The 144,179-nt window shown below is 38.7% G+C and overlaps 3 protein-coding genes across 4 annotated transcripts; 1 reads left to right on the top strand and 2 right to left on the bottom strand.

Moving 5' to 3' along the window:
- Nucleotides 1-41,929: 41,929 nt before the first annotated feature.
- SPHKAP (SPHK1 interactor, AKAP domain containing) lies at nucleotides 41,930-95,267 on the top strand. 2 transcript variants are annotated; one of them, XM_086468297.1, is made up of 11 exons: nucleotides 41,930-42,028; nucleotides 49,324-49,434; nucleotides 73,898-73,957; nucleotides 77,208-77,342; nucleotides 80,368-80,623; nucleotides 80,926-84,664; nucleotides 88,159-88,338; nucleotides 90,224-90,310; nucleotides 92,270-92,322; nucleotides 92,407-92,591; nucleotides 95,124-95,267. In XM_086468297.1, the coding sequence occupies exons 1-11, from the start codon at nucleotides 41,945-41,947 to the stop codon at nucleotides 95,265-95,267; spliced, it is 5,034 nt and encodes a 1,677-aa protein (XP_086324423.1). In that variant the 5' UTR covers nucleotides 41,930-41,944. The 2 variants fall into 2 exon arrangements, with proteins under 2 accessions (XP_086324423.1, XP_086324424.1); XM_086468298.1 differs by lacking the exon at nucleotides 90,224-90,310 and having other exon boundaries at nucleotides 41,939-42,028.
- A 6,915-nt stretch (nucleotides 95,268-102,182) lies between these two features.
- Nucleotides 102,183-123,770, bottom strand: DAW1 (dynein assembly factor with WD repeats 1). The gene is made up of 13 exons (XM_009951036.2): nucleotides 123,731-123,770; nucleotides 122,375-122,447; nucleotides 119,519-119,663; nucleotides 116,248-116,306; nucleotides 115,466-115,588; nucleotides 113,717-113,816; nucleotides 111,072-111,179; nucleotides 109,931-110,037; nucleotides 106,623-106,725; nucleotides 106,131-106,245; nucleotides 104,997-105,073; nucleotides 102,876-103,038; nucleotides 102,183-102,217 (listed from the first exon to the last, which is right to left on the bottom strand). Exons 1-13 carry the CDS (start codon nucleotides 123,768-123,770, stop codon nucleotides 102,183-102,185), a joined length of 1,248 nt encoding a protein of 415 aa, XP_009949338.2.
- Nucleotides 123,771-135,456: 11,686 nt separating this feature from the next.
- CCL20 (C-C motif chemokine ligand 20) lies at nucleotides 135,457-137,051 on the bottom strand. Its single transcript, XM_009951034.2, has 4 exons — nucleotides 136,970-137,051; nucleotides 136,615-136,729; nucleotides 135,777-135,854; nucleotides 135,457-135,484 (listed from the first exon to the last, which is right to left on the bottom strand). Exons 1-4 carry the CDS (start codon nucleotides 137,049-137,051, stop codon nucleotides 135,457-135,459), a joined length of 303 nt encoding a protein of 100 aa, XP_009949336.1.
- Between the last annotated feature and the right edge of the window lie 7,128 nt (nucleotides 137,052-144,179).

Raw genomic sequence — 144,179 nt, 5'->3', positions numbered from 1 at the left:
AAGATTGTAACCTTACTATCCTCCTAAGTAGCTTTTGTCTTATGAGGTCAAATGTTTCACTAGATTTCTTGGTGTATATTTATCTGTGCATTGTCTGACTTAAAGGACAAGATGACCATTTAAATAAACGTGTCTTCATCTGCCACTATGAACATGCACAAAACTTCATATATGTAGGAATCTGCAGCATTCTCAGTAAAAAAAAAAAAAAAAAAATCAGTCATGTTTGTGTCAATGCTCAATACAACTTTTCAATATAAAGTAACAACATATAAACAATGTTAATTCAGGAGGAGAACTAGGTATCCCTAACAGTACTCCTTTTTAGATGTAAACACCTTACATAGGATAGCTGTGGCATTAACAGATGTGTAATGGCTTCCTATTATTTGGAACAACAGGTCATATGGGCATATGAGGAATGAAGAATGAAGTAGTACTTTTCACTGAAATCCTTTTTAGACCTTGGCATCACTAACTCGTTGGAAATGCACACATCCCCCAAATATCTATTTGACTAACATGGCTGACATTCATGATGTTGAAGCAGCAGATTGTTAACCTCAGCTGTAACTAAAACATAAACCCATTTCCCCCTCTGCTTACAGGACTAGCTTTAAAGAAATCTGTGCCAACACAGGTAACTATGATGTAAATATCACATAAAATTAGTTTTGGCACAGCTTCTCATTTCTCCCAAGACCAGTGAACCCTGAAAAGCCACTCCACTACACCTCACTCACTGTAACTTCTTTTTGGGTGCCACATCATATACCTTGATGCATTTGGAAGGAAAACTCAGTGTATCAAAAACAATGAGTCAATGCAATTATATAAATGAGTAACAGCACTATATATACACACGTGATGCATCATCCTGTCCCCTCACCCCCCCAAAAAAATGAAAAACCCAGAAGCCCACACACACATACTTTGTTCTTGACCAGGATTTGCTCTTTCATCTCATTCATTCTTCCCTTTGGATTTGATATTGACCTAAACAAAAGGGTAACAATTCTGGATATGAAAATCCAGTACCTTCTTGCTGTCACACAAATAATAATCCAACAAAACCTCTGTATACTCAGATTTTCTTACTGACATCTCCATTTACACTAGCAGCAGTAGCTCCTGCTTTCTCTGAGCCACATCATCATCGAAGGCACCAGGCCATCTTTAAGCACCTGAGAACTGCTGCTAAGGCCTTGCCTGGTATTGTTGCACATCACCTACTGCTTCTAGGAAGCAGCCCTTTCCCATTAACCCTTAACGTTCCCATTTTCAAAAAGTCACAGGTTCGTTGTTCTTTTACAAGTTCATACTTGCATTTCTGCAGCTTGTATAGACACCGTGATCTAATAAATGACTGTTCAAATTCATAGGCAGTAGCCTGGGAAGTCAGTGGAGTAAAATTAGGAGAGAAGCCTGTAGTTATGTAATCACTTGGGTCCCAGCTCTGCACAAACATGTGCATTCCAAACAGCAGTTGTTCTGACTTCAATGAAGTTGGCTTTGGCACAGCTAATTAGCACCAAATTGTGCCCAATCGGGGCCTCTGCTACATCACCAGTGAAGGTCTGATTGACAGAGCAATTAAGATGCTTGTAGCCATCTTATGCTAAAACTACTCACGTGAACACAGTAGCTGCTGCATGCTTTGTGCCACAATTACGTTACAATTAGGACAGAATCTACACATCTGTCAAGTATTAAGTATTTTTCATGTAGACCCTCTGCAGGAAGATCACTGGCTAAAATCCTTTGGGAGATGCCTGCTCAGTCTAATAACAAAATAAAGCAAGATATGTAAGTGTATCTGAACTGTGAAGTCACTGTGCTCATCTCTCAGTTTTGCATGCCTGAAGCAATGCCACACTCCTGGAAGAACTGTCTCCGCAGCTTTGGTCCTTTCAGTCCTACGGACACTGCAGGCAGCTGAACATTCTAGGTCACCTCTCCTGAATGAGATTTTAATACATTTTAAAAGCTGATTAGTTGAACTGACCCATCTTTTTGTCAGTCTGACTTCAGAAATCCCATAATAGGATTTACTCTTCTGCAGCAGTTTGCACAGGAGCCCTGTCAATTCAGTCCAGAGGGCTTTTACTACAGGAAAATAAGCTGGTATATCATTTGATTGCAGTACATTTCAAATACAGCAAAAGTACGAAAAGTATCCAGGTTCAGCACTGATTTGCATGTGAGGTCATACGAACATGACTATTATTTCTATAAAAAGCACATGTGTTGTAGCAAATTCAAACTGCACTGGAGGAACATGATGAAAGACAGAGAGCATAGGAACTGTCTCACTAGCTTCCTCACCCACTGAACAAAAAAGACAGCAGCCAAGAAGTTAGACAAAGCAAGCAAGAGGTCTATATTTGGCATCTCATCTCTACATGCAGCTCCATTTCAGAGTAGCAAACGAAGTGCTTCTGGTAGCGCATTTCAATCCACAACCTCCATTCAGCTACACAGAAATTTGCTAGACACTGCACATGGCTGAAATTTTCCGTTTTCTATTTGAATAATTCTTGAGGTTTTTCCTAAGATGAAACGTGTGTAATAGGTATTAAAAAACAAAACAAGAACAACGAAATGTACACACACAAGACAATCCTGGTGACCTTTCTTTTGTCAATCTTCAGGCTTTAGAACAGGAACCTGAAATTTGGAAGAATAGCATGTTTGTGCATATGCTTGATGCTGTTCCAAATCTGCACAAATACTAAACCTTTAAAAACTGTCATATAAATGAACCCTGAAACATGTTGGACATGGTAAAGGGGCAAGGGTAGCAGTGGAAATTATTGTAGGCAGTTCTGGTCTTCTCTCAAAAAGCAGGCCTAGATAAAATTCACAGAGAGGATACAAGGTTGTTTAAAATATAGGGAAATGCCTGTCATAAACATCCAAGGCTTTGAAATCTGAAAAAGCAAACAACAGACATACGAGATAGAACTTCAAAATTATGAATGACAAAGAGATAGTACAGTGAGATGACCCATTCACCATCTCTTTCAGTGCATGAACCAAGCAACCTCAAATGAAGCTAGCTAGAATCAAACTCAGAACAAACAAAAAGAGTTGTTTTTTCATACAGAATTAGTAGAGCTGCAGTTCTTCTTGCCATATAACAATGAATGTTTGTATGGATTAAAGAGAAACAAATTCATGGAAGAGAGATCTGTCAGCAGTTACTGAATACACAGACACCATATTTCCTCAGGATGTTTCTCTATTAAAAATACTTGGAGCTGGAGAAAGGACTAAAGGATGCTGCTCAAATATGTGTGTCCTGTTCTCACGCTCTATCCTAGACATTTGCATTTGGATTCTGTTGGAGGCAGGACCTTGGGCTTTAGTTTTTATTATAAAAAAAAAAAAAAAGAAAGAAAAAATAATCTATAGTTATTTCAATGCTGTTATCTCTCAAGTGATTTTAAGCCATAAAGAACAAACAATATGTCTACTTGTGAAGTCCCAGAGATTTAAAGAAGGCACAAAGTTAGATAGGTCCCATAGGACATATAATGGAGTCCTGGTTTGTATCATCATATATTTTTTGTTCTTCCTAAAGGCTGGTCTGTCCTGACTTTGCTCCTTGCATATGTACCCTAGTTCCAAGAACAATAAGGAGAAAAGGAGAATTGTGGCATGGAGTTTGTCAGCTTACATCCAGAGGGGCCACATTATATCAAAGGGGAAAGCCACTCTGCCTGATTTTCAGCTGTTACATAAAGGAGGCAACTTGCCTAACAAAACAGGGAAAAAGAGGCTTCAGTAGGCTCTCCCAGACAGTGATTCAGAGTTCAGCACCTACTCAAAAATACTCTGAAGGTGTTTCCATCTCTCCTAGGCAGAGTAGGAGACAAGCTGGCAAACACAGAAATCCGAGTAAAATGGCTAAATTGAGGCAGATAAATACCCCTTCTTGTGCAGACTAGAAATAAAGTCAGAGCCTAAAGAGAGAACTATAAAAATAAATCACTAGTGATCGCTTTTAGACTGCCCAGGAATGATGGTATTTTATCATGTCATCACATCTAATAAACAGAAAATGCAATTGACTCACTCAGTGGGCAATTTGATTTGATTTTGCATTTCTCTTTGATGTTTGTAATTCCATTTTATGTTAGCAGAAGAGGGAGTTGGGCTGTGACAGTGATAACAGATAGTCTAGTAGCGCGTATTTTTGCCTACAGTATCATGGAAGTGGCAAGTCGTGATAACCCCTGGCAGCAACAAGGACTAAAGACGAGAGACTTCCACACAGAGACTTTTGCAGCATTACTGACATCATTATGGTTCCACTCTGTAGAAATCAGATGGCATTTTTCAGCATAGTAGAGCAACCTTCCTTCAGCAAAATGCTGGTGTTAGCTGAACTACTGTGCAGCTCTGGAAAGCCCAGAGGGGCTCATTTACACAGGGGTCAATGGACTGAATTGTCCACTTGTATTCCCAAAATCCAAGCCTCCATGCAGATAGCTTCCCAGTTTTACTATCATTCAGCAATCTTTCTGTCCTTCTGACCAAATATAAATTGCATGGATTAGCTGTTTTCACAGCTGCATGGACTACTTCAGCTAATGGTTACCTAACTTTCACAAGCATAACAGCAATCATATCACAATCCAGGCAAATACTTCACACAATTCCACTCAATTCCTCTTCTAGAAGTCCTTGAATTAATGTAGGTTCGTAGTTATCCAAATATAAACTTAATCGGTTTTGGATCGGTCTTTTTTTAAAGATTTTTTTTTCAGTCTCTCTCAGTTAAGCTCAATTTAAATGTTTCCGGCTGAAACATCCTAAGATAAATGCTCTTGTGCCTACTACAACAGTAGACAGTTCAAAGCACAGCATAAATGTTTAAATTCACCTGTTTGGGAAGACAAAAGTAAGATGGTATCTTGAACTTGGTAGTTACATAAATGAAGTCATGCCTATTTGTCTCCTGCTGTTTTAATTCAGCAAGCACTCTGGGCTTCTGAATTGTGGTACAAAGTCATCTTGAACTGCTATAATTCTGAAGTGCATTACCTATCCAATGCTTTAAAGCACAAAAATAGATTACCTGCAGTGGTTATGGAAACGTCTAGCAGTAAGAATTTTTAAGAATACTTTGGACAATCTGCTTCTGACAGTTGCTTAAGTATAGTTAAGATTACCCTTCATGGTTTTTCCCATACTTATTTTATAGAATTTCATGGCATAGTAACATTTAAACCACAGTACAAGTGTAGAAAACAGCAGCAGTTCGGATATGTTGGGATTTGGTGTAACTATATGGCCTTCTGAAGTTCCTTGCAGCCTGAATTATCCTCTGATTTTAAAGGTCAAAGCATCAAATATGAAGAACTAGAGAGGAAACTGGTAACATACATGCCTACATATAAACATGGCTCTTCTACTGTACATTTCATACCCTTAATCTTGGTGTGTATATATATCCTCCATCTGTTTCTTTCTATATTGTGGTCTGTTTATACTCCCCCTCTTATTTCTTTCATCTGTTCTCTTTTCCTCTGGAAAGAAACACATTCTAAGAATTTCAATAGATTCCTCTATGTGTTTAGAATTTGTCCAAAATGTTTTACTATTCTGAAAGATCTTCATAGCTAACTGAGCTGAACATTCAGAACAATGAAAAAAAAAAAAAAAGTGTGAATTTCAATTTGCAGTAAAATAACAACTCGGCTGCTACAGCAATAAACTTTTGTGTAACTAACTTTGTGAGGCAGTAAATACTTTTCCCTATATATAATGGATTATGAGTATGTAATATATTGAGTTGGCTGTAAGATTTCAACACAGAAATAAAGAAAAACACAAAGAAATTACCACCTTAGAAAAAATGCAACACACTTGAGTTCATTCTTCAGTGTAACTAGCTTCATAATCTGACTAGTATAAATGAGCTTTTGATAAATGGTGTAATTTACATGTACTTATAACATGTTATAAACCCACACAACAATTTTATCTCTTTCTCTAGAATCTACTTCTTTGCAAGTGTTTTCTGACAAGAAAAATATCTTCATGACTCCACAAGAACAAGAACATTTGGAGATTTCTTGTGGTGACAGACAAAATTTAGCTATGCCCAAAGCACCATTAAAACTGTAAAGCTACCCCATTTTTTTCCTAAAACTTAAGGACTACATAGCTAGTATCTCAAAGACAAACTAAAGTAATTTTATTCTTCCCTCATTATTATTAGTTCTGGGTTTTTTACTCCTTAGGTTAAGAAGGATTTGGAGGTGCTGAGAACTGAAGTGAGATGCGAAAACCACGCAAAACACCTCACTTCATACAAAACAGAACTCAGTCAAGTTTAAGAGGTTCGTGCAACCTGCCCTTGTTTATACAAACCAGGGAGGAGAGCAGAAGTACCCTCTAAATCACATGGTGTTGGTAGCCTTTGTATTCCAATGACAAATCAACCAAGTCCTAACAGTACAAACCAAAACCAAAACCAGCCCCTCAAAAACAACATACCACAAACAACCAAACTTCCAAGCCAAAATTCCAGTATTGCATACATAACCGAGCCCTCAGCTGAGCCCTCTCCTGATCTGACTGCCTTGTATGACATGTATATCAACACTACTTTTTTATGCAGTGAAAGCTGGATCTATGCATCTATGCAGTTGTGTGGTGTTATATGCATTCAAATTATTCAAAACTGAAATCAAAGTTACTGAATGAAATAATTTTTAATGCAACAGCTCTGCTATTGCCATTTTTCTGTATATTATAATTTTAAAGAAATATGCCAAAACAATTATTTTGTGAGTCCACCCACAAGAATGAATAAAAGCCAATTGATAAAGGCTTTAAAGACTTTTAATGTGAGCGCCTTGACAAGTTTTAAATAACTTTAAGGCAGAACAGCACGGTTTTTCAGAGTTATTTCAAAAAAAAGGAAATGAATTCACAGTTTAAACTCATGACCACATTTGAAAGGAAAAATAACTGAATTTTTAGGTGAAAACAGCAAAAAGAATTTTTAAGAACCAACTGAATTAGAAACACAAACTCTGAAACAGCTGGCTCCACTGCTTTAATAAGCAACTTAAAGGTTTGTATCCATTTCTGGATAATTCCACATGTAGGGATATACTAATCCTTCAGGAAATCTTTCTTGACACCAGGATAGCTATACTGACCAGGCTTGCAGACATCCTTCCCAAATGCTAGTCATTGGGAAAGTCAATCAAATTGTCAATTACGACAATATCACTTGAGCCTTTTACAGCATTTGTACAACATGTTGAAAGAATAAAAATTTGGTTTCTCTAGGAACAGACCTTAATTAAGTGTAAATGTTCTTATTCTACTGTAAGGAAAAAAAAAATGAACATATTCTGGCCAATATCTCATCCTTTAACCACATATCAAAGATCAAGCACTTTTGTGCATAAATACATAGTGAGAGACCCTCATCAGAAGGATTTCCAGACTTTTGATACCTAACATCTGACACAGAAGACACTGAGAAACAAGAGCAATAAACTACAACCAAACGAAAAATATTTTCTCCAACAAGCATAATAAAGTAATTGCATAAATGTTAAATTTGAAAATAATTATAAATTATATCATATAGTATATATGCAGGTATACTTTCAAATATTTATATTTTACCCAGGAACTTACATATATACTTATGTGTGACCTTCAGATAAGGCACCATATATTAATGTTCGTTTTTAATGGTGTTTGAAGGAACTGGAATGATGCCTATTTCACATCTTTGCACCCGCCATGCCCCCCCTCCAATGTGCCTCTAAAGTATAAATAGTATGGCTGTCCCAAGGATTTCATAAAGCACGTTCATACATCCAAGTAGGTAGTATTTACTTATAAGATGCAGGTTATGCTAGGGAAATTCAAGAGAGTTCTGCCATTGATGTTGGAGAGAGCAAGACTGGATGTTAAAGTGGATTCAACAACAGGAAAATAATCCACATAAGCACTGGGTCTGATAACATTACCTGGTGTTCAGCTTTATACAAAGAGCAGGGGAATGGTTACATGGATCTTGTCTTGGAAGACTCACGATAAAGAAATTTGAGCATGTATCATGGAACAGTGTGTAAATGCATACTCCTGAGGTCTACTCAAAATATTTTATAGTACATATATATAAAGCACAATTAAAAAGACTTCTATTCAGTGTGGCATAAAATAAGAAAGTAAATCATTCAGAGAAGCAAGACGCAATATAATTACCATTAGCTTAGCCTTCCTGAGGTTTAAAAACCTGTAATTGAGAGCCATGGGGAAAAAAAGGCATCAAAGTAGGTCTAATTTTATCAAGCTTTAATTAAATTACTAAACTACCAACACAGTTTAACAGTAAGATGGTTTTCTATGGCTCTAGTGTTATTCCATTTTTACTATTTTTTGTAATAAAAGTGAAATGTAAGGCCTACATTCAGGAAATTATTTAAATATATCTTAGTTGTAACAATTGACTACCCTTAATGAGATCTATACATGCTTTACAGCATCTTGCTGAAGGCTGTTTGAATAGATGTTTAAAATGAGAAAAAAAAAAAATTAAAAGAGAAAAAAAAATTAAAAAGCACTAAATCTGAAACTTGAAGCCCAAATACCAATCTCAGCTTACTCAGATTGCCCCACTTAGGCAATCACACAAAGAGCTCCACTGCTGCTGGGCTTGAGGTTTGAGCTGCTTGGTGGATATTCAGATTGTCTGAATCACATCCAGAAATACGCTGAGCTATTAACATGGCAGATGTCAGAGAGCTGCATGACTGGAATCTCTGATGTGTTTGGCAGGAAATTTTAAGTTTAAAATTGGCTATAAATTTTAGGAATCTGAAAGCAGGTGGTACACTCCAATTTGAACAGAAAACGAAGAAACTGCCACTGAATTCAGTGTGAGAAGAGAACCTTCAATCTGAGAAATTAGGGATCAGAATAGGCTCAGCCTTCCAGCTTGCATTCAGATCACTAGTCACGCTGCATTTATTACAATCCTGTCTAGGCTTCTTGCATGTCCCTCTCTAACCAGTAATCAATATTGAATTGAAATTTGTGTCCCTGGAAAGGTGCAGTGAAATAGTCCACTCATTTCTGAAGTATAAACGTTTTGGCAAGCCGAAACCCTGCAAGAGTCAAATAGAAGCTCTGTCCTATTGTATATTCCAGCTTTCTGGCAGGAGTTACAAATGGCACTAAAAACTAGAAGGAAGGAACAGACGTTGTATTAGTGCTCTGTCCCTATTCAACCACCCCCAGCAACAGATGCATTTGGAAAGACTGTACAGATGCCTCCGAGAGCTGGAAGTTGAGATGTTAGTGCAAAATTTTCAGATGACACCATCACAATTTAAAACTCAAAATTATACATAATTAATCTCAGGAGCTATACAAGGAACTTTGACCAAAATATCTCCAGCAGGTGGCATGGTCACTAAGCATAAAAAGTCCAAAATCACACACTTCTATATACACACGGCGAAATCCACAACATAGCTGCTATATGGATGGGTTTAAAGTACAGTGAGAAATCTATGTGAAAGGAGTCTGTTTGCTATCTGTTCTCTTTTCTGAGGACCTCTCAAGAGCACTCAGGGGGAAAGATGTACACTGGATTGATTACATTAGTAACATCTGCCTCCTCCAAGAAAAACTCCCTTTCCCAGGGCAAATGCAGAGTGCAAAAGGATTTGCTGGTATGCAAGTGTAGCAGTACATGTAAGGAATAAATTCAAAATTTGGAAAGAGTTATATTTCTCATGTGTGCACTGTACTCTTGTACAGATGCAGAGCACATACACACATGCAGAGCACTTTTATGGTGCAAGAGGTGCAACCAGAAGAGAGAAGAGGTGCAATTTATGAATGAGAAAACTGTTAATCCTGCAGAGGACTCAAATTAGTCTGCTGCCCCTATGAAATGGTTTACACAGAATGAAGCATTTTTCAGATTCCATATGAATTGGCAATTCCAATTGCCAAGGTTATAATTACAGTCCACCTTCACTCTGCAAAAAGCAGTAGAGCTGGCATAGTATTTTTCATGTTTTTAGCTGGTCAGGAGAGAAAATATGACAGAATGGCAAAGAAATCTACGGAGAAAAAGAAAAATGAGACAGTTTTTATGATTACTGAATTACCAATTACTGACAGATGAACTAAAAATCCCACTGGGGCAGTATGACAGTCACTATGGACAGTTTGGATAATGCCGACTGCTTTTGAAAAATCTTGCCTAGTGAAAATGTAATACAGGAAACAGCAAAAGTCATCAGGCACGACTGTAAAAGCCAAAGCTACATGTGATAAATACTCAATGCAACACGTGAGTGTGGTACAATTCTGTGGTTTTCTATAGGATCTTCATACAACTCTTCTGAGCCATTAAAATTTAAATAACCTGGACTTTTGCAGTGGTTTTTAAATTTTAAATTGTCGTCGTTTTCAAATGAATTATGCAGTAATTTGTCACAAGCTTCAGTAAGTAACAACACTGCAACATTTTAAGTTTAAACTAACTCTTAAAGAATAACAAAACCCTCTTCCTGATTTTAATAGACTTAAAATAAGATGTGCATGACATATTTTTACAAATTTATTCTATTATCATTTGTGGTCTTGATTTCTGTTAATTGTGCAAAATACTTTTCTCTAAATACAATATTTTAATATCAAAACCAAATACTTATTAATTACCGTCTTTTTTTTTTTTTTTAAGCAATCTAACTCTAGTCCTTCCTATTCCAAAATAAAACAAGTAACTAGCCATTGCTTATCTACTTGAAAAAAAAAAATGTCCCAGCTTTGGAAAATTGAACAGTTAGTGACAGGCACCATGAAATCTAACCCTTATAAGAAGTCTTTATTGGTATAATAAAACATTTCCACTTTTGTCAGACCCTGGGCCCTATTATGTGCTTTCAGCATCAGAACATCAACATGCGAGAAAAAAATTCTCAATAATAATCTTCATATTATCTGTAGCTCCTTAAAAAGAGCCAGTCTCCATTTTTCCAGGCTGAACCTTAACATACCTCTTTATTGTCACTGAATTTCTGTGGCCTGATTAAAGTTTAACGACATGGCTACGCTGGCGATGAGTCTCTAGAGACTATCACTTACTGACAGACCCATCTGAGTGACAGACCCATCTGAGTTTCAAAGACAGCAGAAGTGCTAAAATTGTATAAAAGCTGTAGCTGTACAGCAGCAAAATAGAAGCACTGCCTTCTCTAAAGACATGCACTGCAGCAAGTGCCATCTGGGCCTGTGATGTTATTCACACACTTCTCAGGAGGCTGCTGGCCCCAGAAAGCTAAAAAAAAACAAAACAAAACAAAAAACAAAACACAAAACAAAACCAAAACAAAAAAAAAAACAAAAACAAAAAAAAACCCTGAACACCACACACCCCGCCCCCCCCCAAAAAAACCCACTACAACAACAAAAAAACTCCACCTATTGAAGTTAGATTGAAAATCACATAGATGTTGATTATCAATATCTAGAATTTCTCAAGAGGACTTCTAAGAGCTTCATCTTTCAGAACTTAGTCTGGGCATGCACCGTAAATCTGACATTGTCACACATTAAGCATGCTCTGCATGTAGTGATCAACTGTGTAGTACATTTTTGATAAACTACACATTTCCGCACACGGTGTGGTTTCTTAGCAGGTGCCCTGCAAGAAACCCTGGGGTTTCCAGCAGGCATCAGCCCAGGGGAAGCTCAGTACAGCAGTTCTTGTTGGACTCCCCAACATACAGAAAGATGAGACAAATGGTGAATCTTCCCTAACAAAAGTCAGCAGCCTGGGAAGAATTCAAGGCATAATCAATGCAGGTACATCTAGAAGTGAGATCAAAAGCCCTGACAATTCTCTGAGGAAATCACCCATTAGATTAGTTTCATGTTCACCTCCTGCCCCATCTATTTATGCACTTTTCACACTTCCCTGACAATGAAGTCTGAAGGAGCTGTTCACTCGGCTGCATACCTAGTGGATGAAGCTCAAACGAGTGTGATCCTTAAATACATTATAGCCTGCTAATTAGGATGGTAATCCAAAAATGAAAGACCTGTGTCTAACACCCTGCAGAAGGTTCAATAGCCATATAAGCAATCTGCCAGGAGGATGATCTAGTCATTCCAGACAGCCAGAGGTGGCAAAAAACATCTTCCCTGCTGAAGTTATGCCATTGTGGAATCTCAAAATCTTTTCCATACGAGGTACAAAAATACCAGAAAAGGGGCAAAACTCACCAGGGAAGGCACAGACTTGATTCTCTTCCACACTCCCAAGCTAATTATGCATTTTATTCAGAGAATGTCTTTCTTTATATGTTGTCTCTTTGAGTCTACAGTCACGAGTCTATGAGGTCAAGCAATGAATTTTCAATTCAATTTCATTTCAAATTTCAAGACATAAATAGTTGATTGCTACAAAAATATAGACACCCTAAAGCCAAAACAACCTGTAAATGCTTTAGAGCTTTGCAGGGTAATTCTCTGTGTCAAATCATATATCTTTCAGATGACATTTTTCTACACCACAAAAAGGCGAAATATAGTTTACAGCACAAAATGCTACATTTACTCCCATCTTCTGATTTTCATGTCAGCATATCATAATCTTACATTTGAAAATAGTCTCAGTATTATATTTGTATAATTTAATAGTTTAGTAGCACAGATCCTTTTGCCAGAATGAAAATTTAATGACATTATATATATGGATCAATTTTTAATATAACCTCTACATGGTAACGGCCTGATCGTTCCTTCATGTTAGTATACCATGCAATAAATCAATATCAGATCCCCACTCACCACTTATAGCAGCACGAGACAAAAGTCTCAGGAGAGGTCATTAAAGTATGACTTCTTCTCTTATTATGCTAATATAGGTGGCGCTTTTTTTTTTTTCCCAGACAAACAAAATCCGTTACCAATTTTCTCACTTTTCATATAGAAATGGGACTGGAAAGAAACTAAAGAAGTCCTCCAGTCCATATTGTAACACCAGTGTAACGCCAACCTCATGGCTTCCTGGCCACTCCCAAGAACATCCTGTGACAGAGGAGTCACAGATCCCACAATAACTTATTCTAGTGACTGACTGTCGTTAGACCTTTGGTCCTTTACCTGAACTAAATTTCTTAAGTGTCTGAGAATCCCTAAGTGCTGTCATCTGACAGGACAGCAGAACTTGATAGGGCCTTAAAGTAATCGTGAATAAAGAAAACACAGGGGAAAACAAACAAACGAAACCAGCTCATTAAATATTTATTGCAGATTTACTCACTTCTAGGAATGTCTAGCGATGCCAGAAATGTGATTTTGTTCTGTTGACAATCTTATTCCTTTGTCCCCTACAAATTCACGTCATACAACATAATCGAGACTTACATCAAACAACTTGAACTAGCATTCTAAAAACACTTTGAATTTATTGCAGTCCAAAACTTTCTGCAGACAAAAATCGTGATTTACCATTTCCCTTTTGTATTCCTCTCTTCCTCTTTACCAAAAACCAAGGGGAGGGGGGGAGGAAATAAGGTGTTTCGAAATTTTTCGTGAAAAGACAAACTTTTTAATTTCATCCATTCATCTGCCAATCATAAGCAGCTCGTCCAATTCAAGTGAAGTTGCATTGAGCATCCACATGAATCACTCATTTCTCAAATACACCATTGCCTAGATGAGTCTCCAGCTATACTAAATTAAACATCTCTTTGGCTCCAGCTAATTCTGTGTTTAGCAATTAGAAGTCAGATACATAGCAGAAGTACATGTGCCTTAATTTTTATTACTTTTTCCTATATTAAAATGTAAGTAACAAACATCGAAGTGCAAATTCCCTGATAGAAGTAAAAAAGCATATATATTTAAAAGCAGAGATTTATGAAATTAAATGCTTGCCTTAGCATGCAGTTATGACATTCTAATTTCAATTTTTCCTCATTTCAGGACCTCATCAAGCTCTGAACACTCCCCCCTTCTCTCCAAACCTAGATAAATTCTTTCTTTACTCCTTCAGAGCTATAAATAAAATTGCCTTTGCCTTCTTGAAACCTTCCCAAAGTATGCCTTATTGTTAAAGTTATATATCCGTCATACTCCTAGGTTGCTCTACAAGCAAATTTTCATTCAAAAGTGTTTAAACTTTTGCAAGTTTAGGCTCTGATAAAATCCTGGTTCTTACAGATATCTCAAGAAGTTATCCTGTAACTGGCAATTTTACAAGCTTCCTGAGAAAATACAGAGGATTAAGGGTGCAGGGACTGTGTTATTTAAATTTCCTCAGAAAACAGAGTAGGTCTGAACTACATTAAAGGGGCTGCACAGAGAGAGGCTTTCATGCCTGTGGCTCAACTGTGCCTGTTACAGTGGAAATACGCATTTCAGTTTAACAACTGGTATTTATGATTCTGGAAATACCACTAGCTACTATGGTGATACAAACTGATTTAACAGTAATTTTGAAACAAACTTCTAACTCCATAGGATTTTGTACAGGACTGTAGGCATCTATTTACAATCTCCCCTCCTGCAGCTATTTAAACAACTGTACATGGTAATTTAGCAGCAGAAAGTATAAAAACCAAGAAAGGTCAGCATTTTCATGTTTATTTCAGTGCTTCTGGCTTGCAGAGAAGTTGCTACCTTTTTGTTACTCTCTTGAGAGTTCAGCCAGAGATGTCCAGAATGAGACTGAAGGACAGTGTACAGTCAACAATAATCTTTTACATTTTTTTTTTACTGGTAGTAGCTGCCATGCTCTTCCCATACACCTCCATTTCATTGTCAGTATATCCTGTCATTTATTCAAATATATTGCATGAACAATTTCTCACGTTGCATCTCATGAATACATAATCCACCCAGAAAATTAACACACAGCAGGTGATGTACGCTTACCTGAAAAATCTACCAAAAAAGTAAACCATTTTCCTTCACATTTTAATTGCATGTTCTCACCAACTATGCAGTTTTGATGTCTCAATAACCCTCTTAAAAAGCACAGAACACTATAGCTACAGACAACTCTATCAAATCAGACTTCCTGCATTATCATTTGCATTGGTCTTTGAATTTCCTTTTTCAGCCTTTCTTTCTGATCTCTTCTAATTTTTCTTGTTTTCTGCTTGCCTGTCCACATGAGGAAGTTCTTATAGCTACTATGAGGCCTTTTTAGTATGTCTTTTGACTTGACCTCTTCTTCTGGGGTATGCAAAATACAATTCCTATTTTAAAACTAACTTCTCCTAGCACTTGAAAATTTTGCCAAAGAGAATAGCCAAAAATATGAAGCCTGAGAGGAACACCATGTTGGAGGATCACAGCTAGAATTAAGACAAAACTTCCAAAAATAGTTTAGTAATGAAAAATTTCAGGAAGACTCAATTCCAAATCCCATTTTCAATAATTATTCAGAAAAATTTAAAAATTCTATATGCATTCTCAAAACAAGGCTGACTCATATAGTCACAGTCTTTTAAGTAAGTACCAACACTCTGAATGACCTCTAGAGTTGTAGGAAGGGACAACAGCGAGCACACAGTGGTTGTACAATATATTCTCATAGTTCATGTGACGTTAAATTTGGATTCTCAGAGAGCAGGGTGAAGCCAAAAGCATTTTTTCATATTTAACTGAAAACCCAACATAGTATAGAGAAAGAGTGTATTTGTGAATGCGTCTCCTTCTGTCTACTCTATATATGTCATCACCTTTGGATGCCTAAAATATTTCAGTTAACGCTACAGATGATGGCTCATTGCCTATGAGATGGTTATTATTACCAGCCTCTAGCCCAATTCTGAATAAAAGTGAGTGCATTAATTTTGACCCAAGAGGAACCAAATGGCTCAGTTTTTTGCAAACACCAGCTTCTTTCCCTGTGGAATAATACGTTGAGATCAGCTGAAACACTCGTTTATAGGAGCTCTCTAGTTTATTGGAATGAGACTGACAACAAACTATTCAGAATTTCAAAAATCTGGGAACATTATATTCATGACCTATCTTCCAGAATTTAAATGCAATCTCCTATCCCCTCCTCTTCCCCTTATCTTTTCTGGGAATGCAGGTAGGCTGAAAATAGAGTGTAGGTTTGGGAATTAAACAGGCAGACAGAATGAATAAGTTTAATATTTAAAATTTACATTCACTCAAAAATTTTAAAGTTGTGTTAGAAAAATTCTGTTTGTAGTTACAGATAGGTATATAGATGAAAAATAAATACACCTCCCACCCATGTTCCACGGTAATTATTTATTAAATGTTCCATGGAACATTTATTAAATGGGGAACCATGTCATGCAGTTTGGAGTTAAGTGGCAAACGACGCTGATCATTCTCCTTTGACTACATCCAACAGCTATCTTTGTCAGACCATCTTCCTCTCAAGCTTCTGGCCATCGCCAGTGAGAACCATGTGAGCTAGATCTATTCCAATATAAATTAAGTCATGCTGCTTATTTGTTGCAACACATTACGACACCTCTTCAACACTGATTTTTTGACTAAGGGTGCTTTAGTCACAGCACAAATACACATCTCAAAGGGAAAAGGACTTTGACTGACAGAACAAGATTTTGTAATTACATCACCAAAATTGTAAAAAAAAAAAAAGTATCAGAGCAGCTTTTTGTCCAAAAGGTATTAACATATTAAAGCTAACCATCTAATCTTTAATGTGAACAATTTAACAAATGTAAGTCTACAAGCAAAACGCACTTGATATTTTCAGTAAAAGATATGTGTTAGTCTACAATGTCAGAACTTAACCAATGTATTGAACAACTACACGAAGAGAATTATACAACCTTATCAATAAGCTGTTAGCACATGAGGTAATAAATTATGTATGATAATCAACTACACAGTAATCTGGTGAACCGTAATACCCATTTCAGTAAACAAACATCTAGTAGACAAGCATACACCTTGTTAGATGTTCTCTATTTTAAAAAACTTTTCAAAATAACTACACAAAACCATGTACTACCCCTTTTACATTCATTGGGAAAGAGAGATACTTTAGTTGTAAGGGAATAACTACACATCAATAAAGACAGTAATCTGTGTGTGCACACCAAATGCACAGCAAACATGGACAAGGAGGATAAATAGAGGCACATTGGTGCCCAAAGGTCTCTAGTAGGATTAGGACCTGGTTGTCCTAGCCAGATGAAATTTTTTATTATGAAGAGGGATGATCCCTGTATTAGGGATTTCACAATATCACATTTATTCTGGAAGTATTATGCCTCTGTCCAGAAAATGCTACCATGTTGAGGGCTTTTTTGATCCTGCTTTTGTAAACATACACCACACGCTAAGCTTTCCACCCTGTATTTCTAATCAGGAGAGTTTTGTAAAAACCAGCTCATAGGACAAGCAAAGGAAAGTGAAAAGCAAACCACTGTATTCCCCAGTCCCCTACAACATTGACCTGTTCTTGAAAATACAATCCAGTTACAGAACCAGTACAGACTTCCTGGGACAGTATAGATTTCCTGGGACAAAGTCATGCGTAAGCATGGTTTTCAAGGACAGATTTTTACTGTGAGTGAACAAAACTTCAAAGCCACATAAGCACAGAATCACACGCAGCACAGAATCACACGCAGCACAGAATCGCTTAGGTTGAAAGGGATCTCTTGAGATCACTTAGTCCAACCACTCTGCTCAGCCAGTTGTCCAGGAGTGTGTCCAGAGGGGTTTAGAATATCTCCAAGAATGGCTGGAGTCAAATCAAAGTCTTAGTGTAAGCTTGGCTCCCTCTGACTTTTCAAGAATGACTGACATATTTTCTCATGTGACAGTCAGCCCTGTTTGGTGCTACTGTTTCAGTTTCTGTCTGCTCAAACTAAAAACACTGCAGCAGTTTATTCTGCCTATCTTCCCAACAGAAGGGGCGATTAATTATTTTTAAGCAGCTCCTTGGATTTTTATAAAAGTCTAAACCAGCAAAATCTTAAGCAAACAACTAGAATAGTCTATATCCTTAAAATATAAGGATATCATATTGTCTGGCCATGACTTTCTGTTATCCAACATGGGAACAGTGTCCTAGGATGACACATAAAAGACAGACAGCTAACTAAAAATGCCACAGTATTCTCTTCCTGTTGCCAATTCATATCTAAAAGCTGAAGGAAAAATACACTCCCAGTGACAGCTCTGAAATAAGTCAATGTGTGACAGTAATCAGGTCTCTTCTGACAAGTCAGGTTCCAGGAAAAAGAATAGGTTTTTAGGCTATCTGCCAACATTGTCAAGCACTAAGAACAATGGCACAAAGTAGGACTTGGCTATTTCCCTCAGAAGTAAAGGCTATGGGCTTTCAGCAGAGTCGGCTATCTGAAATGAGGAAATTTCTGGTAGATTGTGAAGAAATTGAGTCATAAGAGCTGGCTCTAAGAGGGGCTCTAAAATGGTGAGAAGCAGCAATACAACAGCCCGTGTCTGTACAAGACAGGTTTGCGGAGATTTTGCAGGATGATGGAGCCAGACAGTAAAGAATTGTTGTTGTAAAAAAGAGAGAAGGAATCAAATTACAAGATGAGAATCAGAGGACTTCACATTAGCTATAAGGGTGTGAAAAAAAAATCAAAGCAAGAACCAGTATGTGCGTAATGTCAGTGCTATCTGATGGAGTAAGGGACAGATGAGTGGCAGTGATGGAAAAACAATGGTTCAGAGCCATACCACATCAGGGAACAAAGACCAAATGAAAAGGCAAGACTGAGCAACAAAAATCCCCACCTCTAATGAGGGAAAAACCTCTCCTCTCTTTTTCTGCCACAGAGCCTTTCCCCCTGACAACTCATAAGAGCAGACAATCAGAAATTAGAGTGTGGAAAACATATTATGACCTTCTGGAGTGCACTGTCCCTGTCTGAGGGTGTCTCTGTCCTTTTCCTTCACAACAGAAGCAATGCATCTCAACAGTACTGAAGAGGTGTTCTGAAACCCACACATGGAATGCAAAAACCGTGTCTATAAACTTTAAGGACTTAGAGCAGACTAATTGAGAAGGCAAAAGTAAAGGGAGTAAAAAAAAAAAAAAAAGTAAAGTAAAGCAAGTAAAAGTGAAAGAAGTAAGGGAAAAATGAGAAAGGAGAAAAGATACAGAGATAAAAGGATTGCATGCTGCTAGGGAAAAGGAGAGTAACAGAGGAACTAAGGATGGGAGAGGGTATGAGACAGTCAAACAGAACATCTGTAGGCAAGTAATGTCTGAGCCTTTTCTCCAGAATCTATGAAGTAAAATACAATATCACAGGGATGAGTTAACATTAACCACCTTAAACCTAGTGGTGACAAGGCTGAAGTAACTACAGCACATAAACCCATGAAACTAAACAACAGATACACAGAACAGAGAGAGGCTGCAATGTTCAGCATGTGTCCAAGGGAAGGCATCAGAGAGGTTAGATAAGATATTTGAGTGTATTAATGACTGAAATAGACAGTCACATTATGGGACCAGTAACGCCTCTGTGTGCTATGTCTATGAGTGTCAGTCAGGCACAGCCCCATGATCAGTTGTACTCTTAATTGCTAGTGCTTTCTGTTCAGGAAAAGAAAAGTCTGGGTGAAGTTACACTGCTTTAAAAACTAAGGGAGATTAGACATGAGCCATGCCCTACGCTGTGCCCATGGGGCCAGCAAACAGGCCTTGACCAGCTTCAACTAGTAGCCTAAATGTGACATAAGAGACACCTAAGTAGAGTCACACATGGACTCAATCCGAGGTAACAGTAACTATCTGGGGCAGAAAAAGTGCTTGAAACACTGACAGTGACAGAAAAAAGGGTAAGATAATGACAGCGAAGGAGGAGCAGACAAGCTACTGAATCAGGAAGAACGTGAAAGATTAGAAGCTTGGTGGCAACAGGATTGAATTTGTCAGAAAGGGAATGTCATGACAAGGAAGAGAAAGTAGGATACAAAATACAAAACTGGAGATCCGATGCAAAGTCATGTAAAAACAAGTTAAATATAGATGAAATTATAATAACTGACCAAGTGGAATCTGATAGAAAATACGAAGCACTACATGGGTAGGGCAGTGGTGTCTGTTAGAGAAGAGCTGATGAGAAAAAGAGTCAACAGGTTGAGGGACACAACAGACCTGGGAGCCTGAGCTAACCCAAAACGTGGAACATGCGTGGTGAGAACTAAGGGCATTACAGCCCGTTTCCAGGAATGAAAGGGTGCAAGAGCATTGGAATAGCGTGAGAAGTGTATGGCACAGTGCCGAGGGAGCCATGTCAGAGGACTGAGATTCAAGTATTAAACAGAGCGGGCAGCGTTTCATACAGACAGCCAGTTTCAACACTAACCTGGGCTTGCATTTAAGCAGGTAGTCTCTGGTTTGTCTGGCTCTGGCTTTCAGGACTTTCCACTCACTCAGAGCCTGGAAAGACTCCTCAGGTCTCTATGCTGTCAGATGGGCTGGCTTTAGGACAGCATATTTCAAGTGCTCCCTTAAGAGGCTGCTGTGTCTCTTCATTTTCTCAGCTTCTCCACTTTCCATTTAAAACACAACATTTCCCATTACTTTGATTCCCATTTACCCTTAACCACCACGATGTAGCTATCAGCCTTGCCATCTCTCATTTGTCACTTCACAAGTTGACAGATGACTGCTACAACAGCAGAGATAATCCATATCCTTAGTGGAAAGTCTTAAGTGGTATTTAAAAATTAGCGTGAAACTTTCTCCTCTTGGTTATGCAAAAGTCAGAAAGAACAAGCCCTTCAGGTAGCCTTCCTTAACCGTGAGAAATGTTGGTTCAGTAGTTAAATGATACCATGCTTCTGGCTGCAAAGTTTGTTTAGGAAATTTCTGCACTGGAAATTGGAACAGAGAACAAAAGCTGATTTAGTATATAAAATAATTCTCTCCACATGCCCCAGGCCCTTCCAAAACTCAGTAAACTTCAGAATTTCATAATTTTGTGCCAAACAAAGAGAACAGAAAAGTAAAGACAAGACACAGGAATGACAAATTTAAAGGAGCAGAACATTGAATCTTTATTGCAGAAGAAAAAGTTGGCTGTCAAGGCACGGATTTAGTTGCCCTTGCCACCTCCCCTTCCTCTTTGTTTTTGAATTCACTCAGCAAATCTCTGAACACAGCAATGACTAAACAACAGGGCTCACCATACATCAGTCTAGCTTCCAGCAGTATTTGTTGATATGTGTAAATTCTTGCTTACTGCTGAATTCTTCTGTTGAGCGGAGTGTTTGCTACATATCTAACAGAAGTAAAATACCCATCGCCTAACTGGACACAGCAGACCAGATCTGACCTAGATCATAAACATACTGAAAACAAATCTCAGCAAAAGGGGGACCTTGCCAGCAACTACAGAGTGATGACAGTTGTCTCCAGCCTGCAAATTTCACACCTGAGCCAAAAGACTCCTACTGAACCCAGAAGGCTCTGCATACACTCTAGCTCAGGGTTCACAACTTCTGTTTGCACCGTGCATCACCTGTGACTGAAACGCTTTTAATCTCATCTCTCCACGACTACAGACCAATTCTAATAATTTGTACTGCACAGATTCTCAGATGCGGGTGTGCAAACACTACAAAACCAAGCCACAAGACCTTTAGTATTTTCTTGAAAAGAAAAAAAAAAAAAAAAAAAGGTGGCTGCAAGTAACCAAATAAAATAGCCTAAAGGAGCTCAAAACAAGACATAAATGGTGATTAACTAAGCAGGCTCCTTTTCCAAATTCTCGAGTCTCGCATCTAAGACAGAAAGAAACCCACGTCATTTAAATCACACAGTTTGCGGGGCTGGGGCTCTGAGAACATCATGACATTCATAACGAGGAGTCAGCAACGATCGCCTGCTTCTTGCTGGAGTCACCCAACGCCTCGTTGTCACGTCCCCGTTCCCACACCACTAACAGAGCACCACACCAGCAACTTCCTCAGCCGTCCTGAACCCGCTGCAGTCCCCTGCATCGCTTCAGCGGCACAGCCATAAGGCCCGCCAGCTGCCTCCAGCCTGCCCGCCTGCCGCCCGCCATGCTCCGGCCGGGCTCCCGCTGCCAGGCGACGGTTCGCAGGTGCGTGAGGGGTCCCAGGGACGGCTCTGCCGCGGGTCACCGCCGCTCGCCCGGGCCCGAAGTGCCGCTTTCGGGCGCGCCGCAGCCCGCACCGCCCCGGGCGGGGAGCCGCGCTGACCGCTGCTCCGGGGAGCGCAGCCCGGAGCCCGGCCGCGAGGGAGGGACGGGAGAGGCGGCCGGGGCGGGCAGGGGAGGAGTGAGGCAGAGGGCAGGGCCGGGAGGCGGTGCGCCGCAGCCGCGCTCTTGCTGCCCCGACTCCGCCGGAGCGGAGGGTCCCGCCGCCGCCACCGCCTCGCCCGCCATGGCCGGCCGCCCCCCGCCCGCCACTTCCAGGTAGGGCCCGCGCCCCCGCCCCTCCGCGCGCGCCGCCGCTTGCGCGCGTGGGGCTGCCGCCGCCTGCGGTGAGTAACGGCAACGGGTGCCGCCTGCCCGGCCCTTCACGGCGCCCGCCGGTCCCCGCCCGGCGACGAACGGCGCTAGGTGCCCGCCGGTCCCCGCCGCCTGCCCGGTGAGTAACGGCTGCTGCCGGTCCCCGCCTGGTGACGAGCAGCGCTGGGCGCCCGGTGCTGAGGACACCCGCCTGGGCTTACCACGGCACGGGAGCCGGAAGCCCGCAGGGAGGGTGTCCCCCCGGCCCGAGGGCGGTCGTGGAGGAGCGGGGACGGAGGCGCCGCGATTCGCTTCTGCGGTACCGGCGGGGAAGGCGGGCGAAGCCGCTGCCAGCGGGAGCGGCCGGGCCGGGGCTAGGGAGCCGCCGGACCGGGCACTGCCAATCCGTGTTCCGCTGCAGAGGGGCTGGGGGTGCGCTGCTACCTGCCGGGAGGTGGTCAGCTGCCGCATCTTTACACCTACACGAAAAGCAGAAATAAAAGGGGTTTTCTTAAAATAGAGGAATTAAATAGATTTTTGTCGTCTATTTTTGCTATAGCAGCTATACCGGCTCTCTTAAGACACTGCGGTAAGTTAATCAGCACTTAATAAAATACCTTTAGAATATTGTACTTAAATCACTTTGACGCATGTATGCTACCTACTAAATCAGATTCTTTCATAATGCAAGAAGAACCTAAAAATCACTGTACTTTTATTATCCCAGCTCCACCAAACATGTATTTATAGCGCCTATGAACAACAGATTAGAGCAAAACTTCCTTCAAGATGGAAATTGATGCACAGATAGGAGTAGCCTGCCGGAGATGCAAGATGTGGTTAAGCATAATTTTCAACAATCACAAGTAAATTGCGTTTTGATGATAGCAGGCAGACAAAAGTATTATAGAAATTGTACCATTTAAGTATGATACAGACTGTCAGAGATAGAAAGCATATGTTGTAAATTATTACAATCCGTTTTGGTTTAGATGCTTCCACTGCAGTTTCCCAATAAGAGAGGAGTGGTAGAAATGATAGAAATAAAGTTTGGAGAAAATAGAGCCTTAAAAGGAAGGCAGTGAAACGATATATAGCTACCTGAATACACAAGAGGAACTGGCTGGGGGAGGGATGGAAGATACTTAAGTGGGTGATAATTATTTGCGGGAAAAATTGCTTTTATTTACTTGAAGGAAACAAAAAGCTTTAAAGCAACCCATCAAAGAGAGTTGACTGAACGATGTTTCATATCAATAAGCATTTACTGACCAAAGCTTAATAATGTTTTTGCACTTTGATTTGAATTGGCTGATCTAGAAACAGCCCTTCCCAATTTTTCACTTGGCATTTCAGGGTGATGCTTCTTTTTGTTGTTAATCATGGCTAACAATTTTACATGCAACTTTTACACACTGAATACTAAGGTGATTGTACAAGCTTTAGTATTTTTGGGAAGCCACAATCTGAAAGTGAGAGGGACCCAGAGTTTAAGGCCAGAGAGACTTTAGGTTGTCCAATCTGACACTGATTTCACACCTTGCAAGAAAAATTGGGTAGAATGCAATCTTGACCCCAGTAACCTGGGTCAGGATAAAACAGATATGCCAAAGAGACAAGCTGCTACTTTCCCTGCTTTGGTCTTGCTTTCATTGTTGCACATTTACCTCCTCATAGGCATACAACCACCTTCCAACCCCGCACAATTGTTGCTAGCCTTTTTATCACTGTATAAAACTGAGGAAACCAGTCCTACTCCACCCCAGAGCTCTGCCATCTGGTCATCTCTTCAGCCCAGCTAGGCCTGTTACCCAGAAAACACAGCCTATTTCTGTAGCAAGGCCAAGGCTTATCTTGCTCCTGTGAGCAGCATACCTCTTTCTTCTTTCTGAAAAGTGAGAGATTTTCTTCCTGTAGCTTAAGCAAATTGGACTTCCTTGGACAAAGAACTATAGTTCTCTTTTTCATCTCTTATATCTCCTGCAGCTGGTATGTTGGCAGCTGATTGATATTTGTTAATCAAGGTAACCCTTTGTGGCTGAAGTATGTAAGCTTCATACTTTCTGTCTGTGAATAAGGGTCAGAGGACTTCAGGAAAGAAGGTGACTAGAACAGTGAGTAATTTATTTGGGCCATTCCTGTCTTCACCAGGAAACCTTGGGGAAAAAAACACACCTAGGAAGCCATAGCACAGATAACATGTCCTCATGCTCTGTCAGCTCAAGATATCCACCGTACAATATTCGGGCAACTTTAATTGGGACTTAGTTACAGCAGCTGTCAAGAAATACAAACAATGAATGTTAGCATTTAGGAGTTAGCTTTACATGCCTTACCTAACAAAGTTTTCACTGTTGAACTGTTATAAATCAAATAGTATTTTTCATCTTCCGTACAGAATTACTTTGGGCTTTGGTCTGTTTCTGTGGCTATTCAAGCCTGATCTTACTACACTCAACTTCCTACTCCAATGCCACAGCTCTGCCCACCTTCCTGACTCTCCTGTCACACACACTATAATCACTACGTGACTTCAGGATGCACCTTAATTCGTGCTCAATACCTTTCTTTGCTTTGGCTTCCATATCTGAAGACAAAAGCATAAGCCGTGGGTCTGGATGCCTGGAGCCACTGTGGGACAGGGCAGAGCAGGACAATGGTCTTTGGGCATCCATTGATAAATTAACATTTCTGGCAGTAGATTCTTGCAGGGAATGCTTACCCTGAGGATCAGATGAGCAGCTGCAGAGAACTGCATAGAACTGGTAGCTGTCACTTTTTTTTCAAGTAGCTAAAAGACATTTTTGGTGCACATCACAGTTGGGAAGCTGGAACTGTAGTCTATAATGATTTTTTTTTTTTTTTTATTGGTGGAGAAACAAAACCGCATTAAGACCTTAAACATACCACCTTGCACTTTGCCTCTTCAGGTGAGAGACAGGAAGAAAAATACTTGAAGTTTTTACATATGAGCAAGGAACTTCTGTGCTTCTGTCCCTTGTATAAACCAGTGACTATTTAGGATGCTGTTGCACAGCTGCCTAGGAAGATAAAACCACAGCTTTCAGTAAAACTGCAGTTTCTCTGCTCAAGCTTATGAAACTAAACCTATACGCATATGCAATTTTTGGCAAACCCTGTATATCTGAAAGTAATCTTAGCTGACAAATAAGAGTCTTCAGACATGTCTTTTGGACTGGCACATGCTTTCAACACACCTTTTGTGTGAATACTAGAAAGAAAAGGAAGGATAATAAGTGTTTTTCAGTTCAGAATTAGAAGCAGCACTGGGGCTTAGAAGCGACATTAGACTGAAAAGTAATTCAAAAGAATTAAAATGCTTATCCACCCAACAGAGGTGAGAAGTAGCAGGTATTTTATTTTAAACAGTGAAAAGACAAGCCCAAAGAATGTCTGGCTGTTTCTGAGAAATTTGCTTTCCATATAGCACAAAAAGTTTTGTATCACCAACATGAAATCTAGTGTCTTTGCTACATCTCAGTAATACCTGGCATGGCAGAAAACTTAGGCACATGGAGCACAGAGAATGGGTATGAAAAGCCTTTCTGGTTTCATAGAGTTCTGTTGGAAACCAGGCATTTGTTACATTTGATGAATATGCTACGGCTGACCACAGATGCAAGGAGTTAAGTTAAGATACTCAACGCTAAGAAGAGATCCAAAAGCTGTGGCTGTATCAGATCTTTCTTACAGACAGCAGGCATGTAGCACGCGCTCACTGCCGTTGGTAACTTACACACTAATTTCACAGACTTCAGCTGACAGCTGCTCTTGTGATCCAGCAAAGCAGCCCAGATCTTGTATAACAAAGAAAACAGATTTGGTGGCTTTGTGCTAAGATGCTTTTAGGAATGAGAGAAATAGAAATAAAACTTTCATCTTTTAAGGAGGCAAAATTGCAGGCTAAGACTCAAATTATGAAGTTCAACAGTCATAGCACTAAGCTAGAGATAACACTTTATCTGAAAAAATAATTTAAAAAATTTAAAAAATAGAACACCCCACTCCCAAAAATAATAAAAAAAAAACCCCAACAAAACAAAAACCACACCACAAAAACCAGAACAGCAGCACATAAACCCGCAAGAATCAGTACTAGGAATTTATTTTGAACAATTGTCAGTGATGAGTGGAATGAAATAAGCAAAGACAACTACTCAGGGGGTGAGAGTGGTATTTGGTGAGACTGGCCACATAGCTTACTGATGTGTTCTCCATATTTTTCCACCTCTGTGAGTAAGAGAACAAATGCATTACTAATCTTATTTAAATAAGAGAAGGTAAATGAAGAAACCTCCTGAACAAGAGTATAATGTCGGAAATTTCATTATCAAGATGACTGCATGCATTAGAACAGTAGTAGCTAGTGTCACTTGTGAGGATGAAATTTATTTTTCTGCAGCCATGCAGAACCAGTACTGCAACCCAACCAGAGGAATTGATTTAACACTTGCTGAGTGTGCTTTTCATTTGCAAATTAGCAGGTGACTTCACCAGATGTTTTGCATAGAGTGGCCAGAAAATTTATCTAATGCTGTGTGATCATTTTGAATATTTGCTATCTTCTTACAATGTCAGTTTGATTGTCAGTGGTGGAAATTCTTGAAATGACATACTGTATCCTGTTTCGATGAATTACTTTAAACAGTTCATTAACCTGGCTAACCTACGTTGTCAAACATAGGCAACAATTCTCAGAGATGTTTTCCTTCAGTGAGGTCGGGGGAGAAAAAATTCAGCTAAAACCAGGAGGAACTTAAATTGTCAAAGGTCTTACATCTGTGGATGAAGAATCTGATCCCTTGAGGAGTAAGACTGTGGGTGACAGGAGGAGGGAGACTTGCAGAAGTAGTAAAGAAATGAACTATATAATTTCTGTGCTTTTTTTCACTAAACTAGTATGCACTATAGTGACAAAAACCTATTGCTTATTTCCAGACTTCCATCTCCGCTTCTTCCTTTATTTTACCAATCTCACCTGCTTTGAATTCTTTAATCCAGGCTACCCTAGCCTCCCACATGAGCTTCACACTTCTTTTCCTGAAAACTTCCATTAATCTCCTCCTTCAGTTCCTGCTCTACTGCCTTACATCACTTCTCCCCTTTCTGACTGCAGTGCCTGTAATAGTGTCAGTCACTCTGTTCACAGTTCTGTCTATATGTACCAACTTCATCATTCAGTCCTCTCCTCCTTTAAATATCCTTCTCCCAGGACTGACTCGAGAAACCCTAACAAGTGTCAGTTTGATATGGCCATAATTTGTTGCTATGCTGTTCATTTTCTGTATGATTTAGGCTATGATCTCCTTCCAGTAATCACTGTAAGCACACTTAGTATGTTAGCAGGGTTTTGCCATCTCCTTCCTCAGCCCTATGTTAATTACTTTACTCTTTCTTGTTACACGACTCTTTCTTGTTAAATGTAGTTCATTAGACTACACCCTGAGTAGGAGGGAGGCATGGCTAGGCTGGTGGAAGCCTTTATCTGCACTGTGGATAATGAAACCGAGCACTAAAACCTGCTTCAGGTCGCTCCCTCATGCAGCTGTCATTCCCTAATGACTTGGGTCTACGAACATCGGAAACTGGAGCACCCTCTAAAGAACAGTATTTTAAGCCACAATTGGCACCTTAGCCGGAAGTCAGAACGGTAAGTCCCATATTCAGAAAGCAGAGTATCATGTGTGCTAGAGGTGCTGAAGAGCAGGCTGATAGGAGAGGCTGGGAGAGCTCACTCCAGTGAGGATATCAGCCTGGGATCACGGGGATCCCAGCAGCAGTCCCTCCAGGTACACTGCTCTATATCACAGTCGTTCAAGCTCAGCTGGAATGCTGCAGCTGCGTCTCAGAGACACTATTTGGTCATTTAACAATGGGGATACAGCTTCAACATGAAGCACCAGGAACCCAAGCACTAATACCCAAGTAGTTTTAGTCGTTCACCCAGAAGTGGAAAAGAAAGTTCTAGTTTTCTCTCAGAAGAAGAAAGATGAATTAAACTTCTACATGAAAATAGCTTTCATTACCAACTCACTAGATAAAATGCAGCAGCAGCTTCCCCTCTCCCTGTGTGTTGTGCAGGCTCCGGTCCTGTGCTGCTGTGCTCCCTGGGCAGGAGCAGGAAGAGAAAGCCTCCTGGCATGGGTAGGGACACTGCACTCGGAAACACTTGACGTACATCAGGGGCTCAGTGTCAGAAACTTACGGGTGTTGTTTCCCAATTTTTTAACCACCTCTTTGCTTATCAATTAATTGGATAGTGCTTCTAACTACATGTACAGTGCACCTTCCCTTCCTCCTGCTTCACTGAAAACAGAGGGAAAAATAATACTGGATATTTCCGGTTTTCTTTTAGTAACAAGTACAAATTTAGTCTGTGCAGATTAATACTATGATTGCTAGGGTTTATTTGGTACCCAGTATGAATTTTAAAACTTCTTTTTTAGTCTTGTCAACCTTGGATTATTTCATTAATCTCTTTAGTTTACCTCATTAATTTTCCTCACGTCAAGACTTGCCTGACTATTATTAAATAACTGGCTGCTGCCAATGCTCATGACATATAATATGTAATCAGTATTTTTTTATCAAAATGTTTTTTTCTTGGTTGTGGCATCACAATTTATTATATATCTAATTATACTTGTCTGCTACATAAGAAAGTTTCCTTTCTAATTCTTGATTAAATTTAATTTATAGCTGAAAGAAAAAAGGATTTTTAAAAAAATTCTGACACTGAACCTGCTGCTGCAGTGCACATTTCCCAGCTAGTGAAATTAAAAACTGGTCAATGAGTCCTGTATAACCCTAAGCAGTCACTTTAAGACTGGGACCTACTCCCTGTGCTCTATTCTGAGCTGGCTCCATGCACTTGCAATAACCAGCTTCCAAGTATTACAGGAGCTTTTTGTTTTCTGGAAAAGTTCTGATTTATTATATGAATTGCTGGAAAAACTGGAATTCATTGAACTAAGACGTCTTTGTGTTACAGTTAAAACGTTTTAAACAGAAAGATCCATGGAGTTTAGGATGCCTAGACTTGGATAACACTTTAGCTTTGATGATTTGCTTCCCAAAGATACACCAGACACCCATGTAGTGGGATATTATATAGAATTAGTTACTTAGTGGCAACTATGTAACTGGTTAGATTTGTAGGTTTTTCGCTGGTGTGGAGGTTGACTTCCTTGGTGGAGTAGCAGTGCAGGGTGTATGGGCTAGGTAAGTCCAGAAAGCTTGAGTGTCACCGCTCAGCCCACAGGCAGGACTGTTGTAAAAGTGAGAGCGTTCAGCACACCAAGGGGGCTGCAGTGCTTATCTGTGCAGCAATCTTAAGTTACCTGGGTCCTGTAGTTTCACTTCAGCAAAGGCTCAGTTTACTTAGAACATCCCATAGGACTGGACTTGCGTTTTCTTTCAGCAGTGGAAAGCTTAGGTGGTCCTCATGTGGTCCTCGTGAGATTGCATAGTCATCAGAATTTCATATAGCAGGCACAGCACATCTCCACCAGCAGTGGAGCTGTTCATTACATGCAATGGCTCTTCAGAATATTAAAGGCAGAAAGAAAAGGTGTCTCATAGTTTTCAGAACTGTGTTTAAATTAGGCCTGAATCCTTTTCTCTCAAGATTTATTTATAACTGTCTATGCTATTTCAATTTGAAAAGGGAAGAGATCAAATCAGCAGGGTAACAGGTCAGCAATGTGTTTATAGATTGTTCCTCTTCTATGTTGTCAAGGCGATGTATTCCTTCTCAGGAAAAATGTTTATTATCATCGTAGATATCCAATGAAAATGAACAGCTCATTTATTTTTAAAAGGAAAAGATTTGCACGCTGTGATACTGAAATGAAAAACCCATCATCAGTTAAATTCTGGAATAAGGCCCTCCCCTCAACTAGAAAAAAATAATTGTTTCTTGAATATTTAAAAATACAGAGCTTAAGGAGCTTAATTAAATGGTCACACTGTGACTGCCAATAAATTCAATCCTAAACATAATATATGCCATAAATTTGGTGAAATCCAATGGTGACATTATTCACATTCTTAAAAGTAGCATATACGAACTGTTTCAGTGTTTTGTGTGATATAATTTAAATATTAGTATAGTTATCAAATACAAAGTTCTGATACTTTTAAAAGTACAGCCATATTTCTAAAATTATGGAAGCCAATACCTTACATTATGGAACAACACATCTGAGTATAAGAGAAAGGCGTCTCTGGGTACTACTATCAGTAACAGACTTTTATTTCATACAAGTAAAATGAATTCATAGGTAAGCACGTATTTGCTGAGTTCAATAGATGATTTTCTGATTCAGAAGGCATGGGTTTTAAGGTATCATGTATTAGAAAAATAATTGAGTAACTACTGAAAAAATAACATAAACAAATAATACAAATACTAATACTAATCCAGTAATTAAATAAAATAAAATAATAAATAAAAAAAAGAGGCTGTTGGACCAGGCTTGCTTTGGCATGCATTGTTTTTGGATACACAGAACTAGACCTCTCTGTTATACTTTATCTTTCTCCAGCTGAGGTTGATCCCCACTAATAAAACAATAGTAATTTTGCAAAACCGGGATGTAAGTGCATACTTCTTTTTTTTGTTCCTTTGAATCAAAAGAACTTTGCAGTGCTGATCAGTGTAAAACTGAAACACACCCAAAGACATGAAACAAGAGGCAACCTCTACTCTGAATGAAGTTAATAGGAAGAGCATGGCTGCTGCTGGGCTGGGCCCAGAGAAAATGACCCCCTTCGTCATGGTCATTTTGCACTTCTGGATGTATTACAAAATACCAAAATTTCATGCTGCCATACTATTTTTATTCTTAAAAAAAGAAGCCTGGACAAGCTAATGGTTGTGATACAGATGGTTGATTTAGATACCCTTTTTGTCCATCATGTACAATCCAACTACATGGATTCAGCTTCACTGAAGTTATTGTAGGATCATTCCTAGACTGTGGTGCAAATGAACTTGGCTGTATCTGAACTAACATCTAACAGAAACACTTCCGTCTGCAAGGACCAAGCATGAAAAAGAGCAAGCAGTGTCAAAGAGTAATTTAATCTCTCAGATTCTCTGCAACAAAATCTCTGGATTTCTGAATGGAGAGCTGAAAATCCATGTCTACATACAGTCTGGTCTGTATTTTTGCATTAGGTGTAAATGCAAGAATACTAATTTAGCAAGGACTCATGTAATCACACTACGGGTAATGATAAGATTATCTGAGAGCTTAACCTGAGTGCAGTAAGTGGTGCAGGTAGTTCTGCTGGACCTTCTGCACTCCAGTGAGAACAACTCAAGCATTTCAAGCCCAGTTATCACTAACAGTTTCATAGTTACTCTGAAGTTTGTTACAAAGCAGTGGCTGAAGAAGCTCTGTGGTTTATCTACATCATGCTACTAAGGAAAAAAAAGTTAGAATAATTGAATTAATAACTCATGGATGTGATTCACCTTTAGACTCTCAGAGATAATGTCCTATGTTCTTTATATATAGTTAGAAAGGCAGTAGATTTTAGGGATAGAAAGAAGAAGGATTCATCTTGCCAAAAACCCTCAATCATAATTTCTTGGACTGAAATCTCATGCTTTCCTTATGCTGATATAAGATAGGAAAAAAATTGAGAGTATTGCCTTTATACTTACCACTCAATTCTGTCAATCACATTACAGTCCATGGAAAAAAAGTTTCACAAATTCAAGCCAGCTAAATCAAAGACAACATTTGTAGTATCTTGATAGAATTATACGAAAGCATGCTTTATCATATTAGAAGCCAATATAATTAGAGGCAGCTTTATTTTGTTCACATCTCTAACAATGCTGTTATGATCTTTAAAAAACCCATACTTTTAAACAAGTGGGTTTTGAGGCCTTGTTTTCTATAATTTATCACAGATTGCTATTTATTGACATATTAACTTAGCATCAAAATTGATAAGATTTGTGTTCCTTTGGGATATTCATAACGAATCAGAATCATTCAGCAATGTTTCAGGCATGTAAATTATATTAAAATAAGATTTGTTGTGAATAAGCAATGACAGAATGTATTCCTTGGCATTAAAATAACGTCAGAATGTTCCCTGACATTTTAACTAGATAGTTTATGAATATAACTCCAGGTGGTCATAGGAACAATGCTGGATTAAAGAGAATAGGAAACTTCTGTGAATATTTTACATGAAGACACTTATTTTTAGACTATTGTTTTACTTATCTGGTATCATTAGTTAAGGTAGAAACATATTGGTTTCCAAACACTGTTATAATCCTAAACAATGTTTTGAAAGATTTAGCAGGAATCTAAACCAATTTGGCTTTCTTTCAAATTTCTGGGCTGGAAATCAGAATGAAGTTCAAGAAATAATACGTTTACTAGATAGGTACTTTTGAATGTACTTTAGATACTGTTAAAGTAAAATATTTACTGTAATCAAATTGAGGTTAGTAGGGACCAACATCACAACTACATAGAGTAGTTTTGACCAATTGTTTTTTGAATACATAGGTGTGTTGGTGAAGATGCCTGTCCAAGAAAATAAATTACAATAGACTATGAATTGCCTTAATTTTTACAGCTGTAGAAATTATTTTACAGTTGGGTAATGTTATTTCTGAGAACTAAGGAAGAAGTGTAGACTCTCCATGGAAGAATATATACCAACATTTCCAGCTTTGCTCACAGCAGCAAAGTCTTTTTTCACTTGGGGGTGGGTGGAAGGGAGGAATTCAAGCAGATGAGTTCAAAATACCTGCTTAGCAGAACTGTTGTGCCAAACAGAAGATCAAAACATCTTTGGTGGCTTGCCAAGGTATCTGTAAGCCACCAGTATATTAAGGATGAGGGTAACCTGATGATTCTGCTTAACACAGTACCTCCTCCATGAATTAGGACAACCACACAGGCTAGCATGGTTATTTGGTGGTAGGAGGGATCATTAGGCAGTAGCACTGTCCCCGTATTATAAAAGGCTTGGCGTAACACCAGTTCAGCTAGTTGTATGCCATTCAGATTCCTGATAATAGTATCACCTCACCCTATTCTTTCTCTCTCTTACTCTTACTGACTTGTATCTCAGAAATGCACCAAAAAAAAAGAGGGGGGAAAAAAGAAAAAAGGAAAAGAAAAAAGAGGTTTTCATGTTTTACTAATTAGTTCTGTGGCTTACTGGTGTCTGGAGAGTCATCAGACATTTGGAATAAATAATGTATTATAATTTCCTTTAGTATTCAGAAATATTAACCTCTGTAATATGGAAAACTGCATCTTCAACTACATGACACTGAAGTCAATTCTAGGATCTCATGGTTTGTAATAAAGAACACTGTACAGCATAATATTAGGGCCTCTCAGCTGGTCATATACATACTTTTTTTTCCAAGACCTCAAGCAGTTCCATAATTCAGATTTTGTGATTAAAAATTTGTTTTTCCAGTTTCACCAGTCCCTTTTCATTAACAGCTTTGCCCGTTACCTCTTTTAAAGTAGATGAAAGTGATTCTGCGACAGTAGGAAGTTCCCAAGCCTCTGCCTTAAATATCTGAGGATAAGTCAGCCCTTTGTTAATTTCAGATTTCCAAAGCCAGATTTATTATTTCTGAGGAGAGCTGGTACAAAGAATTTCAGGAAGTCTGACGAACATTTGAAACACACCATTCAAAACATGAAAGCAGTGTTCGCCTTCCTATCATGACATAATCCTGAGTACCTACAAAATTTCAATTACACTTTTGTAGTCTATTTGATTTGTAATCAATCTAAAACATTTGAACAGCTAGCAAGTTTTGATTAGGTACATGCATTTTCTGATCAAATAGAGTCATGACATGCACATTTACTTTTTAAGTTACAAACGTCTCTGTCACTTTTCTCGTCTTTCAGAAATACTTAGTATGTCTTGAATTTAATTAATGAAAAGCTTTTATAGGGTAGATTTGAGATCTTTAAAAGGTAACTCTTTAAGAAATGTCAGATAGTGAAATACATGATTGCACATGCTGCACTTTGAGGCCTTTTTTGTCAGTATTTGGCTCATGTTGCTCTAATTCTCAGAATGAGAAACGCATTGCATGGGTCGATGGCAAAAGGTGGTTGAGAAGCTTGACTGTGAAATTTGGCTATATAATATAAACAAGATGCCGAAAATACTTAATAAACCGGTTAAGCCAAGTTTAACGTCCTCCATGTGAAATCACTGGTTTCTTCCTATGTCATGTGCCACTAGTTCTCCTGAAATGCCAACCTGACAGTTTGTGCACAGCAAAAGGGGGAGAGGAGCAGTCAGAGAACACAAGATTTCTGTTAGATACAAGAAACACTTAGAACAGTTTTTTTAAAATTACCCAGTGGTTCATGGCATGAAGGCCTAATCTGCAACATCTTTGACTTCATCTTGAAAAATGCTGAGAATTTCCATTTCTAGTTGAAAACTGTGGGAGCTGCTTACACATTTGTTATGTATTTAATTTGGACCAAATTTCACCAGATTCCAGCTGTGTCACAATGTTTTTTCCATTATCTTTAGAAGAAGTAAGCTCAGATAACATCACACACTTGGAATATTACACTGTGCTGCACTAACAACATAATCTATATTAAGAATAGGCATTGCTATCAAAAGTGCAGTAATAATATAAGTTGCTTAATAAATACACAGTCATGAACATTCTTGTTCAAGAGGAAAAACAAGTGTCCTCCTTTTTACAGCACAAGGAGAAGTGCTATTGTACGGTACACCTACATATGCTAAGTGAATAAGGAATATTTTGTGGGACAACTTTTAAGAATATTTCTGATTTTACATTGCTTCTTGCTGACTTAGTAGGCTTAAATAGTAGCAAGGCTATTGCTTTGCTGTAGAGGAAATAAAACTGCCTTAATCTATTGTTTCTGTAATACCTGCACCTGGATATAGTTAATTCAGTCTGTATCTAAAGTCATCTTCCTGATCAGCACTGCCCATTTATGTTATGTACCTACAGACAATGAGTTTGAAGAATCCTTCCTCTAACAAGATTTCCTGTCTTTCCTGCAGTCAAACCTTCAACAGTGCCTTAGTTTCCCACCTAGCTGGCACTCTAGAGCTGAGTATAGACTCCTTGCTTTTAGGGCAGAAAAGTAGTCTTGGGTATCTTTCAGTCTATCTATGTATGTTTCAGTCCTTTAGCCCTCCCTGAATTTAAGGGTCTATTCCTTAATCTTTCCCAGGATCATTCTTCCTTATCAGACCTTGTCTGGCTCCTAGCTGTTGATCCAGGGCTTCTTTTTATACCTTCTAAAAATCCTCCAAATCATAAACTCTTCAAAAATGATTGTTACCAATACTGCATCCTACATATCATTCTAGGCACTTTCTTTCATTGCTTTATGCAACCTACCAAGAAGAGATCTCATGGTTCTTCATGTGCTTCCACCTGGAATTGTCCTAAAGTCATGTCAAATCTAGGGATACGTGGGAAAAATCAGCTGTATGAAAAACCAGTAAACTACTGAAATACAGTTAACCATCAGAAAAGACTCCAACCCAATCATGTGTCATTCAGTTCCTGATTGCCAGCTCTTTGATTTGATTATCAACTTTTTCATCTGAGTTACCCTGCCGTAACTATTGAATGTGGAGAAGTTTGTCAGACTTGCATATAAAGCCTTGATATTTTTCCTTTAAGAATTCAATCAGTAAATAAAGGAAGGAAGGAACATTTCCAAGTAGATCATATAAAATTTAGTTTGGTTTACATTTATTCTTCAGTAAATCTTGTCTGTTTTTTTTATAATATTTTTAAAGCATTATTTGAAAGAAGGCTGATCATTGCTAATGCTTGCAGAAGCTTCTAGATTTGTTTGCTTTTTTTAATTTGGAGCAGAATAAAGGGCATTCAGGGCTCTGTGAACATGGAAGGAAAAGGCTTTTTTTATTGTGTGATGTACCATACTCTGGGTTGTCTTTTCTCTGCTCCTGTTTTTTGTTAGCACATAGCTAAAGACCTGGCCTTTTTGCAGCTGTTCACTGATAGAAATGAAATAATAAATTAGTAAATCAAGAGTAGCCAATAGACGTTATGAATTGAGCAATCTGAATATAAAGCACTTAAACTTGCACTCTTTTTAGTGTGATGATCTGTAAAACTATCAACCCAATCCTGTGCCTGTTAGACCGCATAGACATTCAGGTATGAAAATGATGGGAAGTATTCAGTATTTTCAGTTCCCAGTGAAGTCAATAGCGGCCAAGGGAGACTGAAACAAGTCTATGAATACCTCACAAGATCAGACCCTGATATTGCCAGTGATTATATTCTACACATGGGTTCCAAATTCATAACAAAATCAGAAAGACATTTGTTTGAGGTATTTATAGAGTCTGTTTGACTAACCATCTGTGCTCTGACTGAAGTGTACACATGGTCCAGACTGAATAAAAACCAATTCTATGGATTAAAATAGTAACTTTGACAGTGTTACATCTGAAGATTTTACTGCTAGTGACTTTGTTGACCTGTTTACATGTAAAGGTAAATTTCAAAACTGTAAAAATCTGAAAGTAGCATGAGGAAAGAGCATGACTAGTCTGTCCACTTCAAAAAGACTTTGAAGTTAAAGGATGCCGTTTGAATGCTGCATGTCTTTCAGAACTGCAGCTTGCTTAGGGTCTGGATTAGGCTAGCTGCCTTCCTCAGTTTCTAGTGGCTTTCAGATCTATTTGTGAGTATAAAGGTAAGGATATGCTGAAGTATTTTGCCATGCTTTCATTTGTCTCATATGTCTATTTCAAAATGAGATTAATTCCTTTTTTTGTTGCTCATGGTGTTCAAAACATTAGAAATTTAGCCGACTATAGCTTGGAGTTAATTGTGCTGAGAAACCTCACTGCGTTCAGTTTTCTTCCTTTATCAAGATAATCTTTTTCATGGATCAGTATGTTTTGTGTGTTCAAAATGCTGAGATTAAGAATCATAATTAAAAGATGAAAAGCACTAGGGCTATAATAGGATTGGTTCAAAATATATATATAATGATCACTTATTTTTTATTGAAATTGTAACCTAGGAACAATTATTGAACAGCAAGTTTTTGGAAGCTGGATATGCTTGTTCAAGATGGTAGGAAATTGAAATTTCTCGTATTGTTTCGCAAGATTAATTTTCTTTAGTGATAACCTGGGGAATTCTTTAAATTACCTCTTCTTATTTGGTGTAGCACCATCTGCCGCATCTGCAAAGATGATAATTATTTTTAGGAGCAGCTGTGGTTTTTTGATTAAGTCTTGAGTCATCAAGGTCAGTATTTTTGAATTACTCAATGCAGGGAAATAGAAGCAATTGGTTTGCATTTTGGTCAATGATAAAGATGTATTATTAGTTAGTGCCATAAACCTCATAGCTATTTACTACAGTCCTCTAATTTCCAAGAATTTAGTTTTCATTCTTTGTGAGAGCATTTAGCTTTGTAGGAAAAAAGTATCAGTCATAATTCATGAATCAGTAAGACAGCACCTGGTGACAAATAAGTGACTGTGGAGACTCTTCTGTTAATGGAAATATTAAAGGGAAAATGGTGTACTACTTAACACTGGGGTATAGGTTCAGGTTCACAGCTTCAGTTTCAAAAGCTGAATTGTAAATTAAGATCTCTCACATCAAAGGAAAAGCCCCCAAATGAGCCATCCTTTAACAAAATTCGTTGTTATGCCTGTGGCCCTCTGTGATAGCTCTAAATCAGATGAGCACATCTAAGTCAGATGAGCATTCTCCGTCACATAATAAACAAGGGGAGCCAAGCTAAGGTGAGAATTAGGACCTGAAACCTTCAACAGTTTGCTTAATTTTGTAGCAAAAAGGCTCTGACCTGTGCCAGATGCCTTGAAAGACTAATGCTTTGTCTAAACTCTTAATGTGAAGTAACGAGTACAGTACATGAATGCAGAGCTGTCACTTGATGATGAGATGGCTACATCTCTGCAGCAGTTTCTTTCAGCTTCCTGCTGTTGAGGAACTAATAAGAGCAGGCAGCTTCTCAAAGACAGGATAGTTTGTCCCTGGGGAGTCAATGAAAAGTAGATTTATCTTACTGGCTTTGCTACAGAGCGAAGGTGGCAGAGCTGTATGGCCTGAGGAGTGTCTCTTAAGAAATCACATACATGTTGAAAATGAAAGCTTAGAAAGGGTTCCCACAGGATAAAGAAAGAGGAAACTTTGATCTAACTGAGAGATGAGATAATTAAAAAAATATTTTGAAAAGCCAAACCCGTGTTCCATGTTGAAAGAAAGACCTGTGAATCTGCAGGTATCTAGACAGAACGTCATACACTGCACCTCCTTGAGTTATGGAAGGCTGAGGTTTGTGACATTGGATGTCCAACCTGAAAAGGCACAGCTAACTGCTCATTTTTCTATCAGTTAGTACATATTGCTACATATCTACTTTGCGTGATACCTAGAGGTGTTCACATAGCTGACCTTCAGTGGTGGCCAAGGTGTGGGGCTATGTGTTTCTCTGTACGTCTTTTAGAAATTGCATGACCTGTAAACTCACCAAGGAAAAGGCTGTGGAGACTAAAACTGTTTCCAAATGTAGCTCTCATAATTTAGCATTTTGTTAAAATTATTCCGCTTTTCAGTGGCTGTGAACCCTGACTGCGTGAACCTATTTGCAAACAGTGGGAGCCTGGAGTTCCTATCACTAGCACAACCCTAGAGTTGAACCGCAATGCAGCGTGAGAATAAGGGTTCTGCTCTACAGCTACAACACAGGAAACAAACCCTAAGTCAAAAAAGAGGCTCTGAAAGTGTTACAGATACTCGTAGACGTGTGAAACACAGTTGCTGTTTTTTTTCTGTTCTCCGAGTAATTAGCTGGACATAAAATACAGCTCTGAGGACTCGGACAGCTGACAAGAGGTTTACTGTATTTCAGTAACACCAAAGGCAGTTGTTGCCTGTCTGAACTTCAGTCTGAGATGAAACCTTTTCTCATTCAAAACATTTGATGGCATTCTACATTTATTTCATGCATCATGTACTTTTAACAAGCTTTTCTATATTTACAAATGAAAAGTGGGTTTATTTTGTAAAGAACACAGATTAAAATCTGTGTTCTAAGATGATTTTACAGAACTTTTTGCTTCCTGCAAAAAAGATAGTTTTACTTCTGCATGGAACACGTAATTGCTAGCCCTCACTGGAGTATCATCCATAGGACAAATTTGTGCTCCAGAACATGACTCCTCAACTACATTTTCCAGCTATGCTTTACGTACTGCTCTATTTGTACTGTTTAATTAAGGTCCAAAAAGGCTTTCAGTTAGTGGCCACGCTATCATCTTTGTTGCTTTTACTCTCAGCAACACTTTAAGCACTAGAACTTCAGTTCCCTGCACACAGTGTAACTGAGAGGAAATAGTCATTGTTGGAGTATCAAATCCCAGCAGGTCAAAGCGGTGGCAAAGCCACTCAGTCTTCCTCTCAGTGAAGAGCAGCAGAAAACAATGGGCCTTGTACTTCAACCTGAAGGTCAGACTTGATTTGTAATTTACTATTAGATTGCAGAAGTGATGCATCTTGTAAAAAGCGGCAGTGCACAGCTTCTGCTGGGAGTACTGTGTTGTACCTAGTACAGAGACTGCATCTGAATATGGACTTATCAAGGAGGGTACTTAACTTACATGATATTTGACTCTCTGAATACAAGGTTCTTATTTTTAATGAAGATGTAAAACCAAAATTACTGCATATGTTTAACGTCCCTCATTCTGTTGAAGAACCTGGTATAAGGCCTATAAAATGCTATTTTGCTTTGTCAAATGTTGGAGAAATTATTGCCTAGAAATGTTACTGTTTATCTATATAATCTGAGCAAAGGAGCAGAATTTTGTAAACAGCCAACAATCTCCCTTTTAGATACCAATGATGCTGGTATCTTAGAGAGTATTAAACAGTATTGCACTTTTCAAGTGAAATCAGTTAACCTACTGGTCTCACGTGTGCCTCTGTATTCAGTCCCCCCATACAATACATGAAGCTTCCCCCCAGCTAGCAATTATTAAGTGCTAAGTTAGTTTTATGTATTTCATTTGCTCTTCTAATTCCAGCATACAGGGAATATTTTTTTTTTAATAATTATGGAGTAGCACCACACATCAGCAAAATTCTTATTGACAAAATTACTTATCGATGGGAGTGGATATATTCATAACTGGTCCTAAGCAGTACCAAGCAAGATATACATCCATGAACCTTTGAGAGAAAGGTAGCCTTATTGATGTTTGACTGTGAATTTGGGCAAAAAGTGAAAGCAGCCTCCTCTTAACATATTTGCTTAAGCTCCAGTTAAGGTTACCTATGAAAATGCATTTTAGTTTTTAACTAAGCATACCAGGAAATTGCACATGGTCTGTTATCCCATTGGAACTGATGAAAGATTAACTCAGCCATGGTACCTTGGTCGCTTGTTACGGTCTACCACAACATGTTCCACATCTTCTCATAGATGACTTGTAATAAATTAAAAGCACTCTAGACACCTAGTTTGGGAAGCAGAACTTGGTCATGTAGGATACTCTTTCCCTAGCACATAGTCCTTTAGCACTGTGTGGTCTTTAATTGCGACCACATCATGTTCAGAGAGAGAAGCTTCACTAAGCTTGTGACAATTTGAGTATTATATATAGGGCAATCTTACAAGACTGGCCTGAACTATTCCAAAAGAAAAGTGTGAGGGGTGCTACCAGCTGTGCACACAAATAACTTGGTTGGGGGAGCTTGTTTTTATGGTTTTGTATTTTACATCTGCGCAGTCCCAAAGTAAATATAGTTCTGTTGGGTACAACTGACTCACAAAACAGAGTATGTGGCTGACCTACCTTTGCTCTAAGTCTGCAATGTATCAAGCTATTCCATCTAGATTATGGAATTCAACCACTCCTGTTGTGTTTTTTACATTTTAATCACCACCCCTTTACTTCTACCCCTTTATCTAGGCAAGTAAAAGTGCAGAAAACATTTCTTTTGTCTACCAAGCTGAATTAATGCAGCAAGTATTTCATTTGCTGCTCCAAGCTGCCTGCTGATGAAAAAAAGCTAGTACCACTAGTGTCGTTCAAGACAGGCGGATATGATTATAGGCAGCTGTATGCTATCCTCTAGTCTTCAAAAGACATTGGTCTGCTATTTTCTTACCAAAGTACGTAGCTCAGGGGAGTTTTCCAAAAAGGGAAAATTAAGGTAATAAACAGACTAGTAATGTCAGCGAGGAGAGTATAGACAGCCACTTGTAATCAATGATAAGTTGCAGCTCTTTACTGAACTGTATTTTGGTATCATTTGAGTTATCTGTATAGCTGAGTTACTGGAAAGGTTTTAGGGGCTTGTTTCTTTTTTGTTCTTCAGGAACCACGAATCTCCACTGATGCATGAAGTTCCAGAGGACCAAGGCAGCAGCACAGACAGTTCAGCAAGCAGTTTGGGAAGCTCTGTCACAGCATGTAAGAAGGTAACTTCTAAGTTTACATTATATTCAAAGGCAGATATATCCCAGGTTATACCTTTGCTTTTTAGCTTTTGTCTTTATTGGGGAATTCAAAATTCAACAGATAATTAAAAAAGAAAAGGACTAATGCAGAAAAATAATTTCTGGGTATTGCTAGGGTATCTTGAATTTTGTCTGCCTCATCTATGCTTGTCTGGTCCCAGAATATATTATACATATACGGGGTATAAACTCACCCTGAACTTTCCTCATTATCTGACAATATGAAATAAAAGCGGTGCATAGCATGAAAAACTTTAGGACTGCCCTTCAACAGGTGGCAGGTTTCTAGGACCCAGCCTGAGGGTCTAGAACTTTGCTTCTCTCAGATCAATACAATGGAGGGTCCTTCATGAAATGGCTTTTCTGCTTTCCCTGTTATCTGACTGGAAGGGTTTCAGTAGCCCAGGATGTAGCATAGATTTGACCATTGATGGCTTTGTTGCCTCAAAATGAGTTTATATGTAGTTATTTAATTTAGAGAATGTAGACAGGAAAAAAAGCAGTGCCTATATGTATACATATGTCATTAGGAGGAGCCAGATATGACTGAGATTATTTTATGAGTGTAGGTAATTTCAGTAGAACAGGGAATACACAGGTGAAGACCGTGGATGCTTCCTTTTATTCCTCCTCCCCAGGGCCAGGTTATGGCAGGACAGTCCAAGGGCAAGAGGCACTACCAAAGACTTATTGAGGAGGACGGGCCATCTTTCATCTCTGACTTTGCAACAACCCTCACAGCTCTACTGTCTCCCACAGGCCCAATTCTACAGATGATAAGAAAGCATTTGTTATAAAACTTCACAGTTCATTCAGTTTTCCCATAATTCTTAATTTTTTCTCCTTTTCCTTCCTTTAGTAATAATAATGCTTTCCTTTTGTGTTTTTTTTTTCTGGAATAAGAACAATATATATTGATATATGTAAGCAGAGAGAAAGATAAAACATGTAGAAGATAAAGATTTATTTTCCTAATCCTGAAAACCACACTGTGGGTGTGAGGGGTGAGTATTGTCTGTCTACAGAAATTTTATTAAATGTAAAATCATTGAGATAAAGAAGAACTCAATAGACTCATGTGTGTGCTGGGATTGGGCTTCTCCTTCTCACCCCAACAGGGCTAAAAGACAAAATATCAATGTTTCATTTGGTCAAAAGGTTTGTTTATTTGCAAAAGAATACCTGATTTTTTAAAAAAATGTTGCTGACTGTAATTGGAATCTTCATATAGGCAGAAAATCCACTGTGTGAGAGAACATCATAAATTTTTATTTAATCTCAGAGTCGTCTATTTTATGTAAGACTGAAGGACAGTGAGAAGTGCCACCACTGTGTTTACAAATGCCCCCAGCTTGGTAAATGTCATGGTCCAGGCCCAGCCAGCACAAAGCACCATGCAGCCACTCCTCACCCCACTGCCCAGTAGGATGGGGAGGGGAATTGGAAGAAAAAGGTAAAACCTGGTGGGCTGGGATAAGGACAATTTAATAGAGCAACACAAGGAGCGAAGAAAAAACAGTAATAACAATAATATGAATGAAATGGGATACAGCCCTGAACGGAAGAGGGGCCCAAGAAGATAGCTGGTTGTTATTCAAGGATCACCTCCTTCAAGCTCAGGAGCAATGCATCCTGACAAAAAGGAAGTCAGGCAAAAATTTCAGGAGGCCTGCATCGATGAACAAGGAGCTCCTGGACAAACTCAGACAAAAATGGAAGCCTGCAGAGGGTGGAAACAAGGACAGGTAGCCTAGGAGGAATACAGATAAATTGTCCAAACAGCCAGGGATCAGGTTAGGAAAGCCAAGGCCGTGATGAAATTAAACCTGGCCAAGGATATCAAGGGCAACAAGAAAAGTTTCTATAGTTATGTCTGTGACAAAAGAAAGACTAGGGATAATGTGGGCCCTCTCCAGAAGGAAATGGGAGACTTGGCTACCCAGGATATGGAGAAGGCTGAGGTACTCAATGACTTTTTTGCCTCACTCTTCACCAGCAAGTGCTTCAGCCACACTGCCCAAGTCTAAGAGGGCAACAGCAGGGGCTGACAGAATGAAGAACCACCCACTGTAGGAGAGGATCAGGTTCGAGACAGACTAAGGAACCTAAAGGTGAACAAGTCCATGGGACCTGATGTGATGTATCTGTGGGTCCTGAGGGAACTGGCAGATGAAATTGCTAAGCCATTATCCATACCTCAGTATGGTATGGAATAGCCCCTGGGCTAGTTTGGTTTGGCTGTGCCCTCCCCCAGCTTCTCATTAAAATTAACCCTATACTAGCTGAACCCAAGACAGTCACTTTCAGAAGAACCACTCTCTTAAATGCTAGCCTTTAGCACATGATTTAGGGCTGCCTCACTGATCTGATCCCTTATATTTGAACTTTTCATTGTAACACGATTTGATTTTATGACTGTTGGCACACTAAAAGAAGTGATTCACTTCTGCTAGCACTTCTGAAAAACAGCAGGAAATTTTGAGCTTCTTTACAACATTGTCAGAGAATGTGTTACCATTTTTTTTTAAGTGTGGAAAAAGATAAAGAAAAATAGGCCTTTACCTTCTCTTTTAGCCTCAGTTAGTTACAGTGATTTTTAAGTTAGATGTGTAATTGGTGGTGGCGTGAAACACTGAGTTCCTGCTGCAAGGGAACAGTTTAAACAGTTGAGTTACAGGTTAGAGTAGCTGTATTTGTCATGAGTGGCTCCTGTCAGGAACCATATGAGATGTGGCCTGTTACTACACAGACCAATCTGAACGAATTCAGACAATGTGCCCCTTGATATGTCATCTTATTCTGTCTGTCCCACTATCATATCTTTTTTGATGAGCAGTAATTAACCAAAGCAATTAAGATGATCAGCCATGAAGATGCAGATGTTTCATTTGTGGAGCAGAGCCTTTTTAATGTTGTCTTGGTTGTAGATATTTACTGTATTTTAATGTCTTATGATCTAAATCTGGGAGCAGGAAGCTGTTACACTAAACTCATATGCAATGTTTTCCTTTGGGAAAGAGTGACTTCTCTAATCCACACTCTGCTAGAGGCTGATTTAGTTCGTTGATTCATAACACTGAGTAATGCTGATGGCTGAGTCTCTAGATGAGAGTGGAAAACTTTTTTTTAGAACCATGAATTACTGCTGATTTCACATTTGGTGCATGATACAAATTCATCCTGAATTATTTTCTGAGTGTGATGATCCTGCTCTGAACCAGATATACAGCAGTATAGTGTGTGCAGCTGTTACACGTAAGGATGATCAATGAATCAAGTTCTGCTTTCAATTGTTCCATTGCAAATCAAAAGCAACCTCACTGAATTCAGCAAAATTGCTAACAATGTATATCAGTGGGATTGGCCCAGAACTTGTCTCAATTAGATAAGAATGAAGAGAAGCAGGAGATAAAATGAGGAAATTTGGCAAGTGATACTGTTTGCCTTAAAAGCGCAGGCTATGAAGAAGGATGCTGTCTGACAGCTGAAGTAGTACAGTTTATGTTTCTTATCTTTTGGTACAGACCAGCTCAGTATATTTTGAAAATATGTTTAAATGCAAAAATGGCAATTGGAATGTACAGGTAGAGTTACACCTCTGAGGAATACCAGTTCTCATGTTGCATTTGATTAATTAATTAGCCCTGTTAATTAGGCCAGCTTATTCAAGCTTATACACTTTTGATTATCGCAGTCATACATTATTTTATTATAAGGACCTCTGTATTGTCCTTTAAAAGCATTAATATCCCAGCAAATTTTAATACATATGCAAACTCCCAACACATGCACCTAGTTAACAGGGAGAATTGCCTTACGATAGCAAGATGCTGTAAGAAGTATTACATTCACTCTTACTGTGTGTTTATCTTTGACCGTGATAATATTGCTGTCTGTTACCAAAGAAATATGCCCGAAAGTTCACATGGCTTCTATATATGCATTTTTATATAGCAGGTGTGTCTAACCCTACTGCAATCAGCATTGCGGGGTGGCCCAAATTATCCTTCCTCCGTAGAAGTATTATTAATGGGAAGGTTCTAAGCGATAACATGTCTGTAACGGTCCTAATGCAGAAACTTGCATTTCATAAGGCAGAGTTGAAACTTATCCAAAGTTTACTCCTCATTCCTGCCACCACTTACTTTCCATCTCCTGAACACCATTCAGATATCTGTAAAACTACACCGTATGCAAGGAGGCCTCTTCCCCCATGTGTTCCTGCATCCCTCCCTTTCTCCCAGCGCTGTCTTTTCTGAGTAACTTCCGGAAGCTTTCCGGATGACTTTGGGCCAACCTATATTCCCAAGATTGCTGACCTCTGCCAGCTTCTGCCACATGGACTCAAGTATATCTGGTTTTGTTTTTCTCATCTGTCTTCTTCAAATCCAAATTGCTGCAAATTATTTTCTCCAATCTCCAGCAGTAAAAATGTTATGCCTATTGCACCCTTCTTCACATTTCTTGCTGCATTCTCATGTGCGCTTGAAGACCTACTTAAGCACACATGCTAGCAGAATCTATCCAGGGAAAACATCATCCTACTAATGTTTTTCATCTCCTTGAGGTTACTTAAAAATCACATGCTGACCAAAACTTCCATGTAATAATTTCTACCCTTGGCTTCAAAGTTTATTATGAAAAGCTGCATACAAAAATTAAATGTACTATAAAGCCTTGCAACTTATAAACCATCCTGGAGTGACCCAGGCTTGACAACTATGACCTGACTCAACTGAAACATCTGTTCAGGAGAGTTATTTGTTCAGGAGAGTTATTTCTTCTGTTGGTGCTTTATCAGTATTTGCTTCCTGATAAAAACCTCCTCTGAAAGAAAGAGAGCTACCAAGGGTCATTTAACATCCCACAGGAGGAAAAGTAGGTGAAGTTTGGACTGCCCAGCTGATTTCATGGGTTTATCATCTACAATATACATCTGCTATGATCTAGCTCTTCTGAAACATTGGGTGTGCACACCAAGTCCTTGTGAGACAAAGAAGAGTAATACCAGGGATTTATGAAGCTTGTTTCTGTGTGGTAATTTCTGGCTGTTCTGGTTTCTCAGAAACTGAGATTTGGGAAAGAAAGATCTAAAGTGATTAAGGCTGAAGACAAGTTCAGTGTGATTTTTAAGGAAATGCTTATTACAGCAAAAGTTATTTGAGCTAAAGAGAATTGTTTTCTATGTATGCAAAATTACAACTTAACAAGTAATTAGAACGTCGACCCTTGAGGATGAGAAGATCTAGAATCAGATAAAATCTGAAATTATATATATATAGGTAGAGATATACTTGTGTGTGCATGTATGTATATGTTCAATTCTTTATATCTTCATAAAAGCCTCAGAAGATGGTAATTTTTGGAAAAGAGGAAAAAAATGCTTGATTCTAGATTTTACCAACCCGTTTATAATGGTTCAGTATTTCCACATTTGAAAACATTTCTTAAAAGTAAAGCCAAAAAACCAGTTTATAACACTAACAGGAAATTGTTTCTTTGGAATATGAAATACATTATTTTCCTCAACTTGTCTCAGAGTTAGTTATGGTGGCAGGAATATTTTGCACTGAGACAGGAGGTTATAAAATTTACTGTGTGCAGAGTCATTCAACTGGTAAACAAGATTAGCTAACAGCCCCCAAGAGAAGACCGGTGTTGGTGTGAAACTTTCACGAGCCTTTGTCATTCTCATAAGAAAGTCTTTGGGTACAGTGCTTTTTCTGATTATTTTCTGAGCCCTGAATTTGTATTTGGAAGATCTTTGGAAGAAATCCCATAGCAGGGCTGGAGAAACAACCACCACAAAGGTGCAAAGCCTTTGTGGAGGGCACCAAAGAAGGGCACTGAAGCAGGCCAGATTTGTGGACTGTGGTGTTCCCCATTAGCTCCTCATCCATCTTCTGCTGACTTTTATTCAGAAATCAATATAGAATAATACATGGAGTGCAGTATTAACTGCTTAACTGGCTTTCTGCCAGAACGATAAAAATTAGAGTGGGTGGTAGTCTGTGGGTGGTAATAAGCTTGCTTCTAGATTGCCTCTGAGTATTAGAAAAGTGTGTCAACTGACCAGATCAGCTTTCCATAGTCATTCATCTTCCCTGGGAAATGGCCTCACAAGTTCTTTTCCTAAGGAAGACATCTAGGCTTACGGATCAAGTGTTCCTGAAGTAGGACAAAGGTGTGTCAATGCAAAACATGCAGTAGGGTAAAGTACTGTGAATAGATTTTTTTCCAGGCAGAGCAAAAAATTTATATTTTAAAATGTCATTATTAAAATAAAAGGCTAAAGAGCTACAGTACGGCCTATTTCCATGTAATGCAAGAATTGCAAGAAGTACAAATAAAATACACATCCATTTCACAAATATATTTCTTAACATTGCTGCCTGGGGAAGATGATAAGCCATATAACACGTTCTGTAAGTAGCATCATTGTTGCAGCTATTCTTTTTCCCATTGTTACCTAGTTGTTTAAAATCACTAGGAGTCCCTCTTTTTTATGGAAGAATATTAGTACAGAGGCAGCAAATAAGGAATTCTGTTCAATCTAAGCATCAGACATGCAAAACTGGCTTTGACTCTTTGTACTCTACAGATATCTGTAAGCCCCAGCCCCATTTTGGTTTTGTTTGAGCAAAGCTTATGGCATAAGCTGTAGGACTGAGTCAACACAGAGAGATTAGACGCAAAGTTTTCGTCTCAGTCTCCTGACTGAGCTCAGTACTTATTACAGCAGGTCTTAAGTACTTTAACTTCTCAGAAAGCAGAAAAATGTGTTTAAGAACAAGGAGTTTTTGGCCTAGGCAGTCCCAAAAATGAGGCTGGTGGCAGAATGAATAGTACTGATCTCTCGTGGAGAGAGATACAGTAAATCATAAACGCTGCAAGTTTGTGCACTCTAGTATAATTAAATAAATAGATTTTGCAACATCTATATTTATTACTTTAACCTAGAACAAAACTCCTAGCAATATTTTCCAATAAAATGTTTGGTTTAGGCACGTCCTTCAAGTTTCTCCAAGGACTTTCAGTTCTGAAAGAAAACAGGCTAATACTTTAGGGGATATATAAATCATTTAAGGTGCACTAACTGAACAGGTCCAAAAGGAGCAGGGGTCCCAGTCTTGCCCCTACAAAGTTTCGTAGGCAAGATTTCCTTTGAGTTACAACAATGGTGTTCAGGCCCCCAAAGCACAGCAGGACTGAGTAAATTTTTAAATTATTTTAACTATTTTTAACTATTTTAACAGATTCTCTGCAGTAACAGTCTGCTAGAATCAACAGACTACTGGCTGCACAATCAGAGGACACCATGCCAAATTGGCTTTCTGGAAGACAAGTCAGAAAGCAACTGTGCCTCAGTAAGTATTCACTGTAATCTCCTCTGGGGAAAAGTCCATTGAAAGTTATTTGAGTAGGGTGTGGGGCCAACCACAGTACATGATAAATTAAAAAGCGTCAGTGACTAACTGACACTGAAATTATAGCAATCTATCTATAGTTTCTCTAATTTCCAGCTTTCTGTTAAAAGCAAACATGCCTACAGATTTCTATACAGAGCACATTAGTAAAGACTACTGCAGAGATTTCCTCACATTTAGCTTTCAGACTTTGTGACCCTCTGTTCGTTTTATGTTCATAATCTACAACTGACAAGACAGAAAAATAAGCCAAAGAGAAAAGAGAAAATTATTCCAAACCGTAACTTGTTATGTGGCATGTTGGAAAAAGCAGATGTTTAAAAGGCTGCTCAATGTTCTTGAAGGCACAGAGACCCAATTAAAAAGAAGACCTTTTCCATGTTAGATGTGGAGAAGCTGCTAAAGAACCCAAACAGAATTATTTTTGCATTTGAAATTAAATTTAAATCTCACTATTGTGGGTCATAATGCAATTAAGAATAGCTTTTGGTTAAAACCATACATGAAGAAATAGGAAGTTTTGTGTTGCTTTACACACCAGCTACATGAAACTGCATGGAAGTACATTGCTGTGATTGTAATGGATTTTTATTTGATGAAAGAGCATTCTGCATGCATTCTCCCAAGCAAAGGGGGTCACAGTATTAGGAAGTACAAACATTGTTCAATTCCAACTGAAATGCTGTCACTTGAACAGTATCCCGAATGCATTCTTAACCAGAACGGGGTCATCAGGCAGGTAATCAGTGGTATCCTTGCTGTTTGATATAGGAAAAGATTGCTTTTAATGCAAAAAAATATTGACCACAGTCACTTGGTTTTATTATTTAGTATTTCATATCCTAAAAAAAGGCTTATTTTCTCAGAGGATATGATTACTTCAAATAATAATCTAAAAATTAATTTTAATTACTTTTTTATATGTTCAACTTGGACTTTATTCTCCATATTCCTTTGGATCTTATAGGACATTATATCTATCTCCTATAGAATGGAGCTACCGACAAAAGATAGCTTGTTAAAGCAAGACAATACTCAGATTTGATTTAAAAATGCCCAGTATAGCTTCTTGATACACACTTTTCCTCTTGAAAGCACAGATCAGGTTTTATCTAGCCCTGGTCAGTCACCTTGTCAGGAAAATAAGCCTTACTTTTACCATTCTGCAGATGTGAGAGAAGAGGCAGAAGTACTGAAATGACTTTTCATTACAAATCCAGAAGGCAATTCTGAGATAAGGGGTTTCAGCAAGTCACAGACCCAAATCTCACATGTGCTGAATGCCCACAATTTTCCTTGGCAAAGTCATGAAAGGTGATAATTTTCTTTTAATCCCTTCTATCAAAGAAAAGACAAACAAGACAAAGCTCTTTCCTAAGAAAACAGCTTGTGTTACTATTGTGTGATGGTGTAGTTCTGCCTGTAGGCAGATGGTGGGCAAAGGTGCTCTGTGAGGCTTCCAGGGTCCAGAACTGCCCCACAGTTCCTAACACCATCCTAAACTACCAGACTCTGACTGACCCCTTTCTTACATGGGAGGAATATTAGAATATGATTCGAAACAAGGTCTGCCAAGCACCTTCTCTCATTGCCTACTTCTTGCGTAGTGTACATGCAGGAGAGTCAGCTTTCCCTGTATGGCTTTCCGAACACAGTGCCAACTCTATACACGCAAAAGGTTCTGCAATTTTCAAAGCAAAATTTTGGTGCCTAGTTGATTCTGCAATTTACAGTTACCACTATAGAAAAAAAGAGATTATATTGAAAGAATTTTGTATTACGGAGATTGAAGTGGAATGCACAATAATAAATTGAGTGTAATCAAAAGATCATATATAAAGAGCATTAATTTAGAAGATAAGAAGTTAAATATTATTTTGGAACATCACTGTTCACATCAAGATAAAAGATATTTGGTGGCCTGGAAGCTTAGTTCTTGGTCTGTCCCTGGAAATTATGCTTTTGAGTTACTGTTAAATAGTTACTTATGCACTGTTATGAGCAGTAGTTTTGCTCACATTCCTGGTTGATTTATTCTGAGTGGCAGTACAGTACAGAATTTTAATTTGGGTGTCTAAAACATTGCACAACTGATGTAAGTACAAGCAGTAAACTAGAAAACTGACATTCATCATCAAACATGATATGTAGATCAGAGCATAAGCACATGTATTTTTTGGTCTTGAGAATTGCTTTCACTGTCTTAGATATGTGGGTGGTTCATTTGGCTGTGCACAGTACATGAGCAAACTAGGGAACAGGGAATACTTAACCACTGTGCAAGGATTAAGCATTGGTTCAGTATCATACTCAGAATTTGCAAAGCATTTCATTCTGAGTCTTTTCCAATACTGACACTAAACAAGCAGAAGCTTCAGGAATGAAGGAGGAGGAAGGATATGAACACGGAATAGTTTCCTCAGCTTCTCAATTAGCAAGCAAACCAGACTGCCCTTAGCAGAAAATATGTTCTATGTTCTCTTTCATACGCAAGATTTTATAAATTGCTGCTGCCAATGGTGTGAGAGGTGTTTTGATCAAACTGTCTCTGAAAGTTGTCATTAGGTTTGCAGAAGGAAAAAAGAAATCTCAAATGTGCCATATCATTAACAGTTGCTTTTCCCAAAGATAGCTGGTAATACATTTAGCTATTGTGTTGTTTTCATTTGAAAGTGTCTGTATTTAGTTATAAGGGATCTAATCTTACGGTAACTATGAATGCAACAAGACGATATGAATATGAAGATGATAGCTTTCATAAACGTTATATTCATTGTGTCCCATTACAGATTAACATAGTTAGTGCAAGTAAAAATAGACTCATGGCTGTCCTACATGTGCTCACCAAGTATACTAACATTGGTTTATTAAAAGACTAAACATTTAACTCAGTTATAGCAGACTATCTTTTCAAAGAGAAAATACTTTTTAAAGCAGATCAGGCATTTTGGTACATGTAATAGTCCATTCATTTCCAAACTGGTTAATGAAAATGTAAAATGTAGCCATTATTATATGAAAATACTAATTGTCTTAGAGGAAGAGTATTTCTTATTTGCTTAAGCTGGAAATATCCTGAGCTCTGAAAATTGTTATTTCAAATTCTGGTACCTCACCATAATAGAAGAAATGCTAGTGTGTCCATATTTAATCCAATGTTTCTGGCTATCTGCAAGAATGAACAATAGAAATCATAAGGAGAAATAATAGCAAGATATGGTGTCTGTTCTCTATTTTTATGCAAACTTAGTGGTATGTGGTGAGTTGTCTATGAAAAGAAGTGTTACATGCATAATGAGCAAGTATGATGTGAACAGAGTTTGAAAGATTGTCCTGTCCTAACCTTAATTTTCTACTTTCTGTACATATTATTTTTGTCCAGTTCTCTGAGTTTACATATAGTCAACCATATCAGATACACTAGGATTGAGTCCAGGGGGATAGGGCTAACTGTTTTAGGTTATTAGGGCTTTCTAGGGAATATTCCCGCAGAGGCTAGTCAGGAAGGGGCAGCTGAAAGAAATTTCTTTGTCTTTGAAGTGAAGGCACAGTGGGAGACAGTAAGGTAAGTCCTAGGTAGTAGAGGTGTTTGGTTTTGTTTCTGTATTGGAATAAGAAATCCTACCAGCTCTCTTTAAAACATCCCTGGGTTGAAGTGTGCTTCCCTCCTTATTTTAGATGACCCCATCTGATTTTGCCATGCTGTCTGCTTAAAAAGGTTAAACTCCCTCAAAGAACTTCTTCTACATCGATGTTAGGAGTGCTTTTTTCCTCTTCAGAGAATATTTGAGTAATTGCTAAACATTAAACTTAGTTCAATTAATAATGATACTCTATAGCAGCGTTTTACCACTGCAGATTAGAATAGCGTTTCATGCTAATATCATAATTAGATAGTATATATTTTAAAGGTAGTTTATTTATAGAAGTCTTTGTTTCCACTGAATGAGAACTTAATCAAAATCCACCTACTAGAATAAAATACATGGATTCATGAGACATAATCATTCGTAAGCTGCACACAGTGACTTATAAATGTGATTAAAATATCTGTAATGTGCCATTCTTATAGCCCCATGGAGACACCTCATAAAAGAGATTTAGTTTCACGTAAATATTTGTACCTTAGTCCACTCCATTATTGCCAGCTATCTTTCTCTGACCTACATCAAGTGTTCCCTGCTTTGGACACATTTTTAAGCAAACCTTATTTGAAAAGAAAAAACTGATAGATACTTTGTCCCTGCTTCCACTCCAAACATCTAGATTATTTAATTACCCGTGCTGAACATTTGTGGTTGGCTTATGTTAGTGCAAGTTAAGAAATTTAAATTCTTTAATTAGACAATTTATAGTTTCTTCTAGCATTGGACTCTCATAAAGCAAAAAGTCTTAATCTTGCACACAGAAAAGTCATTTATGATTCTTCTTAGCAGTTCCTAAGATTTGACGTTTTTTCTTTTCAATGCCTTGCAGTAAGTGTCAGTGTGATTAAGGTGGTACTGCCACACTGCTAAAGATGTATCTTAACTGACTTTTAGGAATTCTTAATGAAAATAGTTACTTAGAAAAAAGTAGGATACAAAAAAAAAAAAAAAAAACACAAACAAAAAAATGGTAGCATAGGCCTGAAAGACATTTGGCATTCGTTTAGTTCAAGTTGTATAAATCATAACACTGAATTTTCCAGAAATTCTATGGACTTTCACACTCTAGAGCAGCAACGGATAGAAAAGCCATTAGAAATTATATTTGCACTGAAAAAATATTTTCTCTCAAAATGGACACAGAATCCGATAATCTCCCTACAAAATGTGACATCATGCCCTCTCCCTCTTCACATGACCATCTTGTCTCAACCTAGAGGCTGGGAATCAGGCCTTCCTGCTCCACACAACCTGACAAGGAACTGCACTTGAGAACCACTGATCTAGGGAAATACACCCTTCCCTTCCCTAGCAGTGTGCCTCCATGCGAGGGGTAATGACATTTCCAGACTTTGGCAGTCTGGAACTTTTTGTCAAGTACCCTGGAGAAATAGAAACACAAACTTTACACCATTAAATGGCATTGATAGACACGGAAGTGGAAAACCTCTGCTTTTCAATTAAAACAGAGCAATAAAAAAACTGCCTATTTTTTACTTTGGCATAACAAGATACCACTTTTTAAATAATCGGGATATGTCATGGGCTCTAAAGGTCATTTTTAATCATTTTATGATGTATAAAATTACCTTATACCTGAAAAAAAAAGCCCTGGCTTTGCAGGCAGATGTGTGAGAGAACAGTTTCAATAAAGGGTTTAAAGATTTGAATCATTCTTGAAATTGTCCAGCAGCTTTTCCACTTGCAAATACTCCTACTCTGTAACAACGTAAACACTGACACCAGAATACTTCATACAAGTATACATATAATGTAGACTATATGCATAGACATATGCAGTTGTATGTTGGTTAGATCCAGCCCAAGGAAGCAGGAGGAACACATGGCCAGACTAAAAGGAAAAGGAAAGGACAGCAAACCAAACTTCAGTCAAATTCAGTTTTGTTAAAATACCCTCTCATTTAATCGTTGACTGCTTTTGTCTGATCCCATTCCATTTGCACATTTTCCCCAAGTGGCCTGATGAGTGCTGGTGGTGGCACAAAGGAGAGAGGAGGACAACACATCTAGGGAAGTGGGTATGGTAGTGACAGTGACCAGCATCTGGGTGGGTTTATGGCATGTGGAAGGACCCTAATCCATCCACAGCACAGGAGGAGGAAAAATTGCAGCTTGGGGTTGTTAGCTGGTTAGTTGAGTACCAGCAAACTAGCTCAGTCTAGGAGACAGACATTAAAATCTCAAGGAAAGAAAGCAATGCTTATATAAGTGAAGGGTGGCAGGGCTGTTGCCTTGCTAAGAAAACAGATTGTTAAGAAAGCAAACAGGTGATGTAGTTATGGATCATGTTTTCTATGATCAAGAGATGTGAAGGTTAAGAACGCCATTGTGTACTAATTTGAGCTGGTCAAATCAGAGCTTTTGTTGTCTTTCCTCCTCCTCCAGCCCCTGCTTCATCTTTTTTACTGCCCTGGCATTTGTACAAACAGGCAGTAAGTTGATTCAGAGAGAAAAGTAACTATGAGATTAAGAAATCAGTTTTCCTGGCCAGTTCTTCCTTGAATCATCTCACCGTGTTGTCAGACAAATGCCAGTGCTTGCTCAAGTGATGGAACAAAAACATTCAGGCAACAGCTCCCACAAATTAGTTCAAACTGAATGATAACACATGCAGAAAGGGAAAATCCTTGACAAGATGTATTTTGAGGGAAGTAAAGAGAGCAGCTTTCAGTTGAATTAGAGTAGATTGAGTGGTTTTCGCTCATTTCTTCAAGTCTTATTAAAGATTCGACACTACATATCTTTAGATGTTTAGGTAGAAATATGCAGAATTGTATTTTACATCAGTCTTGGATATTAGAATTACTTTCATGGTACTTGCTAGCAATAAAGCAGACACTGGGTCAAGGTGGTGATATCTAAGCACTGGGACATTTTGCATCACTTAAGCTCTTGAGGACTGGAACAGGCTGCCCAGAGAGGTTGTGGAGTCACCTTCTCTGGAGGCATACAAAACCTGCCTGGACACATTCCTGTGTGACCTACTGTAGGTGGTCCTGCTCTGGCAGGGGGGTTGGACTAGATGATCTTTCAAGGTCACTTCCAACCCCTAACATTCTGTGATTGTGATTTAATCAGGGTCCCTATCTCCAGTATGTTCCCCAGAGTCTTCAAAGAATGAAAGCCTGCCCTTACTGATGGGTGGAGACCTAGTCTTACAGGAGTTCAGAAAGGAGGATGTTTCTTCCCAGAACTGGTAGTAGTCAATAAGGCTCTTTATACAGACAAGTACAGAAGTGCAATCTTGAATCCCAAAGAAGGTTTTTTTGTTTGGTTGTTGTGTTTTGGGGTTTCTTTATGTCAAAACGATATGTATGTTACTGAACAGTAACCGTACATAACTGAAACAACTGTTTTGTTTTATTGTGTTTGAATGAAGATTTACATTTCCCAGTAAACATAGCAAAGCCCTATTTGTCTGCATAAAATAGACAGACCTACATACTAAGATGTTTGCCCACCCTCATGAGGTTGCATGCACACCCTCAGCAGTATGACATATAGACAGGGGATTACGAGAGTGTTTATTTTACCTTTCACTCAGTAATTACTCAAACATCTTCAAGAACAGCATCGTCTCGTTCAGAAATCAAAATCCATCCATTGCTTTCCAGATCTAAACCATAATTAGTAGAAGTATTTTTAGTTTTAAGTTCCATCTTCCTATTCAGCCTGACGATACCTTAATTATATCCTGACAAGGAGCAAGAATCAACAGCTGCAGGCTAAATTGTGGCATTGAGTTTTAGTCCTTTCTCAGGCATGTGTGGGTGTTCATGCTGCCATGGTAAGGAATTGTACCTTCCAGAGAGAAATAAGAAACCCTTCTCTTCATCAGTTATGGAGCCCAGTGCAGGTAGACTGAACACTAGTTTAAAAGACCATCAAAAGAATTACTTGTATAATCTGTAAAATATGTTTCTCTTTTTGCTCTTGTACATACTTGGCGCTGAAAAATGTATCTTCACATATGCGCTAATGTTAAGGCAGAAATTAAATATTCCCTTAAAAGGCTGTATTTCTACATTTTCAGTATCACACATGTATTTTATACAGCAGCCAAAAGCTGCCTCATGAATTTCAGGGTGGAGAAGACTGACAATAGATTTTCTTTTTTTTCCTTGTAACTTCAGACTTGGATGCTCTTTAATTTTCTATCTAGATCTGCCATCATCTTTCCTGTCCCTCTGTGATACTCTCATACAGCCACGTTTTCCTATCTGTATTTAAGAGAACCGGATGCTTAGCCTTACTCTGACAAAGCTATAAATAAACACAGGGAGGATCAAGCATGGCATTGCAGCTGTATCCCCTGCAGCATTTCACGATGACATATTTTCCATGCCTCCATGGTCTGCTTTATTAAGAAATGGGATTCTTGTGCTACCTCCAGAGTGGACATCTATAACTGCTTGGTGCTGTTATAACCACAGGCTCTCTCTAACACGAAGTTAGAAGCAGTGTGAAGCTTACAGAATTTTTTTAAACATTTAAGTATACAGGGCACTGGAGAAAGCAGATGGTGCATGTGGCATACATATTTATTGGCATATTTTCTTTAAGTCATAAGTGACAATTAATTACATCAAACCCAAAGGAATAAGCCTTAATGGGAAGGAAATATTCACAGCTGTTTTTGAAGCAGCAGATTATGAAGAGATGACTCATTAATGCAGTCCAGCAATTAAAATAGGGGTAGTCTCTGAAATATCAAGACCCATAAATCCACCAAGTCATTTAAGATATGCACCTTCTGAAGAGTAATTGGGACTAAGTTTCAGGTATATTACTGCTAAAAATTCTGGAGGGAGAACAGTATTATATTTGTATTCCATCCTTCTGACCACATACAATGTGTACCTAAAAAGGATTGTGGCTGGTCTAGGGAGACAGGAAAGTCATGTCAGGACCTTGTTTAGATGAACTTGAGTGACTTACAGAAGATTTTATATACTGGGTTGTCTGCTTTTGGAAACACCTCATTAGGGCTTGCAAGGAGAGCGGCTGGAAACCTCATCTGCATGTTAGATAGCAGTTGTGCAGCTCATGGGAGAGAATTTTACATAGAATCTGAAAGTAGTAATGTGATTTTTGTGGCCATCGTAATGAAAATACAGGGCAAGAAAGGGAAAAAGACTTTCTCCACTCACAGCTAGGGGGGGAAGTTGTCACTTTCTAATCACGTGAAGGACTATACAATAGAAGGAAGGCCCAGACTTGGCTTCAAGTAGACTGCCATGGTCCTACTTTGACAAGGATGGATTTTTTGATGGTTTGCAGTAGCTTGATCACACTTTGGTGAGATAAGGAAGGTACCACTGTATAGCTGAGGGATACCTGTCATGAAGCCTTTTGAGTTATTTAGATTACAGTGCAGAAGGTGTGCCTGAGCTTCTTTGTACTCTGGGGTTATCACTTGTAAATTCTCCCACCTGTGTAATATGCTGCCTCCCACTTCCATGCACGTACATACTTTTGCAAGCAGCTACGTGCCATATCTAGTACTTCCAAACTAATATTTTTATTTCTACGTTTCACAGCTGGTTCTTCTGCCAGAATCATTTTGGCAAGCGTGGAAATTAATGTGAGATAAGTATTGCATCCAAATGTTAATGGATAATTAGCCCTGTCTTCCAGAAGATGCTTTTTTTATTCTGAGTCACTATCAGGCTATTCCTCATGTAAGGCGTATTCCAACTCAAGATCCTCTTTAACCATTTAAATATCAAGGATCAAATTCTACTGTGTGTGGAAGAGCGAGCTACATTTCTTCACCATTCCCAGTCTCCTATCTACCAAAAAGTTGAGCTATGCATATTAGTTATAACTGTTAATGACTCCAAAAAGAAGTCATGAGAGCCAATGGCAGGGAAAATAAGTCACCAAAATTTAGTCAGTGGAGGAAAGGAAATTGTAATCTAAAAAGCAAATAACTGCAACATAAAAGCAACATAAAAGCTGGTAATTTTAAGTTTCCCTATTTCTTATGAAACATCTCAGTTCTCTACAAAGAGGAGATGTCAATTCTTATAACACATCCTTCTTCAGTAGGCATTTACCTTTATGTGCAGGGGAGGGAAACACTTGGTAATTAGCTGACTACGTTCTTCCATCCCATGACAGCACACCAGTTCAATAGCAAGGCAGGAAACAAAATCCTGTCTTCTTCCTAAAGCTACTCAAAGGTGGAGGAATAGGAAGCTAAATAATAGTAATGACAAAAAAAAAAAAAATAAAAAAGGTGGGAGAACACTCTGTAGAATACTACCTGACACTCAGCAAATTTCAGCTAGCAGTCTATGAACAGCTGGGATCTCTCTCTCCCAGAAACCATAGGAAAGTGTACTTCCCTTAACATGCTGTAAAGGAAAGAGGTGTCACAAGCCTCACTGCTCTGCATGAAGGAATTTTAAAGAAGTACGGTATAAAACCAGAAAGAAGCTGAATGAAGATCACTCGTTAGGCATTGTGAAACTGTATGCACAAGAAAGCCGCTCATGCACACTTCTACTTCAGCTAATCCTGATTTCATCTTCCTTAGGGTGTTTGTGACTGCACAGTTACATCTTTAAATAGCAGAGAAATTTGTGAGTGGGCCTCAGTGAGTGCAAAGGCCATCTGCCCCCCAGGCAGCTTGTCTAATTGCCTCTGTTCCAGTTCAGTCTGCTGCTGGCTGCAGCAGTAGAGCTTCTGTTAAGATGAGGAATTATTACAGAAATAAACACACAAACCCAATGACAGTGTGAGGACTTGAAAAATGTACTAGAGTTAGAAGTTCTGCATAGCTTTGTGCTCTTAGCATTCAAAGCATAAAGTCTAACTTCCACTCTAAGCTGTACCTAATTGCAGTCAAGTGTTTTGCCATCACTGTTTTCTTCTCCAGAACTCAGGACCTTTTACAGACAAAGTGTATGTTCATGTGCCTTTGAACTGAAAGATCCACTACAGCTGTCCATACAACATCCATTTTACCATCATAGTGTTAGCACATGACTTTTTTTTTTCCTAGCTACACCAAGAAAAAGACACCAGGGGTAAGCAAAAGCAAGCATAGGGGTTTCTGTTTTGTAGAGGTATTTACTTTCTCAAAATATCAGCATAAGTTAGAGAAAAATTAGGAACCACACCACATAGGTGTTACTGAAATTACCTAAAACACCACTCCTGATAGTATCGCAGGAAACCTGCTCAGGCTGAGGTTTCTAGTTCCTTTTCCAAAAAGATCCAATCCAATTCTCAACTGGATACCAGGACTTCTCATCTCTCTGCTCTTCTGCAGAGAAACTGGGAGCTACAAAAGCCCTGACTTTAATCATCACAGAATTATACAGGAGATGTAGACTTAGGGATGAAGCCACAGAAAGTGTGTCAGGGAGCCTCACAGTCCTGTTTGCATCACTGCTCTTGACATACAGGTCTAAGAACACCATGAAGAAAGCAGATATTGTCCTGGTAGAAGCTTGTCTAGGGGAAGAAGAAAGTTCACACCTGAAAAATCTTTTTTATTTCCAGCTTCATCATTTCAGATATGAGAAGTTGAAAGCTAGGAGATTTTTGCTATATTTAAGAGGTTTGTTCTAAACCCCTCAAAAGTGTTATTCAGATGTTTTTTTCTCCAGTCACATACACAAATAAGTATGTGGAATGAACAACTCGGTTTTTTAAGCTGCAGATCTTAAAAATGGCAACGATAAAGCTAATAAAGCAACTGACTCATGGACAGAAAGATCTTCATTTTTGTCTGCTGTTATTTAACTTCGTAGAAAAACATCCATGATTTCAGCAGCTGTGTGGTCTGGCTCTGAGAATACAGAGCTTCTGAGAATCAGTGAGTGCACAGAAGTACAGGTACTTCTGCCTGACATTCAGGAATTAAGGATGATTTCAATATTTCTGATGGGCTGGCCACCTCCTCCAGATTCCAACAGAAGATGTTTAACTGAGAAATTCCATGGTTTTTTTAACTGATGGTATGCAAATGTGGGTAGACTCATGTTTTGCTAAGTAATTTTTCTAAGCATTTAGGAAGAATCAGTATCAAATCCACCAAAATGAGGTTTTCTGGTTAAAATCACTTGATGTACTATGAACAGTTTAAAGATTGTTCCCAGCTTGCTTCTTAAACAGTGTATTTGGGTAAGATAAGTCCTTCTGGATTTGCAATTCCCCCCCCTCCTCTTTTTTCCTCTGAAAGGTGCTTAAAGAACCTATGAGAGGAAATTATTTATCTTTACTATTTCATATTGGATTCTGGAAATCTGTAGATCAGACTTCAACTGGAGCAAGAACTAAATCTGTCAAAAAACACATGTTATTACGCAAAACATTGTCCCAAAGCAGCTGTGGAATTGTGTACATAGTTTGACAAACTAGTTGAATTAGATTTAAATTAGTTTGATTAAATATTTTTTAAGAATCAAGAGAATACCTAGGATTACAATCTGGGTATAGAAGCATAATTACGTTTCTGGTTGTCTCTTTATTAACAGAAATAATTTCAGGTTCAACTGAGAGCAATTAAAGAGCAAATTCAAGTTGAGGGGAGAGTAAATGAAGGAGAAGTGGGGAAAAAAGGAAATATCAAAGTTCACTTAAGGCTTTCTTTCTAATTATGCAGTGGTGTTTAGGGTTTTGAGAGCATATATTTAAGATGTCAAATTAACTGACTTGAAGAATTTTTTTAATGTGACTGTACAACACATTCTGCAAGCATGGTAGGCATAGTGATTCATGATTTCATTTTCAAGAAATTTGTGGGATCCAAGTTGGTGGTATCATAGAAGACACTTTTTTTTTTTAACGGATGCTAACACAAAGCAGTCCTCTAAAAAAAAAAAAAAAAAAAAATACAGAGAAAAAGAGAGAGCAGCACCAAAGTAAACCCCTACTTATGCAAAAGCAGACAGGCCTACAGGCCCACTCCTTTCAGGGACACTTCTGGCAACAGAGACTCCCCCGATGGCTCTGAGAGGCTTAAATGGAAAGAGGACTCCAGTGTCTTGACAGAGCCATGTCAAACAACCCCCTACAGCAACAGACTCCATCAGCAGAAGCTGAGCATTGGGCTTCAGCTATTTTCCAAGCCAAATTTTAAGCCCTGATGGTTTGTGGGAGGCAGGTGAGAAGAACAAAGAAGGCTGGAGGGTGGGTAAAATTTGGTAAGGAGACAGACTGTGTTGCCACCAGTGCTGACAGTGGGAGGAGGAGGAACTGGTGCTTCTGCCCCACCAGTATTCTTCTTGAGACTCCTCTGCAGTTTGGAGGATCTGGTATCAAATGTGCTTGACATGCCACACAAAGCTACCATTCTGCATGCTAGAGATTAGATCATCTTTTCCAATCAAGACATAGCTTATGACTACACATGGTCAAGGTCTCCATGTGACAATCTGCAGTCATTTTTAACTCGCTGGATGGTATCTAATTTGACAATAGGCCTGAGGTTCCAGAGGTAAGAGTTCCTACAGGCTTCATGAATATAGACGAAACTGGGAGATTGTGAGTGCTGAACTTGAAGCTTGCTTATACAACAGAGAAACAAGACAAAGCCACACCTTCATAAACACTGTACTGAAGAGAAAGTGGCAGTCAGAGCTTACATCTCAAGATGCTAGAAAGTTAACCATGAAATGATAATACAGAGGTAAACAGGTTTTCCTAATCCCAACACTCACATGGCCAATCAGAAAATCAGCTGTTTTCAAGACCACTTCATAAGCACAAGAATATGTAATATTTCTTCTTTTTCAAGTAATCTTGCTCTACCTATTTATAACCTGTCTGTCAGCTGGGGCAGAGCTTCCCTGGAATTTATAAAGAACACAAGAGCAAACAGATGCTACGCAAGTCTCCTTCAGCAGAAACCTAAAGGGTTTTCAGTCAGTCCCTAAAGGTTTAGTTTAAAATGACTGAAGCCATTGACAACCATATGTTATCTTTATTATGGAACTTTAGTCAGCAATGATGAAAAGAGATATGGATGAGCCACAGCGGGAACAAAGACCACAGTGAAAGACTAAGCTGGTGAAGCTGGGCAATCACCTTTTTGTTTGAAGCATCCTGTTAAGAGGGGACACACAAAGCAGAGGGGACACACAAAGCAGAGGGAATCACTGCTGTTCTGGGCTAATCCTCAACTCTGACAAGCCTGGCATTGACATTTCTGTTTTTCTGCTTTCGTGTTACTCTTTTCTAGTAGTTTGTGTCTTATCTTCATTGGCCTTTGTGTTACACAACTAATGTAGGTTAGTAGATTTAAGACTGTATTTTGAGTCTGAATTGCTGCATTTAGAGACTATGTCAGGTATGTGAACTCAATGTTTTGAACAGGTTATGTTATCTTCCGAATTGCCTTGGAAACCACTAGCTAGTTGCTAAGTTTGGTTTATGTGGAAGAAGTCTCTAAAGAACACACTGGTTCAGTTACAGAATAAGCAGATTTTTTAATTTGTACTTTAACTTGATCTAGAGATTTCTACAGGGTGACTCTGTTAGACATCGACAATAAAGCACATAGAGCTGAGAACAGTCACCAAACCGTATCCATTATAAAGCTGTAATTTCTGTTACTTGTAACATTGGTCAGCTGTAGCTGGATCTTTTGTATGCTGAATGCAAATACTGTTAAGGGAACGATAAAGCATTCCTTGTCAGATGGGAGAAAACGTGATGGTTTTGGTTTACAAATTTCATCTTATGACCCAAGAAGCACAAAGCACTGGGGCCAGGATGGGCTTGGCGGGGAGAAGGAAGAGTTTAGGGCATTGTTCTGATCAGTTAGATTTTACAAACCTGATTTTTATTTTCAATGTGTATATTGATGCATGTTTATCACACAACTGAGCTCAGTCAAAACCTATCATCAGACCTCTGTGTTTCCTTCCTTAGTTCCCATCTCATTTTCTCAAAAGCAGAGAGAAATTACAGAAGGGTATGCTTTTACTACAGAAGGATCTCACTAACCAGTGGAGCAAAGAGGCCTGGTTTTAATCTAAAGACAACAGGTTCCGATTCACTGGATCCAGTCCTGAAATCCATTCCACAGAAAGCTTTGGGTAGAGTTTATCAGGAGAGATGATTCAGGAGGCGAGACAACCATGGAGCTGCTGATTTTGTTTGCTGCCCTGCGAAGTACCACCTCCCCATTCATTCCTCCCCCATTGTAGCCCAGAATGAAGGCACCTAAGCCCCAGGGACAGCAATACATAGAAGACCTTCCCCACTGCGTGAAAGACAGTATGAAAGTGAGAAACATAGTCTAAACTATTACATATTCACTAACATTATAACAGAAAAGGGGGAAAATACCACACTGGGTAACATAATGAAGTAAACTTTATTGAGTAGTAGAGGCAATAAGAATGAACTAGCTCACCCAGTTTAAAAAAAAAAAAAAATACACTTTTCCAGATATTGCTTCTTGAGCTTCTGTTCTAACAGCTTACATCTAGTTGTGTAACACACATTTTACTCTTTCTATCCAGCTGATATATATACTTATGCTTTGTAATACCTGCTCATTCATACACCCCAGAGACTTGGAGCAGGTGGAACTTGGGTCTGATCGTTTTCTTATAGTCACTGCTATGGAATATTTTCACTTGACGTCTTTGTTTAGCAAAATCATTTGCATTTTTAAATTAGGCTTAGCAGCATTTACTTCCTCATCTTTCTCAAGTACTTAAAATGCCTTTAGAGCACCATAGAACTGTTTGACATGCACAGATAAGCAGAATGGATTTAAGTACTTAAAACTTTTTAATCTCTTTATTTGCTTCTACATGACATACAAATGCCTTCAGGAAAAATAATTGATTTTTATAACAGTTCAGAGCAACAACTGTACCAAATGAGCCTATCTAGGTGTGCGCTACTAGGCAAAATACTCAAATGTCCCAGAAAGCTGAACATTCATTTAGTAATGCAGCATCAATATTCTTTTCTCCATATATCTGACATCATAATAATTCCCTTCTTCAGTTGCTTATAAGATTAAAGAATGCATGTGTTTGGCTTTGTAGACTACAGGCAGCTACATTTCTTGGCTTACCAAGACTGGTCTGGGCAGAGACTGCCAAAACAATCAGAAATTAGAGCTGCAGGGAGTCAGTCTTTCACCTCATTTTCATTATTGTATAGCTCATTTTTCCAAATATTTTTATATTCTTTGGTGCAATTATTCGACAGAGTCTGGCCTATGGTTAACCAGAACAGTTAAAACTTCGTGGCATTTTGACAACCGAAAATTTCAACAGTTTCTATGAAATCTTTTCCTTAGAAGTGTCTAAAATTTGGAAGTACTCTTTTATAAAGTTTTATCTTTGTCTTTCTGGAGCAGCCTAGTTACTGATGTATGGTTCCAGACTATGCTGATATTTGGGTAGCATCAACCTGCCCTGCTGAGCAGGAGATCAAAGGGTGCAGGAAAAGGGGAAGAACAGGACTGGCTTTCGTGCAACCCACATACTGGTCTCAGATTTATATGTATTGTTTTGCTCAGGACCAAATCCTCCTTGAAAATAACGTCCCCTGCAATGGTCTGATAGAATCATAATTTTTCCAAACCAACAATCTTCAAATACAGGAAATGGAAAAAGACAAGATTAACTTGAATGAAGCTAAATTATGGTATCAATTATGGTTATTGGTTTATATTTATCATTGTCTTATTTGGACTGGCTTTGAAATCAGATTTCTTAGCTTTGTTAACTGTCACAGTTATATTATCTAGTCCTCCGAGATTCTACTTGACATTTAAATGAAATGAAAAGAAAGAAAGAAAATAAATAAGCATAAGGCCTAGCAAAAAAAGTAATTTAAGACAACTGGTGCAGGCACATAAGGTTTTACAGAAATGTACATTGACTTTGTAGTCTTGCACAAGCAGTAATACTTTCTATGCATTCTGCAGCAAGAACTACTTTTGACCCCAATCTGTAAATTAAAATGGTGACAGAGGTATAGAAACTTTTTAATGGTAATGAGAGACAGACAAAGGGTAGAAGTATTAGGCTAGATATTGCTTTTGGCCTTGATGGATGCAGAGTCATTTCGGTGAAGTAAGTTTTACACCCAACATGTGCATATTCAGTGGGGCAGTCACTGGGTCATCGATAACAAGATTCCCAAACACAATGAATTTGCCAAAGACCTCAAATTTCTGAAGCTGCAGTGTAGGGACACTTATACTCTCCAAAGCCTGAGTCATAGTGAAAATCTGATAGCAGCTTTTCAGCACATAAATCAGAATTATATTGTAGAAATTGTACTGAGAGGTGCAGAAATATTGGCCTCGTGTCATTTATGAAAGTTTTGTTTTAGTAGAGAATTGTGGTGAAATGACAAAAGCCACAAGCTTCCCAGAAAATTCACCACAAGCAGCCTTTCACGCAAGACCTATCAAACTTAGATGCTAAAAAAATTCCTAGGATTTCCAAAATTATGAGACAGTTTGTTTATATATTAGCTAAAGGGTAACCTCATGTGACATTTTAGAATGTTTACTTAGAAACCATCATTTTACAGCTATTTTGTTTGTCTTTCTAAAAAAATAAATAAAAGGTACTTGAAACTCTATTAGGATTACAAGACTCAAGAAGCTGCAAATTTAAAGAACAGAGAGGTCAGTAATTAGGGGTCCTAATTACAGACAGGATATATATGTATCTCACAAGAAGTCCAAGAGTTTTTATTTAGCCTTCCCATTAGCATAAATAATTCAAGTGAAAATAAATGCAAGGTTCTTTTGGGGAGGTTTGCAGATCAGCATTTTGATAACCATCAAAACAAATGATCTTGTCATACAGACAGAAAAAACAGATGGTGCATTGCTAGAATCTGCTGGAAAAGGCAGTTTATGCCATCCTAATAGAAGTCAAAAATACATGAATGTTGCTGGTTGTCTTCAAAGAGACAAATCTTACGGGACATTTCTGGACAAAATATGGCATGTTGCCGCTCCTTCAATATTTCCTGTGTGTTGCAGTTTGCTTTGTCTCATATGCATGGAGTAAACCAGTATTTTTTCCTAGGTCTTTTGCTGACTTCAGCTCCTAAGGGAGCATGACATGCAGCTGTACATTCTATGCAATAGCCACTTACCATTCCAGTGACTGATGCCTTGGAGTAGCTATATTTTGTTATTGTGCTGTGGGGAAATTATGGTGATCTAAACTGTCTTTCTAAAGGCAGGAGACTGACTTTGACCTAATAAAAGTTTAAAGCAACTGTATTGGTTTTCTACTTTTGCACAGATGAAATTAGGATGAGAAGAGGCTCAGAATACCAAAACAGCCATCCCATAACAGTTACTGCTGAGAGCAGAAATGAATGAGGTCAGACACTCCATTAAATCCTTAAAAACAAACTGTCACAGCAATCATAGTTGCTGTAAAGTTTCACAGCCTTCTTCACAAACTGTATCTTCACAGTTCTACATTTAAAAAGGGGATAAAGTGTTCAGTAGCACAATAGCATGTAAGAAACAATACGCATCCCAAGAACAAACAGAACCTGCCTGAAATATAGAGGAGAAACAACATAGATATTGACGCCAAGCCTTTAATTTCTCAAAGGATAATACTAAATAGAATATCCCCACATTAATGTAAATGCACGTCACTCACATTTGGCACAAAGAGCAAGGGAAAAAACAAGCAAGCACAGTCAGATACGTATTAATTTAAATATCACGTTGTGAGAGTTTCGTACCTGCATCACCCAGGACAGAGGAGACAGCTGGCTGCCCTGACATACAGCTGCCTTCTGCTCCCACCACTACACTCCTGTCAGCAACAGATGCTATCATTTAAAGTGAACAAAGTACAGAATGTCATTGGGGAAAGCTTAAAGTGCAAGGAGCAGCACAGTTTGAACTTGCCTTTCCTGCTGTGGAGATACAGTCGCTGCTTCAGTTCTTTGCCTTTGAGGACTGTATTCTCATCAGCACTTCAGCTTGTTTTATATACAAAACTACTGTCAGTCTTAGGCTCAGCAGTCACTCAGCCTTCCTAGGCCACATGGTTGTATCCTGCATGTCCTCAGGCTTAGGCATTTAAACTACATTTTTTCTTTGCACCCAGGAACTGCCTGTTCAAATTTTTTTTTTCCTGCGGCTAATTATCTTTTTCACTTCTGTTTGTAGGAAACTAAACATGAGTTTTACAGGCAGATTGCAGTGCAGTCCCAAACAAGTTATTTCCTCTAACTCTCTCCTGGGCTGTCTGAATTGGCACCTTGCATGTCTAAGTAGACTTGGTGTTGTGACAGAAGACAGGAGATGGAGAAAGCAGAGCAGCACAGACTGGGGATGTAAAGACGCTGTATACACTCAGTTTTCAGACAGCATTTACATACTGACATACCAATAGGACAAGACAGGACAGAACACATTGAGTTCTGCACCATTCCCCTGCAAATGCAGATACACACAGAAGTTTAGCCTATGCTGAGGTATATGGCACCAAACCTGCCTGCTAGCGACACCTAGGCCAGAGCTGATGAGGATGAGCTGTATGGATACAGTGGTAGAGTGAGAGGGATGAAGTGTCTTGTGCCACCTCGATGTTGTCCTGACGTCATTTTGGCATTTTGATACTGTCTTTAACTGTGCGGTCATAATGCACCAGCTGACATAGATGAGAAACAAAGAAACCTTGTTTAAAAGTGTCCTTTAGGTTACAAAGTCATAAATTCCAATGTTAGAAAATGGCAGATACACAGTTCTATGCTTCTTCATAATTCTGCACCTTTTTTCAGTATTCCTCTTCACTGAGCCATGCAAAGATGCTGCATTGCATAAATATGGGCATACAAGGTAGAACTAGGGTTGCACAAGCCATCTGTATGTAGTTCTAGTTTTCAAGTCTTGTCTCTTCAGTTTAAATTCCTTTCTTTTAAAATAGATATTGATATTTATTTGGGAGGATGCTATATGTATTTGGATTTTATGGGGTGAAAAAATAAACACCTCCTTCATCCCTTTAAACAAGCGTTAATCACAGTCTTTTATAGTGCAGAAAACAAGACCATGGCTCTTGATTCACTTATCAGAGAAACTGTATCAGCTACTGTCCCAGTGAGAGGGAGAAACACAGTGGATTTTCAGTTCAACTTCTTCCCTGAGAAGAAGCTAGGAGAACTTATGCTTCGTCGGAGAAAAGGGACCAAGCATCTCAAAGCTGTTTCTCTTCTCAAAAGCTGATAGCAGCTCCTAGCCATTACTGCACTGTACAAGAAGCTACCACTATTGGGGCAGGATGAGTCCAGCCTTTGAACACCTCTGCTGAGTTAGTATTTTGTCATAGAAGAGGACTGGAAAACAAACAGATTTTCTTCTTAATTGAAAAAAATACTAGTTTAATAAAAAAATCACAAGCTAGGGCTTGTTTTAATCTCACCAAAAGCTATAAGATATTTCATAGGACAAAGAAAAACCTCTCCTTACTGTCAGGCATTGAAACAGACAATAGAAAGAGGCCATTAGCATTTCCTAAAACAAACAGAAAAAAGTAGCTTGGCAATCTCTTGTCTGGGGAAAATAGTACAGAACTGAAGTAGACTTCACCCTGGAACAGACACTTTGGAAAAATATACAGGTTTTTGAAAAATTACTGTTGTTAGTATCATGACTCTGAGACAGCGTTTCTTACCATCAATGTGGTTTTTTATCTAGACAATATTAAAATGCTAGTAATGCCAACCTTGGTTAGTACAAGCTGAAATGAAAGCAATAAGAAAAATGTAGACAATAGCATAGTTCTTTGCTTGTCATTCAGCTCTTTGCCAGCATCAGTACTCTGAAAGAAAAATGAAATTGCTTTACTCTTCCGAAGTGAGAGAACTGTGTTACGCTTTTAGTGATTCCCTGAGGCCATCTGTCAATGAGTAAAATATACTGCGTGTATTGTATGCTATATCCTTAAGCGCTTTATAAACAAATTATTTCTTAACATATAGTTCTTTTAAGAAGTAATAATCTTAATTTGCAGACAGTGGACACCGAGGTGTCTGCACCAACTCAAGAGTAGATTTCAGGACTTGAAACTGTTGATGTAGAGAATTTACTCCATACACCTCTTATCAGCTACAGAAATTATCACGCAAAATAGGGAAGAAAAAAACAAAAGAAAAAAAGTTTCTCTATTTGCTTTTTATATGATGCTGGAAAGTAAAGGCTTCTTCAAGCTCAGAGCTCAGCAAGTTAGTGATAATAATCTGCCAGTCCTAGCAGAAATGCTTGGAGAGTTTTAGAAGAGGATGGAGTCAGACTCCAATTTGTGTTATTCACGTACAAGAATCCACACCGTAAAAGGGTTGCTATTTACAATGATATTGTGTACTAAATGGTTTCTGGATATGTAGCATACTGCTTTCTGCCAGTATTGAGACTAGATTTGAGAGGAGTGGTACATGTTCACCAGAAGAAGAGTATTGTTCTCACTTGAGCAAAGAGGATTTCTACTCTGTAAACACTACTGAACTAGAAGTGGATACTAGCATCTAACAGGGAAGTTGTGGGTGACAGTCTTACTATGTAAAGCCAGAATTAGGGTGTTGGGTTTTTTCCCTTTTTTTTGTATTATGTAACACCATTTGATTTTTCCTCCCAAAATAAATATTTCCTAAGCCAGAAAAAAAGGCAAAATCTTGATGTTTCTGCATGGTTTCCAGACAGTAACTCAGTATGAGTGGGGAGCAGACACATTTTGGAAGTGAAAAGATGTTTGTGGGAAGACAAGGATGTGAGGTGTAAAGAAGCGTATGGGAAAGGACTGACACGTTAAGAAACTAAGATTAGGACAAGGATAGGTTCCAGTTAAACTAAGCTAAAATACGCTAAACTGAATCTGATCCAAAGGAAAAAAGTCAGCATTAAATTGAGGTTAACAAATGCTGACCTGACCTCAGCTCTTTCTTCGTAATCTATGCAATATTTCACCTCCTACAGATTATGAATTATTCTTTAGTATTGTTTTGCTTTGTTTTGATGGAGGTGTGTCTGATAATTACTGGAAGTTCATCAAGCAATGCAAGACAGTGAGAGCTTTAATTTTGTATTCCATGAGCAGAAATCAGGGAGAGATTTTTCAGATGAATCTTTTTCTCTATGAGCACCTCTAGTGAGTTATCTCCAAGAAAAAAATCCTCACGGTGAACTTCTTAGATGGTAGCAGTAGTGCACAGACTGCCAGGATGGAACTGTGGAGTTAATTTATGATTACAGTAGCCGTCTAGTCCCACCTCCTGCTCAAAGCAGGGCTAATAAAGCAAATGGCAAAATGGAAAAAGTAAATGAGTTCTTCAGTGTCTTTCACTAACTCAAAACTATTTTTATTTAAAAATTGCCTATAATTAAAACTGCAAAATCCACAGAACAGGAAAACGCTAAAAGACTGCCTTGGCAGCGTAATAAATCAATGTCAATGGAATTTGACAAGTGTACTTGGAAACTGGATTCAGTACTGAATTCTGTAATATAAGTTTGTTAGGTTCAGAAAATTAAAAAAAAAATAGATGAAAGAAAATTACTTTAAATAATAGATATTCCTGCCTATACTGTTATTTTTTCTGCTGAAGCATTAGTGAGTAATATGTCATCCATACTACATGAAATAGAGACAATGACTTGTTGGCTGTTTGGAAAGGGCGTACCTTTAGGACAGTAGTTGGTGTCACTGGTAGGAGTGCCAGTATATATATATATCACAGCAAGGACATGTATCGTTGTGCCAATATGTGGGTAGCAAATGACGAAACAAGGTTTACCAGTGTTTGGCTGGAATGTACACGCAGACACGATGGCTCCTATGCAGCTTTTTCACACAGCTTTCACATTGAATCCAGTACAAAACTAGACCTTACCACTCCTGAATGGGGGCTTGGAAACAAAGCTCCTAAGTAACAGTCCTACCTTCACTGCAGTAGCGAACATGCTTGAGAGGACTAGAAACTAGACCCATACCTTCCAGCACTTCTACGCTGGTTGCCAAATTAATGGTCTCCTAGGCAGATGCATCTCTGTGCACCTGCGGACTCATAGCCACGTCTCACTGCGGGCACTGGGCAAGTACAAGCGTGAATCAAAGAGTAATTTTCTAATGCTCTTTAATAACTACCTATTGCTGATATGGAAAATGCCTACATGTAAACTCCCCGTGGAAAGTAAGACAAATCTTTGCCTGTATAATTAACTGCAACATGTTTAGGACATTACATAACTACCACATTACATTGCTAGAGGGTATTTTTAATACTTTACAGCATAGAAATTTTTATAACTGTTTCTTAAAAGTTAGCCAGCCATAAAATGCAGATGACAGCAGCATATCCCGATTGTTGACATTGTCAGGCAGAGAAATATTTTTCTTAAAATTGTAAAAATGTTGGAAAATACATTTTTAAGTTCATATAAAGATATCATTAAACTATTTAAAAGAGCAAAAAGCTTTCTTTTTCAGTGGGTTTTTTTGGTTTACAATGGGAGGCCTGGCTGGATCTTTCCATCTGCTGTGCTGGCTGTTACTGCAGATGGTCATAATCTGTACACATGGTATGTGCATATATAAACTGAAATCAGTGTTGTCTTGGAGTAAAAGCAGGCACACAACAGGAGCTTGGATGCCTAACATAAGAATATTGGTGAGCAGGATAACTTAGAGCTTTTTCTAGGGAAAATTTACGTAGAATTAGGGAAAGAAGCATTTACTGTTTGCCGGAAAAGAAAAAAAAAAAAAATTCACCCAGCTCTTAGAAGGTAAACTCTGGATCTGCAATTTATTTGTAATCAGGTGTTGGCTTCAGCTCAGCCCTGAATCTGTGGCACGTTTTGGTTTAAATGAAGACAGCACCAAACTCTCACAAACTTCTGAAGAGAAATCCACAACACTCAGAAGCAGGACGGTCAGCCTAGCTTTGGAGTCCTTGCTTCTAACTTGGAAATAAAGCTGGAAGAGGAATTTCTTATTTCTGAAAATTAGAAAATGGCCTTCCAGTCACGTGAAAAATAAAAGTCTTCAGAAATAAAACGGTCTTTAGATCTGAAGTTTCTATTTAAGTCAATCTCACTACCATTAAATGATTGCTGAAACTCATAATGATCAAAGAAGGGGCAAAAGACCTTGTCGTTAAAGTAGTACTTTCCAGTGAATCACACGTAAACATACTAATTAGTAGTGCTTGTTAGCACTGTTGAAAACTTCTGCTTGCATATTGACTTATGAACCAAGGTTAAAAAAAAAATATTTCCATATTTCTACTTAGGAAGTTTGGAGAGTTAGGAAAAATCCTACAATATTTATGTGATGTGGAGAAAACTCTAAAAGGAACTCACAACTGCACTTATGAAACATTTAGCATCAAGTGCCTGAAAAGAAGAAATCACTGGAAAAGCAAGACAGGAGTTTATCAGATATACAATAAAATGCATTTTTAACATTTCCTCTATCTTTTCTAATATCTTCTGTATTACTGTTTATTGGCAAATCTGCCTGTTTATCAGACAAGCTAATTTTCAGAGCAGATGAAGTCATGACTCCTACTTCTTTTCGTTTTATCTCCTTTCTTAACATCTACTCTACTATTCTCTTCGCTAACCTTTCAACCTTTCTTGTACTAGGAAAAGGCTTCACATATTCAGCTACAAGGCCACAAAAGGAATATATATTGAATTTAATCAGGGTTGCTGCCATTCTAATATGACCTTATAAGCTACTGTTTCTTTTTCTCTCTTATTACAGGTTTGTTTTGTGAATTTAGATGCAAACAGAGATGATTGCAGCGAAGAGCAAGTGAAACAGGTAACAGTTTAAGTCTTAATAACATGCACAGTGGGTCTAGTCAGGTATACCAGGACTCTCAGATACAAACCCATGTCAAAATTCTATGGGGAAAAAAAAAAAAAAAAAAAAAAAAAAAAAAAAAATCAAAGCCAGCCCTAGATTTTTTACCCTTACAGAGAGAAATGCATGAGGAATCTGAAATTATCTCAACACCAGGCTGTATTTTATAGCTTTTCTTACCCCCACACCAAAATATCTAATGGATTGTTTCAGTCTGTGAACTCACAGCAGTTATCATGTGAGCAGACTTCTTGCTCAGCCTTGGTTTTATCAGAGAAGTGAACATGGCTATGTCATATATCCAATTTTTTAATTTGTCATAATACTACATAAAAATTTCTGATGTCTCTTTTTCCTACTGCCAAAAAGCCTTTGAGAAGCTTCTACTCATTTATGTCTTGTTCAGCTGACCAGTCTTAACTCAGTCAAACTTCAGATAGTTTGATTACGTGGTCTTGAGGAGGGGTCTAGATAAACAGAACTAAAGGTGTGTTTAACTAAAAGTTTGGAGGGTAGAAAAAAAGTATTTTAAAAAAAAAAAAAGCTTGGTTATTTTACAAACACTGAGACAAACTACATCATGATATACTATTTAAAATACATATCATTCAAAAAAACCCTCAAGTCTGAAGAAGTCACATTTTAAAGATATGGCCTGGTGTCGGTTTTGAGTTTACATCTTCCTTTATCAGTTCATTTTCATCATCCTGGCTCGGTGCCTATGATCAACACAGCAATATGGCAGCAATACGTGGTAAGCTAACAAAGGTAGGATCTCTTAACAATATCCAGTGAGTTCCTCAGTAAAGCATTACAGTTGTTTTGTAAAACCACTTTTAGCTCATGGGAGGACAACCAATGCTGGGACCTTGTTGCCTCCTGCAAGTCATTCATTAGCAGGAACTGGTTTTCTGTGCTGTTTTCTGCATCCTGGATCTGTGAAAATTCAGATGTCAAAAATAAATACAGCTTCTTGCAGCAAAATGATTTTTCTGTTGAATCAGCAAGTTAACTGTGCAGAACAGCTTGAGAGCTTTAACTTTACTGAATCCACAGAAGCACTGTTTTCGAATAAGCAATGTTTTTATTGTTGTTTACAGTGTTTATTAAGGAGTAAAAGCTATAGCAAGTCATCAGGAAATACCAAAAGTTTGTCCCTCAATCTTAGAGCTAGATATCTGTAAAAGCCAACTTAAACTAGTTTTATGCAGCTACCCTTACAGTGCCTGGAGATTAGATAACTCCCTCACAAGCACAAGTCACCTCTGAATACAGCTGCATGATTTTTACCTGTCAGCCCCGCAGCAGCGGTACATTAACTGCCTATGCACTTCCCATAGCCCTGAGCTCTTCCGTGGCGGCAGAGTCCGGTCAGCTCCCCAAAGTGCTGCACCTCAACGTGCCCACAGCTGGCACTCCCCACCTGGCATGGTGGGGACTGGTAACGGAGAGACCACAATGTTTGGCCACATTTTAGAAAGGTAGTTTCTGGTGCAGACTCAACACATTTATTAGCCATGACTGGAAGATGATACTTTTAGTTTTCAGTGTAGTTAATTAAAATTCACTGCTAGCACAGGTACTGTGGATTCTTCTCTAAGAGTAAACTTGCTCATCACAATTTTTGTGTATAAGCCACCATTTGTGTAAATCAGCTTTGAGTGGGGTGGAATTTATACAACACGATGTGGTGAAAGCATTTCATGGAAGACTTAAAGATGTTAGCGTAAAGTTGTTCAGATGAAAGGTATAACTATTTACTAATAGGTACTGTTAGGATTTTGCATTGCCCATTGAACCTTGAAATGGGCTAAAAATGGGGTATTTGGTGTAAAATAATCACCTTTCCAGGCTTTTCCTTTTTTATTCTTAACAAAAGGTATGGAACTGAAGAAAGATGTACAAAATGCCATGATTTCCTACCTAAGAAATCTGATAAAATGTGGCAATTTAGGCAGTAGAAAATTAGAGATATATAGAGAAAAGTGTGTGAAAACAGAGAGTTTATAATTTGAAAAAAGGATGAGAACTTTTTAGTACTATACCAAAACGTCAAACTGAATTGAAGCACTGAATTTACTTATTTGAAATATAAATACTTAGCTTCATCTGAAGATCAGTCTACCGAAAAGTGAATTGTTCCCCAAAATTGAATTAGATTTGCTAAGCCAGAAAGTTTTATTATATCTAATTCACTGAGGAAAAATAACAGTACTGCAAGCTTATTATTTTGAAGACGAAAAGGGAAAAAGTGAAGCATCATTGAATTGCATGGTAAGTAAAGCATACAGCTGGGTGCCCAAGATCTGCATTCCCTTAATGGCTTTGCCATTTGATGGGCTGTTAGTGCATAAAACGGAGGTGGTATTTACTCCCTCTGTAAGGCCTCATCCTTGATTCCATGTTCATAAAGCAAGCATACAGAGATCCTCAGCAGAAAAGAATTGCAAGCACTCTTAGAGTAGGTATTGTCCCTTTGGTCTGGCCTTTGTACACGAAACAAGACAGATGTCTCCTGCACACACGGGGGACTCCCAGCAGTATCACAACACAAATCTCCTATGTTACATAGCGTCATTGATGTTATGGCTATTACAGCTTTTGGCTCTAGCAGATACATAACAGGTAGAAAATAATTGTATGAGTACAAATCAAAAGTCATGAAGGTGTCCAGTGGAACAGCAAAGAAATGCATATTTCATCTGTGCATTAAATACTTCTCTTATTCCAGGTTTAGTAGTGCACCAATTTGATCAGCAATTTCCAGCTAACTTTCCCTTTGGTTTCTTACTTATCATATGCCTCGAGGAAAACTGGAAGATTTGCCCTGTTCTCATTACCATACTTACTGAATCTTTAGTGTTCTCAGTCTCTTAGGAACTCACTCATAATAAGAAGGCCAAGTATTTAGATCCACAAATGTAATCAAGCTGTTTAGCACATTACAATGCAAGGAATGACAGGTTGTCCTGCTGGACAGTTGTGCAGAAGTTTATATGTCACTGTTGTCTTGGCTGGTGGCTCAAAAGAAAGAACGTGCATTTTAATGTGGCCAGTTCTATTTGTAATCAACTCAAAGTAGTAAGTTCAAGTAAGCTTTCTAAAGGAATGCCTCTAAGTGGTATTTCATTTTGATATTTATGAATGTAACTGTGCAACTCAGACTTCATTACCTGAGAGCAAAATCTATCTGTCTTTCACACTACAGAGGTTGATCAGTGTCTCTCCAAATCTCCCCAAACTCATCAGTTCAATGAACGTACAGCCACCAAAGGAAAATGAAATAGTCCTGCTGAGTGGATTATCATCAGGAAACCTTCAGGCTGATTATGAAGGTCCTCAGGTAGGAATCAAACTCATCTTTAAGATCGCATCACAGCTGTGAAGGAAGGAATTTGGAAAATGGAAAAAAGGAAGCTGAAAGTAAAGACCTTACACCAGTTTAAGAGACGAGTGGGAGTTTGCAAACAAAAAATAAATCTGTCTAAGAAAAATCTCACGTGTGTGGGGCAGGAGCGTGTGTGGGGCATGACACAAAGAGAGGGGAGATCCTGCTATTCCCTCGAGACCCTGTGGATGTCTGGATTGCAGCTGATAATGCTTTCAGCCATATTAGTAGTTGATGCTTCAGGGAAGGCAGGCATTGGTGGCAGAGATGATTCATAAGCCCAGATTTCAAGAGTAGCAGGAGTCAGAAGGGCAGCACAGTGTGCGGAAAGGAAAGATGTAATACTTTCTGTGCACATAGCTAGATTGGGGCACAGATCCTACAGACTCCATTTCAAGTGAAGTCTTGCTACATCCCGCTTTTGTTCCCGATCCATCTTCTCCCACGCATGCACCTCGGAAAACAGCTGACGATAGGACTTGAAGATCCTAGAGGCTACTGTAAGCCTGAATGTGACAATGGAAAATACCAAGCTACCATACCATATCAGAGCTGATAACTCATTTAGCTGCTGTCAACTTTAGAAGTAATTAATGTATTAATTAAAACTTAACATTTAAAGGAGCTAAAGGCAAAGTTCTCATGCTAACTCCATTATTGTCAATGAAATGTTCGCTATCTGTGATCTGGAGGCCAAGAATTCCTCTTACTGGCACCACATAGAGAAAGGAAGCAAACAGGAAGATTTGCTTAAAGGCATTTTAATACGCAAGCTCCAGAAGCTTAACACATTTTTGTAATAAAAAACTTTTTCCTTTCCATTTTTAACATACTTTATGCCTGTAAAAAAAGACATACTTTTTTTTTGAGATAAAGAATGAAAAGCATTTCAGTATTTTCAGCCTCATTCTGGTCTTATTTGGCCAAAGATGAATTAGGAACAACTTCGTTAAAACTGCAGAATTAGCCTGAAGTACAAAACTGTCTCAGCAAACATAAAACCTGAACAGGTATCTCCAGTTTTATCTGCTGCAGAAAAAAAAAAAAAAAAAAAAAAGCAGAAAACTTTTTTCATCCAAATTAGCTTGTGTACAAAATTCTTCATGAAGCAGGCCCTGGAACAGCTGTATTGCAAAGATCATTGAATTTTATGTTATACCAATAAGCTGATTTTAAAGAGAGAAATTGCCTGGTTATTGAGCTTTCTTGCTGCTTGCAACTAGTGGCTAAATTTAGAGAGATTTAAAAAAATAAGAGCACAAGCCTGTGGTGGGAGAAGTGGAGCTCCAAGCCCTACTTCCCTGGAGGGAAGATGCTGCAATACACACAAGTGTGTTTCCAGGCCTGAAGACGACGACGACTGAAGTAGCCAAGTCATCCCCATCTCTGAAAGCCTGTGGCTATTGAGACTGGCAGCTTTGTCCAGGACAGCGTAGGCAAGAGACAAATGAGAGCTAACCTCGATTTCTGTCTTGTAAGATGAGTAAATCTTTGCATTGAGACTGGGTGAGATTTATTGGCCAAATAAGCACATGCTATGTTCATCCTTACATTTGTTTAACTTTCCAGAGAATTTCATTTGTAAGGAGACTCACATAGTTTTCATACAAGGATTTTTATTCTGCTCCCCCTCAGCGTTTTCCACAAGTACAGCCCTGCAAACTGTGGACTGGAGAAACAGCAGGGGAGTGTTTGATCTAAGGCTGCATCTGGTTTTAATAACATTTTTCACAATACGGTATGTGTTCAAGTCTGATTCAGCAACAATTTCTTAGCAGCTACTTCAAAAAAAAAAAAACAAAATAACTATCTTTTCTGTTTTACTTTTAACACACTAATTTATCTGGTTTTCTGTTCAGACACATTTTTTAGGTGGAAAGAAGAGCAGGCTAATAAAACATGCTATTGCAACATAATACTCGTCCCACTCCCTTTATTACTAGATACTTGCTTTGCATTCACACTCAAAGACAAAAGATCTAGGATGGGGTTACATTATGCTAGATACTGTGCAAACACACAGTGGGTCCAGGGCATCTTTTGCACTGGCTTAAAAATCTACCACCTCGATCCAGAGTTGGTTCCATTCAAGCTGGCTCCTTCCTGGGCCCTTGTGCTTTAACAAGCACAAGATCACAAGCTGCAAAAGCTTGTCTTTGCTTCAGAGCACATCCATACCACAAATGTAGTCCCATGCAGGGATATCAACTTAGCTCTGTGGTTGTATAAATATCTAACAGTTTCAATATCAATAAAAAGAGGATAATGAGTTCCTTTCTCTCAGTTTCTGTCCAACTTTCAACTTAATCGTACAGCTTCTCCGAGTAAGACAGTTTTATATAAAGGCTCAGCACAGTGCACAGTGAAGCCCCCATTTCCAGTGGGAGGTTACACTGGTCCAAAATAATGGGGCTTTGGGCAAGTAAGGAACGAGAGGAAGAAGAGCAAACAAACAAAATAAAACACTGTTTTAAAACAGGCTGTAGGAACATCTAAAGGTGACCTGCTCTTAACAATCTTGCCAGCCAGGGCTGCCTTCAAAAAAGCGTTGCAACCAAAATTATCCTGAAAAGAAATTCAAGCTTACAAACAATTCCCTCAAGAGACAGGTAATACCGGGTGGTGCAAGGCCATTAGTAACAGTATGTCAGATGGCTGACTGACGCCACTAAAAGTAAATAAATCTCTGTCATTAAAACAAGAAATTGATTGAAAACAAACAACTTGCTAATTTCAACAAAATAAAGATGCCCCTGTGATACAGCTGAGTTCTCTAAACACTTGTATAACAACAGCTGTCAGTCCAAGCAGTCTTATTTTGGCATAGATGTAACTGCATGCTGTGTTACAAACATCTAAATGACAGATTGTATTGCATCTTTGCAACAGAACATTCCTAAGGTATTTAGAGAGAGGGAAGCTTAAAATAAGTTGATTTTTTTTTAATTAAATAACTGTTTGAGATTCTTTTCCCCTCTAGTGTCCTTGGCTGGCAGATGTCTGCTTGGTTCTGTGTGCAAGGGGGGAGAGGAAAAACAGCGCAAGCTGCATCATTTTTGAAATAAACAAATTTCTGATTGGACTTGAGCTTGTTCAGGAGAGACAGCTGCAGATAGAAGCTCATGTCTTAAAGCCCGAGGATGACACAAACTGCTCAGTGTCCTCAATAGAAGAAGATTTCCTCACAGCATCTGAGCACCTTGAGGATGACAACGAGGCTGATGAATATAAAACTGGTAAAAGCAATGGGACTGAGCATAATTCTGCTATTGTTCATACTGCAAAACAGCCATGGCAATTCTCAGAGAAACTGCAATTCTCAGAGAAACTGCACTTGATGTTAATTCATGCATATATTTTTCTGTAATTTAGAAAATGAACAGCCATTCATATTTTTAAAGTGTTGCTCAAAAACAAGGACACATGGTTGTGCAGTAATTTTACGGAGCAGTAATGCATTACACAGTTGTGCAGCCATTTTCTTTTTAAAGTTACAGGGTACCCTGCAAAAACTGATTTCTCATTTTTCTTTTAATAGGTCATGAAAAATTAAGTGTTTCAGAAGCATCTTCAGATATCAAAAAAAATAAAGGAAAGGGATTTGAAAATCTCCATTACAGAAAAGCCAGGTTGCCATTCATTCTTGAAGCGAACAGCAATAATGAGGATAATACAGCTACTAGAGTCTCTGAAGCTGTGAATGTTGTGACTGAAGATGATATCTTACAGCTTGAAGTCAAGTCAGACCAGGAAATAGTGTGGCAGAAGGAATTAACTGGAAGAGCTACTTCATCCTTTAGTACTAATAATTTGACTAGTGAGGCTGAAAATTCCTGCTCAGCGCACGTGTTAGAAGATGTATCTTTAACTGAAATGGCTAAAGAGGAGCTGGGGCCTCTGTATGACCCAACAGCAAAACACAACAGTAAGACAGATGGAGAGGATTATTCAGGTACCAGGAAAACTGATCCTCCCTCACAAAATGAGCAGGTGACTACAGGTCAGTATGCCACAAATTTAGCAGAATCTGTTCTGCAAGATGCATTCATTAGACTGTCACAGTCTCAACCCACTTTTAGTGAGGAGGCTGCAGTCAGCATCTCCATAGGAAGCTCCTGTAAGTCAGAAGATGTATCTGTTTCCCGATCGTGGAACGAACTCCCAAAGATCGTCATAGTGCAAAGTCCAGACAGTTCTGAGAATATATCTGACTGGCCAGGGTCTGCCTTCCCCAAGCTGTGCCACTGGACTGAATCAGAAAGTTCTGCTGAAGTTTTGGATTATTTTGAGGAAGAACATTCAGACAGACATGGCCAGAGCACACTGGAAGTGGCTCTGGCTTGTGCAGCCACTGTTATTGGAACCATCTCCAGTCCCCAGGCTGCAGAAAAATTCAAATGGGATCAAGAAGCCACAGACTCTGAAAGCAGAGCAGTTGATAATGAAGAGCTACATACAGCATCTTCACAGATACTTGATGACTGTGCTGGCACAGAATATTCATTTCCATCTGCGCTGTGTGGCATGACTCAAGTAGCAAGTGCTGTAGCCGTCTGTGGCCTGGGGAAAACAAAAGAAGAGACATACCCTGCAGCTTCAAGTGGACTTCTGTCTGCTGCTCAGACTTCTGCAGCCGTTACTCTTCATTGTAGCATAGCTATAGGAAGCAGCATGGAGAAGCTAAATGATAGCATTGCAGAAGTACTTCTGAAAGAGGCCTCAATAATTTTGACAAAACCCAACACATACAAAAATGTAGGGCATTTTATGGAATCCATAAATGGAAAAATTATTGAAACAGCAGCAAGGCCACGGATTCCACACACTGATGAAGGAATCAGAGATGAATTCGCACAAAACTTATCCAATATTATCCTACGACATTCTATTGAAGAGGTTAGGAAGAAGAGACAGCTACATCCCCATTCAGAAAACAGCTTAAGTACACAAGACATTTTCATGGAGACTGCAAATGAGTTGCTTTTTAATGTAATATATTTCACTTGCAAGAAGATGAACAACATAAGACAAGTTGAAGAGTGTTCTCCTCTCTTTTCTGAGGACACAAAAGCAGAGAAAGTAACAAGAGCAGAAGGATGGCCAACACAGGCAACAGCATGTAAAACTTCACACAGCCCCCTCGATCACTCTGCTGTTAAGCCATTTGGTACATCCTACAGCACCAGTGCTGGCAAAGATCTTGGAAACATCACAAACACTAGGAAAAGTAATATGAAAGACTGCAATAGCAAGGAAAGTGCCACTCTGTATTCAGAACCAACAAGTAGAGCTACAGGGCATAACACATTTATTGCAAAAACATCTCCCAAGAAAAGATACCTGAAAAGAACCTCACGAGACTGTTACAAATCCCCAAATCAGAGTAACAATCATCATCAGAAGAAAGACTATAGATCATTTTCAGACAGAGAAAATACTTTTGCAAACAATGAATGCAGGCATGGTGTTCAAGAACAGCTATCTTCCAGTGCCACCATGAATGCAGAAAACCAGGGCAAGCATAAGTGCGATGCTGTGCTAAATAATGATGTTCAGGTTAGCTTGTCTTTATTAGGAAATCATGTTTTGCTTCCTTCTCAGCCTGTGCTACAGGTGAAACATTCAAGGGACAAATATTGCTTAACGGATTTTGCAGAAGAATTAGCAGAAACAGTTGTGTCTATGGCCACAGAAATAGCTGCGATTTGTCTTGAAAATTCAAATGGAAAGCAACCCTGGTTCTGTGCATGGAAGAGAGGCAATGAATATGTGGTCACTCAGAGTTTATCATGCAGAACCATGAAAAGAAAAAAGGAAACCCATGCTAATGGCTCAGTTGTTCGGAAGCACAGGGCACCTAGACTTAGCGAGATCAAAAGAAAAACAGATGAGCATCCTGAGCTAAAGGAAAGATTGATGAATCGGGTAGTAGATGAATCTATAAACCTTGAGGACACACCAGATACAGTCAATATCTTTGCAAATGAAGTGGCTGCCAAGATCATGAACCTCACTGAACTCTCCATGGTTGATAGTATCTGGCAAGGTCCAAACCATCCCAGGAACAGGCTGCATTGTGAAAGATGGAGCCGAGCCAAAGCCTCAAGCTGTGAGAGCATACCAGAGGAGGACTCTGATTCCAAAGCCTCTTTCAATACCCTAGGCCTAATGAACACTTTTGGTCAGCCTGTGAGCCAGACAAGCTCTGTCTCAAAGCAGTCTAGTTGTGAAAGCATTACAGATGAATTTTCAAGATTTATGGTGAACCAGATGGAAAACGAAGGAAGAGGTTTTGATTTATTACTGGATTACTATGCAGGCAAAAATGCAAGCAACATCTTAACTTCTGCTTTGCAACAGGTAGCCAAGAAAAATGGTCATCTTAATGTCAGACCAAGTTGCCCGTCCAAGCAGTCCAGCACAGAAAGCATAACAGAAGAATTTTATAGATATATGTTAAAAGAAATAGAAAAGGAAAATAAAGATAACATATCTTCCCTGCAGAATTCAAAGGACTGGTGTGGCAGTTTGCTACCACCCTCTCTACGATCACCTTTTTGCTTTAGGCAATCGTCAATGCCTGACAGCAGACCATCAGGCTCTAGGCTAACAGTTAATGTCCCAGTTAAGGCAAATTCATTAGACGGATTTGCCCGCCATCACCAAGATTCCTTAAGTGTACAGGCAGTCAGTACCGTGGGTTCTTCAGGTCTTTGCAAATCTGACTCATGCCTGTACCAAAGATGCAAAACTGACCAGATAACAGATATGTTGATTCACGAGACATGGGCAAGTTCTATTGAATCTCTAATGCGCAAGAACAAAATCATAGCAGATGAGGCAGAGGCTGCAGAAGCAGACCAGTTTCACAGTGATTCCCCACCACATGTGGAACAATATGCAAACAGGCTGGCTGCAAATATTGTTGAAAGTGGTAAAAATTTAATTGTTGTCCAGCAGGATTCCTTTGATTATACAAACCGAGAACATGTGCCGGAAAGCAAACATCCACAAAGCGCAACTCAGCTTCAATCAAAACCTAGAAGGGATGGAGGAAATTTGAAGAAAAAAGAGCATATGAAGAGCCCTGGATGCCTCCCTGCAGGTCAGCACAGGGAAGTGCCTTTAATTCAGATAGAAACGGATCAACAAGATGAGCCGGGTAAAGACTCAGAGTCCTTAACTTCATGTGGCCCTTCTGGAAAGGAGCTAAGCAAAGAAAAGCCTCTGGAAGCTTTTGATGGGAAACACATGGTTTCCAGTTCCATACTAAATAGGTAAGTGACAAAACAGCAGATCAGCACATTGGTGTTTGTTTTAATTTCCCAGTAAAAATTATTTTGACAAAAAGAAGAAGATAAGAGAAACACTTTTAAAGAAATAAACAGGTTAAGATCCGACTACAGGTTTCTAATGGCATGAAATCACCCAATCATATATCACAGTGCCAATTCTGGGGCAGACTTACATTGAATATGACAATACTACAGTTCTGAGATTCAAATCTAATACTGCACAGACAAGTAAGGTTTCTCTCTACAGATAAAGTCTTCCATGATCAAGACAGGAAAGATGGACAAAGTCTGAACTTCCACTTAGTGCTGGCTGATATCTCAATTAAAAATAAGAAAATAAAAATCAGTGTTAATGTAAAACAGAAGATAGCAGAATTTGACTTGACAGTCTCTGCTACGCTTGTTTGTATAACTAATGTTGTGTACCTGGAAACAAGACCAGACTTCTGAGAGCTTGAAGTTCAGCTTTGTGTTTACAGTTGGAGCTACAAGTAACAAAAATTCTTTAGTGGTGGATATAAGATAGTAATTATAAGCACCCTTCACCTCTCTTGGTTCAAGGCTTCTCTGGTAGAATTTAGATAGAGAAAAGAATACAATTTCATTCTATTTTAATTTTGTTTCATGGAGTTTATACCACAGCTTACAACCCTCTCCTTACAGCTGTACTCCTTTTTTTGAGAAATCTGCAACTTGCTTTGGTTAAGGCAAAGTGCAAGACCAGTATGAAAGTGCGGTGCAAATACAAAGGATTGCTGTGAATACTATGAGGTCAAGAGCAAGGCTCTCTCAAGGCACTGCCTATTTTTAACTATACTTCATCATATCTATTACTTTAATGGTACCCAAACTGCCAATCACTTGGAGCATTGCAGCACCCCATTATCTCAAAGTGCTAGAAAAAGTGCAGGTGCTAGTGTTGGAAACCCTTTTGTAGCTCATTTTATTCTAGGCAGTGCTCTGTTTTGGCTTTTGACAAAGCTCGGCTTGAAGTGAGAAAGCACATACTTTCCTGTGTATGGTAGCAATTAGGTGGATAATTATCATAGTATCACTATTCTTTCACACTGACTCCCCCCCACTAACCTTCCTCTTCCTTCCAACGCAACCTGCTTTTAATAAGATACATTTAGAAATCTACCTATTTGGAATCTTGACTGTTTGAAAATGAAGTTATTTTTGCACCATTTGTGAGCCCGTTAATAACAACTTTTCCTCTGCCTTTGGAAGCAGAGGAAACTTGAAGCAGAGTTTCCCCAAGTGGCTATAGGAAGTTTAAAGCAATAGGATTGGTAGGGCAAAATTAGTGACGAGAGGCTACACCTACATGAGCATTTTGGTTCAGCGATGCAGTGCAGTTCTGAATCAACTTGTCTCCATTTCCACGTATTGGCTCTGTTTGCAGCATGCAATGCAGATTTCTTTTAAAGGAAGCTGCACAAGTGTGTACCAGATGTGCTTGTACCCTTGCTGGGAAGGCAAAGGTTCCAGGGGTTCTTCACATGGATTTGAACCACTTGTGCCATGGCTGTCTGGACCGAGTCTAGCCTTAAGTAAAAACCTAAAAATATATATAATGTAGATATAAAAGCATCAGTAGCAATTGCTTTGATCCACTTCTACCACATGAAATGACTTGCTAGTGTAGATTCAGGCACATAGCACTCCAGGCAAAATATCAAGTAGACATGTAATCAATTAGGGAAGAAAAAAAAAAAAAAAAAAAAGCACCTTGCAGGCCTGAGGAAGACATTTTCTGCAAGAACCAAAAAAAAAATTTTTTTAAAAAAAAGAGTTGTTTCTTGTACGTAGGTAGTGCAACTGACCCAGTCCTGTCAGATACACAGAAACTGTTCCAGCTGACTGTTCAGAAGTAGGGAGCTATCAGTTCAAAGCATCGCTAGTCTGAGATGTAATCGCATAATGAGTCAAACACAAGCCAAAACATCAAGTAACGAACCCACAAAAATCTCTTGTGTTCTGGACTAAGCATTAGGTGCTACCTGCCCTGTATTAAAAATCTGAATAATACCACTGCCATGTGACCTGCCTGCTCAGTGCCTCATGTTACTACAGATGATGAGTTTTGTACCTGAGGGGCCAGGCGTGACAGGTGGAGGTAGTTATTTGACAGATGTTGGCTGCCTGGTAGAGCAGAGGCCCTCAGGCAAACAAGTCCCTTTCTCCCTGTGCAGGAGGCTGCCTCTCTTTCTCTCTAGCATCCAGCATTAATGCAGCAGCTTCTCAGTTGTCCTGAGAGTGAGAACCTGGGAAAAGGAGAGGTCCACAATGATACTGTCTCCGTGTGTTCTTAATCAAGTTAATTACTTGGAAGCAATACAGTTTTGGGGGTGATCTCTTGCTCTAACTGAAGACAGGGCACCTCAGCCATAACTATAGATAAAAGTCTGAAGGCAAGAACTTCTGCAGAGAACTTCTGCCTGTACACATTACTTTGTTTTCGTCACAAAGTTGCAAATGCAGACTATCCAGTAAATGTAACAAAACTACAGTTTTTCTTTAATTGCTCTTCTGGCACTGCAGTGATTTAATTAATTCTTTCTTATCATCCAAAAAGAAGAGGGGCGTAGGATTATTATATACTTTTCTGCCTGCATATCAAAAATCCCATGGTAAGTCTCAAAGTCCAGTTTGGCTCTGAAAAGTTACTGTAAATATAGCTTTTATTTTTTGTTTGTGTGTCCATCTGAAAAAGTGTGTGTATATATGTGTGTCCTATAAATGTGTCTGTGACATATGTCAAGTGTGCAGCGTTATAAAATATTTTTCCCTTAACCCTATATTTTCTAAACTCAGCCTGGGCTCCATATTCAGTCTGGTTTCTGACTACCTGCTGCACACCTACCTAGAAAAAGAATACTTCGTACTTCCCCAACCTAAGTGGCAAAGATCCTAAGAAACACAGAAGGCTGAGAGTCTAGTGGTTCACAACCCACAATGCTTTTCTACTTTTACTTCTAGATCTCTTTTGGATCTACAATGCTAACAGAGTAGAAAACCCTGGCAAGAAACTTACTTACCCATTAGTAGGACAGGGATTTAGTGCCAATATATATTTCCAAGCAACACTGTTGTGCTGCGCTAACATACATCACGTATTTCAGCCACTGATTGACTGAAGTGCATTGAGCAATAGGCCTATGCAGTAAGCAGTTATTCTGTACCTGTAAAATCTTTTTGCACAAGTTAAACCTTTTCTATGTATATTTCAGTATAAGGCTTGCTTTGTTTTATGCGTGTCTATAGCAGTCATAAGAAGATCCTTTTTTTTAAGAGGATCTCAGACCATTTGTTCAACTGGACTTCATACATAAATTATAAGCTTGTCCAATCTCTTGCATCTGTATAACTTTGCAGCTTCGTTAACTTTAATGAGCAGCATTGCCCAAAGATTGGTGCATCACTTTGTTTGCCTATGTTACAATATCAGTGTGCCTTCCTTGTCACCCTACCAGCAGCAGTCCTCAGAGCAGACCGGATGCTGAAATCGTAGGAGAGACAAAAACAGCTGAAGAATTTCCAAACCATCTCAGCAGCAGTGAAGAAAGCACTGGCAGCTGGTCCCAGCTAGCCAACGACGAGGACAATCCTGACGACACAAGTAGCTACTTGCAACTCAGTGAGCGATCCCTGAGGTACCCATATTGTCTGTTCTCAGTATACAATATGGTCTAATCAACCAAGCCAACAGTTTGACTACCATGCATCAGGAATGAGGGTCAACAGCTCAGGATTTATTCAAAATATTGTCAAGAAAGCCTAAGGACAGGGTTCATCTCTTATTTTCAAAAAAGGATAAAAAGTTAGCCACATCCTGGTTCTCAGACAGGTCTTTTTATTATTGGTGAGCAGCTAGATTCAGACAAAGAGAAAATTTCCTGGCACCACTCAAGTGCCTCAGTCCTACAGTGAAAGGGCTGTAGGCCTGGGCTGGGGCCATCACATAAAGTAATTGCTCCAGTCTTTGATTTATTTGCTGCTATTTACATAATGTTTATTTTGGCATCTCAGTAGCTGAGATTGATGAGGCTGCTACTACCACTTGGTATCTGTGCACTGAGAGCAGAGACAGAGCCCTGATCTGCTCTCCTATGCCAGCCTGAGCAGATCAACAGAGGATGCCCGAGCTTCCCCTGAGTAGGCATAAATTCCAGAGCTCCCATCACAGTGTGCTGCTTTTTGTTTCTATTCAAGCCAGGACATATTTAAAAATGTTATCTTGTCTTTAGAGTTTATACAAAGTGATGTTAGTTTGACTTCAGCCCTTTCCCAACTTCAAATTGAGCAAGGTTTTTTCTTCACATACTCAAAATATTGTCAAGTAATTACATCTTTCTCTCAGGTATTAAGACAAGAAAAGACGACAGTATGGTAATGAAGCAGGGAAGAGAAAGTGTCTCTGTCAGAAAACACTGTTGGCTAGCTGAAGAAATACTGAACAAAACTTGTCTGTCAGTGTGGGTGAACATTCATCCCATCATTATAGTATCGACCTTTAACAAAGGCCTTGGTCAGAGAGCTAATGTTTTGTGCCTTTTGGCTCTGCATTGAAACAGAAATTGCTACAGCAAGTCTGAATGCATGGCATGCTGACACTGACTTAGAAAAACCTGATGGGGAAAGGAACAGTCTAATCAATCCTTCTAATGTAAGGAAAAATACTATTAGCTGTTTTTCCAGTAAAAGTCAAGTGGTTCAAGTTGACTTGCCACACAGAACTTGTTTGTGCTAATTGACTTGCAGCCAGCAAACGCACAACCTGTTCATGAGACTATTACAATATCTGTGTAAACATTCACTGTCAACTTTATGATGATGTTATAAAGTGAACTGGCACTATTTTTTTCAAATATTCTTAGATGTAATACTTCATTCTTGGGAAGAAACCAATAAGAACACTCCTACATATTACTGGTCCCAGTGAGCACTGGCTTTAATTAAAATCTCAGTCTTTCAGAGTAGTCAGAAACATAAGGGGCTGTCACTATACCTGTGGGTTCCATCAGATCTCCAACAGTATTTGGGGTATGATGTAATACACTGAAACTGCTGCTGGTTACAGGCATGGAGTCACCCAACAGGTAAGTAGTATGATGGGCAGCCAAATGCCTTGCTTTAACCGTGTTCAGAGGTATCTGAATCTCTGGAGGTTTTTTCCAGGACATCTCTGTACCTGTTAGTACTTCAAGGACTCATGCAGACTGTTCTTTTGTTTGAGGCCAAATATTCACTGCATAAGCCATTCACAAGAAGGTAGTCCACTCTGTTGTCCCCTCCAGTTTACAGCATCACTTGATACATGCTCCATCTAGAACTATTTTAATAAAAGCCTCGTTACTTTGAGCTGATTAGTGTGCTTCATTCTGGGAGCGACTTGCTGAGCACAATTGATTTTTTGGAACTCTGCATAACAGGGGGCAACCTCCTTACTTTGCTTTGTACATAAGTACATTTTAAAAAGGTGTATGGAGACATGTTCAGTGCAGCTTGGCACTAATATTTAAACTTTTGCTTTGTCAGCAATGGCAACAGCAGTACAACTAGCAGTCTTGGCATTATGGACCTGGAAATTTATCAGGAGAACGTGCCATCTTCTCCTATGATTAAGTAAGTAGTCACTGAAGTGAGACTTGATGTTTAGTCTAATTTTAACTGCAAATCGTTTACACCATCTAAAATGTGCCAAGCCCTGCTTTGCACCTACTGCTGAGCCTGCCGTTAGGTTCAGAAAAAGGCACATGTAGGTGTCTGTGCAGAGTGATAGCACTAGGCAGTGGATGTCTCAAGAGAATAGGGATCCACCAACTGTTCTGCCTAAAACAGAGTTTTTCTGTGGTAGCAGTTTCCCACTGTGTGAACTTTCTTGTCTGAATAACTTCAAATATTATCAGAACTCTACCATAATAGTAAGATCAAGCAAATAAGGATCAATTAAAGTCAAAGAACATAAATTATGATAGCATTCTTTCCAATAATAATAATTTGGCCCAAAGTACATTTTACCTATTGTTTCTGGGCATGTTTCTACTGAGCATGCAATCAAATTATCAAGAGATGTGCAAGTACCTGCCTAAAGATTCTGGTACCCTGAAACCTGGTATAACCCACCAGCTGGTGCATGTCACGATGCAGCCCCGGGCATGGCCACTGCAGCAGTGTATAGACTGTACGTCAAGCATTGAACATGGGAACTTTGTCAAGTCAGTGACCTCAGAAAATCTCCACAGCTTGTTGCCAGACTACACCACAACTGTCCTGCTTTGGAAAGGTTCTTTTTTTGTAGCAAATCTGGGCATTCATATTTCTGTAGTTATATGCATTCTCTCTTAGCTGCCGATTTGGAGACTAACTTTGTTAAAACATTCCCATCTTCACCATAGGCAGTGATACCTCCTACACACATTCTTAAAGATGATCCCTTTCCTTTATATTTCTTGGGACCACAAATTTCTGCCTCCCCTTGTCAGCTTTCAGAGGTTATTCTCAGGTGTTAGCAAATAGGCACGAAAAGTTTATACTTCCACAAACCAAAGTCAAGACACAAAATACACCTGCCATTCAAACAGAAAACTGGAAAAAAATCTGATGGGAAGGAAGTTATTATGCACCTATGATTCTAAGTGATGACAAGCCATACATTGTATGCTGCCATTTTATTCTTTCCTCTCACATCTTGCAGTAACCACTACATGAGTATATATTATCTTGATTCTTTGAAGCCTTGGGTGAGATTCTGAAATCCTGTGAACGAGGGAGGTAAGGAGTAGCGTCCTCCCATGCTAGAAACAAAATCTTACACTTGCAGCATTCCCCCCTGATTGAGGGCAGAATGGGACAGTCTGGAAATCCATATTGTAAGTGCTCTCCCTCCGGGAGTGATGAAATGAATGCAATGGCTGTGACATCAGTAGTGAATTTGCAGTCTGCTGCCACATACATGAGCAGGGATATTGTGCTCAGAAATGGAAGCTGACGCAGAGACCACATGCCTGCAGGTTTTTTCCTGTAGTTTAAGAAAGAGATGGTACATAAGAAATTAAGATCTTCAGAATTTTTTGCAAGGTGTAGATAGAATTTGTTATCCAAACAGCTAATATGTTTACCAGCAGTAGTTGAAGTCGTTGATAGTTATAATTGTATTTAACTATGAAAGATAAAACTAGAAAGCAAGACTGGAAGATGCAGCCAAGGAGTATAGCACTGGAAAAATGCAAACATTGGAAGTTCAGTACTTGCACCCAGGTTATGAGACTTGCTGTGCCTTACCATAGTGTCATTTGCTTGTGATTATGTAAAGATACACAGATCCTGGTGAAACGTAATACACAGCACAACCAGTACAAGTACCTCATCCTGTTATGGAAATAATGCTGCCATTCCCATAGCTTTTCCCGATTTACAGATTAAATAAATGAAATCTATTCAGCATTTCAATATTTCACTCTATATAATTTTTCTTGCAGTTTTCTAGGTCTTACATTGAGGGAGAAGTTTATCCATCATGAAGCAATGTTGTAGACTGTTCCTAAATATCACTAATAAGCTTTGTTGTTGTTTGTTTCTAAGTGAATTAGTAGAAGAAAAGGTTTTCCTTAAAGAACAGACAGAAAATACAGAGGGTAAGTTGAACCATATCAATTAAAGCATACAATTTGAAGTTAACACAAGTAATTTCACAGTAACTATTGGGATTATTTTTCTAGAAAGTACTTCCGGGCTTTCAGTGGGAACAGCTAATTGTCAAAAGAACCTACTAGTGATAAACTTTGACCTGGAACCAGAATGCCCTGACGCAGAGCTGCGAGTCACCCTGCAGTGGATAGCCGCTTCTGAACTTGGAATTCCAACCATCTATTTTAAGAAATCTCAGGAAAACAGAATTGAAAAGGTAGTATTTACAAAATTTAGCACTCCATTAAGTCACTTTAATCACAGTAGCAGTTGTGATTTATTGAAGTTCCTGAGCTTAAAAGCAGATGCAAAAGCACCTTCATTATAGCACAATGGCAACACTACTGTTTGTTAAAGAAAGGGAGGACAAGATTAAATGTGTCAGAATTTAAGGTATGTGAGATATTTACTAGATTGTCCGTGACACAAGAAACAGTATCACCTTCTCCAAAGTTTCTATAGCATGCTTTGATGAGTCTGTTCAGTTGTTCATACCAATGCCCAAGGCAAAATTAACAGGGAGTCCTTTACGTGGCTGCATTTGAAGGGTTGCAGATGGCTTACACATAGATGATTCTTATTTTTATGTTTTAAACTATGTGCAGATATCACACAAAGTTCTGCCACTCAGTAACAGTAAGAGCTGACGATGATGCAAGACATAAATTTGACTTAAAATTTCAAGCTTTGAAATATCTTAGTCGTTATGCAGGTTCTGCCTCGCCCGAAACGCTTATTTGGGCAGCCTCAGACGGGTCTGAACTTGTGCCTGGCTGTTCATAAATTGCTATAGCTGGCGCTAGAGCAGGGTATTGCTGGAGCCTGACAGTTCCTCCTACATTTATGCAAGATCTACCATGGCCAAATGCAGTGGCTTTATGGTCACTTTGTGCTGGCAGAAAAGGATTGCTGCTCACCAAGGAATGGGCCCACTGCCCAAACATACCGAAGAGACTAACTGCAAAATAAAGATAAACTATGTTAGCTCAGGTTCAGTCTGACATAAGACGACTACCAGGCTTCTGCACCAGAGCTGATGGAAAGTTCAGAGGATAAGCAGGATGGACCTATCTGTATAGGCATATCCTTAGGTTAATACTACCCTGAGAGACAGTTTTAGTCCAGACAGTGACCTACCAGTGTTTCCAGTGGAGCCATATTTGCAGTCACACATCTGTTACTTGGAAAGTTAGATTTACTGACTGAAATATTTTGCATCATTTTATGGAACTAACAAAGCACTGCCCCTGGCTTAGCAATAAAAAAGTGCTATGTGTGCCAGTACTCTCTTGCTCCTCCTCAGGTGTAGCTTAGCCTCTGCCAACCACCATTTTGAAAGCAGAAGGCTACTTCCAGAGAGAGGCAGACAGACAGAATCAAGAAGCCTTCTGAGGTATTAGTCCAAGCCAGAGCACCAAGAGCAACACTGAAGTCCAGAATGGCCACAAGAAGCGCAGACTGTTTCTATTCCTGAATGATTAGTTAGTGCTCCATTGTCGATAACACCAAATGCTACCCATAGCATTTCAGGAATGACCAAACCAGCCCCATTTCCAAGGTCAGCAAAAACAACTCAAGCCTCAAGTCTTACAAAAAGCGTCACAGCATTCAAATCAATTAACAAAAAAAGGATTACAAATCAGTATTTTGGTCTTTTATGGGAAGACCATTTTGAGTACCAGAGATATCGTTTGATTTTCTTGAGTACATGCATTTGGGAATCATAAACATAATTTAAAAATGCATTCAGCAGCAACAGCCCAAATTGCATCTAATTAAAGAAACAGCTGTCAGCTTTACCCATGTGCTTTGGCAAACAGTTAATTCAATTGCAAAAATACACTACAGAATAATAAAGCACATCCTGCCTACAACAGTGCTCTTGGAAATCACGTGCCTATTAAATAGCATTAAAATACATATTAAAAGTTTAGGCTTCAGTATGTAAATAGCAAACAGCTACACTAACTAGACACAATATTTTCTTGTGTGGTTTAAAACTGGAAACATAGAAGGAGCAAGCTAATTAGATGTTGATTGTGAAATTCAAGGAAGTGAAAATCTTTGATTTTCACTTATATGCTTCAGAAAAAAAATGGGACCAGATGTATGACACTGTGAAGCCACTATTAAGTACAAAGTGGACAAAATTCAGGATTTTCTACAGCTGCTTAAGAACATATATTTAACCTCTGGTTTATCTGGAAGTTAAAAAACATCAAATATAGATACTCTTTGAGATTCAACCACATTTGTGGCAATTGCCTTCATGTGAAAGAAATTTACCCAGAATTCCCTCTCACCGGTACTATGTAAATATTTAAAACACTATGGGGTGGAAATACAGAAAATTAAATATAAATTAAGATATATCTAACAGTAATGAAAAGGGTTATTTTTTTTTCTTTAAAATGGATAGTCACAACTCCACTATTTTGACAGCCACTTGTTGATAACAAGGAAAGTTGTGATCCTTTATCAAGCTCACTTTCACTGTTCTTACTTTCGTTGCAATAAATAAGAAATAATTGATGAAAGCAGCTAATCTAGAAAACGTCATGAGATCCAGCCAGTCTTTTGGGAGCTATGGAACTTCAGAAATGAAGTTTTAAGAATAGAAAGAACCTTTATGTTGCTGCGTGGTGAATTGTGTCACTCCCTCATACAGCAGTTTGTAGCATTCATTTAACAAAGCCTTAGCAAAACATTATCTAAATCCTAAGCCTGTTTTGTTTTTCTTTTTATTTAGTTTTTAGATGTTGTGCAATTAGTTCAACGGAAGTCCTGGAAAGTGGGGGATATCTTTCATGCCGTGGTGCAGTACTGCAAGCTCAGCGAGGAAGGCAGAGAGATGACACCAAGCCTGTTTGATTGGCTTCTCGAATTGGGTTAAGAAAGTTCACCTATTCAGCACTTTTGTTTTGTTCCAGTTTAAATAAGCAGTGGTTTGTGTAATGCTCTGATTTCCAAACATCACTGAATAAAATGAGCAAAGATATACAAACTCTACAGAAGCAGCACACGTGCATTCCACAACTGTACAAGGACTAAAGCAAAACCAAGGTGTATTGTGTCTTTCTGTATCATGAGGGACTCTTGACATATTGTGCTATGGGATGTACTGTACTAGGAGGGGGTGGATTTTTAGCCTTCTGGACTAATGGACTACCCAGTAAAGGCTTAATTAAGTATCTAATATGTTCCATTTTCATCAATTTGATTAAATCAGTCAGCTAAAATGGGATAGTAAGCTAACATTCAGTTTTACAACATCAATATTTGCACAGTTTAACTATTAGAACCAGAGTTTGTTCCAGGATTCCTGGAAACACCCATGTCCCTAAATAATTTATTTATTTTTTTTTTTAAATCCCCATATTCCGCTTAGGGGTAAACAATTTTGCACACTTAACACCTTTGCAGTTGGATAACACAATAAAAAGCTACTGAAAATGTATTTTAAGTTTCTTTCCACGTAATTATTTCTTTTCCATAGCTGTTCCGGATTCCTTTCTTCTTCTCAAGGAAATAAAATCTAGATTCTGTTACCACCCTTAAAAACCTCATTCCTTTCCCCTTAGAGGCAGTGCAGTTCGGTATTAGCTATACCTGAGATATCCCTGAACCCAGCTCCGCCAGTCAGGGCAGCAGGTTTCTAAGCACTGTCCCACCCCAGACCTGCTGCGTGACTTTCAGCAAGTCGTTTCACCTCTGTGCCTCAGCATCTCTACCTGGTAAGAGGGAGTAACGATAGTACAATCATTACGTAAAGTCCATCTGTTTGAAGCACTATGTAACATGCTACATATCATTAAAAGCAGTGAAAAAATACAATTTTAATTTAATCAAATAAAATGTTATTAAGGTGAAGAAATACATACCTGAAAAGAGTACCATCTCATCAGAAAAATCTTAATTTTCATAACTTACAAGAAAGGAAAATGATTGGCAAAGTTTCAGCAGACATTTGTTCATTTTTGATATAAGTGTTTGGACTATATGTGATAGTTCACACTGTTATAACATTTCTAGAACCGTTTGATAAGACATACTATAGTATTGTCTTGTTGAGATGATCTGTTAGTATCATGCACTTAATGATAGATTCTCTTGACTCTGCCAAAGAGATCAGTTTTGAATTTAAAGGTAAATATAACTTATCATAGCTCTTCTGCAATTTGGTTCTTTGAAAATATTTATCTTTCATCTCTCCCTACCCAGACAGCATCATAGAAAACCTGCCTGCTTTTTTTCCCAATAAAGTATTTAAGAGATGTTTTATTTTCCATATAACAATATATGCTTCTGTAATATTTCTTGGGGAAAAAAAAAAAAAAAAAACAACTATCCTTTTGCACTAAATATTTTTGAAAATTTTGAAGTAGTTTTAAATAATTTATGAAAAAGAGCCATATTCTCAATTTTATCTCTAAGACCATTCCTAAACTTGCATGATTGCATCTGTCATTTGTTACAAAATACAAATTGTTACTGAATTGAAATCTAACGCGGAACATTAAACAACACGAGTAATTCTACATCTACTCTGCAGTATATATTAAACAGTGAAGGTCGCTTCACTGTCAAGATAAAGATCAATTCATTGCATACGCTGAACATAACTGTGCAGTCACTGGGCCTGCTCCTAAGAACTGCTGAACATCTGTAACTCCCACTAACACGAGCGGCAACTCTGAATGCTTGACATTTCTGAGGTTGAAAGTTAATAAAAAGCACCAAGTGTTATAGACTTAAAAGTGCTTCGTTTGAGTTAATAAATGGGAAAGTGTATTATTTTTAAATGAAATAGTTGTCAGTATACAATTTTTTGCTGTGATAGAATAAATGTTTACTTATCCTACAAAGCACAAGTATCATGACAGTTGTAACAGTGTGATGCAGTTTCCCTGTACAGTAGTTCTTAATGTTGCAATTTATTGAGAAATAAATTTATGTTATAATGTGCGTCTTCTTTGCCTTCCTGAAAAGTTCATGAATGTGCTATGGCTTCTTTGACCTATTAAATAATACTTGCCTGCCAACTCTGTAGCTTCTCAAAGCTCTGCTTCTGAATGGAAAATCTGACCCATGGCCCTGTCCAAAACAAGTCAGAGCAAACTCCAGGGCTTACCTCGGTACCAAAGCTACGGCTCTACTCAGGTTCTGCAACTCATTCAAGGGATACAAGGCTAATCATAACATTCTTAGTATCACCATAAAAGAAAGAGAAATTACATGTTTATTGCCAAGAATTAACCCCAGAATAACTCCCAACATACCAAATATCTATTAGTGATCACTTGAGCGGCTTTCCGTACCTGCAAGAGTGGGCAGAGGGTGGGAGACAGAAGTTCATTACTTCCTTCTGCTTGTTTAAGTTTGCACAGGTATTTACAGCCCTACTAAGGTGTAAAGGTATTTCTGCTGCTAAACAGAAAAGGAAAACAACAATAAGCTGAGTAAATCAGAACACGACTTGTCCACCATTAAAAAAGGTTGAAAAAAAATGAAAGTCAATGTTAAATACACATGAGAACTTCATACTACATACAATTTTAGGTAAAAATCTCAGAGTAAATTATAGGCAGTTCAGCCTCTCTGTGTACATGAGCATGATGCAGGTTGTTAACACCAGGAGGGTGTGGAGGTGGTGGCTACTCACACTCTTTCCCAATACAAAGTAGGACCCAAACAACAAAACTCATACAAGCCAGATTCAAAGCAAACTTTTAAAAAGAGGTGACACGTTACCAAATGAGAGGATATGAAACTTCCACATAGGTTCAACCAGGAGCTGGGTAAGTACTTGAAGAACAAGACAAACCCTATGAGCCCCAGGAGATGGCCTGGCCATCAGAGGCACCCATGGAAGCAGCAGCACATTTGCCCCAGCACCTGCTGCAGCACTGGTCCCTGCCAGGGCCACCCTGCTCGCCCCCTTGCTCTGCTGCAGGAGAAGGTGCCTTCCACCCTGGTCTTGACTACCACCCACCTAATGAAGGGCAGAATTTGGCTTGTAGGTATATTAATTCAAGGACAGGAGAACTACCTATCAAAACCCAAGTATTTAAAAATTTTATTTTTAGTTTGGTTTTGCTTAGGGTGCTTTTAATGTTGGGATCATTAGAAGTTGAAAAAACACAATCTACCTCAATTTTGCCATAACACTGAAGATATTCATAGTGTCTTCAAGTAAATTAATCATTTTATTGTGATCTGTGATAAAAATGGTCACTTGTTTACAGTTATCCTATTAAATTCAGCGGGTAACTTTTCTGGAGAAGCTGATCTTACTGTTTCTCTTGTCCAGTTTCATACAGAGCTGCATGACAGACAAGTATAGGAATGTCCCCATGAATTCTGCCCTCTGACTTTCAAAATGTCAGAAGAAAAAACCCTACCACTCCATTGAAATAAAGAACCCACAAACTACTTGTAAATAAAACAAATTCCAGCTGAGAAGGAAAGTACATCCACACTAGCCAATTTAAGAATTTCAGGTCAAGGCAAAGCCATTCCTAAGCCTTCGCAGAGTATAAGCAAACTCATAATGCCACTACTTCAATTTTTAAAACCCTCTAAAGCCAGTCACTGCGAGGAACAGGCCCTCAGAAAGCAACTTGCAGCTGTACAGCATTTAGCAGGACAGACAGCTAAATTAGACAGCTAGATTATCAAACTAAAACAATTTGCAGTGAAGACAGGTCTGGCTGATAGATACTGTGCCCTCCTCCCAGCTTCAGCTGAAAATTAGACAGTAAAGTGCAGCAAACTGGAAGACATAACCAAGCAGGATGTATTTCATATCCTTTCACTAACTACCCAGGAAATGTAAGTGATGACATGGAAGGAACCAACAAAGAAATTCTCACTTTTAAAACATGACTGGGTACGAGTATTATTACCCTCACCTATTCAGAACAGAATTTGAATCTCAAGAGATACAAAAAGCATATGTCAAGAATCATAGTACACATCGTATGCTTACATGGAAATGCTCATCTTTGTCTTCTAAGATGTATGTTCTGTTCTGGGGAAGTTACATGATACAAGCTAAGGGTTTCTTTCCCAGAAGAACAAACTTGCATATTCACAGAGGTATATACTGGAAGGATTCAGAGGTCTAAAGGACAGAAACAATACAGCAAATACGATTTCCACTGTGACAGTCCTTCCTAAAGCGCACTTCAGGAGTTTCCTGAGGTAATCCTTTTCAATAAGGCCACAGTGAATCAAGTTTGCCACCATTTCAGGGTAATGTGGACAGCCACACCTCACTCCAGCAACCCAGTGATTAAAAGTAGCAGCTTGGAGAATGCAAGGTGTGTAGAAGCCAAATGCTTTATAAGATTAACAAGGCACCAGATAATACAGCATACACACATACACACTATTTCAGTTGCAGGGACTGAAGTGTAATTAGAGAAAGGGATCAAGCTGCTACCAGAGACACAGAATGGTTTCAGGATGATACAGCTGTACAACACACTCAACATACATCTCTCTAGTTTTTTAAATATATGTATGGGTAAAGCAAGGTGCAGTGAGCCTAACATCAAAACATTCATATGGTGGTACCTAGAGTGCTATTGAAGTTCTTACGAGGTGCCAAGTCAGCAGACTTTTCAGCAATGCTGGGAATCACACCAGACTTGAAAGCATTTCACATTTGAGCAGAAAACCTGGATAACTTCACCCGGAAAGCAATTCTACTCACTCAGTGCATCTAGGAAGAGTCAGAAACAGAGCCCAGATAGCTTCCCAGTCCTATGCTTAGCATATGAAACCTCGACTCACAATTTCACATAAAAATAGGACAACAGCTTGAAGCCAAAAGCTAACACAGATGTTTGATTCACTGAATCACTAGCATAGCATAACAGAAAAATCAAAGAAAAAAGCAAATAACCCAACCTGAAAGATTAAGAAAAAAAAAAAAAAAATCTACTTTCTAAACACAGTCCAAATAATTTTTTTACTTTGTGATGGTTACACAGCAAGTCAAATTTCAGTTTTTCACTATGTAGCATTACATTTCATTACACTAATTCTCCTCCATTTTTGGCAGTTGGAAATCCCCCATGCTACACTTGTAAGTACAGATGCAAACTGATCTAGGGACACTGGGCAATTCTAAAAGAACACAGAACTGCCTTGCCGTTCCTGCCCCTTTCAATTCCAGATTACTGAGACACACTTTCGATATCATAAGTCATAAGACAACAGGAAACACCAAACATTACAGTGACATTAATATCAGCCACTTTGCTTACTGGTAAAGTTTAATTCTAAATGATCTGCAGCACACTGCTTAGTTCTTCCACAACATGACAATACTTGAAACAACCAGGATATTTGCCAAGTGATGACAGGCATTTTTGTTTCTTCATTTACATACAAGAATCCTGGCAAGCACTAGTCAGAATGCATCAGCATTAATAACTTCATATTAAATTTAACAACATTTAGAAGTCAAGTCCATAACCACAAGGAAATCTAAAATATAAGCAAAATACCTTCAAGTCCATGCTCTGCTGCACACTTCTTTTCTTCCTGTCAGACAACACACGTACTTTGTTCAGCCCTACCCTCTTTACCTCTTCAGCCTTCTTCCAAGGCTGCTGGAAGAGATCAGTCAGCTCTGCTCCTTTGCTACTCCCCTTCAAAGAGCAACTGCAGTTTCAAGTGCTCTGCTAGGAAGTGGGGGGAGCTCTGCACAGGTGAAACCTGTTGGCAATTGCTGGCAAGAGGCAAGCCTGGGCAAGAGCTCATTGTACGGTGGTAAACAACTTGCAGGAGTTTCCCATCCACTTCTCAGTTTATGTCATGATCCTTGGCTCCAAGTCTTTGGTGTGTAAAGTTTCTTCATGCTGGCCATAAACTGTGGGCCAGGATTCAGAGTTGGAGACACCACCCATACTATTTTTTTTAGCTTAGGTGAAAATAGAATGAGGGCTGAGCAGAAAGGAATGGAATGAATGGAAAGATGTGGGAAAGTATGAAAGGGGGGTGAGTGGGAGTTTAACTACAGCATGCCTGCAATAGTTAATATCAATGCATTTTGCAACTGGTCACTGGTTTTGTCCAGAAATACCAAGAGGGATATTGTATTACAAGTAGTGAAACTGGCATTTTAACTCAATACTTTATTACACAACAAAAAGATTAATACAAAAGTACTTAAAGTAAGTGCATAACAACACCCCTTTCACACCTGGCAGTATTATAATGCTGTATTTTTTTTACCAAAAGGGTTACAAGCTAAAAAAGACACACAAAGAAATGGGACCATCCTGCTGTATCCTTTCACACTAATCATGATCTCTCTCAAGTGAATGAAATAACAGAGCCAGACTCTTCTCAGTGGTAGCCAGCAAAGTGGCAATGTGTACAAATTGAAACACAAGAAAAGATTCCATTTAAACATAAGGAAAAAAAAAAACAACTTTTTTTATTGTGAGAGTGATCGAACTCTAAGCAGGTTGCCTGGAGAAACTGTGGAGTCTCTGCCCTTAGAGATACTCAAAGCCACATCAGTCCTGGGCAGCCTGCTTGGTTGACAGTGCTTTGAGCAGGGGTGTTGCTAGACGGTCTCCAGAGGTCCCTTCCAACTTCTACTACTCTGTGACTCCATATCTACCACACATTAGCAAAGCCAAACCTATCAAAATCCAGGTAACTTTTCTACTTCAGCAAAATTGAAGGCAAACAAAGAGGGTAAAAGAAAACAGATCTGAAAGATTGAGTTTATTGACTATGAAACTCACAAAGTAGGCATACACCACACTGGATCTTTCTTTCTCTTCAGTCAGTGCCATATTCTACAGGTGTTATCCTTGCTCCCTAGTAATAAACACACATTGTGAAGGAATCATTTAAGTGCATCACACAATTTATCCATTTTTGTTAACACCTACATCAACAACCTACCCAGAATGCCAAGGAGCCAGAGAATTTTTTCTGTCCATGACTAGTACAAGACAGCAGGACCTACAGCAATATTTTTAGCTGAGATCATCCTACATCACATATTTTGGTAGTTCAGTCAAAAGACTGAAGCAATCACAAATACTCTGTTCATGTCTTTTCCCACTCCCACGACTTTTTGTCTGAAATAAAGGAAAACTGAACAGACTTCAGTGCCAAATATACAAAATGTGCTCCTATTTAAAAAGCTTTGCCTTTTGCTCATCCAGACCTCCCTCACTGCAATGAATTGTGAGAAAATGGCTTAGTCACTGGTCTGGTGCTAGTATACGCCCATACGAGAGGTGGTAGGGTATGCCCATGCCTTTAAACAAATTCATTCACGGACATGATCACTCAAGCCTCAGTTCAAAAGTGAGTTTCTAGCTTTTCTTGACTATATTTTAAGTCACTGCTGGTACCTGCATTTGGGATATGGCCCCAAGAAACTTTTCAGACTCTTACTTTTTTTTGCCATAACAAGATTTCAAATGACTCTCAAAAAAATTTTTAAAAAATTGAATATATTAGTTACCTGTAATGATTATATCTCCTTTGTAATTGAAAGCACAGGAGAATAACTCATCAGTATGACCCTCTAATATCTGAAGGCAGTGTCCAGTAGCAGCATCCCAGAGTCGAGCTGTTTTATCAGAGCTGGCTGTTAGTATACGATTGCCTTTAGGGTTGAAACATACCTTTAAAAAAAATATAGAAAAGAGTTATATTACTTAGCAAGTCAATATGCCTAGAAAAGGAAGCATATCTAGTGACTAAAAGATGAAAACAGAAACAGCAACTCTTGAATTCGGCTTTTCAGTTAAAATTAAGGGTAGTATTCCACTAGTCACTCTGGCAAACTTCTATGGCTGAGAACTGCGTGTATGTGCAAAGGTCTACATACAATGACCTTGCTATAGGATCAAGACTTCAGAATATTATCCCCCACAATTCACAATTACTCTGCAACTGTAATGTTATTTAAATGTTATCATTATGCCAATGCAAAATTTATACATATTTTATAGAGTTCTACATTAAATAATATATGTCTCTGTAACATCAAAACTTCCACTGAAGGAAACTCATTCTGTAGTATGGCTTCATAATTGTTAAACATTAATTGCCAAAATTGCACACATTTCCAGATAGTCAGATATATCTTTATAGCACTAACAAGACAGGACTGGGTTTATTATACAGTGCAAAATTGCTTAATTACTGAGGGCAAAAGGCCTGTTCCCCAGAAATACAATTTCCAAGTAATAAGCTTCCCAAGCTACAAAGAACATCTGCAGAACTAGATTGACTGTTCAACACGCTCCTGGACGAGCAGACTCTCACTTCCAGCAAAGAAATCATGTCAGCACTAAGGACCCTGATGGAAGCTGTCCCTAACCCACGCACATGTCAGCATGTATTCACACCACATTCCTCAGTGCATCTACACAGACTGGAAATATTGCAGTGACTATATTAAGTGAGGAAAGACTAGCCCTTCTGAACTTAGTATTCTCTCAGTGGAGTGAATATGATAGCCAAATCAATACAATGAAAGCATGCGAGTTTTGTTCACTAAGAACCATCCTAGTTTCAAAATATTAATATTTCAGTTACAAAATATACCAAATAAAAGTAGCACAGACTTAGCAGACTTGCCTGGAAGCTAGTGAAAACTATCCATTTGAAAGAATAATGAAAAGTTGCAAGCATTAAATAACAAAGTTTTAAAAACATGTACAACTAAATGTACTTGGAACAGAATTTTGGCATTCAAAATTGAGCCAGACAAGACTTCTGGCAAAGTACATGAGCACACTCCTCATGACCACGTGATTTTTGAAACAGGCTTTATACTTCCAAGCACCTTATTAACTTTTGAAAATAAGACTATCCAGGTATTTTGCCACAGAAATATGTTTTTTTCTATTCTGTTCCACAAATAGGGTGTGCAGAGAAATGAAAAAGAGTAAAACAGAGCAGATCCAGTAGAAGGAAGGAACAAGGGTGATGGTAAAAGCCTCAGAGGCAATAGCCTTAAGATCTCATCTAGAGACTAAAAAACTTGTGCTTATTCTGTCAGAGAATCTGGGGACTCCAAGGGCGTAATAACACAAATACAATTTAGGACAGGTCCAACACAAGCTCTATTAACTATGATCATAGTGAGAGAACATTCAGACAGCGTTTCCCTCTCTGCTCCCCTGTTCTCTGCCAAGTGATCACCTATATACTCTTTCAGAAAAAGGAAAGAGGTAAGGAAAAACAATCATTTCAATGCTAACAAAGCCAGGTATCCATCCCTGGGAGGGATGGCCGACTTCAGTATCTTGCTAACTGCCACAATTCTAAGGAATCAAATAGTAAAGAACACGACAATATGGAGACATGGCTCTTGGTGGAGCCTGTAGGAGTAGCACATCCAGTATTATCTTAGCTCAGAAGTGGGGAGTTGGAAACAATTGTTGACTGATAGCTTTTAGTCAAAAGGAATGTTCTTTTAGGAAAGATAACTTCTTAGCCAGACATCTCAACCTTAAATATTAATGATGTTACCACCACATTCTTTAACAGTGTTCCTGTGTCATGGAATAACTGGTGGATTGGATGTCACACGTAATCAAACAAGAAAAGGTGCAAACCACAAACAACTTACCTTTGAAATTTCACCTCCATGCCCTTCTAGCTTTGCAATGCACTTTTTTGTTTCTGCATTATAGACTCTCGCTGATCCTGTTGTAGCACATTAGGAGCTATTTTGTGACTGTTATATTCAAGCATGCATTTCAATAAGAACATTTTAATAAGGTCAAAAGGACCTCATCCTCAGGTTTGATGTCAAAACAAACAGAAGACAATCTCAACACAGTTTCCCCTAAGGGTAAAGCATGTCAAAAGATCTATAATCTGCTTGGAAAAGGTTGACTTCTTAATGGTTTCTGCTGGAAAACTTCTAAATGTGAATACAAATATCCACATAGAACACAGACTACCAAAGTCTTTAATTTCAGAATGCACGTACAATATCTTCAGGTAGCTTTCATTATATTTCAGATACCCATCCTATTTAATAAGTTTTTTATGATGTTTAACAAGCTATTGATTACATTTCAGGAAAATTTTTACATTGTCTTATGACTTAATTTAGCAACTACAGAAAATCAGATCCAAACAGTGCCCCCATCCAGTCTGGTATCACATTTCTGGAAGTTGAAATCAAAACACTTACGTATGCAAAAGTAATACGGTGTTATCATTATGCACTATAACTGAGTCAGAATGTATTCACCGTGCAGGTGAATACAAAAAACTATTTTTGCAATTCCTAAAAAATTAGTAAGCGTGCAAAAATGCTACATATCAATTTGCTTCTTCCACTACCTCTTTATCGTGTAGTCTCTTATTGTACATTTGGAAAGCCTAGTGGCAAATCCACTGTTAAAATTCCAACTACCTTTTTCATGTAAGCATAAATTTGAGCCACCCAAACCAAATTTCACTCAAGAGCTACTTACCTAAACATTTAAAATGCATTTCCAGACACAAGTGAAATATTTCTCTGCAAGTTTGAAGTTAAAAGGGAAAGGCACGTTGAGTTGATTAAAGTATGAAAAACAAGTACATTTTCACTGGGGACGACTTTCTATAATGCAACAAACAATTCTCGATCTATAGTTTCGAGTCATGATACTCCTCTTTCATCAAGCTACATTCAAAGCAAAACCAAAGGAAAAGGACAAAGGCATTTTATGCTAGTACTGCGATTCTTACAGCAGTCCCAGTCACTTACCATCTGCAGAGGCGGTTGCAATACGCTGGCCAGCATAATCAAAGCAGACATCCAATATGTCATCACTGTGACCTGCTAAAGTTGCTATATGTGTCCCAGTCATAGCATTCCACAGCTGCACAGGTAAATAAAGGGGTTTTTTGCTTATTTTGACTAATTTACTTGATAGATTTCTAGTTGATCCATAAAGCCACATGTAGAGGCCGATGCCTGACAATGTATTAACATGAGACCTGGATATAACTCAATACTCACTGGTTAGTCAGTTTAATGACTATTTTTTTATTTCAATGTATTGATTAAATGAGACTTAAAATAGATATTACTATTTATCTAGACTTCACTGAAATGAATAAGCTTACAGGTTTTGCATTTAGTTGGAAATTCTTTAATGAAGTACCTGTACTAGTTTAAAACAACACTCTTCCATTTACAAAAGATATATTTTTATATACCAAGTAGTTGTATTCAGTACATACTCAACTTTCTTACCATGCATGTTTTGTCCATTGATCCAGTGACAATGAGAGAAGAGTCCCAGTTGAACTGTGCACTGCTAATCTCTCCTCGGTGACCTATTAAAGTATGTAACATCCTACAAAAAAAGAGAATTTACATTTTTAGTGTGTATTTTTATATATGCATATAAATTATAAGTAAGTTTATAAAATGGCATAATTAAGGTGTCAAATCGTCACCATTTTATCCATTAAAGCAATTAAATGGAGTGGTACAGCTCATTTATGATTCTAGTACTACATCAATTCCACTTTTTATCTTTGAGACAGAGAGGTGGTAAGGAATAAAACTGAAAAGTCCTCCCTTCTCTTTCACAAATATTTCAGTGAATGTATTTCCAGTGATATGCAATGACTTTCCAGTGCCAGATTTCTTGTATTCATCTAGATACAAAGTACGTTTCTTGTATTCATCTACATACATACTACTACAGCAAGTTTTTCCACATTACTCTCCCATTATCCTACTTCAACGAACTGTAAACAGTACATCTTTAAAACTCCATATAATCTAAACCTTTTATAAAGCCCACTGAAGATCAAATGGAACTTAATCAGGTACTTAACATGGGCATATTCCAAAGTAACAGGCAAATTATGGACAAACTGAAATATGACTCCTAATCCTCATTAATCCTAAACTTCTTGCAGCACAAGACTAGTACTAGTTCCATTAAATTCTTCAGCTTTAGCCAAATAAAGAGGATACAATCAGCCATTATTACTTCCTATGAATTGATTGTCTATAAGGCAACAAACCCTAAAAAGAGATTAATTGATCTATATACATTAAAGGATTAGTAAATTAGGTTATTATCACAGTCCTAATATCACTGTATCATTAATAGAAAATTGCTTTAAATAATGGATAAACTAATGACTAGGAAAACAGCTAAATAAGTTTAAGTGACTGAAATGGTTTTATTAATTGCATAAGATATGTAAGGGTAGCTAAATGAATATATACGCTAAATGAATAGCAAAGCAAATCTCCTAAGCAATTAAATTTTCTATTTGTTTATGATAACAAAAACTTGATTATGCTCATGTCATTTTACAGAATGACTATTTTTACTTTCTAACACTGTGAGGCCTGTACTCTTGTAATTGTGCAGACATTTATACAGTAAAACAAAAAAATCAACAAGCACAAAACAACAGTGGAAAACTTCTTAATTTTGTGAACGTACTATTTGGCCATCAAGACTGCTATTATTGTAACACTTAATACCCCAAATACCTAACAATGAAAAAAGTTTTAATTTAAAAGCTTTAATTTCCCAATTTCAAAAAGGCAGTCTGGGCTTCAAGCTTCAACGTAACTATCCAATCAATAAGCAGAATAAATAGCAACATGTGGAACACCTCGCAGAAACCGCTACCTATCAGATACACAATTAGAAAGAACACAGAAAGCAGGCTTGTGAAATGCAATAAAAAAAAATCCATTTAAATTATTAAAAAACAAAATAAAAAAATCAGCTTCAGTCATGATAATACTTCTTTAGCCTTCAGTTTCCACTGAAACTTAATATACAGATGCTCTAATATTTGCACCATAATTGCAAATAAGAAGAAACTGTCTCTCAGCATCCTGGTGTCCAGCACACCTGACCCCATTGATTCGTCAAATGAAGCTCTAAAGATACCTTCAACTGAACTGTAGCTGACTGTAGCTGCCATGGAGAAATTATTGATGAAATACAGATCTGTATCACAAAAGCATTTTGTTGGTGTCGTGTGTCGTCGTGTTCCCTCCCCTCGCCTTTTTTATTTTAACATTTTATGAAGAAAAATCTTGAACCTTCTTAAGATTTATTGCCCCTACATCAACCTACCTCAGGACAATTCTGGATACTCACCAAATTAAAAGAAACTTCAAGTTCAACCCCACATTTGGAAAGCAATGGTTTTTATGTATTTCATGTGGTGAAAGACAGGCACACACAAGCTCACCTACAAGATTTTTGCAAATCTACTTGAACTGTATATCGTAAAATATGATTCGTTCAGTCTGTCTGACTGCAACTTTTCGTTGTTACTGAATGTACACATCCCCAGCTGCCATTTAAAAGGCTGAATGCTGGCCCTGCCACAATTATATTGCCCACTAGCTAACTAACAGAGCTGCCAGTGTTTAAATGAGAACTTTCTCCTCATAGTCCACTACCTAGTATTGGCCCTGATGTGAAGTCCACATTAATTTCTTAGAGAAAAAGAATACAACATGAAAACCCCGAGACTTTGACTCCACTGCAGGCTCAGACAAGAAGCTGGAAGAAGCAGCTGTTTTCAAGCAAAAAATATTTGCAACACCAGCCAAATGAAGTTGAATCCGAGGGTCAGATTTCCTGAATGAGAGTCCCCTAAGTATTTACACACCAAACATTAAACCGCTGGTGTCGAATAAGCTCAAAGCTTACAGAATCAAGCCTTAAATTAGGTACTATGTGTACTTTATTTTTTAAATCACATGAGTAGTCTCCTTTTGAAGCAATACACGTTGCTTATTACCCTAAGACATCACTATACACTTTACTCTTACATGTAAATTTCAGAGATACTCTGCTTGCTCTCACAAAAAGAAAAAAGCCATGACCTCTGAAAACATAATAGAATCATTACCTTCATAAATTACTGTGTCAGTAATGAGGGCAATCATTTTATTATTCTGTTTATACTGAGTTTCCAGTTGAAAAAACAAGTGGATTTGTCAGAATAATACAAGTTCTTATTTAGCTACTACATTATTATTTGTTCACAGCATAATCAAGACATTTTGTTCTCTAAAGTCAGAGGGACCAAATTTTCGCCTCGTCATAAATTTATATTGATGTAAAGGATTGTGAGAAGCAAAATAGACTCTCTATAGTTTTTACAGACGATATGACCAGACTCATTTTTCTATGACATAAAATATACTCTTTCTACTCAAACAATCTGCTCCATCTAGACACCTTCCAAACCACGAGTTTCCCTGTTGAGAAAATGTTTTCCTGTTTGGAGAATTCATCAGTAACAACACAGGATCTGTCCATTCTGTCTGCCTCCTCAGTGCTCATAAGACGGAAATTTAGAACAAAAACATACACAAAAGCATTTCATGAGCAGCATTCATTTTCAGAAGAACAAAGGGAACAGCAGTAACAAATGATAAAATGAAGGAACACATACTCTAAATGAAGCAAAAATACAAGGTCTGTAATTTGTAGCTAAACATTTTCTCTTTCATTTGTCATTAAAACATAAAAAGTAAAATTACATTTATTAGTACTTTAGTACCTGCCAGTGCCAACATCCCACACTGCTACTGTATGGTCAAAGGAGGCAGTGATAATCCTATCTCCAGTGGTGTTAAAAGACAATGCAATAATTTCTGCGGAGTGTCCCTGAGAAAATTTTTTAAAAGGAGCATGAGAATGCAAACTACAACTTTTCCATTAATGTAGTTTAATATGTAGCTTCTTTTCAGCAGCATAATCATTCTATAACCCTTCAATATATTATTTACTGTCTTGTCCAGTGTATCACAATTTTGACACAAAGCTCTACTAGACTGCAGAGTAGTCAATACCACAACAACTGCAAAAAATTAGACACATCACTTAAGCAGTGAGCAATTGTCCAAAGATGTCATCGGTGCGTATTTTTCATATTTGATTGAAATATTTGTTCACCAATACATACTGAAATCAGATGATTCATTTACAGCAAACTACAGTACAGCTTGTCATTGGTGTTGGTGGAAAGGGTTGGAAAAATGAATGTCAGCATACCTATAAGTTAAAGGTTCACACATTCCACTGCTCTTTGCTCTGCTCAGGACTCTGAGAAAGAGAAAGTCAAGGAAGAAAAAATGCCTTCCTCACTCTATAGGCCACATATACAAAAGGAAGTTTATGAACTACCTGTTATTTAGGATTTATGCAAGAGAAATGCATTGAAACAGCACAGGCCAATCTGAACCTGTCGAATTCCAGAGCAAAGAGACATCACAATCTAGAGGTAATTGGATGGCTGTCCTCTGCTAATGGTTCCAGGAGGAAGATCCATACATATGTAGTGCCTGATATTAATGTTCTCAGGGTTACTTTATGTTAATCAGAGGAGGTCATAATTTACAGTGTAGCAAAATGTTTTAACATGCAATGGAAGGCATTCCAATCCATAGCAGCAACGACTGTGAAATGAGAAAATCTCTCTTTTGATAAATAGGACTTCTTACAAAATACCTTTATTATAAAATATTTTTATCATTCCCTTCAAGTTTTCTTAATCTGTTTTGTAAATGCAGTCACTGTGGGACCACCTGCTAAAAGAAACTCTGCGAGCTTTGAAACTGTTGTAATGGTTATACTGTTATTTATCTCACAAAACTAAGAAAATAAGGAATACTTTAAAAATGTAAGGAAGGCAAACATACCCCTAAAGTGACTATTTCTTCTCCTTTCTCTATATCCCATAATTTGGCGGTGGTATCCATGCTTCCAGTTGCCACCAATGTGCTCTGAAGATTAAATGATAAACACACCTGTAGAAAGAAAATTTGGATAGAAAAAGCGGGAGTATTTATATACATTTTTTCAAAAAACATTGGGTCAGGATCAACCGTTTTAAACAAGACAAAAGTCTAACAATATTTTATGGCATACAGATGCTCACCAGAAAACCAACAACTCCTTATCACATAGCTCTGGATGACGTCTCAAATCAAATGAACTAATTGACTGCTTTGCAATGGCAATGCATTAACAAGACTTACTGGAAGATTTCCTGTATTGTTTTCTGAGCTTGGCTCAAAATTCACTATTTAGCTGCTTTGTTTTGTGTCATAGTGAGAAATTACTTAGTTCACAAAGTTTTAATGAAAATCAAGACGGAGGCAGTTTGTTCATTTATTAACAGCACAAAGTTAACTGGCAGAGAAGTATGTATTCAGTATCTGTAACACAACAGATAAACTTACGCAATTTTATTCAACAGCTACAAATTTTTAAACCTTCTCTAACTCCAAGAAGTTTTAATCACACAGACACTTTCACACTCTTGCTTGCATGCTCGTCCCCATTCACAGGATAAGTGGGTTACAAGCACAGCCCCCCTTCCTGGGAGGGTGTGTTCCCCTACTTGCACACACCTCCTCTACGAGAATGAGTGCTCTAGCTTTAGTTGAACCCATGCCACACCTACAACCTGCCAATTCAAACGTCAGAGAGAAGGCATCCAAATTCACATATGCACATCTTACGGGGGGCACAATGGGGCCTCTTTGTTGAACTCCACACTGACAATCCACTAGCCAACTCCTCCACTAGCAGACTCCTCATGGTGTCTCCAAAAGGAAGGCTACACTCCTTGGTCCAAGCAGAGATTGGGATGCCCAGGGTGACTTCTGAAGCAACAGAGCAAGTTTTGACAACTGCTACTTCCAGACTAATGTCTCCCTCATCTTGTTATAAATTGCCTTGATTCTTTTATCTTTCTCTAGTTCTTTCTTTTCCTTTATTTCAAAATTCTCTTTGAGATTTTCTAGTTGCTGTTCAATCCACCTGACAGTCCTCCCTAACACTATCATTTGGTAGGCTTCCTCTTTAACTTGATCAGACCCTCCAGACAGTTTTGTGTACCCACAAACACACTGTGTACAGTCACACCCTTATCTTAATACATGTCATTATCTAGGCCATTTGCCAACAGCGTCCCCACAACATTATATTTATTTATGAAAAAGCAAGAACAAAAGCTCAACAACTTCCTTAATTCATTTTTCACATGAAAAAATCATGTGATCACCTTCCCATTCTCTGTAATTATTCAATAGGATTGTTCTACTAATAAAGAATAGGAGGTGCCTCATAAAAAGGAAAACAGTAGCTCACTGGTGCATTTTCACTATGTCCATTTCTTTTTTTTTTTCTTATACTGAATAACTATGAATATGCCCTTGCCAACAACATCTCATATTCAGCAATGGCCTTTTGGAAACAGGTCTCGTTCAGAGAAATACATCATTTTCTGCTGGCTATTATCTTCTACTAATTACTTCCTAACACAACTCTTAACACTTCGGGTCTAATCTAACCCCTTACGGAAGAAGAAATCAAGAGGCCCTTAAATATTTAGGTAACTGATTTGTGGATGCAAAATCACTGCAGCCTGTCTCAATAAGCAAACATGTTCTCCATTGAAAGGGGTAACTCTTTCAAAGTATCCAGAGAATCAAAATCTCACTGAAACCAACCTCATCTTCCACCAGGGTAACCCACCATTTTCTCACACTAGTTACAAGCCTCACAATCTACAAATTATATTACAATTTCCAGAAATGCTTTATCAAATAATGATTGTATAGCTATTTTTTGTTTTAAAAAAAAAAAAATCTATATTCTGCATTGAAATTAAGAGTTACAGTGGATTTGCCCTGATCTTTTAAATTGGAATGCTGTGCATTGAGATATTTGCTATTGCTAATAGGGCCCCTAGTTCATTGGAAAGGAAACCATTTTTAAGCTTAAACTGGTTTTGTTTCCTATATCTTTGGCATTTCAGCATCCCACATATTTCCTACTTAACACACTTAAAATTTCAGAAATTCATTCTCCTATGGCTCCAGTTGGCCCTGTACGTGAAGTACAGATCTCAACATGAAAGACGGCAATACAAGTAATGATGTTCTTGTGTATTTAGTCCTGCAAATACGAGAGGCAATGAAAGATATCTAGAAAAAAAAAGAGATATGTAAACAAATCAAAACAAATATTTGCAATAAATTAAAAATTCCAATTGTTATGGTATTTTTCAAAACTGTGTTTACATTTAGCAAATAAGGGAAATTGGAATACATTAAAAATAACAACATTTCAAACTGTATGCAATGTTTTATTCTATTTCTTAAGAACTGTCCAACTGTCTTTTCTTGCAGTGCAGAAATGTTGACAATGTCTGAACATGTGAACAGATGCAGCAGAATTGCTGCCCCTTCCAATGTCAGCTCACAGGGACCTGGAACCTACATCAATGACGACGTGAGGAAGCATAAAGGAATAAGAAATGTCCATCAGTACTCACTATTTCTGCACTATGTCCTCTGAAAGTATGATAACATTTTCCTGTTTCCGTACTCCAGAGTTTGCAGGTTTTATCAAAAGATCCAGTGGCAATCTTGTCACTAAATGGCAAAAATCCTGTCATTTTTATTTAGAAAAAAACCTTTGACTTTGAAGACAGTAGAACTCACAGAAACAATACCCAACCATCAAAGCTTGCATGTGTTTTGGTGCACTCTGCACACTACAAGATCCTGGAGCTGGATTTCACAAACAGGAGTTATGTTAAGGGAAAAAAATTAGCAGACATAATTAGTTTCTAAAAGAGCCACTGTGCCTATCTATTAGCACAGAAGTGTTCACAACCTACATTAGGGATGAGGGTATCTGCTGTACTTCCAGATGTGTTTAAAAGTTATGTCATTTCATCAGATAGTATCTGTTTATCAACAGTTATAAATTCTTTTTATAAGTTTACCCAAGTTTCAGAGGTTGAAGTCCACTTCCACTAAAGTCCGTGGAAGCATTGTGACCAACTGCAGTTGGAGCAACATTGAACTGAGTAAGACACCCAGAAAATGTAACAAGGGACACTGTATTGAAATCTAAAGATTAGCAGAAAAAACAAAGTTCTTTTTTTACTGAACATTTAATCTAAAAGTAGCTCAAGGTTCTCATCACGTTTTTGCTTGCTATATATTGCTTCTCCACTTCCTTTACAGTCTAGTTATCGATCTTCGCACAGATTCTTGTCATAGTTAGTTTCTTCACATTATATAAATGAATTTCACTAATCACTTTTTTGAAGTAAAGAATAATACCAAAGTATAAGACACTGTTATAGCGGGTTCTAGGTTAGATAAAGTCTTTCAATTTAGAAGGAAATGATGATGCTCCAAATAGTGCAAGAACAAGTCTTTAACATTTATTTCCTGATGTTAACTGTGTATTGCTTAACTGATAAATAGGACATCTGACAGCAAAAGAAGAAATGTGATTCAATATAAAAATAGGAATTAATTTCTCTTATTTTGCAGAGAAGCAAAATTGTTTACTTACACACAACAGCTTCCTCTGGAAGCAAACAACAATGAAACTGAGTAGGTAAGATGTAATTCCCTCTACATAACAGGTGGCAATTCTAACCCAGGGCAAACAGTTATTGCAGAAACAAAGATGCACAGATTCATATTTGACATTCATACAGCGGCACCCTGTGGATTTTATAAAAATTATTCAGCAGGTGTGATATTTCTAAATCACGTCCTAAATAATTATGAATGTGTAACACCAAATGGAGAAATCCACTTTTGTTATGACAGAAATCTTCTTTCTCCTTAACTGAAGCAACACAAGCTGTTGTAAATACTCATATGTCACATCATACACAATTACATGGAGATAGGAAAGAATGATTAACATTCAGAAAGCAATCTGATCATGTAGATATTATTGAAATGAATCTGTGTTTCAATATATTAAACTGACTCATATATGCATTTTTCAAGACACTGAATACCTAATGAAATTTATGCTTTTAACTTCTAAATTTCATTTTAAAAAATTATAGCAGAAAACATGCTTGAATATATCTCTGATGCAAATAATATGCAGTGTCATCCCATGGTGATTAGCTACAGTTGGACTTTATACACCCAGAATTTGAACTCTTTCAATTTAAGACAGTCTATTTTATGTTTGAGTAACAGTTCTGTATTTGCAAAATAACATGATTAGCAATTACGATGTATCTCAGAGAAAAAATATTTACCCATAGGGATTATTGAAAGCTATTGCATAGACAACTTTTCCATGTCCCTCCAACGTACGTAGCTCCTCTCCTGATGCAGTATCCCATACTTTGCAGGTTCTGTCATAGCTTCCAGTGATAAAGCTAAAGCAAAGAGAAATTAATTTGAGTATCAGTAGATGTCTTACTGGTCCTGGTGCATAGTCAAATGAGTTATTGCCACAGATTTCAGTTAGCACTGTCTCAGACTCTAAATCACTTCTTTCTTTTAAAAATACAGAATAATGACCATAGAGGTTCCTTTTTTTTTTTAAATATTACTCATTAAAAAAACTTGTTTCCAATCTTTAATGTATTTTAACTAGAAAGCAGGCTTCTGCTTTCAAGACACAAAAGAAAAATTGATTAGGCATACACCCACAGTGAAATCAATTAACATGAAATTCCACTACAGTGAAAGTCCCAAATGAATTTATGTCAAACACTCATTTAGCTTTTAGTTATATTCACTTAGTTGTCATGAAGGTGCTTCTTTCTGAAATACAGTAATTGGCAACAAATTACCACCTTGGAAGAAAAAAATTATGTAAATTGAATCTCACCTGCTACTTTTTTGCATCTCCCATTGGTTCTCCCACAGAGGCCTGAAATCTAATCCCCAATTACGCTTGAAGTTGCTTATAAGCAGCACAGCTGAATTATTTTTGCAGCAAGATAAGAGTGCTGAAATTCCCTTACAATTTAAATTACAAATACAAAACTTCAATTAGTGATTATGTATTTGGACCTTGAAAATAACTTACCTGGAACCAGATTTGTTAAATGCTACATTAGTCAGTGGCAATATATGTGCTCTAAGTACCTGAAATAGAAGTAGGGGGAAGGGAGAAGAAAACAATATTTGATGCAAATTAACAAAAACTCAAAACCAAACAATTGCTCAAAATATTCAATAGGTAAATATTTCCTCCTCCTCCTGTCAGATTAGCAGTTACAGCTGTAATACTTTAATGCCTAAATAAAAGATCCCCCATGCTTCAGCAGGTTATCACCGCAGATATTACATAGTGTTGATTTCAAAAATATATTTTATTTGAATGAACTGTCTTTTCCGCCATGTTTGCTTTTTCTCCACCTTCTCTTGATACCATCAAAGTAACCCTAGACCAGAGCTGAAAGGGCAAAACCAAACAAGTGAGGAGATCATGCCTGGTGAGACTACTGATGAAAGAAATCCCAACTAATATGAAGCCTTATATAGTGAATCAAGAGACACAGCTGAATTGAGTATTTTGAGTCTTTTAAGTTATGGGACAGTTTCAGCTAGTATATGATTTTGCTTTAAAAAACAGGAAGAACAGAAATAAGCTACATCTACACCCTATGAGATCATGACAAAGATACTGATTAAGACAAAATTCAAAGGGGGAATTTCAAATTTGATGTCTGCCTGTATTGTGTAGGTCATGGAGGTCACTGTTTTCCCAACATTGCTTCGAAGGTCCTTTAATCAGACAGTTTTGTACATGTTTCATGTAAGTTTTCTCAGAGCCATAATAATATTTATTAGGGCTTATTAAACACAGGTGAAAATGGTTTCAGATACTGCCAATGAAAGCCAGCACGACACAATACTTTGAAAATGACCAAAAAAGATATAATCTGGTTTGTGTTTGAATAAACTGGCTACTGTATAACACGGTTTGCATTTGAACAATTTTCACCTGTTACAAGCTGGATTCTGCTCAAGTCTAAAGCATAACAAAATCATAACCTGGGAAATCACAGCAATTGTTGACAGTAAAGTAAAGGGGTGTTAAAAATACACCAGTGTTCCACTAGTTTTCCTCTGTAGCATAAGAATGAAGAATAAATTATTTATGAGCAATGTCATTTAATCACTGACATATTACCAAAGCTTCAACTTTTTGTTCTTATCTCTAGCTTTCTCAGCTGCCTGCCTCCAAAAGGAAAACTAAAAGATCTCAGAGATGCTCAGAAGAGTAGGGACTGATCAAAATGGAAATAACAATGTTCAAGTGAAGGACTGAGAGAAATGGAAAACATCTTTTCTGTTAGAAAACAGCAATTTTTGTCTTCTAGGGAAAGTAAGGCAAGTTGTACATTCAGCTACAGCAATGGGAATGGGCAATCAAGGTGTGGAAATGACAAAAATACTTAGCTTTTTTTAAAACAGCCATAGTATACAAATACCTGCATATGAGAATGGATGATTATGGAAATTTATGGAAATTTGATCCACAACATTTTTAAGGCTCCATGTAGGCAGCTCTGAACAACAAACATATTTAACAATTATGAAAAAAAAAAAAAGGGAGGAAAATAAGACAGGTTTATGTTCCATTTCAGATCATGGGACTAATTCTGTTCTTCCAATGCCCAGTGCTGCTGTTGCTTCATCCACAGAACTCTCAGTCAGGAAGAATTGCTTGTGCAAATAATACAGTAATCAAACCCTAAGGCAATATTAAAAAATGGAACTCAGTTCTGCAAAAGCTGCTACAGCAGTCCCTAAGATAAAAATCTGCAAATCACTACAGCATACCATTGCTACGTAATAGTGTAAAACCTGAGACATTGTTCCAAAAGCTTGTTTCTCTGCAGGGTGCCTAACATACCACCATCACCACAATTACTGGAAATAACAAAGAGATGCATTTATACACTCATTTAAGATTATGCTCCAGTGCAACAGGAAAAAAATATTCATTTCCAAACAACGCAAACACAGTGAACATTTTTTTGGGGAAAAAAAAAAAATGCTCACTCCCACCCACCTCTCGTATTTTATTAGTATCTCAGAAGCACCTAATACTCATGTTTCATTTACAAGCCTTAAATGGAACTGAAACATAAAACAAGTTATTTTCATATACTTCTAGCTACTCTTGAAGGGAGGAAATAAGCCAACACTGACTGGATTTGCCTGCCTCTAGTATTCCCAAATACACAAGCTCAAACATAGTACTACACCCAACAAAGGACAAACACATTATTTACACTGACATTGGAACCAGCATTTGATGACTTGTCAGTCTCTTTGATGAACAAACAATTTTAAAAGCTTGTGAAAAGCAAGGCATTATCTCAGTTGAGAGCATACCTTAAAACAGAACAGAAACTTTTAAAATTTAAGATGCCTTATTACATAGGTCTGTTTTCAAGGTTAAATACACAGATCTTTGCAGAGTTCACCCAGATGTGTACTGTTGGTCAGAAGATCCCAAGTTATATCTAATAACATGTAAGGCTTTTTTTTTAGCCAAACAAACCAACACAAAACTACTCCCTTTTCTCTAAATTTAAGTAACAATGACATAGCACTGACCAGCAATTTTTAACAGCTACACATTGCCATCTGCTGACACAATAAAGATACAACACTTGATTATTTCATACAACATTTAATCTCTGGAATTAATTTTATTTTTGTTTCCACAATAAAATGCAATTAAACCTATTCTCTTCTGACAGACTGAATCCTGGATTTGAAGCCCTGAAATGTCTCTCTAATAATTTTTCTTAAAAAGCTTACTCATGCAAAATAATTTTTTTAAGTGCTGTCTGTAAGCTGAAGATCAAACTATCAATATTCAAACATAATAGTAATGGCAGAAAGCATTGACAACCAGTATTACTGTATGTAGCAGGGTACATTAAAAAACCATAATTTTCACAAAATGAAGAACAAAGAGACAAGGGTATGAAAATATTTTGGGCCTTTCCCAACGGCTAATTGACTTGGGGTCTACTTACAGGTTTTGTTCAAACATAACTATGGGTGTTGCTGGTCCACAGAGTCTTATTTGACAAATAAGATAATTATTTCTCTCCATCCAAAACACACCTATGTACATAAGCCTTTTGGGGAAATACCTGGCAGACATAACTAGGTCAGACTCAGTCGCTCTAAACAGTGCAGAGGTGATTGAAAATAGCCAAGAAATTGGTCATAAAGCCCAAATTTTGCTTTCAGGCATAACACACAGCAGGAAAAACATAATCACAACATCACAACTGAAACCCCCCAAAATTATTTTAAAGGTGTCTGACCTTAAAAAGATAGAACTTGTGATCCTCTTTTTCCCCTAGCTTGTCTTGCAACCTTCGTACTAAATGTATGACGTGTTCCTTGCACGAAGCTGTGATGAGAGGTTCTCCTTTTTGAATTTCATCTACTAAGGCTATGGCATCTGTGCTAATTATGAGAAAACAAAACAAAAACAAAAACCCACAAGATTTCATCCTCTGGCAATAATTATGAATATAAAATCAACAATATTATTTGCTTGCAGAGAAACTGAAGTGAGCAATTAAATGATATGAATTTATCTCATTCTGTAACAGCTTAAAGAAAAATGGGTAACTCTTAATTTTCTGTACTTCCTTTTCTTACTAAAGTTGTTCAGTAAGATTTAACTTCTAAAAACTTTAGCTTGCCAAGAAATTTATCTTTTCAAAGGGTTTCCACAAAGGGTCAGACATGGGAGATGTGTATCCAAAACTGATAGTTTTGGAATAAATATCTAAATTAAAGTGGAATTTCATAAATTCCAAATCAACTGCCCATGAAGTAGCAGCAAGATAAACTATATACAGAAAGTGTTAAAATTATCTCTGTGGCTTCACAAATCTATGCCTGTTCCTATAACTCTTAGTTATGATAATAACTTCCAAAACGTGGTCCACAGCCTATTGGGGTCCATGGAGCCCCCAGGAAGTGGTTCACAGCTACTCTGTGGAATAGGACCATCTTCTCAAATCATCAGCTAGACTGCTGATTCCTGGCCATTCCTGAGAAATTAAGTGTTGACAATACCTGGCAGCCAAAGTACCAACATACACTTAAAACTAGCATTTCTGTTAGTACGTAAATTATTGCAGTCTAAAGGGGATTTTCTATATTGTTCCTCTAAATGGGAGCCACTAACATCCTCATAAATTAGTATCCTCTCAGTGTTTATTCTCCTGTTAAGTAATATCAGACAACTTATTTCTTTCACAAAGTGACTCATTAGGTTTTATCCAGAATAATAAGCTGGACAGTTCCAGGCGGACAAAAATTATATAATTTTTAAATTTGGATTTTTCATCTTGTATGTGCAGCCTACATTGTCTACAAACTTTGGCCCATGTGCAGAGACTCTTCCATACCAATGGTGGTATTAAGACAATCATATTACTTCACACCCTTCTGCCTGGATTTTGGCAAATTTATTTAATTGTGGCATTTTTTTTATCTTTCTGTAGCTTTTCCTACCAGAGCTGGCTGAGTAGAGCGTGTAGGCTGACTGCTATTAAGGCTCTCAGATTTCTTTTCAGCTTTTTCTTTTGGGAGCCTAAAGGAAGACATTAGCTGGAGGAAAGCAGAAGAAATAGTTTGAGAGCCAAATAAAACTTGATAAGCTTTCTATGGTGTTCGAAGCCAGTCAAAAAGTTCTGTGAAAAAATCGACTAGGTATGACATGCAAATTCATGAACTGTCCCACACTTTTTATGTGTACAAATAGCTGATGGGAAGGAATGAAACAGAGGGAGACAGACTTTTCTCAGCACTGCCCAGTGAGCTAATGAGTACAAATGGAGAACGAAAATAAATAAATATAAAGGAAATTCAATCTGAACACAAAAATACACTTTTTTTTTTGCTGTGAGGGTGGTCAAACACCAGAATAGGTTTCACAGAGAGGTTGTTGAGTCTCCATCTGGGAGACATTCAGAACCCAGCTACAAATGGTCCTGGTCAGCCTACTCTAGCTGACCCTTCTTTGATGGTCTCAAGAAGGCCCTTCTAGCCTAAATGATGCTCTGATTCTGTGATATACCATTACACTCTGTCACTGAATGCACAAAATAGCCAGTCACATAACCTCTCAAGGACTGGTGCATAAATTACATGTAGCTGTATCAAAGCTACTTCAGCATAGTAACTTGTTAAGTCAACATTCTCACTATAACAAATTTGTCCTATTCCTCACAAGGAATGCATATGAGTTTGAGACTGGTGCTCTCCAACTATCCAAAAGCTAGGGGCAGATGTAATTATCGACCTCCACATAGCAAGTCTCACCTGCTTCTTCATGAAGTGACTTCTTCCTTCTATCTTACCTAAAGATATACTACCAAACTTAAATCTAACTTGGCTTTGAAATACATTTTATTTTTTATTCTTCAGTTAGGCCAATCCCTCACTTTTAGACCTATCACGCTCCTGCAATTTCTTTCATCATCTGTAGGAGACTAGAAAATCAGATTACCGCTCGTACTTGTTCTTTCAAAGAAGCCAACTGCAATTGGGTCCGCAACAAAAGAAACCAGAAAACTTCCATTACTTGCAATAGAAGCAGACAGTATCTCCACACAAACACATAAGAGGAAACCACTTACCTATCTTACATCACCTTAACTATAGTTGTTACAAGGACTGATTAATCAACAAGAGAGATGAGAACTGATGCCTAGTTGTTATCTGCAGTGATTTCAACTGAGGTCGTTTAAACCAATGTAACTGGTGGCTGAGTAGATCCACTTTTTTAAAACATTCTGAAGAACAGAAATGCTATTGTAGGACCTAAGAACTAACTGTCATTCATCACAACATTACAACATTAAGCACTGTATACTTCTGCTGCCTTTGTACAGGCATCTTGATAATTCTAACTATAAGCAAAAAGAGGTTTCACCTCTGAACAGAAAAACATGATGGTAATAATCAGCTAGAACGCAAGATTCTGTATTTAGAATAGCACAAGAATGATTTGACCATGCTATTTTCTTTTCTGTGTGTATTTTCCAGTGAATAAAGACATAACTGACCTCAATTATGTTTAAAACAATCGAACAGAGCTGTATATGAGCATGCTATAAAACAGCAGAGAGTCCTTATAGCTGAAATAACATCATACTTACTCAGGTCTAAGATCAAGTAGATCTATAGATCTAGTCTTTGGCTCACAATCTTGTACATATTCCAGAATAACTCCTTTTAAAAAATAATAAAAAGGTCTTAATTATATGTGCAGGATTTTATAACATGCACTGTGGACAGCAATGCTTCCACTTTTATTGCTCCATTGACTCAGCAGACCTACTTCCAGTTCTTGGAACTAAAAGGAGGTTGGTTATTCTTGCTGAGAGTTAGCAAGGTGATGAACTCTGATGTGTTTATGTGATAAAAGATATTAAATATTATTATTTATGATACATTTTCCATTCTGGAAACAAACAAACTCTTTTTTTCCCCAACAACTTTTTTAATTACTTCATCAACTCTATCTTGAAAGAAGCTGTCCTGAAGACACTTGCTGTAGCTTGGTGTTCCAAGAAGTCTGGAAAACATGTTTTACAAAACCCGTTATACCTATTTCAGTGTTCACAGAGGCCTGTATGCAGTCATGTACAGAAAATCATAACACACTTCCCATTTCTAGGTATGCTGTGGCATCTCTGCACCTTCTACTGAGCTGAAGTATTAAAATGTTTAACCGCATTGCTTCCTGTTTTGAAACAGCTGCTAAAGGGTTCTGCTGGTCCTTGTTTTTCTGTGGGAAAGGATAAATTAGATGATTTTTTTTTGTCATTTTGCATTTTACCAAGTCCATAAGAAAAGTATTTAATTTGAAAGAGAGATGTGTTATTAAAATACTCTTCCTGAGCTGGCCATCTCCATCTTGTTTCACTTCTGAAAATTCATTAAGTCTCCTGACTGAGTTCATGGTAAACGATAAAGGCAGATTAGCAGCACAGCTTTTCAAAGCACATCTCTGCTCAGAAAATTCCCAAAACAAAGAAAGAAAAAAATAACAAATGTGGCAACTTTCAGCTAAACAGGCCTTTTAATAACCCATATGCATCTTTTGGTGCCAACTACTGTCACTTTCGACTTTTTTTTAAACTCCTTCCTGCTATGTGAATAAGACTGCCTTCATCTCACAACAATAAGTCATTAATTACAGCGCCGATCGGTGACGAGCTGCTTCCAGCTGGCAGTCTCTCAACCAGCCGCAGTGCCAAAACACCCACCCCTGGAGTCAACCCAGCTGCAGGTGCGCGATCCACCCACCCAAGCACCCACTCCCTCCCTCCTGCCCTGGCCCATGACAGAGGTGAGGAAAAACCTCCATTACAGGGAAACCTCCATTACAGAAGACCCTCCACCCCGCGCGTCCCTGACAGGGGCATCCGCCACAGGCCCAGCGGCAGTCCCCACGCCCGGCCCCGGGCAGGGCAGGCACCGGCCCGGTCTCCCCGCGCCCCGCTCCGCACCCGGCGGGTAGTAGCGCAGCAGCAACCGCCTCAGCCTCATCCTCCGCTGCCGGCCGCGAGCTCCGGGCCGCTACCATAGCAACGCCCAAACAGCGCCTGCGCGCATGCGGCGGAGGGGACGCGGCTGGGGAAGCCAGCCGCCATGGCTGTTGTCTGGGGCTGAGGCGGTTGGGTCAGACGTGGCGGCGCCTCTTCGAGCCCTTCGGCCCGGCTTTTGGCGTCCACGCGGCTGGCGCGGAAGGGGGGCCCCGTGTGGAGAGCTCACTGCCGGCCCCGGTGGATGCACAGCAAGGGCAGGACGAGGACATGGCGGCGCAGCCAATGCATAGGCCTCGGCTGCGCCGCCATGTCCTCATCTTGCCCCGGCTGCGCAGCCAAGGCCTCCCATGAGGGAACAGGTCGCTGTGAGCTTATATGGCAGCAAGGCACTATTTGATTTCCTACTTTCAATTCATTTGTATGGAAGCATAATGTTCAGGGCTTTTTACTCTTATTTCAACAGAACTACCCATTATAGCTGCATATTATTACCAGAGTAGTAATAGCCAGCAAGAAGCCCATCACTAATTATACGAACTGAGGTTTGCTTTCTGCTAGGTGCATAGATTTATAACCATCCCTGCAGAATTTTATCTACATTTTGCTGTCCCTTTGCTTAGTATTGCAAGGGTTTTCAGCAGTTTTCACAGCTCACCTTGACTACCCTGAATGCCATCAGCTAGAACTGCTCGTGCGATAAAATTCACACAGAGCTGGAAGGTCTTCTGATTTATGCTGTAGAATGGAAGTATCATCTTCAGAGGCTAGGGTACACTGAAAAATGAGAATGTTTGGAGCGCTAAAGAGCCACAAGTAACAGCATAACAAATATATGAAAGCTGTTTGAAAAGCAAATAGTCAATTACTAAGGAAAGCAGTCAGATTTTAAAAAATACGAAAAAAATCTCATCAGCTTAATTTTTTTGAAGAGAAATTCAGGACAGATACGTGAGTATGAAAATACTGTTTCTTTTCATCAAAGATAGGAGAAAAAAATATATTTGAAAAAAGATAACCAACATGAAATCCTTAAAAAATAATGTATTAAGAGAACTAAAAATTTGAGTCAAGCTTTATGCAGAAATGACTGTAGAGCACCCATAGGGAGAAACAGTGAACGCATTTTCATTTAGCAAATCTCCTCACAGCACACATTGTTGACAACAGGTCAACAGAAGACAGTCCCAGTCAGTGCTTAACAATACGTGACTTTTCCAAAAACAGCCATATGGCTCCCTACAGCTTCACTTTGAAGACAGTCCTTTGGTTTGTGAAATCCAGGAAGTAAAATACAATGGCCAATTCCAGATTTACTTTGGGACATGGCTGGGGGACAAAGTGGTCTCTGGGTTTATCATTCCCATTTGTTTGTTTAAAACTTTTGTCTTAATTGTATGTGGAAAGTTTTGAGGCAGATAAGAAATATTTTTATTGAAAACAAATAATCCAAACAGCTTTCCAACTGAATTTACTTACTTGGACCAACCCTATTCGAAAATAACTTTTTGAACAACACCTAGTCTTGGTGATCTCCAGTTTCTTAACATCTTTTTGTATTTGTTTAGCATAATATGTAACCACCCAGATTATAATTTCAGAATATAAATATTTTTCTGTTCTTTTAAGTGTTGTGAACAATGAACATGGCATGGACACTGCTTCCTACATTAACACCTTCTTTGTTCTTCATAAACACACATTCATGCAGCCTTCTGGTGCCTTCAGTTTTACTTAACACCAACCAAAAGTGCTACATTTAATTTTTTTAGTCAAATTGGGGGCTTGATACTTCTCTACAAAATAAATGACGAGTATCTGCATTTCAACTAGAACTTATGTAATAAGCATCTCTTCAGTTCTGTACTTCAGGGTTGTATTTGCATCATTGAATCAATTACTGCGATATTCTTGAGCAATCGTTTTTTCAAGGTTTTGCATATCATTTGTTTGCTTTTCATGAGACAGAGAAAGGGAAAATGCAGCCCTGGTCTAAACAGAGGAGAGGGAAGTGGAAAGACTGCAGAGCTCCATGACGTCAGTACCCAGTGGGTCAGCCCATTCTCTCCTCACTTTCTTGCTGTAAATCTCCATCTGAACATGTACACTTTTACACCTTGTCTGGAAGATGATAAATCAAATCAGGTCTCAGATCTCACCTCCTTTCATTGCTTCTGTAAGCAGAAGATGTGGAAACAGTGGAGTCAGGACAGAAGTCAATCCCTCTTAGCTCTGTGCCTGCTGTCCAGACTGCCCCAAAGAGGCACTGCCATAATGGCCTCGTTTGCTCTATTCCTGTATAGTAATTGGAAAATGCTGCTGACCACCTGAGTCGGGGACAAAGGGCTAACACTATGCTGAGATGAAGTTTTACCCAGAGTGCCACCCAGGACAGGCCTGTCTGCAAAATACATACGTAGTAACTAACAGTATGTCTTTCTGACAAAACGGAACCAGAGTGGTAGCACAGGTAGGATTACCTAAGGAGGTATTTTGGGTAAGTGGGTAAGTAAGGTTACCTACTTTAGGCAGCAAAGGTAAAAACTGTAGTGAGGGAGTGAAGGGAAGGACTTAAACACAGCTAATTACTTCAGGACTAGTCAAGCAGGGACTCTGATGATACAGCAGACTGAGCTGAAGTCCATAGCACTAAACCTTGACTGTTAATCGGACATGCAACTCTTTTTCGAGTGCAGGGAAATGGGCAACTAGTGTATACTTTTGGAAGGAAAATTTTCAGACTGCTGGGGCAAAATTGTTGCCCTGATATTTTTTAGCACACAGAGTGCACACAGCCTCTAAGCCGTGAAAGGCCTACTTCAGAGAATCTCCGTACACACCGTAGAGTTCAAGAATATCTACACTGGAAAGAAAAAGTCAAATGTTGAGATGTTGATCCAGGATCTGCATCAGTTTTTGTCTCTGGGTGAGATAATCAGCTTTTATGTACAGAGATCAAAAGCATTGGTGTTATCAGCCTGGAGAGATAATCTACATCAGCTGCTCCCTGTGCCTTTTTGCCTATGTCAGTGGTTTGCAGGAGTGGCAGAAAGTTGAGATACTATAAACCTCACTATTGGTCAATATTCAAAAGCCTTTGAAAAGCTGCAATAGACACTTGTCTAGAGTGCTGGAGACAACTGTGTTGGACAGTATGAAGCAAAATTAATAACAGTTACAATGAAGAGCTTCCTTTTGAGAATGCTGGGTTTTCCTGCCAGCACAGGTTCTGAAACTCTCTTTTCTTGAGCCAAAGTACCAACCTAAGAAGGATGACAAGAAGAAAGTGTTTCTGACTCAAACACGCTCTCGCTTGCAGAGGAGAGTGTGTTTTAGGCTTCCTGATTTAAAGTTGTATCATGACCCACTTGTTCTGAAGTAGGTCAGTCTGTGGTATGCTGAACTAAATCAGAAAGGCCAGCCCAAGAGTAGTCTGAGTTAAGAGGAAGATGTAGAAAGCCACTTCCTATTTCTGTTATGTTAGTAATGGGTGCAGTGTATTATTACTAAGGGGAGTTTTTGCATGCAGTCCCTTCTTATGTGCTGCCCTTTCTCGTAGTTGTCAGTCTGTCACATGCAGAAGGACTGTGCTCTGACATTTCCTTCTTTCTGCTTGGTGAATTAAATGGGTTTAGGTAATTTTTTTCAAGGTTGTTTTATTCTGGCATAGATAACCTGCTTCCTCTTGCCCGAACAGACACTGCTATACACATACAGTTCTCTGTGCATTGTTAGAGCTCCTTCTCACTTCTGCTCTGTTCTTTCCAATGCTAATCATGATGCCACAGCCATGAAAAATGTTAAAGTTATATTACTTGTATAAGGAACATGATCTTCTGGGAGTTTGCTGTTTGCTAGGTAAGAGCTGTTCTGGAAGAAGGAGCTGACAGTGTGTTATAGAACAAACTGCTGTTTCCCAAAGATTGTTTTTTGTCCTTGCATGGCTGTTTTAATCAATTTAAAATTATCTCAAATTAAAAAAAAAAATATATATTAATTGCTGTTTGCCTAGAAAGCGTGTCACCTACAAGATTCTGTTCACATTAATAGATTCATGCGTTGCTTGCCTAGAGTGAGATAATAACAAGTACTAGAAAGAAACATTAGTTCTCTTCTTTGCTCTTTTCTTCCATCTTCCATTTCTGACAAACTGCTTACGTATCCCATGTAGTCAGGCAAATTCCATATATTCTTACTTTTTTTGGTCACATTTTCACTCCTTGCTGTCCACTTTTTGAGGGAGAGCTGATGACCTAGCAACAAAAAAACCTCAATGCAAAAAAAAAAAAAACCCTATAAAATCTATCTTACCCTCTCTGAGAAGAACTCAGACATGCCTTTAATCTTTCTTTCCATGGCCCAGGCTGTAGGGGGCTGAAGACCTTTTGGTTAAGGAGAGCTCTGTATCATCCAGTCAAGACAGCAAACCTGACAGTATCAGGTAATTTTGCAAGTAATCTGCGGTCAGGTTGTCTGAGCTGCAAGATGAAAGACAGTGAGTTATCTGGATGCACCTAGCGAGCAAAATAGAGGAGCACTTCTCCTGCACATACCTAACACACATTTGAGTCAAACTGCTTTGACACAGGTGGAAGAAAAAAGCTCCTGAGAAATAACAGGATTTCTAGTAAGTCTACAACAGAATTGGAAAAGATAAGTAGTGAAAGCTACTTTGGTTTAGAAAGCACAGCTTCATTGAAGTGGAACTGTGTTCATCTCACCATTGTTTTTAATACAAAAGTCACAATAATTTATTTGAGCTTTTATAATCCATTTTCGTAATGCCAAAGTTCATTAAGCATTTCACATAAACCATCATGTCTTTTACATATCTGTATGCCTTCAATAAGTGTAGTTGTCCCATTGTATTGGCTCTGTGATTCCTGATTTCTAAGTTTCTTTACCATCATTTTGATGTGCTTCATATGGATGTGCAAAATAGTATATATCAGCCATTCATTGTAATTAGCATTAGTACAGCACCACCCACTTTCAAATTCTTAAACTATTTTTGCCCACACTCATACCAATTTCACGGATACTATAGAGTGAGCAGCTCTTTGAGATTTGCAGTATCTCAGAGATCTTTGAGATTTGCATTGTCTCTGAAAGCCATTTTGACCACCTATTCCTAGTTGTAATAATATGAAACATTCAGATGCTCACTGGAACACATAATCATATTTATCAACCAGCTCTAGTAAATGTACATTTGAAAAAAGAAATCACTGTAGTAAGACATATAGCTAAAATATTATTACTTTTCAGGTATACGTGACAAAATGTTTTGATTTGTATTCCTCAAGTACAGCTATATAACAAAGCTTATTCATATGTGAGATGCTGCCATATTTGAGTGAACAGTTGAAATCACCACACTGACCGCCCTACAGCTGATTTATCTGCTACATTAAGTATCTTTCTCAAATTCCCATTTGCCTGCTTTGTAAGTTTATAGTGTTCTCACTAGCTTTGTGCCTGACCAATGATGCTGCAAGGATTTAAACTGCTGGTTTAATGTTGACACTGTAATTGACAATTTCACTGCAGATTGGACCACTTACTTGAACCCATCTCCACTGACACAACTCTAATTAGATGGCTTGACTAGCCAGTGCATAACACCTTGCTATCCGCTCCCCCCAGGTGTGAGTCTGTAGCTTCTTACAGATTTGTAATATTTCTCTACCTTTGGTACCTAATGATGATATTTACTGTCACCTCAGTCTTTGTTGGATCAATTGTTGGTACAGAGTTTATGCCCTTACAAGCCATGTTCCTTCAATAACAATCTGTGTTTTGATTAAATTTTATCATCCAGAAGATATCGGAGGAGTCTAGTACAATTTTGTTATACTAGACCATCCTACACATAAAATTTTTGCCTACTCATAAATGTTTTGGCTTAGCTTATGGGCACATGCCCAGAAGAGGAGGCAGTTACAATTTGCATCACAAATGTACCTCAGGTTTGACTCAGAAATAAGAAATAGTTTGTGCTCTGTTTCATGCACTTTGGTACATGGCTTCACTAATCATGGTACCCCAACTGCAGTATTTCAATGTTTCTTGTTTCCTAAGTTGCTTTATCCTGTAGCTATCTATTAAATGGTTCCTGTCATTCAGGATTTCTCAGCAAGGAGCCAGGTGCTGGGCCACACTGTGTTCATTTCCAGAAGCTGGTTTGTCTCTCTCTTCCTCATTCTTACCATGAGCATGTCTTACCAAGTGAGGTATTCTTCATAGCCTGAGAAACCCCCACCTAACAGAGAAGCATGTCTGATATCCTATTACAACTGTCGGTGTCTTCTCATTCACCATGGCGCAGGAAGCAGTTAATATTAGCCCTTGAGCAAGCTAAATCTTCTCTGAAGCCTGTGGGCCATTACATCCCTCTCCAGCAGTAAAGAAGTGAAGGAGAAAAAAACCTATAAACCAAACAGATAGAAAGAACACATACCTCTTCAGCCTCAGCTAGAACAGCAATTTTTTTCACTGAAAAGTAGCTCAAGATCATAATTTTTGATAATTGAAAGTAGCATTTACTGTGAGAAACATGGCAATAACCTTCCCTTTAAATTTCATTTTTACAGCTGCTACTCAAAAACATGAGTCAGATGTCAAAACATATACAACTAGTTTAGGTTTGAAAAGCTGTTGAGATGTTCTTCATCTTTTGCTTTCCAAGGCTTTCTCTGTGATTTTGAGGGCTAGAAAAAAAAATCACTATGAAGCTTAGATTTTTAGGTAAATCAAGATACTCTAGGAGATGGAGTATTGTGAAAACCTAGTACATTGGAACACATCGGATCCAAAGGTCCTACAAACAGATTTAACCAAGAGTTGAGGTTTGTAAATTAATACATGTAGAAGTTAATGATACGTTTAAGGAACCTTAGTGATTGCATCTCACATAGTCCTTGGACACCTCTCCAATAATAAGTATATTAACAATTGGGAAGGAACCAAATTTAAGAGAACCTGAGATACAGACTTTTTATCCACAGAATAGATACCCGTACAAAGTCAACTCCCACTTACATCAGTCACTTCTGAGAGTCAGGTAGCTCTTTCTCCTTGTATTTTCATATCCCTTTGCTGGCACTGCTAGTCCAGGAAAATCTGCCATGTACCATCCCTCTTTTCCTCACTTTTGTATGTGATCATAGATAAAATCCCTGTAGTATAGGACATGCCTTGTAAGTGTATCCGGCACAATTCCATATATGGACACTATACAGAGCATATCTGTTTTTTCAGTGGAACTCAACCCAGGTTGTCGATTGTCTCCTTGATACAAAGAGACTGTCAAAAAAATTAATAGAGTTTCCAGTTTAAAGTTAGGGAGTACCAAAATTTCAGTAACATGGAAATGTAGACGTAGATGCTTACAAATAAAATTGTAACTATATTTTGGGGAGATAACTGAAGTCATATAAGCAAAACTAAGAAGTGTTGTTGTAAATGAAATAATAACAATTAACAATAGTATTTTAGACTCTACTATTCCTGTGACGTATTTGCCTTTTAAGCATGCGGTATTCTAAATTTCATCTGATGCTTTTACATTAAATGTGTATTTTGGATTGCATAATCTTTGAATAATACTATAAATTGAAGGAAGCTAAAAGACTATTAAACAAGTGCCTGGTTTTATTTATGGTAGTAGTTACATGAGCAATACACTATGCTTAATATATAATAGCAGCCACAGCACCGCGTCTATTGTATATTGTATTTAAAAGTTCCAACGCCAGCAACTCTTGGTGAACTTTGACTAGAAGCTATCTGTAATTGGTAATGCAGAAGGAACAAACACAAACACAGCAATTTAAAAACCTTTAACAGTTAGGACTGCAACACGGGGACGTTAAGGCTGACACCTCCCAGAACAGAGAAACTACAACATTATAGGAACATAGATCATAGTTTTCCATTTATGTACAGTCATACAACCATAATCACTCAGTAAACTTAGCACACACAATGCACTGGTTTTAGTCTGAGTACTAAAAACTTCTTTTATGATTCGCATTTTGGCAAAGGACATTGCCTGTAGCCTGGTATTTGGAATAAGACTGCCAGAGTGTAACACAGCTAAACTTAGCATACAGAAGGCTTGTTACAATTGATCATCTGTATTGTTTTGATGTCTATCCAGCTGGATGTATGCCATTAAAATCAAGTGACAGTGTCATAAGCCTAAAGTCTTCTTAGTTCACAAATTCCCCGATTCACTTCTCAACAAAATTACAGCTGAACAATGCATTGCAGTTCATCAGGAATTAAGTTCAGTTAGTTACATGTGAGCTCATTGGTATTGGTAGTTGAAAACAACTGATCAATTATCAACACCCCTATGAAAGAGCTAAAAGTGTCATTGTCACTAAGCTCACCCAGTAACACTTGGTTTTCAGATGTACTTGAAAACATGTGTACTGTGGGCTAAGAAGGGCCTTCACCCAATTATCTCGGGTTTGCACATGCTTTTACAGCCCCTGCTTTGTGTGGAGGGTGGCAAAAACAAAAGATGAGGAACAGAAAACAGTCTTTAGCTGATAGGAGCTACCATCAACTGAGTAGTAATGCAACAAATACCTTGTTAATACTTGCCCAGTGTCAGGTTTTATATTTTAACAGGAAAATTAAATCAGCAGAAGGTTTGTTATTCCTTTCGAAAATCACTGTCTGTGCAATGCTAAGTTATTTTGTTGCTTTGTCCTGGCGTGAGTGAAAAAAAAATAAGAAATGTGTAAATCATAATTATATTCCATAAATGAAAAAAAAGTTTTGTCAAAGATCCCAAGCTAATGAAAAGCTGCAGTGTCCTGACTGGGCATAGTGTAAGATTGCTTTAGGGAAAAAAAAAGAAGGAATTAAAGAAGAAGCAAAAATAAAAATTAAAACCAAATAAACAGACTCACAGAAACAATATCCACAAAAAAAGGATTCAATAATAATACACCAGCAGGCACAGGAATCACCGAGAACTGGTCTCAATACAGCGAGAGCAGGAGACTTTGGAACTGAAGTATGAAATTGGGTTGAGACTTTGAAGGGAAAGCTCTCACACCCATTATCTAAATGATATCCAAGCTGTAATAAAAAGCCTCATTGGCATTTTGCAAGAAAAAATAATTTGTTTTTTAAAAAAATTATATAAATGGGAGGGGAAAAGTCCCCAAATGACTGTCTAATAGTGCATCTCAAATTATTCAACAAAATTGCACATGCTGAATTAGGAGCTGAGGGCCAAAGATACAGACAAAACAGAAAATTACTTACACAAATGCGTAAAAACCCCACCAAAGTAATCAGGATTCAGGTTTTCCTGGAAATGGTCACGATTTTCAGAGCTGTCAGAACTTTTAACTGGCCACTTAAGGTTACTTAAAAAAATGTGCCTCTGATCTGATAATTCTGGAGATACAGCAGTCGCTTATAATACCTATTTGTATCCTGAGGAATGCATGGAGGGACGTGGTATTTTTACATGGAGTTTCCTACCAGTAACATAACAACCTTATCAATCTATGTTACTGAACATAGAAACCAATTTTCTATTTCTTTTTTCCTCCAGTGAGGTTGGTTATTAAAAAATATTCAACCAGAATAAGAGGAACTGAAAAAAAAAAAATCCCACAAGTCATCGCTCTGTGGTTGAAGCATCTGGGGTTTTGTGGCAACGGGGCCATGGCTGACAAAAAGAAAGACGAGTTACAGAAGCAGTACAAAAATTTTAACAGGCCCAACCTAGGAGTACAAAGAGCCACCTGCAGTTTCACACATTGGTCTTCACTTTCTTATTTTTCTCCCCTGTTATGAATTATATATAATTATTATATAGCTTGGACTCCGGGCTTTTCTGCGCCAAGTTCATATACAGCTCTGATTCCTAACATCTCCACTCATGCCTACCTGTTCCCAAGGTAGGCTGGGGGAACCTCACCTTCTGATGCTTTTAACACAAATCCATCCATTGTGCCTGTACCATTTTGTTGGTGTCTGATTTAGCCTGTGAGCTCTTTGAGCCCAAACAGGAGCCTGCGCTAGTGCTAGCAGGTATGAGGCAGAGCTCTGCAGTTTTGCCCAGAAGTTAGGGGAATCCCTAGGGAAAATGCTGGGTAATGATTCCTCCCAGGGAGACTGATAGCTTCTTATGTGATGTCCTTAATGTCAGGGACATGGGATCCACCTGCTGGAAGTTAAAGCAAATTAATCTTGCTCCTTCAGAGCTTCACCCACAGAGATTGGCCAATTCCCAGATTTGCAGAGCCACAAGCAAATTGCTTAAATTCTAGCAAGTTTTGAAACCAGAAAATAACAGCCTTACGCTCATGAACACCATTTAACAAACCAAACACCTCTCAGTTCATGTCTCAGGGACACCAAAAATGCTTTACATTTAAGTTTAAATTAAATTAAAATGAATGCTTCTATCTCTATGAGTAAAAGGTATCAAAAGCCAAGGTGTAGATTTATCTGCCAGACTCTGGTGCTGACAATGAGAGGACTACACCTATACAGCCTACTTGTCACATCCCTGAAATCTGCATGGGCCGTGTAATAGTACCTAAAAAGCTGAGCAGCTTTCCCTCTTCAGCCTGCACCCATGTCCTACTTGCTCCATGAAGTCCCATTACTTTTATCAAGCATCATTTGTACTACCGTAGTGTCTGCAGGTCTCCTTCAAGAGATCCTGCATCAGGAAAGCCTCATTATGCTCAAAGTCATAGGATACTATAGGAAATGCATAAAGGGGAGGAAAGAACTGCAGATTCCTCCCCTAGAGATAGCCCTTTAAGATGAGAGCAGACTGTGTTACTGTAATATAATCCTCCTCAGTGGAAGAGTTAGAAGCTTGCCTTGTAACAATATAGTAAGGTTTCTCCTGAATAAATAGAGAAACCAGTAAGAGAAATTCTCTCAAGTCTGATTAAGATGAAACTGAGCAAGAACAGGTGTTCATGTTGAGCAAAAGCTTCATAAATAGCAGCGGTCTGGGGGAGAGGGAGAAATTATATCCTGTGGAGGTCATAGCTTCCCATAGGGCAAACAAAGTGAGCAAGGTGGAAAGAGGCTTTAACAGGTGTGAATACACTTGTGTAATTGTTTCAGCTGGATGCTCATAAGCAAACAAATTAATTTCAAGGGGAAGTCACCTTTTTCAATTAAAAAAATAAACGTTATCACACAAGGAGTGCAGATTTTAACATTTATTCTTTTTAAACTCAAATTTTCATTTTTTTCCACAAGCAGCCTTCGTTTAACAATAGTTCAAGAAGTATTATAGTGCTAACTGCAGTTAAAAGGAAACATTTTGGCACAAGGCAGTGCCAAAGAAATAACAGAATAAACAGAATAAATAACCCGCTTTACACATGCTGAACAAAACAAATATATCATGCAGAAAATTAATAAAATTCATACTCTGTACAAGAGTTTATGCCAGTCCTTACTAAATAATACTCATGTCATTAGTAACGTACACATATTAGTAAAAATAGAAACTTTAACAAAATGCTTAATTCAAGCAAAACAGCGATGCAATATGAATCAACTCAAGAAGTTCAACGGTTCCAAAGAAGCCAGAGATAGTGCACACAACAGTGTACGACGATCTCAACCGAGAGGTTGAACCCAGTGGTTCTTCAGCCACGTCTGTGTTTAGTTCCCTGCTGGAAACCATATCACATTGACATCTTCTTGAGCTTATGGCTGTAAGAGAATGAGAGAACACACAAATAATTACCTCAGCCACAGATCCAGTATAGGTTTCTCTCTCCAAGATATAGCACCTCCTGAGAGAATAGCTCAGGTGAAAAAAGGGACATGTGACACTACTGTCCCTGAGAAGACTCTAAAAAGGAGTGGCCATGTCTGACAGGAGATGGAAAGACAAGGGAGTTCAGCATTGCCATCAGAAGTAGCATTCAGGAGATGTAAGAAACAGGCTTACATACATGCTGTTTTCATCAGCCTAGCAGTATTTAGATTTTTAGATTCCTACCTCAGGAAAAGAAGATGCCTCTTCACCCAGCCTTCCTTAGGATTTACACAGGCATTCAGCCCACTGTGGGTGTGGAAACTGGAAAAGAAATAATGATAAAGAGATCAGTAAATCATTAGAAATCCCTGCTAGTAAATACTGTGAAGATGTATTTGGTCAAAAACATGCATCATCGTTACTCTATATAATAAGCAATAGCAACTGCTTTTGTAAACGCCAGTTAGATATGGGATGCTCCACAACCCCTCTAATACTATATGAACAAAAAGAAACACCTAATAAAATTTAACTGTAATAGCTACTTCAGTCTCAGGGATCATTTTTTGCTCCATAAAATTGTGTTCAATTTATTGGAACTATTGGGACAAAGAACTTTGCTAGATGCCAGAAATAATTTGTGAGACTAAGGAGAATAGTTGCCATCAAGCTAAGGTGACAGATAAAATTTAGGAGGGCTAAAACTTTATCGAAAAAAAATTCTGATCTCTGTAAATTAAGGAAACTCTTGCCACTTATGTGTCTGTGAACAGGTTTTGGCAAAGGAACACCCTGTGTTGGCTAGAGTGGCCCTCAGCTGGAGATGAAGCATGGCTTTGTTTGCACAGCTGATTCCTAAACAGTCAGATCTACTATTTACGTTGTATGGGTGTCCTACAAGTTAGTAGTCCCTGTCAACTTGTGCATTTTGTTTACAGGTATTATATAGAATTTGTTCAGTTAATTTAACATTTTGAAAAAGCAAGAAAAATCACGCTTATAATGTTCAATTTGTTGTTTCTGCCCAAGCAGACATCCTAAGTGTCAGAAAAACCAGAGAAACTTCTGGAAAATAACTTACATGATCGCATGGATATCGCAGACTTCACTGGAGAGCTGTTCAGTATAACCCTTTAGGGCCCACCGAGGCAAACGCACTTTGGTGTAAGACAGGCAGCAATCCTGGTTGCTTTGTGCTGGAATGAAGGAAAATGACAAAGTAAATAAACCCCATTTGGACAGTGCTGCCATGCTGCCTAGGATACTTGCTGTTCAGCCCCCTGACTATCCAGCTCCCCATCCACAGAAGAGGAGGATTAGGCAGCATACTTTGCTGAACCAATTCCCTTCCATCTCACCCTCATCCTGCTGCCTGGTGTGGCTGGCAGCCTGCAGAGCAGCGCTGAGACCCACTTCCTGGGCCCAAGGTCACTCACCGTCAGAGGTGCCACACAGGAGCAGCACCAGGAGCCCCAGCAGGGAAACCAGGACCAAGCTCTTGCTGCTGAAGCCAGTCATTTCCACTCCACACAGCAGCTGTGTTCCAGCAAGTGCTCAGCTGCTGGCTGTGTGTCTTGCCAGCCTGGCCGCACCTCCACCTGCTTATAAAGAGGTGGCAGGAGCTGCGGGAATTCACACACAGGCGGGTTCCACCGTCATCAGCGGGTTTCCCCATGGCAAATTCCATCATGCCCAATTCTGCCCCAGCACACCTTCCTGGTGCTATAACCGGAGATAACACCATGCTGGGGAATTTTTTTTTTTTTTTTTTTTTAAAGTAGGTTAGAAGATTCAGCCAAAAAGAAAAGGAAATACAAGGCTGTGAGGTAATGGTTCTGTGGGTGAAGCATGCGTATTTTTAGGGGTAGGAGTGTGGGTTGTGAAATGAGGAAAGTCAGATGTAGGTAACTCTCAATGTTACCTACAGAAACTGCCTATCTGCTATGCTCTAGTTTAATAAGAGGGGGCAGGGGACATGGGCCTAACCCAGCCAAATTTGTTTCAGGGTGGCAGACTTGGGGGAGCTGGGTAACTATCTGCAATTATACCAAAGCACTACATTAACATTTACTGGTTGGCCAACACAGTAACTTCAGGCTTTTCAGATTACAGCTTTGAGCTCTAGATTATAGTATTGGTGGGGAAATGTAAGCAACACTGAGTATTCATGGAAACAGATTTCTATAGGGTTTCTTTTACCATGTATTCACTGTCTTTACTGTTACATATCTGAACTATATCACGTGAAACAGAGTTAGCTTAAAAGCAGCTTGAAATGGTGTCTCTATTTGCTGCTGAACCTGTACTGTCCAGAATGCATCAATACTGCTTCATATCTTGTTACTTTCCCATGCCAAACTGTACCCAAGTACTGTGACTCCTGAACACTCAACTAAAGCACACACAATCTTAAAGCTGCCTTTGCATGGCTCAGGAGAAACCCCTGGAGGGGCTTTGTCATCGCTGCAAGTATGCTGTTTGAGCTGCTACTGAAGGCTGTTACTTTCTAATGCCATTTAGTGACCTGTGTGAAATGAATATGATGGCTGAGGGCCATGTCCCGGTCAGCTGGTGTGCACAGGCACTGCTACCTGCTCCAGGTGGTTATAAAGTAACCTGGGCTTTAAGTAACTTCTCTTAAGGTAGAGCTCAGGGACACAGTCATAGTGCATAATTACATAAGTTCTATTCTTCACAGACAGCCAGTACCTCTCATGAAGGGTGCTTTCCTATTATTTCTTCCTAGAGATTTAAAAAAATTGAATTCTAGAACAGATTGTTATTCAGAGAAATTAATTTCTCTGTAAAATAGCCAGGATTTAGGGAAGCTGAAATGGCTGGAGCCCAGATGAGCAGCCTTGCAGCCTGCGTGGCATCACATATGTTATAGGTGCTTCTCGTCAGAGCTACTGCCATTGGCCAAAGGACAGGGGAAGAGGCAGCAAAGATCCCATGCCCTGATGTACGCTGCTTTTTGTAACTGCTTTATGGATCATAGCGAAATGCCATGAAGATCAATGCTCTCAGTATGCAACTATTTCTGAACTGTTTTAAGGACTATCTGTCAGCATTAGACAATGCTACAAAATAACTAACTAGAATGATAACACCTGAAATGATGGAAGCTTGTTCCTTTCCACAAAGATAAGAGTAGTTAAACGTGAATCACTTATAACAATTTCTAGATTGACAGATCAAGAAGCATCAGGTTGGCAATAAGCAATTCTCTGTCTTCCCCATCAGCATGTGATTGCTGATACTAGATGCAGGTGACCTTGCATCTCAAGTCTGCCTTCTGACTCTACAGCTATATTTCTTCTCTATTCAGTGCTTTTTGGAGAAGTTTACCTGAGCTTTGACACCACTACCTGCTCCTAACTAAGCGCAAGCTGTTGGGATACCAGAGCAATGACATCACCCACTTAGTGCTCACCCCATGTTTCTACCCTCAGGCACTTTTCATCACACCTCAGGTTCCCACCAAAGGTTATGGCTGGTGTCATGCCTCATGCTCATGGTACTCCTTTTATCTCATGGTTTGTTTGATTTAGGAAATTAGGTTAAGATTTAGATTTAGAACAAAAGCCATGAGGAAGGACTCAACTTCAGGAGCACTGTCCTTTTATTTGTACTTAGTGTGTACCAAGTACCTTCAGTTTATTTGTACAAAGTAGTTAGGAAAAAAAAAGTCAAGAAAGGTTTAAGGCAAATGGCTGAAGAAAGTTGCTTGCTACGTCCCAATGTGACTCATAACCCTATCTTATCAGTCTTTACATTTACAAGTCCATAATGCAAACAGCAGGCAAAAAAATACAAAAACAGGGAGGTGCTTATATGTTCAAGGGAAGTGATTATTGCCTGCGGATGAAGGGACCACGACCATTGTCCGCTCTGACCCAGGGAGACTTTCGTCCTGGTTTCCTTTAGCATGACCAAATGGGGCTGCATGGACTGGCTGGGGACAGACTGGGCTGCCAGGCTCCAGGGTGGCAACCAGCACCTCAGTCTGTTCATGGGCCAGTTGTGGGTGGTCATTGCTGGGCCAATGCATTGTGTTTAGTGGCCTAATACTGATGCAATTAGGAGGCTGCCCATGGAGGGAGGGGTCAGCAAGGGGGCTGCCAGGTCAAGGGAGGCCGTTATTTCCCTATGCTGGGGCCTGCAAGGCTGCGTGGGGAGGGCTGTCCCTCCTCAGAGGGCCAAAGCACAAGCGACAGCAGGCATAAGTTGTAAAAAGGGAAATTCTCATCAGACATGAAAAACCCTCTTCAAAGCAAGGGGGGTGAAGTACTGGGACAGGTTGAGCAGGAGAGGATGTGAAAGCCCAGTTTGAATATTCGTGGAGATACTCAAACACCAACTAGACACAGCCCTTCCCTGAGCATGATCTTACACTTGGGTTCCTTCCCAAGCCACAGTCCAGCTCACATTATTTTTTGGGGGGTTTGTCATGTCTAACTGTCCTTTTCTTCTTTTAGCTGCCTAACTTACTTGTCTTTTGCTGACTTTCCTTTGCTGTACATTTCTCAACTGCCCTCCCTCCTGTTGTCCCTCCTCAGGTCCCCTCACAAACCCTGCTTTCCCTCCCTGTTGCTGCACTCACAGTACCAAAACAAAGATCGACAAAGTTTTCAGCCTCCGCTCCTGTTGTTCCAGGGGCCAGAGGGAATAGACCGAACCCTTCCAGGATGTATTATAAAAGATGAGGCAAAGACAGCCTAGGTGCCGGTGCTGTAGAGCCATTCAGTTAGAGCTGTGAAAGGAGAGGAAGCTCATGAGGGAAAACTGCCTTTTCCAAAGTAATATTGGGAAACTGATAGTTTTGAGCAGTTTGGGGATGTTAAAGCAGAGAGCTGAGGAGTCTGACCACTCTCAGACACCAGCTGCAAAGCTACAACTTCTCTGTCCCTGCTTTCCCTGGTTACCAGTCTGCTATCTCCTGGTACAACACTTCCTCTCTTTTATCCCAAAGGGCTTTTACTCACAGAAGTACCTGCTGAAAGTCAGAAGTGCTGAAAGGACTTAATAGTTCAACCTTGATAAAAACCCCTGTACCAGGGGAAAAAATGGGCATTATTTCTGGGGTATGGGCTTGCCCCTTCACCCTCCCTGTTACAGAGCAGCACAGAAGCAGACCACCTGGCTTCCAGGTACACATGGAATTGTGTTAATAAAGCTATCTGCTTTCATTCAAAATCTTGCACATGGAGAATTCAGAGCTGTACATGATTTGGAAAACAGTTTGAAATGCTTTGAAACTGTAGCCCAACAATGGTAATCTATTTGACTACGCAGCTCTGCTACAAGATCCTAAAACAGTCATACAGATGCAAGGCTTAAAACACTCCATTAACTTCTGAAAAGGGAAACAGAGAAGGAACTGGTTGATAGACTACAGCTTATAGTCACTTTTTTATGGGTTTAGGTCTAATATTAAATATGAAAGATTTTTTAAAAAGCCCAACAAAAACATCTGTCACCTACCCTGATGTTAGACACTGTCTATAATACCTTTTCCTGTTCCCTACAATAAGATGAGAAACATACTAACAGTTTTTAATTAAACTGGCAGCAGTTTACAAAAATTTCCATTTTATTCATCCTCGTAAAGAGATGTTGTTTTATTACATATTATTGCCCTTGTCCAAGCTGCTGAAAATAAAGTATTATAGCAATACAACTGTTCAACCAGGAAAAAAAAACCCACAACAAACAAAAACCAACAGAACCAAACAGGGGAAATTCTCTTCTGTAATTTCCAATGGTTTAGGACACCTTTGAAAGAGCAAAGGGCAGGAGAAGGCACTAGTTCAAAGGAACAGGGCAAAATGCAGGGATAGAATTGCATAATCCCCGATTATGAAATACATCATAAATCTTAAGCATGAAAGTTCCACAGGTAACTTGCTCAATACCACTGTAGCTTTAGAGGCTGTGATGCAATACAGTGCTTTTGTGCAGTTCAGTGCTTGCATGACTGAAAAATCCTTATCTGAAGGAAGAAACCAGTTTCCACTAATTACATGTTGTGCTTCATAAGGATCAGATCTAAAAATACTATTGAATTACATTGGTTTTATCCAATTATGAACAAATTACACATCTGTTTGGAAAAATGAACCTCTGGTCTATCAAAAATGCAGGTTACAAGGAGATGGGTGCATCTGCCATGAACAGCCCAGCATCCATCCTAGCACTGCTGGTTGCTTGCTGCTATGTATCTACAGGAGTTGAACATCTGGTGTTCTGAGGGTAGATTTCTCAAAATTAACCTTACTCTCTGTCTGTACTTCTCGTGGTAGCCAACCACCTTCTCACAGAAATGGACCTCTCAAAGTTGAAGACAAAAACTATAGTTGGAAAGAAGGAAGAAAAAAAATAGTCTGTATTGGGTTTGCATGGCAAGGTTGTGGTAGTGGAGTGGAGGGGTGGTGTCACGGGGGTGACTTCTGTGAGAAGCTGCTAGAAGCTTCCCCCCATGTCCAACTGAGCCAATGCCAGCCTGCTCCAAGATGGACCTGCTGCTAGTCAAGGCCAAGCCCATCAGTGATGGTGGTAGTGGCTCTGGGATAACAGATTTAAGAAGGGGGGGATGGGGGAGGGGACACACCTGGGCAGAAAAATAGTAGCAGAGAGAGAAGAGTGAGAATGAGAGAGAGAAACAACTCTTCAGATACCAAGGTCAGCAAAGAAGGAGGGAGAGTTTAACCCCAGCCAGCATCTAAGCACCACACAGCCACTCGCTCATTCTCCCCTGCAGCGGTATGGAAGAGAGAATAAAAAAAGGGTAAGGCTTGTGGGTCGAGATAGAGACAGTTTAATAGGACAGAAAAAGAAGAACTCCCCAAGTTGAGTCTGTTTCTTCCTGTGACGGTAACTGGTGAATGATCTCTCCCTGTCCATATCTCGACCCACGAGCCTTTTGTTATATTTCCTCTTCCCTGTCCAGCTGAGGAGGGGAGTGACAGAGCAGCTTTTGTGGGCACCTGGCATCCAGCCAGGGTCAACCCACCACATAGTCAAAAGAAGAAACAATTAAAAGCTGCCTACCAAGCTGAGCTCTAGGTTACATTAGATTTGCTTTATTACAGCTCTGCCTTCCAATCTAAATTCATACATGACTTTAGGCATAATAAACACAACAAAAGAAACATTTCAACTAGTATGTTTCTGACCATTAAAGAAGTCAAGAAGTGCCAGTTTTCTGTGCAACTTCCACAAAGGTGGGAAAGAAGGGAAGGAATCACTTGAGAGGATACAGTAAATATCTCCTGCAAGCAACCAAGACCACCAAGTGTCATTTGCAGACAAGAAGAAACCTGCTTACAAAAAGCAGTAATGTGATTTCCTATGGTCTAACATTCTGGAGTCTTTGCAAAAAAAAAAAAAAAAAGCTGTCAGCAAGCTTTTAGTACTAGAGTCATCATACAAGCCTACTGAAACTAAGCCTGAAGCTTCTGGTTTTCTATAGCCTCCACCTCACCACCTCTATGCATGTCCATCTGTGCTTCTCACTGCTGTGGTGCAGCTGAGAGTTTCCCAGGGTTGTAAAGATCACAAAGAAGATCTGGAAGAGGAGAGTGGCTGTGGCCAAAATCTATAGCCTGAACATCAAGGAGCTTTCCAGTACTAACAAATGAAGGTTTGCACTTAAATATTTAATTCAGAAAGAGGAGAAAGAGATCCTATTCCTCAGCAATAATGAAAGATATGTATATGTGACATTTTCCAGGCTTTGACAATTAGTAGACAAGAATAGAGGTAGGAAAACAAATTTGTCACTGAAAAATTTTATTATAAATGCAACTTTATGTGGGCTGAAGCTATTAATGAATTCAGTTGAAATATGGTGAATACTTTTGTCTAAAAATTAGAAGAGAATTTAGAAAGTGTGAAGCTGCTTTTTTTCCTCATACTCTATGTTTGCTTCCTCAAGTTGACCTAAACCAATTAAAACAAACACTGCCCCCAACCCCACCCCCACAAAAAAAAAAAAAAGAGAAGAAAGAAGAACTAAGATGACATGAAGTGGTAAAGTTTTAAGTTGACCAAGATAACTCATTGACTGAAGGTTTTATGAAGTCACACTTGACATATAGAGCGCTTGATCACTCTGGACTACTTAGTACATTATTAGCACAGCTGGCATTTTGTCATGTATTACTGGAAGACTAACTTAACAATATCCACTAACACCTACTTATTTTGGATTGCCAAGAAAAAACAGACAAGCTTGTTTTTAATACATATTAGTTAACACTAGTGAGTGGCTGTTACAAACATTGGCAGAGCAGCCATGGACACAGGCCTTCCCAAGGCATGTGCTGCAATCACTGTAGCTTTTCAGTACCATGCAGTTACATTATAGGGACTTTCCTGTGGGGAGATTTAAGCCACAGTTGCCCAACCAGCTGGCTTGGACTTCCCTCTGTCCAAGAGTCCCGCTCTTTTTCCAAGGAAACAACAGCCCTGGGTCCTTCCATCCTGAATCTTACAGGTTCTTTTGCACAGCAAACTGAGATATTGCCTTTATCATCCTCCTATACCCTTAAGACTCATTTTCTGGACCCTAGTCCTCAGCTCTTGATTTCTGTAAGAGGCATTTGGGGGGCCTGACAAGGGCAGTCTTGCCCTAGCTCCCATTAT

Source organism: Leptosomus discolor, chromosome 7 (assembly GCF_034619465.1).
Source record: "Leptosomus discolor isolate bLepDis1 chromosome 7, bLepDis1.hap2, whole genome shotgun sequence".
NCBI lineage: Eukaryota > Metazoa > Chordata > Aves > Leptosomiformes > Leptosomidae > Leptosomus > Leptosomus discolor.
This window is presented reverse-complemented; position numbering and strand designations above follow the sequence as displayed.

Excerpts from the sequence above, each read along its gene's own strand:
- SPHKAP (XM_086468297.1), top strand. The coding sequence starts at position 41,945 with ATGCATGAAGTTCCAGAGGACCAAGGCAGCAGCACAGACAGTTCAGCA. Across the intron at positions 80,624-80,925 it reads GGCTGATGAATATAAAACTG|GTCATGAAAAATTAAGTGTT; the intron begins GTAAAAGCAATG and ends TTCTTTTAATAG. Across the intron at positions 84,665-88,158 it reads TCCAGTTCCATACTAAATAG|CAGCAGTCCTCAGAGCAGAC; the intron begins GTAAGTGACAAA and ends TCACCCTACCAG.
- DAW1 (XM_009951036.2), bottom strand. The coding sequence starts at position 123,770 with ATGAGGCTGAGGCGGTTGCTGCTGCGCTACTACCCGCCGG. Across the intron at positions 115,589-116,247 it reads TTTAACAAATCTGGTTCCAG|CTTTATCACTGGAAGCTATG; the intron begins GTAAGTTATTTT and ends TCTTTGCTTTAG. Across the intron at positions 106,726-109,930 it reads TGGGATGTTGGCACTGGCAG|GATGTTACATACTTTAATAG; the intron begins GTACTAAAGTAC and ends CTTTTTTTGTAG.
- CCL20 (XM_009951034.2), bottom strand. The coding sequence starts at position 137,051 with ATGACTGGCTTCAGCAGCAAGAGCTTGGTCCTGGTTTCCCTGCTGGGG. Across the intron at positions 135,855-136,614 it reads TGCGATATCCATGCGATCAT|TTTCCACACCCACAGTGGGC; the intron begins GTAAGTTATTTT and ends TTTCTTTTCCAG. Across the intron at positions 135,485-135,776 it reads AGGCATCTTCTTTTCCTGAG|CCATAAGCTCAAGAAGATGT; the intron begins GTAGGAATCTAA and ends ATTCTCTTACAG.